Raw genomic sequence first — 144,179 nt, 5'->3', positions numbered from 1 at the left:
GCTAGAACCGTTTACAAAGGTCCATGACACATTTAACAGGTTTATTAGTTTACAATTAATAATTCCAGTATTAGGCAAATTCACATTTCATGTCGAACAGCTGTTTGCCAATTTCATATCAGGCACATAAATATATTATAACATCACAGTACGGTAGCTACATGAAAACAACACAATACAACATATAGCTAGTTCAACTTCATAAGAACAATATATTCATTTCCCTAATCGAGATCATCCAGGCTCGTCTTATCCACCTCTGCTTTCAGTTCAGTAAGAACCCGTTTTGCACGGGCCAACTGGGAAAGTGCCTCCTCCTTCGCCAACACCATCTTAGCAAAGTCTGATTTAAAAAATCTGAGCTCATTCTCCACCTTCAACTTTTTATCCCGCATCTTGAAATATGCTTCAGCGTTGACAAGTTTCTCTAAGCCTATGTGTATTCTCTTCCTCATACATGCTCCAGAGCATGGCTAGGCACATCTTCAAAGAGTGTGGCCACTCTTGATCAACCCACTCCAAGTAAGAACACTTCCGTTCATCCTATAATATTTAAAACTAGATCAGTAACAATTGTAGGGGAAATGGGTTTATAGCAACATAGCAAATCACCAATGCTTATTTTGAAAAACTAAAGAAACATGTTAATTACGACATATCTTCTCAAAAAGATCAATGTGCAAATGAAATAATTGGTACTGAGACAACAACCAAATTCTAGAACATCAGAAGCTATAATTAACTACAACGACACTACAAGTTCTTACTCATGTACAATAAATAACAAATTGAACATTTTATGAGGAAGGTAAATATAACTGCAACAGCATAGCGACAGTGTTTGGATGACAGCAAATTGATACTAACAGGTGTGTACATGCACAAATTTAGTAACAGAGAACTAATAGCACTAAGGTCGTCCACTATGTATGCCAAAACTGGGGTAAAGACAACTGTTGCTACTCTCGCAACGGTGCCCTGCACTGGCGAGCCGATGTAGCGGAAATAAAAATCAGGGACCCGGACTCCGGAGCACGTAGTTGCTCTGATGCCCAGTTCCTTCGTGCCATAAAGATTTAGTATTTTACTGCTTGGCTGCTCGGATGTGTGGACCAAAGTTGGCTGCACAAACTGCTGAAGTGGTGCCAAATAATTTTCTAATGGCACCTCTGATGAGATGTCAACAATTTAAGATACTAAGTACAAACTATGACACTGTCTTAGGATGCGTTTGGTTGAAGGTGTGGTATGAATGGGTTGGGACCGTGACAGTGTCTGAACCACATCTAACAAATGATTTGTAACAGTGAAAGAGGGTCTAACCTTCTCTGCACATGCCAGAAACTTCCTCCCACTGTCCATAGAATCAAATGCAACTAGCTTCATGCATGGAGATTAATGGTGACAATGAGTAGATAGATCTTCAGCCACCCCACTCCATTCGTTGCCACTGATGGTCCTAGGGAGCTACAAGAGGATGAAATGACTCAAATCGACCGCTGGGTAAAAATCCTTCATTCCAAGTCATAGCCCGAGAGAGAGAAGAGAGGCATACCCGGGTGGTGAAGGAGTAGTTGCCGAGGAACCGCTGGAGAGGTCTTTGAATAAGACCATGGCGACCCCGGTGATAGGATGCGAGACGGCGAGAGCGAGGAAGCGGCTATAGCTTAGCAAGGAAGGAAGGAAGGAAGGAGGAAACAAGAGAAATGTGACTTGTGGTCGGGGAGAAAAGGGGGTGGGGAAGGGGGCGGGGGTAGATATTTTGGCGGTAGGCCAAAATTTTGGAAATGTGGAGGGTAACTTTGCGCGCGGTGCCGCCGGACCATTCACTTTGAATGATTGTGTGTATCGCAAACGATTCTTCTGCTTTACGCGCATGGGATGAGTTTGATAATTCAAATTTTGGTGGAAATTTCCCCGGGTACGTCATTGCATAATTTAACATCGCTTGCTAATTTGGGAACACAAAAGAGCATACAGCAGACCGACCAAACTTACTGAATCGAGCAATTTTAGTAATTAAACAGAGCCAGTTGACCGAAACATTGCTCTAACAAAAGACCAGCATTAAAAACAAAGCCTAAGTATGCATAATTTTAACAAATTCGCCGCCACGCCGGCCTATGCATCGCCGGTGTGAGATGAGACGTTGATGACTTCTCTTGGCGACATGCCGCCGTTGGTGGACTCCGCGCCCCCCGTGCTAAAGTCGACCGCGTCCTCGTCCTCGTCCTCGACGCCGCCCTCAAGGTTGTAGTACTCGTAGTAGTGGCTGCGCCAGAGCTCGCATTGGTACTCCACCGCCAATTCCTCGACGGACAGACTCTTCTCTACCTCGACCTTGGCCATGCGCAACTCCTCCTCCCGGCGCTCTTCGATCTCCGCCGCCTCCTGCATCTCCAGCTCCCGCTCGGCGACCTCATGAGGAAGCAGGTGCTCCATGGCCACCGCCGCATTTTCAAAAGTGGGTTGCATGCTGGAGTTCGAGGTGACCTGGAATATCCTTGCGTGTGCATCCTCGATCTTGGGATGGATGGCCTCGACCCGGGCTAGGGCGACATCAGCGGCACGTACGGCAGCTCGAGCGCTCTCGACGTTTACAGCCATCGTCGCAGCAGCAGCTGCAGCCGTCTCGGCTGCTGCAGCTGCCCTGTCGGCTGCCGCAGACGCCCTCTCGGTGGAAGCGGCCGCGCTCAATGTGGATGCGATGCCACTCTCGGTGAAGGCGGTCGCGCTCTCGGTGCAGGCGCGGCGCTCGGGGGGACGCGGCCATCGTACAGGCCTTCACGAAGCGTTTCCATGACGTCATCTTTGCAAGAAGGGGGTGCGTGTAACACCCCAGATCTTAACTCTACTATTAACCTACACCACATGCCTTGTCATCATGATCATCATCATCAAATTGCAATTAGGAAATAATTCAAACTCAAATTAAAATTCAAATTACAACTGAACTTTGGAGTTGCCATAAAGTTGCTGCAAAAATGTTCATCCTCTAGTTAAAATTCCATAACATTTATTTGGTAAGGAAAACAACATCACATAAGTGCTAGTATGGACAACAATAATATAATCAGACTCATTTAGCATTTTTCAGTGCTATTTTAATTTTGGAAAATGCAAACCAATTCCACTTGCTCCAAAAATAATTGTGGCACCGTCTAAATTTGTGTGGATTTATTGGGCCTAGACCCATATTTTTCCTACACTAATTGGTTACCCAAATAATTCCATCTCTCTCTCTCTCTACTGCTAAATAAAAGAGAAAACAGTAAGACAAAAAAAAAGGGAAAAGCCACACTGTGCACTGCAGCCCACTACTATAGTGCACAGCCCAGCCCATCAATTCCCTCTTCTTCTTTCCTATTCACTCTAGGCGCCGTGGCCGCCTGCAGCACGTCCATGGTGTGGATCCTCCACGCATAGCTCATCTGCCTTCACCCCTGGGAGGATAAGGAGGCCGTCCCCGACGACGCTGTCAAACCCTAGCCCCACTCACCCATCTCCTCGCCCCCCTCTCGTTCCCGAGCACAACCGTAGGTGCGCCGTCTCCGTTCACCGCGCCCACCGAGCACCCCACCGCCTAGGATTGCCCCAGGAGCACCGCCACCGTCCTCTACTTCATCTCCGACTACGAGTTCGAGCTCGACGCCTCTACAACACCAGGATCGATGCCTTCGTCTTCCTCTGTTTCGGCCGCCGCCGTCCCGCTACGTCGTCCTGCCTCTCCGGCCCGTCGCTGGCCTCCCTGAGAACGGCAACTACCTCGTGGTGAGCTCCTCTTTCGATTCCCGTCGTCCTTGGTCTAGATTCGTTACCGTAGCTATCGCCTTCTGCTGATCCATGGCCACACGGTGTTGTACGCGCGCTCACTACTACTGCTGTTTAAGGCCATGGCCGCGCCCTGCTGCTTGCTGTTTCTGCCCGCTGCTCCATGCTGCTAGTGTCGCTGCTGCTTACTCCTACTTGCTGCCGCTCATATTGCGACTGCTCCCGCAGTGCTACTGCTACTTGTCGCCGCTGCTGCTTGTCACTATTGCTGCTCAATGCTCGCCATGGCCGTGTGTGAGCGTGCTCTTTGTGTGTGTGCAGCGTGTGTGTGCGCGTTGTGCGTGCGTGAAGTGTGTGCGTACAGTGTGTGTGTGCGCTGAGTGTGTGGCCGCGCCCACCTCCGCCGCTGCCACTTCCTGCTGCTCCTCTGCCCGCTGCACTGGGCTGCTGCTCATCTGCTACAGTAACGTTCAATTACTGTAGCAGGAGCCAGCTTTGCAACTTTTACACTAACTAACCCTTTTGACAACCCCTAAAAAGCAACTAAACAAAAGTTAATATGAGTAAAATTAATATGGGTGTGTAGTACACTTGACGGGGTTCTATTCTTTCCATTGGACCAAATCCAGAAGTCACCTAGATTAATTCCTATGAAAATGACAAAAGTCTATGTTAAGTTAACACAAAAGACTGAAAACAGAGTTATTGTGGTAGCTACTTTAGGGAAAAAAATAAACTAGTCGCGGGGTTCTAGCAGAGATGCAATTGAGACCATCTTGTAGATCACATGAAAGTGATCAGTATTGGTAAAAGGCACTAAGCCATAGGATGAACAGAACAATAATTATAGCCTTTTGAAATCAGCCAAGTGATGTTCAAAACTGAGGATTTCTCAGACTTGGCCAATTTTCAGGGAATTCCAAATAACTGTTTAAATCTGTGGAAATTCGTAGAAATTCATCCCTAACTCGAATGAAAAAACTTTATACATCATAGTTGATCATAAACGAGACGAACCCGGATACATTAACCACAAGCCTGTCAGGTGCGCCTAACTACCTGAACATGGAACATTTCCCCTCCGGTCATCTGTCTGACATGGGTCCCGGAACTGGGAAAGTTGAATTCCCCCTACACCTTTATCGTGTAGCCAAACGTTAGGTCACACCTGGCACAACATATTGTCATGTTATGCTTTGTGATGCTATGTTTGCTTTATATTTACAGTTTCCTCTCCCTCTTCTCTTCGGTAGACCCCGAGACCGGTGATGCCCCTGTGATCGACTATGTCGACGACGACACTTCTTCCTTCTCAGCAGAGCTTCCAGGAAAGCTCCCCCTTTGATCATCTCGATATCGCCCATTTCATTCTCTCATGCTTGCATTAGATTTTGCTACTGTTATTGTTTGCTCCTATTCTGATGCATAGCCTGCTTTTGTAACCTGCTCACTGTACCTTACCTGCTTATCCTAAACTGCTTAGTATAGGTTGGTTAGTGATCCATCAGTGACACCCACCTTGTCCTTGTTGCCCCTGCTTCATCATCGAAGACCCGATCAACGGGATCGAAGACCAGGCCCCGACACCGCACATCACTTTCCCCTTTTGTTGCTTGACTCCGTAGAGTTACCATCGAGTGCCGAGGGTGGAACCTATACATCACTCCAGATGAGATCTCTCTAGTGTAGCTATTCGGTCGTGGTCATCGAGGGTGATTTCCTCCTTAACCACTTTCGATATGACTCTGTCGTGCAACCCCTCAAGTGTGAACCTCGGGGGTGGTTCCTCTTACGTTCGCCTTGATGATTACATCGAGTGGAATTCACCGGGGGTGATTCCTCGGGTTTTCCCCTTGATGTTTGGACACACGGATACTTGGACTTTACAACTGTTACTTGGAAGGGCGGGTTAACCCTGAGGGGTGCCCAGGAGTGATGTGGAGACGGGTTAAACTGGAGGGTGCCCGCGAGATAATTACGAGGCGTGGCCGGGCATTCCTAGGCCTTACGGCAAGTCCTCGAGACGGGGCAACAGGGTCACATTTTTCGTGAGTCTCTGCTTGTTACCGCGTGCTCCTAATCCACTATGATTTGGATATTTGATCCGGGGGGCCTCTGGCCTGATAGCACTAACCATCATGTGGCCATAGTATGGGCGTTCTGCGTCGTATACATCAGCCGAAGCATAATAGACGTCAGCGACTGAGCGGCACGCGCCGGGTTGGACTGCGTAAGCACCTGCCTTTTTGAAGGAGGTTCCTAGGTCTGCTCACCGGCCGCGTACGCAATGTGCAGGAGTTCCCGGGGCGATGGCCCATGACCCCTGGGGGCATAGGTTTAGTCCGGCGTGCTGACCTCTCTATTACACCTAGGTCGGGTTGCGGCGTATTGTTTGGCCGAGGCCGGGCATGACCCAGTAAACTGTGTCCGGCCGAAGTTAATCGAGCGTGGTGGGTAAGTTGGTGCACCCCTGCAGGGAAGAAAACATCTATCAATAGCATATCCTACGGTAACAGACACTTGGAGTTGTATCCCGATCGATACAACTAGAACTGGATACTTGTGATGAGAATTGGATTATGATGACAACTGGATAGTATGGCTCTGGGATTGCTTTCTTGCAGGGAGTCGAGAAAGGATCTCTGGCCGAGGTTGATAACACTTCTACTACTTTACTTTATGCTACTCTACTCCCTCCTGTTGCTACAAGATGGTGGTTTCCAGAAAATGCTAGTCTTCGACAAGACTAGGTTCTCCCCTCTATTCTGGCATTTCTGCAGCCCATCCACATATACAACCTTCCTTTGATAATGTTGCATATGTAGTGTAGATCCTTGCTTGCGAGTACTTTGGATGAGTACTCACGGTTTCTTTGCTCCCCCTTTTCCCCCTTTCTTCTTCTTTCCGGTTGATGCAACCAGATGTCGGAGCCCAGGAGCCAGTTGCCACTGTCGATGCCTACTACTACGTGGAGACCACCGACAACCAGGAGTAGCTAGGAGGCTCCTAGGCAGGAGGCCTTGCCTTTTCGATCGTTGTTGCTTTTGTGCTAGCCTTCTTAAGGCAAACTTGTCTAACTCATGTCTGTACTCAGATATTGTTGCTTCCGCTGACTCTTGTGTATTCGAGCTTATGTATTCGAGCCCTCGAGGCCCCTGGCTTGTAATATAAAGCTTGTATTATTTTAATTTGTGTTTAGAGTTGTGTTGTGATATCTTCCAGTGAGTCCTTGATCTTGATCGTACACATTTGCGTGCATGATTAGTGTACGATTGAATCGAGGGCATCACAAGTTGGTATCAGAGCTGACTGCCTGTAGGAATCCCCCTTTCCAACTCCTTGGCTGAAGTTGAGTATAGTCTTTGCAAAACTTTTACTAACATGGTTGTGTGGCTTACGGGCCCACGTCGCCATTGGGTGGTATTAGGATCTTTTATTCCTCATCTATACTCTAGGACTCAGATCTCTCGTCTATTCGGGTTAAACATTTTACTAACTCTGACATTAGGCTCTCATACCCACTTCCTCCCGGAGAGCCCCGACATTATCGATGATCGCTTGCTTCGCCAGAAGATTCCGCGGATACTCCTCGATGTTTCCCTAGACCTTGTACCCACTGCTTTGTAGTTCCTGACCACTGATAAGTCCCCATGGATAACATCCTTTCCGTTTGTACCTTCATCCCCAGTTGCTCTTGTTGTTACAAGTTACCCCTAACACTCTCCATTGTTCCGAGAATCCTTTGTGCCTTAACCGGGGTCCGTTCATCCCCAGTTGTTTTTATGCTTTTCAAAATACTTGGAAATACTATCTTATCTTCCAAAAATCCTCGACAGCCTATTGCTCTTGATTCACCTTGCCTGCTTGCATTAGGATTAATTCCATATGTCTAGCAATATTCTTTAAAATTCTTTGTGATTGTCATTCTGTTCCTATGGATTCAACGTGTGAGCGAATACCCGCAATCATCAATTAATCCTTGGAAATTTCCTTTCCGGCTCCGACATCGCTCTGGATATGAGCTGGTTCTTGCCCAATCAAGATTTGATCGGGTGCACCTATAAGTTTATTCAACTTACTCATCCTTTGATCAGAGCCTCTGCTTCTGATCCTTCGTCTTGAAATCATAACTCCTTTGTACTCAAGCATCGAATTATTCAGACGTTTCTATAAGCCGATGCCTTTGCATCCCCTTCTTCATTTGATTGATTACCGATACTCACCTCAACTCCGTCATGAATCGCCAGATCCATTGTTGGGTTGCTATCCGACAATGTCCTTCACATCCAAAATCTAGTGAGTTTTTCCCTGATACATAATACCTTCGGTAAATTGTATCATCTGCTTTGACTTCAATACTCTGCTTTCGAACTCGTATCTCTTGCTTGGTTGATGGTTGTATAGATTGGTAAAAATGCCCCGATGGGTTGAACTTATGCCTTCCATATTCCTTGTGAACCTGAGAGTTCTCACGATTCATACTCTTCTGGTGTTTTGCCAGATAAATTCCAACACTTACAACTCCATCGAAAGCGAGTAGTGAATGAGAGGTTATGCATTGAAGAGTGGGAGTCGACCTTGAACTTTTTGTTCATGCCCACGGACATGACGTAGATCCTATCATGTAAGCTTCTTGTAATAATAGTTTCCTTGATATAATATCATCTGGTATCGGTGAATCGATCCTTCGCAACAGTGGTTCCGACCATGATTGTTCTTCTTTGGCCCCATTTCTTGGACAAGTTAAATCACTTGTCTTCTGCATGTCAATACGCCTGCCCAACCTCTATTATGATCTACCTTCGAGTATTACCCCTGGTATTTCGAGGATATCATGCCATTGCACTACATCTTATGAACTTTTGATGGAGTACTACCTTACCCTGTCTTTGTCATTTCATGGGTTCTGGGTTTTTTGTCAACCGAGAACACCGATAAGTGAATCGATTCCGCACTCCGATTCAATAAATCTAAGTAATTTTTGTTGCTTATGAGTTTAATAATCCTTCAATGTCATTCCTAGCACTGTCGATATATCATCATCGTGCCCAAATTTTAACTCTGCTACCTGGTTCTTCTTCCCGAAGCACAATTTTCGACGATGAGCTAAGCTTACATTGATCTTCCCTGTCATATCATTTCGCCTTGAACAACAAGCTTGATTTCAAGTTTGTGTCATACCAATGGTTCCAATAACCTTTCGCTTCATCATTCCTTTGACTTGATGTCATCGTTGATCGATTACATCTTCATGAAATCTCTCAACAAATGCGTCGTGATCATCATCAACAGTCTGATGCTCCTCCAGGATATCAATCGAATTCATGATGAGAAATACCATCCGTGCCCCTCGATGATTTGGGTTATCATCGAGAACATTCTTGCCTTCCCCCCAACACAATTTTGTTCATATCATTTTGGCATTACATCCTTTTGACCTGTCGATGGATTGCTGCTGAACCCATCGGCCACATCCTCATCTTTCAATGATGAAATTGTACGAACTATTCTAGCAGTTCCCGCAGGATCCTTTGTGAATTCAAAAGTCTGACTTTTACCTGATGACCATGTCAACGACTTCCCAAAGCATGTCTGTGGTACTCCAATCGTCAACAAGAACATTGGAAGCGCACTGCGAAATGTTTCTTGATCAATTATCCATATCTTATTGTATGGGTAATATCATGATTCTTCCCTCTCCCCTTTTATCCACATGCTTTTGAACTTTCTGTCATATCATGTATATCCTGCTCCGCTTCCCCTTGGGAAGGATATACTCCCAATTCCGGTGTGTAAACACATTTTCCTTTCCATTGGTCTGATTAATCCGATAATTTAATTTTCCTTTCCATTGGTTTGTTTAACCTTCTTGTGATCTATATGATATAAGAAGAAATAATTCCCTGCTTATAAAACACCCCGATGTACAACCTTGTCAGTGAGACCCTGTTACTATTGTTGATGACATTCCGGTAACCACCGATAGACGCGAACCTTGCCAATTGGTCTGCCTCGTTCAACGAGCAGGAATATGGTTCTGTTCGTCCCTCGCCCTTGGTACCAACGTGGTTGCCAACATAACTGACAGACTATCCTCCGACCAAGCTTGCTATCATAACCGTGTAAAATGTCAACGCCCTGCCTACTTTTAACCCACATGGCGGGCCCATAACCCATAGTTCCACAGGATCAAAACCTGACTCCTGTACACCCCCGATTTCAAAGTTATTCCTCGCGCGTGGCCTCGTATATAATCACGACCCACCCTCCACGAGATGATCTATTCCCGATGCTCTGAATCTCTTTACACTCTTTTCAAGTATCGATCGGATGTCCATTCGCTTGAAACTTCATATTGTACCTTCATACTTTGCCCTCGATGTTTTCTTAAGTTTCAACTTGAGATATACTTCTACCATAGTCCCTGAATTGTCCATCAGATAATCGACCCTATAAGGTTCAGTTCTCCCGAAGTTACCCTTTAGATCCCCACTTAAATCTCGAGACGAGATTTCTTGTAGTGGAGGAGATTTGTAACACCCCAGATCTTAACTCTACTATTAACCTAGACCACATGCCTTGTCATCATGATCATCATCATCAAATTGCAATTAGGAAATAATTCAAACTCAAATTCAAATCCAAATCACAACTAAACTTTGGAGTTGCAATAAAGTTGCTGCAAAAATATTCATCCTCTAGTTAAAATTCCATAACATTTATTCGGTAAGGAAAACAACATAACATAAGTGCTAGTATGGACAACAGCAATATAATCAGAGTAATTTTAGCATTTTGCAGTGCTATTTTAATTTTGGAAAATGCAAACCAATTCAACTTGCTCCAAATATAATTGTGGCACCGTCTAAATTTATGTTGGATTTATTGGGCCTAGACCCATATTTTTCCTACACTAATTGGTTACCCAAATAATTCCATCTCTCTCTCTCTCTGCTGCTAAATAAAAGAGAAAACATTAAGACAAAAAACAAAGGGAAAAGCCACACTGTGCACTGCAGCCCACTGCTATAGTGCACAGCCCAGCCTATCAATTCCCCTCTTCTTTCCTGTTCACTCTAGGCACCGTGGCCGCCTGCAGCACGTCCATTGCGTGGATCCTCCACCAGTAGCTCATCTTCGTTCACCCCTGGGAGGATAAGGAGGCCGTCCTCGATGCCGCTGTCAAACCCTAGCCCCACTCACCCGTCTCCTCGCCCCTCCCCCTCTCGTTCCCGAGCACAACCGTAGGTGCACCGTCGCCGTTCACCATGCCCACCGAGCACCCCGCCGCCTAGGACTGCAGCCAGGAGCCCAGCCACCGTCCTCTGCTTCGTCTCCGACTACGAGTTCGAGCTCGACGCCTCTACAACATCGGGATCGATGCCTTCGTCTTCCACTGTTTCGGCCGCCGCCGTCCCGCTACGTCGTCCCGCCTCTCCGGCCAGTCGCCGGCCTCCCCGAGAACGGCAACCGCCTCGTGGTGAGCTCCTCCTTTGATTCCCCTCGTCCTTGGTCTAGATTCGTTGATGTAGCTATCACCTTGGGCTGATCCATGGCCACACGACGCTGTACGTGCGCTCGCTGCTACTGCTATTTAAGGCCATGGCCGCGCCCTGCTGCTTGCTGTTTCTGCCCGCTGCTCCATGCTGCTAGTGTCGCTACTGCTTACTCCTACTTGCTGCCGCACATATTGCGACTGCACCCGCACTGCTACTGCTACTTGTCGCCGCTGCTGCTTGTCACTGCTGCTACTCATTGCTTGCCATGGCCGTGTGTGAGCGTGCTCTTTGTGTGTGTGTAGTGTGTGTGTGCGCCTTGTGCGTGCGTGCAGTGTGTGCGTACAGTGTGTGTGCGCGCCGAGTGTGTGGCCGCGCCCACCTCCGGCCTCGTCGCGCCGCCGCTGCCACTCCTTGCTGCTCCTCTGCCCGCTGCACTGGGCTGCTGCTCATCTGCTACAGTAACGTCCAGTTACTGTAGCAGCAGCCTCCTTTGCAACTTTTACACTAACTAGCCCTCTTGACAGCCCTAAAAAGCAACTAAACAAAAGTTAATATGAGTAAAATTAATATTGGCGTGTAGTACACTTGACAGGGATCAATTCTTTCCATTGGACCAAATCCAAAAGTCACCTAGATTAATTCCTATGAAAATGACAAAAGTCTATGTTCAGCTAACAAAAAAGACTGAAAACAGAGTTATTGTGGTAGCTACTTTAGGGCAAAAAAAATAAACTAGTCGCATGGATCTAGCAGAGATGCAATTGAGACCATCTTGTAGATCACATGAAAGTGATCAATATTGGTAAAAGGCACTAAGCCATAGGATGAACACAACAATAATTAAAGCCTTTTGAAATCAGCCAAGTGATGTTTAAAACTGAGGATTTCTCAGACTTGGCCAATTTTCAGGGAATTCCAAATAACTATTTAAATCTTTGGAAATTCGTAGAAATTCATCCGAAACTCGAATGGAAAAACTTTATACATCAAAGTTGATCAGAAAAACGAGACAAACCCGGATACATTAACCTCAAGCCTGTCAGGTGCGCCTAACTACCTTAACATGGAACATTTCCCCTCCGGTCATCTGTCTGGCATAGGTCCCGGAACTGGGAAAGTTGAATTCCCCCTTCACCTTTATCGTGTAGCCAAACGTTAGGTCACACCCGGCACAACATATTGCCCCCCTTTGATCATCCCTATATCGCCCATTCCATTCTCTCATGCTTGCATTAGACTTTGCTACTGTTTTTGTTTGCTCCTATTCTGATGCATAGCCTGCTTTTGTAACCTGCTCATTGTACCTTACCTGCTTATCCTAAACTGCTTAGTATAGGTTGGTTAGTGATCCATCAGTGACACCTACCTTGTCCTTGTTGCCCCTGCTTCATCATCGAAGACCCGATCAACGGGATCGAAGACCAGGCCTCGACACCGCACATCACTTTCCCCTTTTGTTGCTCGACTCTGTAGAGTTACCATCGAGTGCCGAGGGTGGAACCTATACATCACTCCTTATGAGGATCTCTGTAGTGTAGCTATTCAGTCTTAGTCATCGAGGGTGATTTCCTCCTTAACCACTTCCGATACGACTCTGTCGTGCAACCCCTCAAGTGTGAACCTCAGGGGTGGTTCCTCTTACGTTCACCTTGATGATTACATCGAGTGGAATTCACTAGGGGTGATTCCTCGAGTTTTCCCCTTGATGTTTGGACACACAGATACTTGGACTTTACAACTGTTACTTGGAAGGGCGGGTCAACCCTGAGGGGTACCCGCGAGTGATGTGGAGACGGGTTGACCTGGAGGGTGCCCGTGAGATAATTATGAGGTGTGGCCGGGCATTCCTAGCCCTTGCCGCAAGTCCTCGAGACGTGGCAACGGGGTCACATCTTTCGTGAGTCTCTGCTTGTTACCGCGTGCTCCTAATCCACTACGATTTGGATATTTGATCTGAGGGGCCTCTGGCCTGATAGCACTAACCATCACGTGTGCATAGTATGGGCGTTCTGCGTCGTGTACATCAGTCGAAGCTTAGTAGACGTCAGCGACTGAGCGGCGCGTGCCGGGTTGGACTGCGTAAGCACCTGCCTTTTTGAAGGAGGTTGCTAGGTCTGCTCACCGGCCGCGTACGCATGTGTAGGAGTTCCCGGGGCGATGGCCCATGACCCCTGGGGGCATAGGTTTAGTCTGGCGTGCTGACCTCTCTATTAAGCCTAGGTCGGGTTGCGGCGTATTGTTTGGCCGAGGTCGGGCATGACCCAGTAAAGTGTGTCCGGCCGGAGTTAATCGAGTGTGGTGGGTAAGTTGGTGCACCCCTGCAGGGAAGAAAACATCTATTGATAGCCTGTCCTACGGTAACGGACACTTGGAATATCCCGGTCGATACAACTAGAACTGGATAATTGTGATGAGAATTGGATTATGATGAGAACTCGATAGTATGGCTCTGGGATTGCTTTCTCGTAGGGAGTCGAGAAAGGTTCTCTGGCCAAGGTTGATAACACTTCTACTACTTTACTTTATGCTACTCTACTCCTTCCTGTTGCTGCAAGATGGTGGTTTCCAGAAGATGCTAGTCTTCGATAGGACTAGGTTCTCCCCTCTATTCTGGCATTTCTGCAGCCCGGTCCACATATACAGCCTTCCTTTGATAATGTTGCTTATGTAGTGTAGATCCTTGCTTGCGAGTACTTTGGATGAGTACTCACAGTTGCTATGCTCCCCCTTTTCCCCCTTTCTTCTTCTTTCCGGTTGATGCAACCAGATGTCGGAGCCCAGGAGGCTCATGCCACTGTCGATGCCTACTACTACGTGGAGACCGCCGAGGACCAGGAGTAGTTAGGAGGCTCCCAGGCAGGAGGCCTTGCCTTTTCGATCGTTGTTGCTTTTGTGCTAGCCTTCTTAAGGCAGACTTGTCTAACTCATGTCTGTACTCAGATATTGTTGCTTCCGCTGACTCTTGTGTATTCGATCCCTCGAGGCCCCTGGCTAGTAATATAAACCTTGTATTATTTTAATTTGTGTCTAGAGTTGTGTTGTGATATCTTCCCGTGAGTCCTTGATCTTGATCGTACACATTTGCGTGTATGATTAGTGTATGATTGAATCGAGGGCGTCACAGTGTGGGAATGGGGATCGGGATTCATGGATTCGGGGGTTGCCGGCACTAGAGCAGACGAGCCGGCGAAGCTTAAGGAGGGAGACTTAAATAGACCCAGATATTTTTCATCGCAAATGGTGTCGGGTGGTTGGTGCGACATATGCCAACGGATGGCTTATCTGTGTGGGTGCCAATAATACGTCGCCGGTGCCTGGAAACGGGATGAGGTGAAGACATGCATGCCGGCGGATCTTACCCAGGTTCGGGGCTCTCCGAGGAGATAACACCCCTAGTCCTGCTCTGCGGGGTCTCCGCATGATCACTAGATCAAGGAAAGGTAGCTACAATCGCTCCTAGAGCTGTTGGGTTCAAGGGAGAAGAAGAACAAGGCTAGCTCTTGCTTCTCTCTATCTCTATGGTGTGTGTGCTGTATTCAGAAGCTAACCCTTTGCATGGGTGCTCCGAGGGGTTTATATAGGCCTACCCCCCGGGGTTACAATGGTAATCCGGCTGGGCACTGGTCCCAGCCGTCAGTGTCTACGCTCGCCGGCTTCTCCACCGACTGTTGGGTCCCGCCGACTGGTGGGTCCCGCCGGCTGCCGGCTTCTTGGTCGACAGGCCGGCCCCACCGCCTAGGGTCTTGTCGGCGGCTGCTTACTGTAGCCTCGCCTCTGATGACGAGGGCTTTGTTGAGGTAAGCGTGGCTACAGTGGGCCACCTCGGGGGCTCTCACTGTAGCCTTACCTCGTCTTGTCTCCTTAATGGGGCTCCTGCTTCGAGGAAGGGAGTAGCCGGCTTCTGGAGGCCGGCTACGCCCTTGGCCGACTGGGAAAGGCCGGGCCGCCTCCACGCCTCTCTCTGGCTGAAGGGGACCGCCGCCCGTGGGCCGTACGGGAGTCTGTCGTGGATGACGTTGAGGCTACAGTGTCGAGCCGCACGGGAGACGGCCGTCCCGTACGGCCTCCTGTAGCCATGCCCGCCTCGGGTTTCGGGGGTAGTGGGCCGCACTGTGGCCGCACCCCGTCTTGTCGCCGTTATGTGGGAGTAGCTTTGGTGGTTGTGGTCTCGGCCGGCTTCTTGGAGTCGGCGTTCTTCTTGGCGGGCTTCTTGGAGTCGGCCACCCCGTAGTCGTCCCGGGGAGAGGTTGCTGAGGCTGGGTCGCCTTCCGGGAGTCGGCTTCAGAGGTAGCCGGCCAGGGAAGGCGGCCCAATGCTTGGAGTGCTTGGAGGCCCGAAGGCCTGATAATTTTTGCAGAAGAACCAGGGGCAGCCGGTTAGGCTACCCGTGGCCATTTACTCCGACAGTAGTCCCCGAAGCTGATTCGGCTTCGAGGTGGAGTAGGGGTTGAGAAGCTCGATCAGCTTCCTATCTTGACAAGTCGGCAGCTGGGAGCCAGCTTGAGTTAGGCGTGCCGCCTTGGTCGAAAACTCCGGAGTCAGAGGGCGGGAGCTCGCTGGCGTGTGCTCCGGGCCGCGGGCCGGCCACTTGCCGTCTGCGAACCACGTGGCCTCCCTCGGCCAGAAAGCCTGCCAGCCCACGCGCGTGACGGGACGTCGCCGCAGGGCGGGGGCCCGCCACGTCCGCGCCCCGGCCTAGGCGCGGATTGTCTACATCCCGAAACCGCCCGCACGTCCCGTGCGGCAGTTTCGGCTTGCATTTATGCGCAATAATCGCGGGGCGTGGGGGGAATGGGCGCAGTTAATCCCACGTCTCCCCCCACGTCCGGCCTCTTCGGCCTCGCCTCGCGAAGCTATAAGTAGGGGGAGGTGGAGGGCGGCAGGCCCTCGCACGCTCCTCCTACTTCCACCATCTTCTTCGCTCGCCGTTTCTTGCAACAGCGCCTCGCCGCCGCGCTCTTCCACCGCACATTCCTCCGCCGCCACGCTAGTTTTTGCCATGCCTCCTGCCACGGAGCAGCATGGCGGGGATTGGGATGGCTCCAACGTCCACGACGACCACGTCGAGTTTCTCCGCAACACGCGGCGGCTGCCCGGCGCGGACAAGGTGGAGGTCCGCCTCGAGCCGGCGAAGGAAATCACGCCGGAGCCGCAGGAGGGCGAGCGGGTGGTCTTCCGCTCGCACTTCTTGCATGGCATCGGCCTTCCAGTGAGTGCCTTCTTCCGCTCCTGGCTCGAATTCTATCAGCTCCAGCCACACCATCTCACCCCAAACGCGGTGGTGTTGCTGTTGGACTTCGTCACCCTATGCGAGGGCTACCTTGGCGTCCTCCCCACCCTCGAGCTCTGGGGGGAGTTTTTCCAGACCAAGCTGGGCACGCGTAGGCAGGGCGTGCCGGCTCAGACTGGCGCCTTCATCGCGTCGCGGAGGTCGGTCGCCGACAACCCCTTCCCCGTCATCCCGCTAATCCAATCGGTGAAGAAGTGACAGAAGTCGTACTTCTACGTGCGGAACATCGCCCCACGGGGCGACTACGTCAACCTGCCGGCTTACGTAGCCGGCCCACCGGCGGGCAGGCTGCCCTAGTGGTCCTTCCGGGCTGTGACTCTGACGCCGGCCGGGTCCGCAGCCGTCGCCCGAGTGCGAGTGATGACCCAATCGGAGGGCTTGACGGGGCTGACCTTCTGGCCGCCTTCGTCACGCGCCGGGTTCTTCCGCTCCAGAGCCGTCCTCATCTGATCTGTCAGATGAGCGGCCAGCTCGATCCGAGCCGGATGTGCACCAAGGACATGCCGCACGAGGAGGTCGCCTATATGGTGAACTACCTTGCGAATTGCAAGCTCTCCGAAGAGTGGCAATTCGGCAAGGAGCCATACAGCCGAGCCAATCCACCGCCCATGGTATGCTCTCCCTGTGTCTTCTTTTTCTCTCAACTTCGTTGCGAGTTCCTCTTGGCCGACTCTAACTTAGTCGGCTTGTTCTTTGACAGAGTCCTCTTCTTCGGCCGGCCGGCGGGTCAGACACGGAGCGTCGATTCGTTCCTGACCGGACGGAACACGATCTGGAGGACCCCGACCTGGGGGCGGCCGGCATGGACGACAACATCGAGCCGGGTGGCGGCCAAGCCGCCGGCGAAGCAGGCGGCTCCGGGCTCGGAGTCACCTTCGACAACTGGCCGGACGACGACGAAGCCGAGGTCGTCCCGCGCCGCCAGCCGGCTTCTGGGCGCGGCGCGGGCTCCTCCGCTGCACCGCCTACTCGGGGCGGAGGGCACAAGCGTCGCGCTGCCCAGGGTCTGTTCGGCAGCCGAACGAAGAAGCCCAGAGGCGGGGCGGCAGCCACCAGGCGGGAGGAGGCGGCCGCGAAGGCGGCTCGCTTCCGCAAGACGGTGAAGCAACCGCAGACCGTGTCGGCGTAAGTCCGAATCTTTCTTTGTGTACTCTCTTTCTTTCTTTTCTTTGGTGGTTCCTGAAACCTTGTCTTTTTTCTCCAAATGATCAGAGCTCCGTTGTCGCTTGAGCGGGCGGCTGCCGGCTCCGTCGTCGAGTCGCCAAGGGCATCTGGGAGTACCACTCGCCGCGTGGACCCCCGTGCCGATCTTCAGGAGGCGACAGAACGAAACGCGCGGGAGGCGTGGGCGGAACGGGAGGTGCGACAGGCGGAGGCGCGGAAGGCAGCCGCCGCCCAGGCGGCACGGGAGGAGGAGGCGGCGAAGGCACTCGCCGATGCCGCAGCCAGGGCCCAAGCAGAGGTTGCGGCCGCGGCGGCAGCGGGGGAGGTTTTGATGGTCACCCCGCTGCGCGTCATGGCGCCTGGGGACATGGAGCCCTCGCCAGAGGGAGCCAGCGGCGACCAACCAGGGCTGGGGGGAAGCGACGAGGTCATCATCCTGGAGAGAGCGCCGGTGCCGACCCCGCCAACTGGGGCGGCTCAAGGCAGCCGGCCTGATCCGCCGCCTGCAAAGTCGGCGGGGGGTGAGCCGGCCGCGAGGGCTGAGATGGCGGTGCGGATTCCGTCGAGCCGGCGCGCGGGGAAGGCCGCGTCGGAGCCATAGAAGGCCGCGTCGGAGCCGCAGCCGGCCGTGGGCTCCAGCTCGTCGGCCCGGGATGCGGAGGCGGCCAGCGCTACCTCGGGGTGGACGCTAGGCGGAGGGACGGCCGTGGTGAACGTGGCTGCACAGGACGTCCGGACCCACTCCAGGGCCAAGCTGCGGCGCTGAGGCAGTTCACCGACGAGTTCCTCGCGACGCGGGCGGCCATCCGGGTTAGTATTCCCATCTTGCTTCTTCTTGATCGTGATTTCTTCTTGATCTTGATTTCTTCCGTGGGGGCGCGTCAGCGCACCCACTGGGTGTAGTCCCCGAGTTCCCAGTCGGTTGCTGAGCAGGCGGCTTGGAACTTCTTGGTGGATTTGCCTTTGCTATTTTTGTTCTTACTTCGGTCTTCTGTCCATCTTGCAGGACTACCACAACCTTCGAGCGGCCGCCTTCAACTCCCAGGCTCGGGAACTGACTCAGAAGACCACCGACCTTACTGAGAGCCGAGGTACGTGCTTTGTTCTTTATCTCATGTGGGGGCGCGTCAGCGCACCCACTGGGTGTAGTCCCCGAGATTCGGGCCGACTGCTGAGCAGTCGGGTCGGATCTTCCTTGACGACTTCTTACTGTTCTTCTTTTTCTGCCGTCCCTGCAGCGGCCAACGCCAGTCTGAGGGCACAGCTGGGAGAGTCTCAGACTGCCCTTCGTGCCAAGGATGCCGAGCTCGCCGCCTTGGTGCAGGAGCGCGACCGCCTGGTCAAGAAGCTGGCCGACCAGGAGGAAGGCCACAAGGCGGCCCTGAAGGTGGTGCAGGACCGCGAAGCCGCCCTCCAGGCCGAGTACGAGACGGAGGCGGCTGGCTGGGCTGAGGCCAGGCAGACTCTGGTCTCTGGCTATGGCCAGATCGAAGATCTGGTTGACGGTAAGCCGCCTACCTCTTCGTCCTTTCTTGCCATCTGCCACTTTGGCTTGTTTTCTGATTTTGGTGTTCTTTTCTTCCTTTCTTCTTCTTTCTTGCGCAGAGTATTTCCCTGGCTATTCTACTGCCGCCAACCAGACCATCGAGGCCCGTCGCCAAGCGTGAAGGCAGGCTGGCTTTGAAATCTCGCCAACCGCCGGCCGCTCGCTGGAGGAACAGCTTCTGGCGATCCAGGCCCGTATCCAGCCGGCTCACCGACTGCTCCGCCGGCTTCAGCGTGCCGGGGCACAGGTATTGGCCGCCCTCTGGCCCGGCCAAGTGGTTCCTCGCACCCCCAGTCGGACTGCCGACTGGCTGGAGGTGGCAGTCGGCCGCTTCGAAGCTTGGAAGGCCTCGGCGGCTCGCTCCGGTGCCAGGCGGGCGCTGGGGTTCGTCAAGGCCTGGTATCCCGGCCTGAGCCTGGACCAGCTGGCTACCTGGCGGCAGCAAGCCGACACAGAGCTGGAGCCGGCACGGCCGGCCATCATCCGGCGGGCTTTGGCAATCGCCGACTACACCGACACCAGCGTCTTCTCCCCCGAGGTGGACGACAACGGTGTCGCCCAGCTGGAGGAGTGGTTCGGTCTAAACCGGGCGGACGGCGAAGACTCGGCAGAGGAGATCGACTCCAGCGACGAGGGTGAAGAAGAGGAGGAGGAGGATGGTGAAGACGCCGAGCCGGCTGGTGGAGCCGCCGGCCAGCCTCAGCCTGACCGCACCTCCAGCACCACGTCGCGAGCGAGTGTGTCGCCTGCCGTGGGTGGTGATCAAGCCGAGACCCGCTAGGCGGCCACTCCTTCAGCCGACGAGGCCGCCTTCACCGACCAGCTCGGCATCCGCATCGCGCCTTAGTCTGCTTTCTTTTGTTTCCCTGTCTAGTTACTTTTGGAACAATGTTTGGTTAAGTCTGCACAATTCCACCCACTGGGTGTATTCGAACTTAAGTCTGTTGCCAGCCTGTTGGGGCCTTTATGTGTATATATAACTTATGCATTTGGCCTTTCCTTGTACTTTTGCTTTTTGTCCTTCTGCTGTTTCCTTTGCCGCCCTCCCTTGGTTGCCGCCTCCCCAGTCAAACAGTTGCTCTGCAATCTGTAGCCGGAGGAGTGCCTGGCCGATTGGGGGGAAGTACTCTAGCTCTGCTGGACTAAAGCTAAGTTTTTCAGGAAGCCGGCCAGCCAGCTGCTCTGGCAGCCGGCAGGCATGTTTGGAGGCCGTCTCTTTGCTATATAGGTTCGTTGTTCCTTAGCCATTTTTCATGTGGGCGTCCTTTCTGTCTTGCCTCTTGCTAGTCGGACAGTCAGTTCTTTGAGCTGCGACTTTCAACAAGAGGGGACTTGGGAGCCCGCACACTACTTTTCTGACTTCAGGTAGAACTTTCAATATAGCTCAAGGCGGCCAGTCCCCGGGCCGACTAGTCGAGCCCGGTGCCAGACAAGAATTCAAATGTAATAATACATTCATGGATATGACGCTTGTCATTCATAGATAAATAAAAGGCAGTCCCCGAGTACTGTTCGGGGGGCCTGTTGGTTCATGCTTAATATCAAAAGGGTAGCATGATACATACTGCTTTCAACTGTAAAATCTTCTCAGGAGGTTCGCGTTCCATGGCCGCTCCGACTCCTTGCCAGAGTCATCTCTCTTGCGTGCTCTTGGTTTTTGCGCATCGATCAAGTAGTAGGAGTCGTTGTCGAGTGCCTTGCTGACGACGAAGGGGCCTTCCCAAGGGGCCGAGAGCTTGTGCTGGCCGGCTGTTCGCTGGATCAGCCGGAGCACAAGGTCGCCCTCTTGGAAGGATCTTGGCTTGACCTTGCGGTTGTAGTAGCGGCGCAGCCCTTGCTGGTAGATGGCGGACCGGCTGAGTGCTAGCAGCCGGCCTTCTTCCAGTAGGTCCACGCCGTCTTCTCTTGCTTCTTTGGCCTCCTCCTCCATGTACATGGTGATCCGAGGCGAGTCGAACTCGATGTATGTTGGGATGACAGCCTCGGCACCGTACACGAGGAAAAATGGAGTGAAGCCGGTTGACTTGTTGGGTGTAGTGCGCAGACTCCAGAGGACAGCCGGCAGCTCTTCGACCTGCAGCCGGCCGATCGCTCCAGTGGTACAACCAGTCGGGGTTTGATGCCAGAGAGGATGAGTCCATTTTCTCGCTCGACCTGGCCGTTTGACTGCGGGTGGGCAACGGACGCTAAGTCCAGTCGGATGCCCTGCGTCACGCAGAAACGTGCCAGTGCTCCTTTGGCGAAGTTCCTGCCGTTGTCGGTGATGATGCTGTGCGGCACACCGTACCGAGTAGTGATGTCGGTGATGAATGTCACGGCAGTCGGCCCGTTCAGCTTTTTAGTCGGCTTTGCTTCGATCCACTTTGTGAACTTGTCCACAGCGACCAGTAGATGTGTCAAGCCGCCACGGGCTGTCTTGAAAGGGCCCACCATGTCCAGTCCCCAGACGGCAAAAGGCCAGGTGAGGGGAATGGTCTTGAGTGCAGAAGCCGGCAGGTGTTGCTTGGAGCTAAAAACTTAGCATCCTCCAAGGCAGTCGGCCAGAAGAAACCATGGCGGAAAGCCTTGGCCACAAGGGATCATGAGGCTACGTGGTGGCCGCATTCGCCTTGGTGGATGTCTTTGAGGATTGCCACTCCTTTTTCTGGCTCGACGCAACGCTGGAAGACTCCAGTGACGCTGCGCTTCACAAGCTGTCTGTTGATTATTGTATATGCTGCGGCTCGTCGTTGCACTAGTCTTGCTGAGATCTCATCAGCCGGCAGCTCTCTGCTGACTAGGAACTTGAGGATGGGCTGGGCCCATGAGGGAGCTGTGACTTCTTCTTCTGTTAAGGTAGCCACCATGACTCGGGTGGGTGGGTTGGGTGGCGTTGAATTGGAGTCGGCCACCACTTCTTGTGTCATTGCAGTCCCCGGGCCGACTGCTGCAGTCCCCGGGCCGGGTTCTGAAGTCCCCGGGCAGGGTGCAACTACGGCAGTCCCCGGGCCAGTTGTCGAAGTCCCCGTGCCGCCTGCGGGATTTCTCCAGTCGGATCCGGCTGTATCTGGCGCAGGCGGTACGAAGATAGAATCCGACTCTGGAGACGGCTTGATGGACGGCTTGAGGAGGCGCTGGAGGGAGACGCCAGTCGGTATGGCTTGTCGGGTGGAGCCGATCCGTGCTAGGGCATCTGCTTGGTCGTTGTCGGCCCTTGGCACGTGAAGGAACTCACACCCTTCGAAGTATCCGCTGATCTGCTGGACGAGGAATCGATAGCTCGCCATGTTCGCGTCCTTGGCGTCCCAATCGCCAGACGATTGCTGGACCACCAAGTCTGAGTCGCCGTAGCACAGGATCCGGCGTATGCCAAGTTCTTTGGCTAGCCGGAGCCCATGTACGAGCGCCTCGTACTCGGCCATGTTGTTGGAGGCGGCGAAGTGGATCTGCAGCGTGTACTTGAGCTTGTCGCCTTTGGGAGAGGTGAGGACGATGCCGGCTCCCAAGCCGGTGCGCATCTTGGACCCGTCAAAGTGCATCCGCCAATGGGTAGAGTCGGGAGCCAGTGGTAGGTACTGGGTCTCGGCCCAGTCGACGAGGAAGTCGGCCAATGCTTGCGACTTGATGGCGGTGCGGGGTTGATAGAAGATCGTGTAGGGCGCCAATGCAATGGCCCATTTGGCCACCCGGCCGGATGCATCCCGGCTGCCTATGATCTCGGCAAGCGGAGCAGTGCACACGACCGTGATGGGGTGCTCTTGGAAGTAGGGCTTCAGTTTCTTGGCAGCGAAGTACACCCCATAGCACATCTTCTGGTAGTGCGGGTAGTTTTGCTTTGAGCTGGACAGCACTTCGCTGAGATAGTACACCGGCCTCTGGACTAGCTGGGCTCGGCCTTCCTCCGGGCGCTGGACCACAACAACAGTGCTGACGACTCGGCTAGTCGCGGCGATGTAGAGGAGCATGGGCTCCTTCTCAGTCGGCGCAGCCAGGACAGGCGGAGTGGTCAGCATTTTGTTCAACTCATGGAAGGCTTGGTCGGCTTGATCATTCCACTCGAAGTGAGTGGACTTCTTCATGAGTCGGTACAAGGGGAGAGCCTTTTCTCCTAGTCGGTTGATAAAACGATTCAGGGAGGCTAAGCAGCCAGTGAACTTCTGCACATCTCGCAGCTTGGTGGGAATCTCCATCCTCTCGATGGCCTTGATCTTGACGGGGTTGCACTCAATGCCGCGTTCGGAGACCAGGAAGCCTAGCAGCTGGCCGGCTGGCACTCTGAACACGCACTTCTCGGGGTTGAGCTTGATCTGGAATCGGCGCAAGTTGGCGAATGTTTCTTTCAGGTCTTCCAGCAAGGTACCGCGCTTCTCTGTCTTCACCACAATGTCGTCTACGTAGACGTGGGCATTTCTGCCGAGTTGTTTAAAGAGACATTTCTGCATGCAACGCTGAAAAGTGGCACCGACATTTCTCAAGCCGAATGTCATAGTCAGGTAGCAGAAAGCTCCAAAGGGTGTGATGAAGGCAGTCTTCAGGCGGCCCGCTGGGTCCAACTTGATCTGATGGTACCCTGAGTACGCATCCAAAAAACTTAACAGCTCGCATCCAGCTGTGGAGTCTATCACTTGGTCAATCCGTGGCAGAGCAAACGGATCCTTTGGGCAGGCCTTGTTTAGACTGGTGTAGTCTATACACATACGCCACTTGTTATTCTTCTTCAGAACCAGAACTGGGTTGGCAAGCCACTCTGGAAAGAACACTTCCATGATAAAGCCAGCGGCAAGGAGCCGGGCTATCTCTTCTCCCACAATTCTTCGCTTCTCTTCTGACAGTCGGCGGAGGGGTTGGCTGACCGGCTTTGCATCAGCTCGGACATGTAGCTTGTGCTCGGCGAAATCCTTCGGGACACCCGGCATGTCCTTTGGGGACTATGCAAAGATGTCTCGATTCTCAAGGAGGAAGTCAACGAGCTCGCCTTCCTATTTACTGTCCAAGTTCGCCCCAATGATAGCGAACCTCTCCGGGTTCTCCGGGTCCAGAGGTATCTTCTTTGTCTCTTTGGCGGGCTGGAAGGAGCCCTGCGCATCACAATCCTTGGGGTTGGGGGACAAGGCCGGCTGCTTGCCGGCCATGGCCACAACTCGTTCCAACATCTTCTTCTCTTCTGCCACCACGAGGGACTCGGCCAGCCGGCTACTGGCCATGGCGCACTCGATGGACTTCTTGTAGTCGCCGGCTACCGTGATGATCCCCTTCGAGCTCGGCATCTTCATCTTCAGGTAGGCGTAGTGGGGCACAGCCATGAACTTGGCCAGGGCAGGTCGGCCGAGCAGCGCATGATAGGGGCTCTCCAAATCCACTACCTCGAACCATATTGCTTCTCGGCGAAAATGATCTTTGTCTCCGAAGAGAACATCCATTTTGATCTTGCCGATTGGGGAGCAAGACAGGCCGGGGACGATACCATGGAAGACGGTGCGGCTCGGCATGAGCTGCTTTGCTTTGATGTTCAGCTTCTCCATGGTATTGCGGTACAGTATGTTGATACTGCTTCCGCCGTCTATCAGGACGCGGGAAAATCTGGCAGCTCGCCTCTTCGTCGCAAGGGTGACATCCAAGACCATTGCATAGGAGCCAGGCGAAGGCATCACCTCTGGGTGGTCGGCCTGGCTCCAGCTGATTGGTTTTTCTGACCAGTGTATGAACTCGGGAGTGCTAGTGGCGACTGCATTCACTTCTTGATGCTGTCGGCGTCGGCTGCGCTTGTCATCGGCTTGACTGGTGAAGACGACGTAGGCGGCATGCTCTTCGGGGAATTCGTCTTGGATGGCGCCGACTGCCGGCCGAGCCGCCGACTGCTGGGGGGCTGGAGGCGGCGGGCCGGGAGGCGGAGGCGGCAGCATCCCCTCGCCCTTGGTGATGCGCGTGAGCCAGTGGCATTTCCGGGTTGTGTGGTTGGACGGCTTCGCGCCGTGTGGAACTTGCAGGGGGCGTCGAGAGCTTGTTCGTAGGAGAAAGACGGCTACCAAGCCGGCCTTCCACCCTTCTTCTTGGGAGCGGGCCGTTCTTCGGGCTGCTCGTCTTCAACTGTGGCCACCTGCCGATTGGAGGAAGTCGGCATGGGGGCCTTGCGCTTGTGGTCGTTCTGGTAGGGGCGCCGATTAGGGTCGCCAGCCGGCGTCTTAGGAGCCGGAGCAATCACTTTCCCTGAGGCATCTACTCGGAGCTCGGTCTTCATTGAGGAGTCGGTGGTGGCGTACTTGTCAGCGATGACCAGTAACTCGTCGAGGGTAGCCGGCTCGTCGCAGAGGAGTCGGTGCTTGAGGAGGGTGCCCTCTCGGCACCCGGCGGTGAAGTACTCGATGGCATGGACCTCGTGCACCCCCTCGCAGGAGTTGCGGAGCTCGGCCCACCGCGTGAGGTAGTCGCGGGTCGACTCGTTGGGCCCTTGGACGCAGAGGGAGAGCTGGCGAGGCTTGGGAGGCCGCTTGTAGGTGCTGGTGAAGTTGCGGACGAAGACTTCGGTGAAGTCCAGCCAACTGTTGATGCTGTAGGGCTTGAGGCTGTTGAGCCATGTGCGCGCCGTGCCTTGCAGCATGAGGGGGACGTACTTCACGGCGACGCGCCGATTGCCGTTGGCTATGCTGACGGCCGTGGAGTAGTCGATGAGCCAATCTTCCGGCTTCACTGAGCCGTTGTACTTGGGCGTGTCTCTGGGGGGCGAGAACCCTTTAGGGAAGGGCTCGCCGCGGATGCGGGGGCCAAAGCTTGGCGGGCCGACATCGTCTTCTTCTTCTAACGCCAAGGATCGAGCAAGGCGGTCGATCCTGTGGCGGGCGTCGTTCTCGCCGACTCCTTCTCGGCGGCCGAGTCGGTCGCCAAGAGTCGGGTGTGTGATAGGTGCCGGAGTGAGGCGTCTTTCTCTTCGAGGTGGGGGAGGAGGCAGATTTCCTTGGTGCTCTACTGCTCGAGGGCGGCCCTCGGCGTCGCGCTCAATGGTGATGCGAGTCCGGCTACGGCTAGCAGCCGGCTCCTTGTCTTTCTTCTGGCGTGCGCCGCTCGCAGTCGGCGAGCGGGACGTCGCGGCGTGCTCCCGGCGCGGGGGATGACTATCAGCACGGGCGCCAGCTTTGTGCCGTTCTGCAGCCGCGTCGATCAGCTGCTGGATCCGTCTTGTCATGTAGGGGAGCTCATCGGCTCCCAGCCCATTGAGCTCTTCTGCGGCCGCCTGGGCGGCTCGCAAATTCTCGAGCGGGGTGGCGTAGACGGGGCGATTTGCCCCCAGCATGCTGGCGACGGCCGCGCCGCGCTTCCGGACGAAGCCGGCTCGGCTCGGGCCGCTAGGCGGCGGCGTACTGAAGGCGGCGCGGTCGACTTCGCGCTGGTGGGCCTCGGTGAGGCGTCTCATGGAGGCTATCTTCTGGCCCTCCGCGATGAGGGCGAGGCGGCGTGCCTCCAGGGTCTCGGCGTCGGCATCGGCCGGGATGTGGACGGAGAGGTCGTGCATTGCCGCTTGCAGGGCCTCGTGGGCGTTCTCGCCCGAGTTGGCGACGTGGCTGATGACCAGCACTTCGGTGACAGCACTGCTGCTGCTGTCAGCTCGAGGGAGGGGGTCGTCGAAGACCACCACGTCGGAGGGGTAGGCGTGAAGCGATGCAGTGTCGGAGTCGACAAGCATCGGGTCGGTGGAGCCGACCGACTCCGCATCTGCAGCAGGCTCGCTGGAGACGTGAAGCTGGTCGCGGAGGCTGACGAGGCGGCTCTCGGGGTAGTCCGTGCCTGCGTCGGACGCAGGCTCGTCGGAGATGCGAGTCTCGCCGAGCAGATCGGCGAGGCAGCTCGTAGCGCAGGCGTCGTCGACGCCTTGCAGCGCGTCGAGGCAAACGCCATCGGGCGCAGCAGGCTGGCTGCGCTCGCGGGGGAGGAAGAGGGTTCCCGTCCAGAACAGGTCTCCGGACGACGGTGCACCTGGCCCCACGGTGGGCGCCAAATGTCGGGTGGTTGGTGCGACATATGCCAACGGATGGCTTATCTGTGTGGGTGCCAATAAGACGTCGTCGGTGCCTGGAAACGGGATGAGGCGAAGACATGCACGCCGGTGGATCTTACCCAGGTTCGGGGCTCTCCGAGGAGATAACACCCCTAGTCCTGCTCTGCGGGGTCTCCGCATGATCACTAGATCAAGGAAAGGTAGCTACAATCGCTCCTAGAGCTGTTGGGTTCAAGGGAGAAGAAGAACAAGGCTAGCTCTTGCTTCTCTCTATCTCTATGGTGTGTGTGCTGTATTCAGAAGCTAACCCTTTGCACGGGTGCTCCGGGGGGTTTATATAGGCCTACCCCCCGGGGGTACAATGGTAATCCGGCTGGGCACTGGTCCCAGCCGTCAGTGTCTACGCTCGCTGGCTTCTCCGCCGACTGTTGGGTCCCGCCGACTGGTGGGTCCCGCCGGCTGCCGGCTTCTTGGTCGACAGGCCGGACCCACCGCCTAGGATCTTGTCGGCGGCTGCTTACTGTAGCCTCGCCTCTGATGACGAGGGCTTTGTCGAGGTAAGCGTGGCTACAGTGGGCCGCCTCGGGGGCTCTCACTGTAGCCTTACCTCGTCTTGTCTCCTTAATGGGGCTCCTGCTTCGAGGAAGGGAGTAGCCGGCTTCTGGAGGCCGGCTACGCCCTTGGCCGACTGGGAAAGGCCGGGCCGCCTCCACGCCTCTCTCTGGCTGAAGGGGCCCGCCGCCGGTGGGCCGTACGGGAGTCTGTCGTGGATGACGTTGAGGCTAGCATGGCTACAGTGCCGAGCCGCACGGGAGACGGCTGTCCCGTACGGCCTCCTGTAGCCATGCCCGCCTCGGGTTTCGGGGGTAGTGGGTCGCACTGTGGCCGCACCCCGTCTTGTCGCCGTTATGTGGGAGTAGCTTTGGTGGTTGTGGTCTCGGCTGGCTTCTTGGAGTCGGCGTTCTTCTTGGCCGGCTTCTTGGAGTCGGCCACCCCGTAGTCGTCCCGGGGAGAGGTTGCTGAGGCTGGGTCGCCTTCCGGGAGTCGGCTTCAGAGGTAGCCGGCCAGGGAAGGCGACCCAATGCTTGGAGTGCTTGCAGGCCCGAAGGCCTGATAATTTTTGCAGAAGAACAAGGGGCAGCCGGTTAGGCTACCCGTGGCCATTTACTCCGACAAATGGTTCCTAGAAAACAACTATGTGTGATGTTGTAGATATTTTTTATTAGCTGTGAAAGACGAATTTGGAGTAAAGTGCCAACGGATGGTGTTTTAAATGAACGAGAAATTTTGTAGTACTAATACAACTATCATGTCAAATTTTGGAAAATTTCAGGGGTCATTTGACTTTTTAAGACATTTAAGTGATTTTCTAGCCATTTAATGACCGTAATTGAAATTCGAACTACATGTACATGCAACAGCTAACCATAACGGTTTGAAAACTCATATTTCTTGTACTTGTGTGCGATTTAATTCCATGTGCAGTAAATTGGAAGGAATTTTCAAACATATTGGTCGAACAGCTATGACACAATTAAGCATGGAGTGACATGGCATTTTAATTCCAAAAAATAAAAAAAAATCAGAAACACATGAAACCTTGGTTGATATACCACCAAGATGATGTGGTAAAAAAATTGGCATGTTTGATGAAAGTTTGGACACACGCCCCTCACAAACAGGAGCAACTCACTAGAAGGCTCGTGGTTCCGGGAGGGAATAATGAATGTTTGGTGACGAACGAGAGATAGCTTCCTGTTACGGACTTCAATTTTTTTCTACGTCTAACATGCACTACTACAACTGTAATGTGAAATTTTTGAATATTCTAGGGGTCATCTGACCTTTTAAAGACATTTAAGTGATTTTCTAGCCATTTAATGACCGTAATTCAAATTTGAACTACATCTACATGCAACGCCTAACCAAAACGGTTTGAAAAATCATATTTGTGTACTTGTGTGCGAGTTAATTCCATGTGCAGTAAACTAGAAGGAATTTTCAAACATATTTGTCTCACGACATGGACACATGCATGCATATGTATGCATGGAGTGACATGGCATTTTAATTCAAAAAATATCAGAAGCACATGAAACCTTGGTTGATGTAATGTCATGCCACCAAGATGATGTGGTAAAGAAATTAGCATGTTTGACGAAAGTTTGGACACACACCCCTCACAAACCGGAGCAACTCACTAGAAGGTTCGTGGTTCCGAGAGGGAACAATGCATGTTTGATGACGAACGGGAGATAGCTTCCTCTTACGGCCTTCAAATTTTTTCTACGTCTAACATGCACTACTACAACTGTAATGTGAAAATTTGGAAAATTCTAGGGGTCATTTGACCTTTTAAAGACATTTATGTGATTTTCCAACCATATAATGACCGTAATTCAAATTTGAACTATATCTACATGCAACGCCTAACCAAAACGGTTTGAAAAATCATATCTGTCTACTTGTGTGCGAGTTAATTCCATGTGCAGTAAATTAGAAGGAATTTGCAAACATATTGGTCTCACGACATGGACACATGCATACGTATGCATGGAGTGACATGGCATTTTAATTCCAAAAATAAAAAATGATCAGAAAAACATGAAACTTGGTTATTGTAATGTCATGACAACAAGATGATGTGGTAAAGAAATTGGCATGTTTGATGAACGTTTGGACACACACCCCTCACAAACCGGAGCAACTCGCTAGAAGGTTCGTGGTTCTGAGAGGGAACAATGAATGTTTGATGAAACGGGAGATAACTTCCTCTTATCAATTTTTTCCTACGTTTAACGTGCACTAATACAACTATCATGTGAAAATTTGGAAAATTTCAGGGGTCATTTGACCTTTTAAAGACATTTAAGTGATTTTCTAACCATTTAATGACCATAATTCAAATTTGAACTACATCTACATGCAACGCATAACCATAACGGTTTAAAAATTATATTTTTGTGTACTTGTGTGCGAGTTAATTCCATGTGCAGTAAATTAGAAGGAATTTTCAAACATATTGGTCTCAAGGCATGGGCACATGCATGGAGTGCCATGGCATTTTAATTCCAAAAAATAAAAAAATATCAGAAAAACATGAAACCTTGGTTGATGTAATGTCATGCCACCAAGATGATGTGGTAAAGAATGGTTGACGAACGTTTGGACACACACCCCTCACAAACCGGAGCAACTTGCTACAAGGTTCATTGTTCCGAGAGGGAATAATGCATGTTTGATGACGAACGGGAGATAGCTTCCTCTTACGGCCTTAAATTTTTTTCCTATGTTTAACGTGCACTAATACAACTATCATGTGAAAATTTGGAAAATTCCAGGGGTCATTTGACCTTTTAAAGACATTTACGTGATTTTCTAACCATTTAATGACCGTAATTCAAATTTGAACTACATCTACAAGCAACGCCTAACCATAACGGTTTGAAAAATCATATTTTTGTGTACTTGTGTGCGAGTTAATTCCATGTGCAGAAAATTAGAAGGAATTAACAAACATATTGGTCTCAAGGCATGGCACATGCATGGAGTGCCATAGCATTTTAATTCCAAGAAAATAAGAAAAATGATCAGAAAAACATTAAACCTTGCTTGATTTAATGTCATGCTACCAAGATGATGTGGTAAAGAAATTGGCATGTTTGACGAACGTTTGGACACACACCCCTCACAAACCGGAACAACTCGCTAGAAGTTCGTGGTTCCAAGAAGGAACAATGCATGTTTGATGACGAACGGGAGACAGCTTCCTGTTACGGTCTTCAAATGTTTTCCTACGTTTAACGTGCACTAATACAACTGTCATGTGAAAATTTGGAAAACTTCAGGGGTCATTTGACCTTTTAAAGACATTTAAGTGATTTTCTAACCATTTAATGACCGTAATTCAAATTTGAACTACATCAACATGCAACGCCTAACCATAACAGTTTGAAAAACTGTATTTTTTTGTACTTGTGTGCGAGTTAATTCCATGTGCAGTAAATTAGAAGGAATTTTCAAACATATTGGTCTCAAGGCATGGGCACAAGCATGGAGTGCATGCCATGTCATTTTAATTCCAAAAAAATGAAAAATGATCAGAAAAACATGAAACCTTGCTTGATTTCATCTCATGCCACCAAGATGATGTGGTAAAAAAATTGGCCTGTTTGACGAAAGTTTGGACACACACCCCTCACAAACCGGAGCAACTCACTAGAAGGTTCGTGGTTCCAAGAGGGAACAATGCATGTTTGATGACGGACGGGAGATAGCTTCCTCTTACGGCCTTCAAATTTTTTCCTACATTTAACGTGCACTAATACAACTGTCATGTGAAAATTTGGAAAATTTTAGGGGTCATTTGACCTTTTAAAGACATTTAAGTGATTTTCTAACCATTTAATGACCGTAATTCAAATTTGAACTACATCTACATGCAACGCCTAACCAAAACGGTTTAAAAATCATATTTTTGTGTACTTATGTGTGAGTTAAAAAATCATCAGACGATGTAAATATCTGGTGTTCAAAAAAGAAAATGTAAAGATCTAGCAAGACAACCGGCCCCCACACGATTGGCACTGTATCTCGCGGCTCGAGGTTTAGTAGGTGATTGGCGGGGATCATTAATCAGACACGGTTCTATATTGGAAACCGTCAGCTATTATGTTCACACACGGATTTTGCTGCAGGAATTGTGTGTAATTCAAACTACAGTACTTGTAAATTCCGGTGACCGGCGTGTGTACTGTCCCCGTCGATCTAGATTCCGGCCGCCAATAAATACTACCTTGCTCATGTCATCCCGCCCGCATTCTCATCTACATCCTCCCCTCGCTGGCCCTCTCTCTCTCTCTCTCAAATCTCTGCCATGGCGCCACCGGTGTGCCCACACACCGACGAGGAGTCGCCGCCCCGGAGGACGCTCACTCGATTAGCAGCGGCGAGGACCCCTACGCGCTGCCTGACGAGGTTGCGCCGGACCCCCCAACTTTGGATTGGTTTTGGGGCTAGTACAATCTTTGTCTGTGGAAGTCGCTGCCGCCGGCTGAGAAAGCAAGGCAAGTGGCGTTCAAGAAGGAGATGGCGGAGGAGGAAGCCAGGTACCAGGCAGCCTGTGAAGCCCGTGATGCCGCCTGGAAAAAGGAGGCGGCGGAGCTTTGGGGGCGGGTGCGTCGTCGTGCCGAGGAGGTGTACGAAGACGGGTACTTCGCGAGGAAGGTCATAGGTGTTGGGCGCCTCGTCGCTGCGTGGAGGTGGGCCGATAAGCTCAAGCGTGCCACTGACGAGGAGCTTCGGTGGGCTCCCAATGAAATGGCAAGATCGGCCGCGCGCGTCCGCCAGCAAGAGGTAGATCGGTACGTCAAGCGCTGCGAGGCGGAGGAGTCGAAGTACTGCCTCTGCACTGGGAAGACGCCGCGCACCAGGGAGCTGCTGGCGAAGGGCTGCCGGAATACTGGCCCCAGAAGGGATTATTAGTTTTAGTATTGTTCGTTTTCAATTTTATGCATTGTACCTAGTAGTTAAGTATCATCACGTATATGTGATGATATTATATATATATTCTGTGATGAACTAATGAACAATTAATACATATATATATGTATGTATATGTATATATATATTATGAATTCCATTTTCTATCTGTTTTTGTATACTAATTTGAATCTAGCTGTTATCATCCACATATACAGAATGGAAAGCGTATATACACACATTGAAAAAGAACATATAAGAATGGAAAACAGAGTACACACATTGAAACAGAGCAATACTATGATTGCTGTGAATACATAGCTATCCACGTCGAAACGACTTTTCAAAATAAAATGCGTCCATGAGACCATGACTGGGAGCCCTTGCCTAGGGTAGCTCTTGGCTCTGCCTGAACTCGTGTAGGCGTTCGTCCAAGTGGTCGACACGCTCGCGGTACATCTGGAGCGCGATCTCGAGCTCCAAGTTGGCTATTTCATCGGAGATCACCAGCTTGAGGATGCGACGACCATGTTCCTCTACTGCGCCCAGGTGGACACCTGGGCCAAGGAGTCGGTCGAGCCTACGGACCAGCGCATTGGCATCCACCGGGCCACGGATAAGGCGAACGGCGGCACCCATGCGAACGGCGCGGCGGTCGTCCGGTGCAAGTACGGCGCGGCCGGACTCTGGTGCAAGTACGGCGCTGAGGGCCTCTGCCCACTCCTGGCAAAGAATGGGGGTACTGACGGGACGTGTACCCAGCTGCGACGCCGTGTTGACAGCACGCAAGCACCGATGGATCCGCTCTTACTGTGCGGCGCGCCGTGCCTCTCGCTCTGCGGCGCTCCAATGTTCTTGCCGTGCGGCGAGCCGCAGCCTATCGGCGCGGACGCGCCTAGCTTGCTCTGCGGCGCGCCATCGACCATGTTGTGCGGCGAGCTGCAGCCTGTCGGTGCTGACATGCCTATCTTGATCCGCGGCGCTCAAGCGCCATTCGCCAACCCTGGGGATGATGCGCATCACGGCGTCGTCCATCACATTGCTGGGGAGCACCTCGGCCTTGACGGGCCGTGGCGCCTGCTCGTTTTCCTCGTCGACGAGGTTGATGGTAGAGGTGGCGCTTTGGTGGGTTGGCATGCTTGGAAAAGGTGGATGTGCTACAGGCTGCGCTTGTCTCCTCCGTGTGTCGCGCGGCGCCTATGCCCAATATTGGAGGGTGGCGGGAAACAGGTGAGGAAATGGCGGGAAACGGTGGCGTATTCATAAAACACCATCAATTAATGGAAACTTAGCATAGAAGGAACATTGAGCTAGCACAAGAAGTAGATGATGATCAGATGAACACGGGCCACACTAGGGAACCCGTCGGTGATGAATTCATCAATTCCAAACGGTTGAATACTAGCAAGCGTTTGCCCACAACACATACGGCCTATTCCATCACAAACAGGTTGGATGGATCAACTGTATGCCACGTATCGCACATTGTCAAAAAGTAATGCGGTAGACCTTCTTTAACATGTGTTAAAAATAAAAAAATAAAAAAAAGGACCTCTAGGTTAAATTAGCTGAAGGAATGGGTCATTTCGGTCATTTGACCAAAATGACCCATCCTATCAGTTAATTTAACATCAACACAACTTCCCATCCAATCACCCATCTGATGGCTGCTCCAGCCCGAGCACACTTAACTTGATAGTTTTCTTACATGAGCTACTGGTGGAACATCTAGTCCTTGCTGATAGGAATGCCTCTTCGCATCCTTATGGCTTATCCGGATGACCGCCCGTCCCAAAATGGCCAATAGATGTTGTGTAGACAGAGCATATCACATACGTCTTATTAGAAGCAATCGTCTGTGTTATTATCGGTCTTCGCACACATTTATGATTACATACCTGTTTGCCGCATATCACACACATCTTGTTATATTGAACCGTTTATGTTCTCTTGCCTAATCACAAACAGTTCATCTGAGTGAACCGTATGTTGTACATCGCACACACCTTGATCGGGCTGACCATTTCTTTTGTGTTGCCTAATCACAAACAGTTCATCCGAGTGAACCGTATGATGTACATCGCACACACCTTCATCTGGCTGCCCGTTTCTTTTGTTCCTCCTCATCGCAAACAGTTAATTGAGCTGAACCGTATGCCCTGCATCGCACACGCAACTAAAATCTGAATCGTGTTTGATGCATCCTCCATCGCAAACGTTTTGCACCTTTTTTGACGGTTATTTTACACCACCGTTTGCGATTATGGCATCGCACACAGCTTCGTCGATGGGTCTCTGATCATAGTGTCGCGTTAGTAGCAACCTGCAGTAGTGTATGGAACACATCCCTAGAACAATAATTAAGCCACCATATGAATCAATCATGAGGGCATCCTGTGGATCTACAACCAATGATGACAATACTTGAATCCATGCATTATGCCTAGCTAGGGGCATAAAACGATAGTGCTTGTTGGGAGGCAACCCAATGAATAAATTTTATTTTTGCCTTTTTATTTCTGTTCTTGAGTGTTTACACAATTATGTTACTATTATGATTGTTTTTTATGTTTTAATTATTGTTTGTGCCAAGTAAAGCCTTTGGGATCATGTTGGGTGATAGTTGATTTGATCTCGTTGAAAAACAGAAACTTTTGCATCCAGTAAAATAATTGCTTAAATTCACAGAAGCGACAAAAAATTCTGATTTTTTTACATAGGTTGATATACAAATTGCCTACGTTGTCCTAATTTTTAAGAATTTTTGGAGTTCCAAAAGTACACGAAGTTTTCAGATTACAACAGACTGTTCTGTTTTGACAGATTCTGTTTTCTTTGCGTTGTGTGATTATTTTGGTGAATCTATGGATTGTATCAGGGGGTATAAGCCATGGTAAAGTTAGAATACAGTAGTTATAATGCAAAAATAAAATATTAATGGGTTTGCAATAGTACTTATAGTAGTGATTTGCTTTCTTATACTAACGGATCTCATGAAGGTTTTATTGAGTTTTGTGTGATTGAAGTTTTCAAGTTTTGGGTGAGATCACGATGGATGAAGGAATAAGGACTGAAAAGAGCCTAAGCTTGGGGATTCCCCATGGCAACCCAAGTTATTATTCAAGGAGAACCAAGAAACTAAACTTGGGGATACCCCGGAAGGCATCCCCTCTTTCGTCTAACAATCATCGGTACTTTACTTGGAGCTATATTTTTATTCGTCACATATCGTGATTTTTGCTTGGAGCATCTTGTATTATGTGAGTATTTTCTTGTTTTGCTTTTTAGTTTGTGTCATCTATCCTTGCTGGACACACCTATTTGAGATAGCCAAAATTATGCTATGATTTGTTAGAAGTGCTCTTTATGCTTCACTTAAATTTTTTGAGCTATGGAATTGCTCTAGTGCTTCACTTATATATTTTTGAGCACGGTGTGCTTTAATATTTTTGTAGAAATGCTTCTTACTTCACCTAGATTTATTGGAGAGTTAGTAATTTTTGAAGAAATTCCCTCATGCTTCACTTATATTATTTTGAGAGATGAAAATTTTTATGCTCATGTTCTTCACTTAAATTTGTTTGAGCTTATCAAAAGCAACATATGAAATTAGTCCCAAAGTGATAGATATTCAAGAGGGATATAATAAAACTTTCATGTAGATCATTGGACAAAATAAACTTGATTCTTCGTAATGGTTTTGCGATATGATGATAGTGATATGTGAGTCATATTGGTGAGTAATTATGCTTGAGTAAGAATATTGGTGTGAAGGTTTGTGATTCCCTATGCAAGCACGAAAGTCAATAGTTATCACTACAAAAAAAGGACATATCCGTGACATTATGGGCCAAACAATTTTTTTTCTATGATGCTGATGACACTTCGATGACGATAATTGTGACAAAAGCATGTGTCATCATACATGTGGTGGGCTCCTACTTCTATGACAAAAAATCATGAAAAGAAATGGGCTTTTCATCGTGGGTGGGCCGGGGACGCACCTGCATGACATTCTTTGGGACGTCCATGACGAAAAAAATCGTGGTAGAAGCGAGGGCGAGGAAAATATCATGGAGTTCCTGGTTACGGTGGGTGGTCGGGCCAAGCGATGCACATAGGTTTGCGCATTTCTCTCGAACACGTACGCGCGTGAGTGCGAGTGATACGTCTCCAATGTATCTATAACTTTTAATTGTTCCATGCTATTGTATTATCTATTTTGGATGTTTTATATGCATTAATATGCCAGTTTATATTATTTTTGGGACTAACTTAATAACCTGGAGCCTAGTGCCAGTTTCTATTTTTCCTTGTCTTTGAGCTTCGCAGAAAAGGAATACCAAACGGAGTCCAAACAGAACACACCCAGGAGACTTGGAGTGCAAGTCAGAAGAGCCACAAGGTGGCCACAAGGGTGGAGGGCGCGCCCAGGGGGGTAGGGTGCACCCCCTGCCTTGTGGGCCCCTCGGGGAACCCCTGACCTAGATCTTCCTCCTATATATTCACATATATTCCCAAACCACCAGAAGCATCCACGAAAACACTTTTCCACCGCCGCAACCTTCTGTTCCTATGAGATCCCATCTACGGTCCTTTTCCGGCATCCTGCCGGAGGAGGATTCGATCACGGAGGGCTTCAACATCAACTCTATTGCCCTTCCGATGAAGTGTGAGTAGTTTACCACAGACCTACAGGTCCATAGCTAGTAGCTAGATGGCTTCTTCTCTCTCTTTGATTGTCAATACCATGTTCTCCTCGATGTTCTTGGAGATCTATCTAATGTATTCTTCTTTTGCGGTGTGTTTGTCGAGATTCGATGAATTGTGGATTTATGATCAGCTTATCTATGAATATTATTTGAATCTTCTCTGAATTCTTTTATGCATTATTTGATATCTTCATAATTCTCTTCGAACTATCGGTTTGGTTTGGCCAACTAGATTGGTTTTTCTTGCAATGAGAGAAGTGCTTAGCTTTGGGTTCAATCTTGCCGTGTCCTTTCCCAGTGACAGTAGGGGCAGCAAGGCACGTATTGTATTGTTGCCATCGAGGATAAAAATATGGGGTTTACATCATATTGCTTGAGTTTATTCCTCTACATCATGTCATCTTACTTAAAGCATTACTCTATTCTTCATGAACTTAATACTCTAGATGCAGGCAGGAGTCGGTCGATGTGTGGAGTAATAGTAGTAGATGTAGGTAGGAGTCGGTCGACTTGACACAGACGTGATGCCTATATTGCATAATCATTGCCTTAGATGTCATCATAACTTTGCGCATTTCTATCAATTACTCGATAGTAATTTGTTCACCCACCATATTATTTGCTATCTTGAGAGAAGCCTCTAGTGAAACCTATGGCCCCCGGGTCTATTTTCCATCATATAAGTTTCCGATCTACTATTTTGCAATCTTTTACTTTCCGATCTATAAACCCAAAAATATTTACTTTATCTTTTGTTTAGTTTATCTATCTCTATCATATCTCACTTTTGCAAGTAAGCGTGAAGGGATTGACAACCCCTTTATCGCGTTGGGTGCAAGTGTTTGATTGTTTGTGCAGGTATTGGTGATTTGCACGTTGTCTCCTACTGGGTTAATACCTTGGTTCTCTGACTGAGGGAAATACTTATTTCTACTTTGCTGCATCACCCTTTCCTCTTCAAGGGAAAAACCAACGCAAGCTCAAGAAGTAGCAGGAAGAATTTCTGGTGCCGTTGCCAGGGAGATCTACGCCAAGTCAAGACATACCAAGTACCTATCATAAAACTCTCATATCTTGCATTACATTATTCACCATTTGCCTCTCATTTTCCTCTCCCCCACTTTTAAAACGATTTTCAAAGATATTTGCCTTTTCTTTCGCCCTTCTTCCGTTCGTCTTTTCCTTTGCCTTTATGTCTTACTTAGCCCGTTTGCTTGTTCGCTTGGTGTAATTGTGTGTTTATTGAAAATCAGAGAACCAAAGGTTTATGGATGCTCATCCACTTGCTAATCTTTTTAAAAGATACAACTATGATGAACCAATTGCTAGTGAGTTGAGTGCACTAGATTATCTTTATGATGTTTTGCTTGAAATCCGTGAATCTGAAAATTGTGATGAAGTACTTTAGGAAGTGATTCACGACAGATCTTTGAATGAAAAGCATGATTGCAATGATGTTATTATAAATTCTATTAATGTCAATTGTGTTAATAATATGCAAAACCCTAAGCTTGGGGATGCTAATTTTGCTATGTCCACTACTTATTGTAATGATCATGATTGGGGTGATTCTTCTTATGATCTTGAAAATTTATTTAAGCCCCATGATGAATATGAGATTGATAATAATGTTTGCAATAATATTGAAAGTGGGTTTGGAAGAGTGTAGACTTTAGATCCCACATATTTGGAGAATATTCAATCTTATGAATTTTTTGATAAAAGTGGGTTGGGAGAGGTCATGACTTTATTTTATGATAATCCCACTATTTCGGAAGAGTGTCAACTTTGCATGCATGTGGATCATGAAGAGAAAGTTTTATGTGATAGATATATTTTTGAATTTGATTATGATCCTACATGTAATTATTATGAGAGAGGAAAATATGGTTGTAAAAATTTTCATGTTACAAAATTACCTCTCGTTATGTTGAGATTGCTATTGTTTCTTTCTTCTTCCTTGCATATGGTGGTTTTTGCTTGTCTTGATAATTTGTTTGCCTATAAGATGCCAATGCATAGGAAGTATGTTAGACTTAGATGTGTTTTTGACATGCTACATGATGCTCTCTTCGTGTTTCAATTGCTATCTTTCATGTGAGCATCATCGAAATCTCAATGCCTAGCTTAATGGCTTTAAAGAAAAGCACTTGTTGGGAGACAACCCAATATTTTCCTTGCCGTTTTGCAATAAATAGTTCATCTAGCCTCTGGTTAGACGTGTTTTTGTGTTTTAATTAGTGTTTGTGCCAAATAAGACCTTTGGGATGGCTTACGGTGATAGTTGATTTGATCTTGCTGAAAAACAAAAACTTTTGCGCCCAGTCACAAAATTTTTAAAAATCACAGAAGTGTGATACAATTCTGAAATTTTTACACAATATTTATATACAAATTGCCTATGTTTTCCTAATTGTTCATAATTTTTGGAGTTACAGAAGTATTCGAATTAGCCAGATTACTACAGACTGTTCTATATTTGACAAATTCTGTTTTCTTTGTGTTGTTTGCTTATTTTGATGAATCTATGGGTAGTATCGGGGGGTATGAACCATGGATAAGTTTGAATACAGTATAAATTACACCAATATAAATAAAGAATGAGTTCACAACAGTACCAAAAGTGGTGATTTATTTTCTTATACTAACGGATCTTATGAGATTTTTTGTTGAGTTTTGTGCTGTGAAGTTTTCAAGTTGGATTTGATGGAATATGGAATAAGGAGTGGCAAGAGCCTAAGCTTGGGGATGCCCAAGGAACCCCAAGTTAATATTCAAGGACAACCAAGAGCCTAAGCTTGGGGATGCCCCGGAAGTCACCCCCTCTTTCGTCTTCGTCTATCGGTAACTTGAGGCTATATTTTTATTCACCACATGATATGTGTTTTTCTTGGAGCGTCTTGTATGATATGAGCCTTTGCTTTTTAGTTTGCCACAATCATCCTTGCTGTACACACCTTTTGAGAGGGACACGCATGAATCATGATTTATTAGAATACTCTATGTGCTTCACTTATATCTTTTGAGCTAGGCAATTTTGCTCTAGTGCTTCACTTATATCTTTTTAGAGCACGGCGGTGGCTTTATTTTGTAGAAATTATTGAACTCTCATGCTTCACTTATATTATTTTGAGAGTCTCTAAACATCATGGTAATTTGCTTTGGTTATGAATTTAGTCCTAATATGATAGGCATCCAAGAGGGATATGATAAAACTTTCATATAAAGTGCATTGAATACTATGAGAAGTTTGATTCCTTATGATTGTTTAGAGATATAGAGATGGTGGTATTAGAGTCATGCTAGTGAGTAATTTTGAATTGGAGAAATACTTGTGTTAAGGTTTGTGATTCCCGTAGCATGCACGTATGGTGAACCGTTATGTAACGAAGTTGGAGGATGAGGTATTTTCGATTGTCTTCCTTATGAGTGGCGGTCGGGGACGAGCGATGGTGTTTTCCTACCAATCTATCCCCCTAGGAGCATGCGTGTAGTACTTTGTTTCGATGACTAATATATTTTTGAAATAAGTATGTGCGTTCTTTATGACTATTGTTGAGTCCATGGATTATACGCACTCTCACCCTTCCACCATTGCTAGCCTCCCTAGTGCCGAGAAACTTTTGCATGTACCATACACACACCATATACCTTCCTCAAAACAGCCACCATACCTACCTATTATGGCATTTCCATAGCCATTCCGAGATATATTGCCGTGCAACTTTCCACCGTTCCATTTTATTATGACACGTTCCATCATTGTCATATTGCTTTGCATGATCATGTAGTTGACATCGTATTTGTGGCAAAGCCACCTTTCATAATTCTTTCATACATGTCACTCTTGATTCATTGCACATCCCGGTACACCGTCGGAGGCATTCATATAGAGTCATATTTTGTTATAAGTATCGAGTTGTAATTCTTGAGTTGTATGTAAATAAAATGTGATGATCTTCATTATTAGAGTATTGTCCCACGTGAGTAAAAAATAAAAGGGAGGCCAAAGAAGCCAAACAAAAAAAACAAAGAAAAAAATAAGAGAAAAAGAGAGAAGGGGCAATGTTACTATCCTTTTTCCACACTTGTGCTTCAAAGTAGCACCATGATCTTAATGATAGAGAGTCTCCTATATTGTCACTTTCATATACTAGTGGGAATTTTTCATTGTAGAACTTGGCTTGTATATTCCAATGATGGGCTTCCTCAAATTGCCCTAGGTCTTCATGGGCAAGCAAGTTGGATGCACACCCACTTAGTTTTCTTTTGAGCTTTAATAACTTATAGCTCTAGTGCATCCATTGCATGGCAATTCCTACTCACTCACATTGATATCTATTGATGGGCATCTCCATAGCTCGTCGATACGCCTAGTTGATGTGAGACTCTCTCCTTCTTTTTGTCTTCTCCACAACCACCATATTCTATTCCACCTATAGTGCTATGTCCATGGCTCACGCTCATGTATTGCGTGAAAGTTGAAAAGGTTTGAGAACACCAAAAGTATGAAACAATAGCTTGGCTTGTCATCGGGGTTGTGCATGATTTGAATATTTTTTGTGATGAAGATGGAGCATAGCCAGACAATATGATTTTGTAGGGATAAGCTTTCTTTGACCATGTTATTTTGAGAAGATATAATTGCGTTGTTAGTATGCTTGAAGTATTATTGTTTCTATGTCAATATTAAACTTTTGTTTTGAATCTAATGGATCTGAACATTCATGCCACAATAAAGATAAATTACATGGATAAATATGTTAGGTAGCATTCCACATAAAATTATGTATTTATCATTTACCTACTCAAGGATGAGAAGGAATTATGCTTAGGGATGCTTGATACGTATCGAACGTATCTATAATTTTTTATTGTTCCATGCTATTATATTATCTGTTTTGGATGTTTTATATGCATTAATATGCTATTTTATATTATTTTTGGGACTAACTTATTACCCTAGATCCTAGTGCCAGTTTCTATTTTTTCCTTGTTTTTGAGCTTCGCAGAAAAGGAATACCAAACGGAGTCCAATAGGAATAAAACCTTCGCGATGATTTTTCTTGGACCAGAAGACACCCAGGAGACTTGGAGTGCAAGTCAAAAGAGCCACGAGGCGGCCACAAGGGTGGAGGGCGCGCCCAAGGGGGTAGGGCACGCCCCTGCCTTGTGGGCCCGTTGCTGACCCCCTAAACTAGATCTTCCTCCTATATATTCACATATATTCCCAAACCACCAGAAGCATCCACAAAAACACTTTTCCACCGCCGCAACCTTCTGTTCCCGTGAGATCCCATCTAGGGGCCTTTTTCGGTATCCTGCCGGAGGGGGATTCGATCATGGAGGGCTTCTACATCAACTCTATTGCCCTTCAGATGAAGCATGAGTAGTTTATCACAGACCTACAGGTCCATAGCTAGTAGCTAGGTGGCTTCTTCTCTCTCTCTCTTTGATTCTCAATACCATGTTCTCCTCGATGTTCTTGGAGATCTATCCGATGTAATCTTCTCTTGTGGTGTGTTTGTCGAGATCCATGAATTGTGGATTGATGATCAGCTTAACTATGAATATTATTTGAATCTTCTCTAAATTACTTTATGCATGATTTGATATATTTTTAATTCTCTTCGAACTATCGGTTTGGTTTGGCCAACTAGATTGGTTTATCTTGCAATGGGAGAAGTGCTTAGCTTTGGGTTCAGTCTTGCGGTGTCATTTCCCAGTGACAGTAGGGGCAGCAAGGCACGTATTGTATTGTTGCCATCGAGGATAAAAAGATGGGGTTTACATCATATTGCTTGTGTTTATTCCTCTACATCATGTCATCTTACTTAAAGCGTTACTCTGTTCTTCATGAACTTAATACTCTAGATGCAGGCAGGAGTCGGTCGATGTGTGGAGTAATAGTAGTAGATGCAGGTAGGAGTCGGTCTACTTGACACGGACATGATGCCTATACTGCATAATCATTGCCTTAGATATCGTCATAACTTTGCGCTTTTCTGTCAATTGCTCGACAGTAATTTGAACACCCACCGTATTATTTGCTATCTCGAGAGAAGCCTCTAGTGAAACCTATGCCCCCTGAGTCTATTTTCCATCATATAAGTTTCCGATCTACTATTTTGCAATCTTTTACTTTCTGATCTATAAACCAAAAAACCCAAAAATATTTACTTTATCTTTTGTTTAGTTATCTATCTCTATCAGATCCCTCTTTTGCAAGTAACCTTGAAGGGATTGACAACCCCTTTATCACGTTGGGTGCAAGTGTTTGATTGTTTGTGCAGATATTGGTGATTTGTGCATTGTCTCCTACTGGATTGATACCTTGGTTCTCTAACTGAGGGAAATACTTATCTCTACTTTTCTGCATCACCCTTTCCTCTTCAAGGGAAAAAACAACGCAAGCTCAAGAAGTAGCAACGAGGCATTGGGCTCTAACTGAACCCGAGCGAGGCGTTCGCTTACTGAACCCGAGAGATTGCACTAGCTACGTTAATGAACCCGAGCGATCGATCCCTTGGCTGTTAACTGAACCCGAGTGATTCCTTCGCTACTGCTGCTAACTGAAACCGATCAAACCTGCTGCCTCTTGATGAACAATGACCGTTGTTGGGGTTGGATGAATAGTTCCTGGTTGAGGTTGGATCAACAGGACACCGTGCTAGTAGAGGCCGTTGCCACTGGATGAACAGGATCGCGATCGAGGAGGTGGGGGTGGATGAACATGACCCCGTCGAGGGCTGGTTGAACAGTTGCCGGTCGAGGTTGGATGAACAGTAGCCTGTGGATGAACAGTAGCTGGTGGAGGCAGGAGGAAGGTCGCAGTGGGTGAACAGTAGGAGGTGGAGGCTGGAGGAAGTCGGCCGTGGATAAAAAGTTGTCACACCCTGATTTTTGGCCCTTTCCTCTTCTTTTGATTTTCTGAGGTTTTTGCTTGAGTTTTCTTTTTCCGTGGCTATGTGGTTTGGAAACTGAAGAAGATGACCTCTTCTTTCTTTTCAGAGTGGCTTGCCATCCCCATATCCATCCCAAGACTTTGCCATTTCCATCTTGGACCAACCCCAATATTCTTTTCCTTGGGAATATTCCTTTTTCTATTAAAGGAACAACTCAAATTGCCCTAGGTTGTGAAGCAACCTATATTTATATCACTCACAAAATTCCCAAATAATTCTCATAAATTGTTTGGGTCATATCTTCCCCAAATATGGAAAAATATTTCATTTGTCGTGTTCCTCATCATGCTCAATTAATTACTTTCCTATTCCATCTTGAATGGCAGTTTGTGAAGCAAGTGCCATTTACCTTTTCCCAATTGACCCCAAACTTTGTGGACATCTTTTCATGACCGTATCATTGCCTCATGCCAAAATTCAACTTAATTTGCCTAGTAAATATTCCCGAGCAATTTTTCAAAGTTCCTGTCTGAGGGAATTCATTGCGAAGGAAGTACTAGCTAGGTTAATCCAATTGAGTTGAATTTGTGCATGGTCCTTCATATCATCAAATCCAAGCTCTCCACAAGATTAGAGCTCATGCAATGCATCCATGTGAGCACAGCTTCAAATCTTCGTTTCTGCGCAAATTTTTTGTTTGTGAAGCAAGTACATTTTACATTGCTTCATTATAGCTGAAAAATTTCCAGGACCTTCTCCTAACCATATAACCTATACCCACAAGATTTGGGCTCATTTAATCTAGCCATTTTCCCTCAGGATTTTTCCTAAGTTTCTGTCCAGACAGGTGCTGTATGAAGGAACTACCATTTTGGCTCGGCCAAATGGCATGAAATTTTTATGGCACTCTAATATGACCAAATAACCCTGCCATGTTCATTTTCAGCCCAAGTCATCACTCCTAGTGAGTGCTTCTTCTTGTTCTTGTTTCTGGACCAGATTATGAAGTTGAACAACAACTATATTAATTATTGGTCCAAACCATCTTAAACTTACCAGGATTGTAGTGTTTCCTAACATAAACTCCCCAGACATTCTATTCGGCTCTAATATCACCTCTGTTGATCGCTGCATCATGATTAAGTTTGATGCAGCAAACTTCAGAGCTTCATTCCAATGCAAACACAGTGCCACTTCTTAATCCATCACCTCAGTTGCAACCTACCCTGGAAGGACTTCACCCCAGACATCATTTGGCCGACCTTGTGGCACTGTGTGCACTAGTGCATGCGGTGATCATGGGCTTTGGCATGCAATGCGCGCGCTCTGCTGTTGTTGGCCGCGTCCAGGACGTCTTCTAGCTCCAGCACCTCTCCCTCTCGTCGTCTTCGCGCGTGTGAGCATGTCCAGTGGCTTCACCTCATCGTCGCCGTCTCCTGGACCCCACTCCCCCTTAAGAAACCTCCTCGTCGGCGCTCGTCGACGCACGCCCACGGGCGAATGGTGGTGGTCTCGCTTTAATGGCGTTCGTTTCTTCCTCCCCGTGCTCCCTTGGCTCCCTCTGCCCCGTGAGCTTCTCCCTATGCTTCTATCGTCGCCTACCTCCGAGCTCGAGCGCGTGCACATGCGTCCGCGACAACGCCAGCGCGACAGCTCCTTCCCCCGCCTATTTAAGCCCTCCCCGCGGCTCCCGAGCACCTAATCAGCTCCAACTCGCTCCCAGGACCCCACCCCACTTCTTCCCCAAGCCGGAGAGTCCCTCCTCGTCCCCCATAGCCCCGTGCCCGCCGCGGGACTCGGCCTAAATTCACTCCAGCCGAGCCCTCCCCCTCCTTTCCGTCGCCACCAGAAGACTCCCCGAGACCCTGCGAGCCTCCCCATATCTTCGCTTCATCCCCGGAGTGCCGTTGTGCGCGGCTGCAAGTCCGGCCGGCAACCTCGTCCGCGGCCACCTCAAGTTGCCGCTGCTCTAGGCTTCGTCGGCATGCGTGGTCCGTCGGGATGGCTGCGGTGCCTCGCTCCACGCTCGCCGGTGTGCGGAGCTCCTCCGGGAGTGACCCGAGCCATCGGGACGGCCGCCGGCGCCGAGCCTCGCCTCTGCTTTGCAGGCGCACACGAGGAAGAAGAAGAGGAGGAGCGGGAGGAGAGAGAGAGGAGTGGGACCCGCCAGTCAGCGTCATAGAGCCCAGCCCCGCCTTGCCACGTCACTTAAGTGGAGGCATATTTCGCGGAATACGCCTTCCCCTGTCTGTAAGCTCACTTCGCCTCTGTTTCAGGCCGGAATACGCTTTCACTGCTTTGAAGACGTATTTATAGTGTGAACGTTCACTGTTTAGCCCCTTTTCTGCTTAAAAAGTGAACGGCCACAACTTTTCACTCGTAACTCCGATTAAGGTGATTCCAAAGCCCACATATTTGTCTCGTCGAGCCCGTTCTGTTGGTGTGACTTTCATTATGTTTTGACATACTGGAAATGACCTTATTTCCCTTGCCCCTAATCAGCCCCCTTCGGGAGAGAAACTTTTCTGGCGATTCCTTCCACGATCTTCCCGGTGTTTTCTTCATCCCTAGGCAAGCCAAAATACCCACTTGCATGATGGCCATGCAGTAGCCATGGTTTTCAACTTGAATATTTAATAAATGTCTGCTTGTTTTGATACGGTTATCGTTGTTTCGGTGATGCTTATGGATTTGTGTTCACTTTCATGCTATGTTTTTATGCACCTGGTTATCATGTACTAGATGCTAGTATTTCTGTCATATGTCATGCTTGGTGGTAGTACATGTTGGTGTTGGTCATGTTCTTCGGTGCATGACTATCGTCTGCTACCGAGTACCGTGATTATCCATGTTCCTTTATATCTAGCTGGTTATATGCTTACTTGGTAGTATTCTGGATATGTTCGTGATTAGTATTTATTTTTGATGCTAGTGGTCATGTTATGCTATGAGTAGTATTATACTTGTGATGTTCCTGCTAGTCAGTATGCCATGCTCATTCGGATATATGATGTATGGTTGATGATTGCTTGAGGATTATGTTGCACATCCATGCTCATGTTGGTATCATGCATTGTAGTTGCATCATGTTATTTTCATATGGCTCAGCTTATTGCATTCAAGTTTAACCGGATAATAATGAACTTGAACAACTGTTGGCTGAGTCATGGTGCCACCACATCGAGCTGACTAGTGCAACCACATTTGCCTTTTATGGGAAGGTCCTATTGTCATGCCTCTCACTGATGCCTCCAACGATGGAAGGTTATGCGCGGGCGCTACCTTGGCCGGGTAGGACGACATAAGACTTGTGTGCCCATTGTTGTTGTAAGGATCCTTGTCCCCATTTGGGACCGTTTATGTTTGCCACGACGGTGGCCGTTGATGCCTTTGGTAGGCACGGGGCCACCCATGACTTAGCCCAAAGGGGAGTTGGTCGGAGTGGCTGGGAGAGTGTCATGGCAGTAGAGCAGTTTTTTCGGAAGGTCGTTGGTCCACCTGAATGGGAGTGCGAGGCCATGGGTTCCATGGTGTGGGTATAGTGTGCTAATCTCTGCAGAGTGTGTATTTAATCTATGATAGCCGCGCCCGCAGATAAGGGCCCAATTCATAGTTGGTCACACTATGGGTCAACAGTAATAATAATAATGTGCTTAATAACAACCCTGGTTCGATGACGAGAGAAGTTGGTTGATCTTTATGTGATCGTGAGAGGATCATCGTGGTATCGTGGATACCGAGTTGATGGTTATTTGTCATGTTGTGCGAGAATCACGGGTAAAGGTCAAGCGTGGTCATGTAATGGTTACTACGGTATGGTAATACCAAGCTTGATTGGATCCTGAGATGATCGTGTGATGGTAAGATGATGTATGTGATGGTTACAAGATAACCCGAGCAGAGTAGGTCAGTGCATGATAGCTTCATCATGTTGCATGTTAGTATCATCAAGTTCATATGTCCATGTCATGCTCATATTGTTCTACCTGTATCGTGTTCATCTTGTTCATGCTATGGTTGATATGATAAAATCATGTTAATCCTTATTAACCTGTAATTGCCATGCTGTTGTCTGTCTTGATTGCTCTTGGTTGTTGTGAGCTTGCAAGTACATTCAATGTACTGACCTAGCGTGTCATGCCAGTTTGCAGGTCATGCCGCATTTGATTGCTTGTTTGACGTGGATTCCTAGTTTGCGAGCTAGGATAAGCGTTCCAGCCAGAGTCCTTGTTGAGTGGAGTTCATCACCGTCGCCGCTGTTCTGCTGCTAGAGTTATTTCACTGCTTCGTGTTGTTCTGCTGCTTGCATGGAGCAACCGTGGCAGGCGTAGTGTCGCCATGCCGATGTAATCCCGTTGTACCTATATAGCTTGTAATAAAGAGCTGATTTGTTCTATGCTAAGCAGTGTCGTATTCCAGAAGACTCCTCCTCGATCTCTGGGCTGGAATACGGGGCGTTCCGATTTCTCTGAGCCGGGGTGCCACAATAGTAGCCGGTGGAGGCTGGAGGAAGTCGATGGTGGATGAATAGTAACCCGTGGAGGCTGGATCGAGGCAGTGGACGATGGATGAACAATAGCCCGTGGAGTCCCATTTTGTGGTACACCACACCCCTCTCGATGAACAGGACCCCGTTTCGACCATCGGCGCTCCAACACAAGTTTGTTTCCTCCATTTTGCGGTACGCCACACCCCTCTCGATCAACAACACCCCGTTTCGACCATAGGCACTTGAACAGAAGGCTGTTTCCTCCGTTCTGCGGTACGCCCGACCCTTCTTGATGAACATGACCCTGTTTCGACCGTACGCGGCCGAACAGAAGGCCGTTTCCATTCGTTTTGCGGTATGCCAGACCCCGTTCCGGCTGTTCCATCCAAGCCGGTTGGCTCCCGATGAACAGGACGCATTCCGACCCAGTGGCTTCGCTCCTGATGAATAGGACGTGTTCCGACCCAGTGGCTTCGCTCCCGATGAACATGACGTGTTCCTATCCAGTCACTTGGCTCTCGGTGAAGACGACGTTGTTTCCTTCGTTCCGACACAGCGAGTTAGCTGCCGATGAATAGAACAACGTCACTGTCGTCCGTTGCCTCTCCATGTACACGAGCCCTGGCCATACGTATGCGCGAGTACGTGTTCGAGACCCCGCCCTTATGTACGTATGTAGCCGTATTTACTTTCTTGCAGCGTGGCTGTACGTACGTGTACACGATATATATAGACGGGACTGCCTGACATGCTACGTCCGCGCCTCTACTATGACACGTGCGTCTCCTTACTCGACCACGGTTCATCGCTATAGAGAGACCGATCGACCAATATGTACGTACACGTTAGTGACCAGACAGACGTCCTGTTGGGGATATAACTATTGGGTATGACCCGCCCAGGAGGGGCCGGGTTATACCAATGGCAATTCATCAACACGAAGCCCATGAAGATGATGAAGATGGCGGTTCATGAAGCACACTTGTTAAAGGGCCCAAAAGCCCAAAGGCGGCTTAAGGCCCATAAGTGTAAACCGCCATATATGTATGACTTGTATTGTAAGGCAAGTGTAATTAGTCACCAGGCTGGACACGTTGCTTATGAGCCGGACGGGACTCTGTAAGCCGCCGGGCATCAACCTGTGTATATAAAGGGACGACCCGGCGGCGGCTTAGGGCCAGAGATAAGAGATCGAAAGCTAGGTCAAGCGTATTCTCTCCCTGGTAATCGAAACATAAGCAATACCACCTCAAACTGGATTAGGCCTTTACGTTCACCGCAAGGTGATGAACCAGTATAAACTCCCAGTGTCCTTTTTCTCGTTTAACCCCTTTAAGCTAACCTAGTTGCGATGGCTCCACGACTAAGTCCTCACACTAGGACATCTGTCGTGACAATTCCACGACAGTTGGTGCCCACCGTGGGGCCAGCACACGGTGGTTTCGAGTTCTTACAGGGCAGCTTCAAAGGGATCAAGGGATACGCTGTGGGCCGGATGACCAAGAGTCGTCGCGGCAAGCTCTATATCGACGATGCAGGCTGGGGCCCCGAGTCCGGCTCAATCGAGTATGGGTACCGGGTCCCCTTCGGCGGAATTCACGTCTTCATCGGCAAGATCAGTAAACCGGGCCCTGAGCCGGACATCTACACCGACATCAACGAGATGGCTCAGCATGCATGACCCGCCCGGGTTCAACCCACCGTGAAGCACGCCTTTGTTGGATTCATCCATGGGGCGGAATTTGAGGAAGGATCCGTGTCTGGCGGTGAGACGGCCATCTATTATGATGGTGAGTCGTCCACGGGCGAGACTACTTCATTTTATCAACTGCAAGACAGCAGGCTTGGGGGCTTTTCCGTTGGCGATAGTATTCCGGACCCCTATGAGCCGCCGAACCGGGTCGCGATTTTCATGGCCGGTACACAGCCATGGCAGAATTCTACGACTGTAGCAGCAATGATTTCCGAGTCAGTAGCGGCGACGGCGGCCGGGGCAGGAGGCCCTGTGCGCCCGTCGGCTCAGGTCTTGTCCGACTTATTGGACACTTTGACAACATTGTTAACAACAGAGGTTAACCCGGCAAGTCAAGCTCAGCATAACGCGGAAGTAGCAAAACTGTGAGATGAGATAGCTCAAGCCAAGGAAGATCTAGCGGCTGAGACCGCGAGGATGACTGCGGAGCGAGCGACTCTGGATGCTCAGGCACAATGGATCCAGGCTGATTCCTTCCGGCTCGCGTTGGATCAGGACGCTTCAAATGAAGTCATGATGAGAAGGCACCAGAGTCATCTGCCCCCGGTTTACGAGGCGAGGAACCTCTTCAACACACCTGGTGTAGGTACCAGTGACCTGCCAGAGGTAAACCGAGTGGTTGCCACGCCTAGGACTGGAGCGCCGGCTCGGCCACGCTCAACAGAGCCACCTCTTCTGAATAATACCCCACCATAGTATGTGCCGACGCCACCGGGTCATTATTCTAACCCTTTGGATAATATGATCGCTGCGGCAACTCGATTGGTGGCTCTCCCAGTTGAAGGTGAGTCTCCAGCTGCGATTGAAACATGGAGGGCTAGAGAGCTTCTTCAGACAGCACTCGTACAACAGGAGGCTTATTGTTACAGTCGTGAGAGGATTCACTCAACCCCTCGCCCAAGCCGGAGTTATAACAGACACATTGACTCACCGGCCGTTTCAAGCAGTGACAGGCACTGTAACCAGCCTCGAGGACATGACCCGGCGTGTGATGGTGCACAGGATTTGGTGGACCAGGGCAGAGCACGTCGAGAGGCTGAGCTGGCGGCTCAGCAAGCGGCTCATCAGCATCCTTCAGTTTATCTGACAACTTCGGTGGAGATAGGTGTAACCTCCAAAACCTTGGGAGTGCCATGTTTAGTGCCGCCTTTACGTAACGTTTGTTTACCCAAGGATTTCAAGGGTCCTCGTAAGGTGCCCAACTACACAGCTGACTTACCCCCTGAAGCGTGGGTTGAGAGCTATGAGATGGCGATGGAGCTATTGGATGTTGACGATGCTGCATGTGCTAAGTACATAACCATGATGTTGGAAGGAACGACCCGTACTTGGTTGAAAGGGTTGCTAGCCAACTCCATTGGGTCATGGGCCGAGTTAAAGGCCTGGTTTATCCAGAATTTCTAAGAGGAAAAGCCAGGTAAGGGAAAGAAGAGTAGCAGCATGAAAGGGCAGCAGGGTGGGAATGGCAAGCGTAGAGCTGATGGGAATTTGGACTTCATGGCTAACACTGGCGCGCGGAATTATAACCAGCGGCGCAAGGGAAGGACAGCTCAAGCTGAAGGGTCAAAAATCAACCTTGAAGCATTGTTGAATCAGCCGTGTCCGAAGCACGGATCGCGTGAGAAGCCATCCTCTCATCTATGGAAGGATTGCTACATCATGAAAGAATTCAAGAATTCCCATCTTTTCCAGGATAATCATGGGCCGGGCGGCGGCTCAGGTTCCGGCTCTCATGGTCCGGGTTACGGTGGTGGCGGTTCTAATTCCGGTTTCCAGGGCCAGGGGAATCAGGGCAATCAAGGCAATCAAGGTGGTTTTCATCAACAATCTGGTTATGGGACTCAGCAGCAGCAATCTGGTTATCAAAGTAATCCGAAGCAACTGAATAGCGGGCAGTACCACGTCTTCACCACAAGTTTATGCAAGCGGGATCAAAAGCTGGGCTATGAACGCCATTGAACCGGCGGTTCCCCGTTACTTGCGATGGTCTGAACAGCCCATTGTGTCAAGTCATGAAGATCACCCGCCCTGGGTTGATAATCCGGGTCACTTTGCTTTGGTGGTGGCGCCTTAGGTTGGAGGATACAAATTCACTAAAGTACTCATGGATGGAGGTAGCAGCATTAATATCGTCTACTATGATACTTTCTATCGTATGGTGTTGACTCATAAAAATCTTAAGCCGTCCAATACTGTTTTCCATGGAGTGGTGCCTGGTAAGTCGGCGTATCATATAGGCAAGATTGCTTTGGAAGTGGCTTTTGGGGATGAACATGATTCCAGGGCCGAGACGCTAACCTTTGAAGTGGTCAAGATTCAAAGCCCATATCACGCTCTGTTTGGACGGCCGGCTTATGCCAAGTTCATGGCACGACCTTGTTATGTTTATCGCAGCTCAAGATGTCGGGTTGCAAGGGGACCATCACGGTGCATGGAAGCCGGAAGGTAGCTTTGGGGTGTGAAGAAGGTGACGCTGCTTATGCTGAGTCTGTCTGTTCAACACAGGAGTTGAAGTTCTACAAAGATAATGTTGATCTGGCAGATATGACGTCTTTGAAAAAGCCAACTATAGAGCATGATCCGTCATTGAAGTTTAAGTCAGCAGATGACACTGAGCTAGTTGATTTCATTCCTGGCGATTCATCCAAGCAGTTCAGCGTTAGTGCCAATCTGGATCCAAAATAGGAAAGCACGCTCATCGGGTTCATCCGTGAGAACCGGGACATCTTTGCAGGGAAACCTTCTGACATGCCAGGTGTACCGAGGGAACTCACTGAGCACACTCTTAATATTGATCCGAAGTTTAAGCCGGTCAAGCAATTCCTTCATCATTTTAATGAAGAGAGGCGTAAGGCCATTGGTGAAGAAGTGGCCCGGCTCCTGGCGGCTGGGTTCATTGCTGAAGTTTTTCATCCTGAGTGGTTGGCTAACCCGGTGTTAGTACTTAAGAAGAACGGCACTTGGTGTATGTGTGTGGATTACACAGATTTAAACAAGGCTTGTCCGGCTAATCCTTTTGCTCTCCCCCATATTGATCAGATTATTGATGCTACGGTGGGTTGTGAGCGTTTGAGTTTTTTGGATGCTTATTCTGCTTATCATCAGATCAAGATGGCAGTTAAGGACCAAGAGAAGACAACTTTCATCACTCCTTTTGGAGCCTTCTGTTATGTGTCTATGACTTTTGGGCTCAAGAGTGCCGAGGCGACTTACAAGCGGTGTGTGCAAAATTGCCTTCGTAATCAGATCGGGTGTAATGTTCATGCTTATGTGGATGACATTGTGGTAAAGTCCAAGAAAAAGGAGACCCTGATTGATGATTTGAAGGAGACATTTGACAATCTCCGGGTTTATAAGATGATTCTTAACCCGGCCAAGTGTGTTTTTGGTGTGCCGGCTGGCAAGCTTTTGGGTTTTCTAGTTTCAGAACGGGGTATTGAGGCTAACCCGAAGAAGATAAAGGCTATTACCTCTCTGGCTAAACTGGCGTGTATCAATGATGTTCAACATTTGGCGGGTCGTATTGCGGCCTTAAGCCGGTTCATAAGCCGGTTAGGTGAGAAGGCTATCCCTCTATACCAGATGATGAAGAAGACAGATCACTTTGTCTGGAGTGATGCTGCTGATCAGGCATTCGAGGCCTTGAAGAAACAATTGGCCGAGCCACCGGTTCTTGCTCCTCCCATTGATAAGGAGCCTTTGTTGTTATATGTAGCTGCCAATAGCTGAGCTATTAGTGTAGCTATTGTGGTGGAAAGGAAGGAATCAGGCAAAGAGTATCTGGTTCAACGGCCGGCTTACTACATCAGTGAGGTTCTTATTGAGTCCAAACAGAGGTATCCACATTGGCAGAAGCTTGTATATGGGGTCTTTATGGCTAGCCGGAAGCTTAAATAGTATTTTCTCGGTCATCCTATCACTATGGTTAGTTCCGCCCCTTTAGGGGATATCATTCAAAATAGAGAAGCCACAGGTCGGGTAGCCAAATGGGCCATTGAGCTTGGACCTCATGGTTTAAAGTGTGTGCCTCATACAGCCATCAAGTCTCAAGCACTTGTGGGTTTTATCAATGATTGGACAGAGTTGCAGATGCCTGAGGAGAAGCCGGATAGCACATATTGGACTATTCACTTTGATGGGTCCAGGTAGTTGGAAGGCTCGGGGGCTGGAGTCGTCTTGACTTCCCCACAAGGTGATAAATTTTCTTATGTTCTCCGGTTAATGTTCCCTTGTACTAACAATGCAGCTGAGTATGAAGCCAGGTGGGGTGTTTTGGCGACTCAGATTTAGTGGCTCAGCAAGTTTCTGGCACTTGGGATTCTAAGGATCCACTCATGGCAGCTTATCGTCGAGAGGTTGATGCTATTGCGGGTCACTTCAAGGGTTATCAAGTTGAACATGTTGATCGCAGGAAAAATGAGGCGGCTGCTGCTTTAAGCCGGTTAGGGTATCAGCATAAGCCAGTGCCACCTAACACTTTCCTGGATATTTTGCATAACCCTTCGGTCAAATTGCCTACAGAAGAGGATCTTGCTATTCCTGACCCGGAAGCACAACAGGTGGCGGCTCTTCATGCTATTCCTGATTGGACAGTTCCATATTTGGCTTATATGACCCGGGGCGAGTTACCCGAGGATGAAACTGTGTCCAGGCAGATAACCCGGCGGTCTAAGTCAATGACTATTGTTCATGGAGAATTGCATCATCGCGGTGTCACAGGGGCGTTTCTACGTTGTGTTTCTCCTGAAGAAGGCCGTGAGATTTTACGAGAGATTCATGAAGGAGATTGTGGTCATCATGCCCGTTCTAAATCTCTTGTAGCCAAGGCTTTCCTTCATGGGTTTTATTGGCTGACGGCTCACGCTGATGCTGAGGATCTAGTCAGTAAATGTGATGGTTGTCAGAAATTCTCACGACGAGCTCATGTGCCGGCTCAAGAATTGAGGATGATTCCAATTACTTGGCCATTTGCAGTCTAGGGGCTTGATATGGTTGGGCCTTTCAAAATGTCCATGGATAAAAATACACACCTCCTGGTGGCGGTTGACAAGTTTACAAAGTGGGTTGAGGCAGAGCCGGTCAATAAATGTGACGTGGCAACGACGGTTCAATTCATCAAAAAGGTGATTTTCCATTTTGGTTTTCCCCACAGTATTATAACTGATAATGGCACTAATCTATCCAAGGGTGCTATGAAAGAATTTTGTCAACGTGAGCATATCTGGCTTGATGTATCATCAGTGGCTCACCCCCAGTCTAATGGTCAAGCTGAGAGAGCCAATCAATAGATCCCGAGAGGCATCAAGCCCCGGCTTATGGTTCCTTTGCAGAGGACGCCGGGTTGTTGGGTGGAGGAGTTACCCTCAGTGATATGGAGTTTCAATACTACCCCCAATAGATCTACGTGTTACACGCCTTTCTTCATGGTTTACGGAGCTGAGGCGGTTCTCCCTAGTGACATTCGTCACGACTCGCCCTGTGTGGCGGCTTATGTTGAAGATGACAATGAAAAAGCACGTCAGGATGCACTTGACCTGTTAGATGAGGAGCGTGACCTTACGGCGGCTCGTTCGGCGATTTACCAACATGATCTGCGCCGTTATCACAGCCGCCGGGTTAAGACCAGAACCTTTCAAGAAGGTGACTTGGTGCTCCGGCTTATCCAGGATCAGACTGATATGCACAAGCTATCCCCACCTTGGGAAGGGCCCTTCGTGGTCAGCAAAAATCTGAACAATGGGTCATACTATCTTATCGATGTTCGAGACCACAAGGACTCACTCATGTCGGAGGAGGAGACCCGCCGGCCGTGGAATATTGCTCATCTTCGGCCTTATTACACTTGAGCTACTGGCTCTTGAGATGTACATATTTATATCAGTGTATATACTATGAGAAATATAATAAAATCAGCACCCCTGATAATTCAGGGCCTTTGTTGTCTTCAAATCTCAGAATTTGAGTCTTTATTGTCATGTCATATGATTGCTTCCGCGGCTTGACGCCCGGTTTACTGGGACCAAAGAGAGTTTTGTTGCACAGCATGACTCAAACATAGGTACCCGGTGAGCACAACTCACAAATATGTCACTTGGGGGCTTCCTGTTCAAACTTAGGTGTATTCACCGAAGAGAACATAGCGTTACTACCCTCTTGACTGGTTATCTTGTTCAAACATAGGTGTATTCACCAAAGAGGACGTAACCCTTTTGGTTTATCCTGCCTGTATGCCAGATGCTTCTCCATCAGGTAATCCCGATTGACCCGCCGAACTCTTATCAGTAAATCTTTTAAACAAGACCCTGAACTCGTTAAGGTTAAAACGCCGGTTTTTCATGTGACGGCACGACTTACGGATAGCTAGGATGAATCCAGGCTGTTAAGCCGCCTTCACTGAAACTTGGTTAAACCTGCCTGTTTGCATGATGCTACTCCGACCTCGCTTACTCTCGATAAGTCAATCTTTAAACAAGACCCTGAACTTATCCAGGTTAAAACATCGATTGGGTCATGTGAGAGTCGGCTTACGGAAAGAGAGGATACTCTAGTGGCTATCATGCTAGTTTCATTGAAGTTTTATGTTAAGATTTGGTTTTGGAGATTTATAACAGCCTCGTTTTTTATGGGTTTTCTTTATCTTGGATTTATATCACTCCTTTTGCTTACCATATGGTTTTCACAAATCGGGCCAAGCAGCCCTGTTTGTCTCATATTTGAGCATCTTTGGGTTTTTTATAACCCGCCATGATGGCAGACTATAAGTCGCCAGTATATGATGATATTAAATACTTGGAAGCATTGTATTCTAAGTCTTGGGATATTACCCCTTGCTGTATAAGGCATTGTAAGACGGCAGTATATGACAATTAAACAGGGCATTATGTGTTCAATCTTTTGGGTTGTCACGCTTACTGCACTGGTATGATAATCCGACAGTGTGATCAAATACCACAGGTATGATATTTTATTAATAATTGTATAAAGATTGCGGTTCTACCGGCCCCGGTTATGGACTATTCGTCCCCAGTGGTTTAATATGCGGTATTGTGACCCGCCCCGCGGTAAACCGCCAGGGCACTTGTGATCTGCTTGTGTGCAGGGTATTGCTAAATCTGATCTGCATAAATCGACGCTATCATAAGCATAAAGTGGTAGTTTTTCAACTAGCGGATCAGCAGTTTGCGCAAAACAAAAACGTGCACGATGGCACAACAGATCAAAGTTTCACTAGCCTATTAAATGACTTAGTAAGCCAAAAAGATCAGGTGTTTTTTAGAAGATCAAATATTTGAACCGCCCAACGGTCAATCTTCTTCGCCTTGGCGACTTGAAGCTTCTGAATCATCCTTCTCCGATTCTTCGTCCTCTTCTGCCGTCTGGAAGTTTGGTGATGACCAATCAATGCCACACAAGGCTTGGAATTCAGCTTCATCATCTATAAGGTCAGACGGATCAACTTCAGGGGCAAAAGTATGCTTATGGATTGGGGGGATCAGATCCATCACTTTATAAGCCAGCGTGGGCATCTTCTGATTCTCTATATCATAAGCCGGCTGATATCTTGAAAGATCCATTTCATCAGCAATCATACTGGCTAGGGGACGTATTTCCTTCACGCAGGCAGAGAAGTCTTTCTTATCAAAGGGAGTGTCGTCTTCTTTCAAACTTGGATACCCAGTCGCTAGCTCGGCCGGGTCTAGCTCCACTTTCCATGCCTTGGCCCGGCTTAAATCTGTCACGGCACCGGCTCTTGCAGATGACCGCTTCATCTCTTCAATACTAGCAGGCAGAACAAAAAGTTTTTTCAAGACATCACTCGAGAGAGTGGGTGCTTGATTAGTTGGAGAAATCGTGGCCAGCGCGCGCTGAGTTCCAGTATATAGCTGTTCAACAAGTGTATATACGGCCTTGAGCTTCACAAGCATTTCTTGACCAAGATTGCTACTCCTGGGGCCTGTGTAATAATTATGGATTGGTCAGAGACAGTTTGTAACATGAAAGATAAGATTCAATTTTTATGCTGACAAAGTTACTCACCAAAGATAGCAAAAACCATCTGGGATATACGGTCTTTTAAGCCGGCCAGCTCAGTGGTCACCTCTTGAAGAGCAGTTTTCTCTTCAGCCCAGGCAGTTCTTTCAGCATCAAAACTGGTTTTTAGTTTTTCCGCTTCTGCCAAGCTAAATTGGAATTTTGAGTCGGCTTTCCAGGTCTCAGATTCTTGATTCTCCAGCCGGGTTTTTGCATCAGCCAATTGTGATTGAAGTTGAGCAGTGGCGTCCTGTACAAGTACAGATTTGCAACCACATTCATATCCGGGTTACAGGAATATAAGTCTTAAGCCTTTTGCAAGCAAGAGTACTTGGCACTGGGGGCTAATGCCTACTGAAAAATTCTTCATACAACGGCTTAGATGAATAAGTCCCAAGCACTTCACCAGCAAGAGTACTTGGCACTTGGGGGCTAATGCCTATTGAATTTTTTTTCATACAACGGCTTAGATGAATAAGTCCCAAGCACTTTGCAAGCAAGAGTACTTGGCACTTGGGGGATAATGCATATTGCTTGCGTTTCCTTGCTACTTTATGATGACCCGGTTGTGCCGCAAACAACCACAATGGTGAACAGTACCGGTTCATTCATGCCGATTAAACCGGCCCCTGGGGGCTACAGATGCAATGATAATTGTTAAAAACCCGGTTTAACTCTGATGGTGAAAACTGGCCTTTGAAGGATTCTACCAAAGATGCTTTTTATATTCATGGCTATTCTAAATCTACAGCATATTCAATCTTATCATACACAGTAGACTTGGGGGCTGACAGAATATGCATAATGTATCAAGCCGGAGTTCATACCTCATATTTCTGATGTATCTGCTTCACCATATCAATTTCAAGATCGCAGCTTGTATGCACTTGGTTAAGATAACCAGAGAGTACTTCACTGATGTTTAGCTGAGAATAATTGGCAATGTCAAATATCACTTTCTGCCTTTCAATGAACTCCTCTTTGGTAGAGTGCTTGGCCAAGACAGTGGGTTGTCCCGGTTCTTTGAAGCCGTTGCCAGTGATCACAACATCGTTGGCATGTGTTCCTGACGGTTTAAGTGGACTTGATGATTCAGTGTTCAAAGGATTGACATTTGTGTGGTCGTTGGAGAGGTCAGGAATTTCCGGTGGAACATCATGGACAGGCTCTTCTGGTTGTTGTACGGAGGCTTCAGACGCTGGGATTTGCTGCCCCGGCTCATGGGCTTTGGGGTCTTCAGTCAGCTTGGTCACCTTGGCCTTCTTGCTAGACTTTGCTTTTCTGCTGCATGGGTTATGAGAGGTCAGTACAAGTATAAGAGCATAAGGAGGTAAAGAATAAAAAGTAATTGTTGTTACCCAGGGGCAGTTTTGAAAGCCGGCAGCTGGGTCTGTGATGAGTCGCCGGAAGAAGAGCGAGAAGCCTCCTGATAGTTTGAATCGGAAGAATTAAGTGGCTGGCGAATGAGGCCCGCCAGTGGATAAAAAGAGTTTAAATTTGGAAGGACCTAGTTTCGACGTTTCCGCGGAGCTGGAGTATAGGGTAAGCCAGAGGATAACTCTTCACCTCCGCTGGTCCGAGTTTGTCACCGATTCTCGTGCTGTTGTTGCTTCAAAAGAAAGTGAGGATCCAAATGACCTAAGGGGTGTGAAAAGCTTACTTTTCGGGTTACCCGTTGAATTTTCTTTCTTGGCAAAGGCGCTGAGTCGAAGGAAATAATAGTTACCTCTTCTTCGACCGCTTGACTGGCCCCCGTGTCATCCTGATGATAATCAGTGTCAATAAGATAGTTGAAAAAGGAGCCAAGGGAATCAAGGGCTACTGTAACGCCCCACATGCAACTTTCCATATTTGTAACTCCAACTCTTGCCATTTTCGGCTATGTGATATGATATTCCCTCTGTGGTCGGGTTTTGTCTTTCGTTTTGCATTTTGTTCATGTCATGCATTTCATATCATGTCATCATGTGCATTGCATTTGCATACGTGTTCGTCTCTTGCATCCGAGCATTTTCCCCGTTGTCCGTTTTGCAATCCGGCGCTCCCATCTCCTTCGGTGCACCCCTCTTGTTTTCTTTCATGTGCGGGTGTCAAACGTTCTCGGAATGGACCGAGGCTTGTCAAGTGGCCTTAGTATACCACCCGGAGACCACCGGTCAAGTTTCGTTCCATTTGGAGGTCGTTTGGTACTCCAACGGTTAACCGGGCATCCGCAAAGGGCATTTGAGTGTGCAGCAAAACCCCCCCTCAAAACCAGCCCAAAACCCACCAAACTCTCTTCCATGCTGTAGGTCGTTCGATCACGATCGTGTGGGCGAAAACCGCACCTCATTTAGAGTCTCCTAGCTCCCTCTACCTATAAATATGCATCTCCCCCGAAAAACGCACGCAGACGAAACCCTAGACCCACTCCCTCTCCGCCGCTGGACACGTCCGGGCGGAGCCGGACGCGTCCACCGCCGCCCACCGACCAATCCGGAGGCGACACGTTAGCACCTCCGGCCTCCCACCGCCGCCGGCCCGGCGAGCCCGAGGAGGGCCCGCCCGAGCCCCGTCGCCGCCACCGCGCCCTCGCCGCCTGCCTGCGCCGCCGCCCCGCGCCGCCGCCGTGCTGCGCCACCGCCGCCGTTGAACCTCCGCCGCCTCGCCGCAGCACGCCGCCACCGCCAACCTCGCCGCCGTGCCCCGCCGCTGGCCCCCGCCGCCGCGCACCGCCGGCGACCGCACCCCGCCACCTTCCTCCGGCGCCCCTCCGGCCTCCTCTCCTTCCTCCGTCGCCGGCCGCCATCGCCGGCCACGGGAGCCTCGAGCACGAGCTCGGCCCTCAGCCTCGATCCTATCTGGGTCAAACGAAGGTTGACTTTTTCCCGAACCCTAAATTTCTCCAAGTCCTCTAAGTTTCTAGCAAGTGTCCATGTTCAACATTGCATAACTCCCTGCATATAGCTCCGTTTCGCGCGTGTAATATGTCAAATTGTTCGCCTCGTGATGCTCTACATTTTGTTCAATTGCAACATGTCCATTAGAGGTCATCTTGATGCCCAAATCTCTGTTGCAAGAGGGCTAATTGCTGTTATCTGCTGGTTCTTATCAGAACTTGGAGATTTGTCATTTTTGTATCATTTATTCTGTGCATCTTATGGGCATGAGCTCTACATGTGTTTTGTTGTATGCCATTCCATCTTTCCAAGGGTGTATGCCATGTATTTTTTTTATCTCTGTGGTGACTAGAAAAAGCATGCAAACTAGGCCCCATAATGTTTCTGATTCCAGGGACTTGGTGATTTCTCCAAGTCTTTGTCTGCTGTTATTTTGTTGCCTTGTAAACTTGATGCTACAGAGAGATCCATGAATATTTTGGAGATGTTCAGTAAGGATCTTTTGTAGATATAGTTGTAGTTGATCCATTCCTGCCCTTGTTTGAAATTATGGAGTGCCATAGCATGACTCAATCTTGCTCTACTTTTGCTATAAAATATTTCTGGCAGATTCTTAACATGATATTCATTTTTGCCAAGCTTGTTGTAGTTGATCCATACATGCTATGCTTTTTTCTTGTCATGGTTAGCTTCATAAACATGCCATCTTGCTGTAGGTATGCTTGTTTTGTCATGCATGGCTTTGTGGTGAGTGCATCAAGCTCACCAACATGCCTTTATATTATTATTTCTGCCATGCTCTGTTTTCTGCCAAGTCTGAAACCTGATAACGAAACTTGCTATGTTTACATGCTTGCCATCATATCTTATGGTCCTTTTTGACTTATGGTCAGTAAGGGACTTTTGTCGTATGAATTTAGTAGAATACTAGAATGCCTTGTTTTGACATGTTAAGTTCCTGTAGAATATTGATTTCGTGCTCTGAACATTGCTACCTGATGCTGTTTTCTGCCATGTCCAGTAATTTCACCAAGTCTGTGAACCTGTTATCTTTTGCACTTTTTCCATGCTTGTTTTAGCTTGATATGTCGTGAACTAGCCGTAGATCAGTGTTCATCTTTTGTCAAGCATATCCTGTAGATTACTGCCATGTGCTTTGTTGCGATGTTGGAGTTCTGTAGCATTGTTGCTTCTTGCATTTTAAGTGCTATCATGCTGTTAATCGCAGATTCGTGTCATTCTTGTTTTGCTTGCCATTTGCAAACCGTGCATCCGTTTCCGGTGATCTTTATATCGATTTCGACCGGAATCATCTCATTTTACAGTGGCATGCTTGGTTTGCCAAGTTACTGCCTTGTTCATCATTTCCCTTCTGGAGCACGCATATGCATCGCATATCACATCTCGCATATCATACATGTTTTGCATCATGTTGCTTGTGCATTTCTCGTGATTGATTGTGGTTCCGTTTGTTTGTGTTCTTGTCTTGGGTAGAGCCAGGAGACGAGTTCGTGAACGAGGAACCTGTTGAGTACGCTTACGAGGATCAAGCTTTCGACAACTCTGAGAACCTTGCAGGCAAGATGACCACCCCTCGAAATCACTTCTATCTTTGCTTTGCTAGTTGTTCGCTCTATTGCCATGTGGCGCTACCTATCACTTGCTATATCATGCCTCCCATATTGCCATGTCAGCCTCTAACCATCCTTTCCTAGCAAACCGTTGTTTGGCTATGTTACCGCTTTTGCTCAGCCCTTCTTATAGCGTTGCTAGCTGCAGGTGAAGTTGAAGTTTGTTCCATGTTGGAACATGGATATGTTGGGATATCACAATATCTCTTATTTAATTAATGCATCTATATATGTTTGGTAAAGGGTGGAAGGCTCGGCCTTATGCCTAGTGTTTTGTTCCACTCTTGCCGCCCTAGTTACTGTCATACCGGTATTATGTTCCTTGAGTTTGCGTTCCTTACGCGGTTGGGTGATTTATGGGACCCCCTTGACAGTTCGCCTTGAATAAAACTCCTCCAGCAAGGCCCAACCTTGGTTTTACCATTTGCCACCTAAGCCTTTTTCCCCCGGGTTTTCTAGAGCCCGAGGGTCATCTTTATTTAAACCCCCGGGCCAGTGCTCCTCTGAGTATTGGTCCAACCTGTCAGTCGCCGGTGGCCACCAGGGGCAACTCTAGTCTGGCCTATCGGAAGCTTGGACAATCCGGTGTGCCCTGAGAACGAGATATGTGCAGCTCCTATCGGGATTTGTCGGCACATTCGGGTGGCTTTGCTGGTCTTGTTTTACCATTGTCGAAATGTCTTGTAAACCGGGATTCCGAGACTGATCGGGTCTTTCCGGGAGAAGGTTTATCCTTCGTTGACCGTGATTGCTTATGATGGGCTAAGTTGGGACACCCCTGCAGGGTATTTTCTTTCGAAAGCCGTGCCCGCAGTTATGAGGCAGATGGGAATTTGTTAATGTCCGGTTGTAGAGAACTTGTCACTTGACCCAGTTAAAATACATCAACTGTGTGCGTAGCCGTGATGGTCTCTTCTCGGCGGAGTCCGGGAAGTGAACACGGTCTGAGTTATGTATGACGTAAGTAGGAGTTCTGGATCACTTCTTGGTCATTGCTAGATGACGACCGTTCCATTGCTTCTCTTCTCGCTCTCTTTTGCGTATGTTAGCCACCATATATGCTTATTGCCGCTGCAGCTCCACCTCATTACACCACCCTTTCCTATAAGCTTAAATAGTCTTGATCTCGCGGGTGTGAGATTGCTGAGTCCTCGTGACTCACAGATTCTACCAAAACAGTTGCAGGTGCCGACGATGCCAGTGCAGATGAATGGGTCGATCTCAAGTGGGAGTTCGATGAGGAACGTGGTCGTTACTATGTGTATTTTCCTGATGATCAGTAGTGGAGCCCAGTTGGGACGATCGGGGATCTAGCATTTGGGGTTGTCTTATTTTCATCTGGATTTGACCGTAGTCGGTCTATATGTGTGTATTTTGGATGATGTATGAATTATATTTATGTATTGTGTGAAGTGGCGATTGTAAGCCAACTCTTTATCCCTTTCTTGTTCATTACATGGGATTGTGTGAAGATGACCCTTCTTGCGACAAAACCACTATGCGGTTATGCCTCTAAGTCGTGCCTCGACACGTGGGAGATATAGCCGCATCATGGGCGTTACAGCTACCTCCGACTCAGAACTGTCGTCCAGTTCAAGCATCTCAGAAGCAGTTAATTTCTTCTTATTCTTCTTGGAGGCTTTCTTGACGGCTTTCGTTTTGGCCCTGGCTTTCTTGGCAGCTTCGTGGTCATACTCCTTGTTCCAAAAACCAGATTCAACCTGTGAAAATCGTCAAAGTTGAGTTAATAGAACATTTGAATGATAAGGTGAAGTAAGTGATTTAGAGACTCACATCTGGTGGCGGGTTAAGTTTGCAGAAAGGGTTCAGCCCCACTTTGCTGCAGCTTCCCAGGCTCTCGTTCAGAAGGATCTTTGTGATTTCATTGACTGCATCATCAGTGAGGCACACGGAGCTGTGGCACAGTGGATCTTTGGCACCGCCCGTGTAAGTGCACATTAAGCCGGATTGGCGGCTCAATGGTATGATTCACCAAGAAACCCAGCACCGAACCAAGTCAATACCGGTTAACCCATTTCCTAGCAGGGCCTTGACATTTAAAATAATGGGAGCAAGCTTTGCACATTTAGCAGTGGTAAGCTTTTCGGGAAGATGATGCTTTGGGTCGAGCCACTGGACACGATAACCCGACAGTGGATTTTCATCAGCCAGAGAAGTATTTTTACAATCGAACCATGTTTGGTTCCAATCTTTGGGGTAACTCGGCAGGTGAGCATGGGGGAAGACAGCATCTCTTCTTCGTTGAATTGAGACCCCGCTGAGGGAGTCCTGGACTAAGGGGTCCTCGAGCGTCTGACCTGTTAGACATGGGCCGGACTGATGGGTTGTGAAGACACGAAGACCGAAGACTTTCTCCCGTGTCCGGATGGGACTCTCCTTAGCATGGAAGGCGAGCTTGGCGACCAAATATGAAGATTCCTTTCTCTGTAACCGACTTTATGTAACCCTAGTTCCCTCCGGTGTCTATAAAAACCGGAGGGTTAGGCCCATAGGGCCGTAGACTCATAATCATAGTCATATAGGCTAGACTTCTAGGGTTTTAGCCATTACGATCTCGTGGTAGATCAACTCTTGTAATACTCATATTCATCAAGATCAATCAAGCAGGAAGTAGGGTATTACCTCCATAGAGAGGGCCCGAACCTGGGTAAACATTGTGTCCCCTGTCTCCTATTACCATCACCTTAGATGCACAGTTCGGGACCCCCTACCTGAGATCCGCCGGTTTTGACACTGATATTGGTGCTTTCATTGAGAGTTCCACTGTGCCGTCGTCAAAAGGTTTGATGGCTCCTTCGATCGTCTACAACGATGTTGTCCAAGAGGAAACCTTCCTCCCCGGACAGATCTTCGTATTCGGCGGCTTCGCACTGCGGGCCAACTCACTTGGCCATCTGGAGCAGATCGAAAGCTACGCCCCTGGCCATCAGGTCAGATTTGGAAGCTTGAACTACATCGCGGATATCCACGGAGACTTGATCTTCGACGAATTCGAGACCACGACAGCCGCTCCCTGCCACCACGATGAACATGACGTAAATCTGTCATCGGACCATACCAAGGAGATAGTACTTGTAACTGCTCTGGCCTTAGATCCGGAACAGATCGTGCCATTCGAGGACGGGAATCTCAACCCCGCCATGGAAGCCACAGACTTCGCGGCATTGGAGCCGCACACAGACTTAACCTCGGGTGACGTCTGTGTCACCAGAACCTTGGACTTGTTTCCGGTTACATGTTCCGAACCATGTGCGTCCGCGTTCGTTGAGCTGGATCAACCATCGATCATCGAATTCAGCGCTGCGGACATCTTCCGGCACTCTCCTTTAGGCGACGTGCTAAAATCCTTAAAAAATCTATCCTTAGTGGGGGACTCACAGCCGAAGTACATCCAGTTCGAGCTGGAGGCTGATGACGAGGAATTTCGCTTCCCACCCGCCACCCACTCCATAGCCACTGTCGAGGACTTAACCGACATACTTGGTTACAGCTTCGAGGACATCGACGGTATGGACGACGATGCCGATGAGGAGCAGGGCCAAAACCTGCCGCTTATCGGATGCTGGACGGCCACTTCTTCATACGACATATACATGGTGGATACACCTAAAGAAACTCACAACGATGACAAAGAAGATCCAGTCGAGGATAAACCTCCTGAGACACAGCCCAGACGCCGGCGTCAGTGGCGCCGCTCTAAGTCACATCGCGCAAAAAATAGCAATACAGGCACCGGAGAAAACAATACTCCGGAGGATGCCGAAGACAATGAAGACCCTGTTGGGGCAACCTCCGAACAGGGGGGACGGGAAAACAGGCAAGTTAGCCCTGATGAACAGGCCATACATGAAGACTCGGAGGACAGTAATTACCTTTTGCTCTCCGAGGATGAGGTGAGCCTGGGCAACGAGGATTTCATCGTGCCTGAGGAACCTCTCGAGCAGGAGCGCTCCAAGCGCCGACTAATAGGCACTGCAAGGAGCCTGAAAAAGAAGCAACTGCAGCTTCAAGCTGATCAAGATCTGCTAAACGATAGATGGACTAATGTCCTGGCAGTCGAGGAATAACCCCTCAAGCGCCTAACCAAAAGCTACCCAAAGCATAAATTGCTACCTCAGTTCGATGATAAGGCACTAGAGCCCGTACCATCATCGCGCAATGCGGCTGACCGACCACCACGTGGTCGGGACAAAGCAGCAACTCAAGCCGAACACCAGCCCGCTCCACCTCACCGTAAAGGCAGAGATAAAACAGCTCGAGGACATACCTACGACCTTCGGCAGGACCTGGACAATAGAGCAAGACATACCAGATCGATCTACGGACCGCGAGGACATGCCCCGACACGTGACGTCTATACATTCGGACGCGACAAGCCTAGTCACACCCGGGCCTAAAACCACAGACGGACTCCATCAGTGCTACGTCGCAATGTGGCCCAATATAGAGGCGCCACACACCCTCTTTGCTTCACAGACGAAGTAATGGAGCACGAATTCCTAGAAGGGTTTAAACCCGTGAATATCGAATCATATGACGGAACAACTGATCCCGCGGTATGGATCGAGGATTTCCTTCTCCACATCCATATGGCGCGCGGAGATGACCTTCATGCCATCAAATACCTCCCACTAAAACTCAAAGGGCCAGCTTGACATTGGTTAAACAGTGTGCCTGAAAACTCTAATGGCAGTTGGGAGGATTGGGAAGACGCCTTCCGCAACAACTTCCAAGGTACATATGTCCGGCCATCAGATGCCGATGACTTAAGTCACATTGTCCAGCAGCCCAGAGAGTCAGCCAGGAAGCTCTGGACTAGGTTCTTAGTTAAAAAGAACCAAATCGTTGACTGTCCAGACGTGGAAGCCCTAGCGGCCTTCAAACACAGCGTCCAGGACGAGTGGCTCACCCGCCACCTCGGTCAAGAAAATCCAAAATCCATGTCAGCACTTACCGCTCTGATGGCCCGCTTTTGCGCGGGAGAAGACAACTGGCTCGCTCATAGAAGCAACAGCGCCAGCGATCCGGGCACTTCCGAAGTCCGAGACGGCAATGGCAAGCCATGATGCAGTAAACACAAACGTCGCAATGATAATGAAAGAACGCACGACACAGCGGTCAATGCCAGATTCAGCGGCCCCAAACCCGGTGAACGGAAAAGCCATTCAAGGCAAATAGAGACGGACCATCCAATTTAGACAAGATATTGGATCGGTCCTGCCAGATTCATGGCAACCCTGATAGACTAGCGAATCTCACTGACAGAAGCTGTTGGGTCTTCAAACAGGCCGGCAAGATCAACGCCGAATACAAGGGGAAGAGGCCGCCCGGTGATAGTGACGATGAAGAGACTCGCCAACCAAATGCCGGGGGTTAGAAGCAATTTCCCCCCGAAGTAAAAACAGTGAACATGGTATACATGACACACACCTCTATAGGGGAGCATGAGAAGCACTCCCTCTGGACTGAGGATCAGAATACGGCCACCTCGGCCGAAGTACACAGCGGCCTTATCAAGCCGCATACCTCGTCGGCCATTAAGCCGCCGTTCTCCATTCAACAGGACCGATCAATATCAAAGCTGGACTAGCAGTTCAGCTCCCGTCGTTCGCCTAATATACCTGCGAAGTCTGTATCGCGCATACATAACTATGCACTTAAAATACCCTGGGCATCGGCGGAAGCACAATACGGACGGACCTACAAGTACGCCCATAACCTCCTTCCTTTTTCTTTTCTAACTACTCTTTCTTTTCAATTACCCTTTACCACAGGTGGCTCAAAGGCTGGTCATCTCACCGACTCTATCGGAGTTCGGGTTCATACACTCACCCAAGGGTTATTCCTGTCCAGGAGTCCCTTTACCGAGGAAAGGCGGCGCAGACGTGCGACAGGAGGTCCAAAATAACTTTTTGTGGACCGCACTCTCTATTTTGAGCCTGTAAAGTGCCTCTTTCCTCAGCCGTCAACCCCTGGCATGTCAAATAGCCGGGGTCGTGGCGTTGTTATCTGTAAAATAATGATTGGCATATCACTAGGTCCCAGCGAACATAATCAGTATTCAGTATTCGCTTTTTCTAAAGAACCGAATTTTGCTCCTTTGGTTGTTTCACACACACCTCGGCATAACTTGCCAGGGGCTCGGCATGGGAACAAATGAGTTTGCCGACAAGTCCGAACAACTTTATAGCATACTTCGGCATCGCGAGTTTGGCCTTATATGCATCAGCTCTGAATCATGTCTTGTGTCAATAGTTGGGTTGCCCGGCTCCTGTGCTTGCTACCTTACGTTCCGCTCTATCGGCTAGGGTAGTAAAGGGAGAACTACTGCGATTGTGCTTCCGGATCATCTGGTCAAGCACCTCAGTAGAGAAAGCCGAAAACTGACTGTCATGATGCCGCAAGAGCTGGTCAACCACTCGATGACTTATCGGAAACTTTCGCGATTCCCCCCGTATTATACGAAGGACCTCTTTTCCAGGTCATATATGTAGCGCGTCGTATTGCATAAGTGGCGTACATACCAGGGGCTATATCGTAGACCCACCATCAAACTCCTATGGCTAAGTGAAAGTGTTAACGCCCTATAGTCCGATTGCCTTGTTCGCTGCATTGACACCTCCTTCATGGACCAAGACGTTGGGTTAAGAGTGCTCAAATGCTTTCCGAACACCCCCGTGCTTTACAGAAGGGGCTGAAGCCGACGAATGGAAAACTTTCATATTATACAAAAACGGCCGCACAGGAGGAGCAAAATTTTTAGGCGAAACTAAAAATAAACTAGCCTTAGCATAATATTGTCTCTTACAATTTCCATACATTTCACTCGAATATCCTGTTTTTCGAGCATTGACCCTCTATCAAGCGGGCACCCTCTAAGACATCCTCGAAATAATGCTCTGGTGTGGGATGGTCCTTGCCTTTGGGTGGACTCTTCGCTGCAACATCGGTGGCCTTCATCTTCGCCCAGTATGTCTTGACATGGGCAAAGGCCATCTGTGCACCCTCAATGCATGACAACCGCTTAACGGCATCGATACGCGACACCGCATCAGCAAGTCGCTGCACCAAACCGAAATAACTATCCAGAATTGGCTCGGTCGGCCACAGCCCGACCACGACGTCCTTCATGGAAGAACCGGATAGTCTGTGGAGCTCGGCCCATTGGGTCATCTGTTCGTTCAGCAACAGTGGGCGCTTTGGCACACCGAATTGTAACCAGAAAATCTTCTCCGTCACATAACCTTCTTGCGCTTGGTAAAACTGCGCCGCATCGGAAGCACTCTTCGGCGAGTCCAATAACGCGTCTGGGGAACTCCACACTTGACTAAGCAGGGCATAATTCGGATCGCCGAACTTAGTTTGTAATAAAAAGGGCTTACCAGCCACGATCTCCCCAGCTTGCCGGATCTCCTCCCGGGCCGTTCTAGATTCGGACCGCGCTTCTTTCGCCTCTCGTAAGGCTGTCAAGATCAGCCGTTTTTGCTTTATTATCCTTTTCGAGGAATTTGCATCGGCTATAGGCATCCTTTAGCTCATGCGCCATCGTGGATATTCTCTCCTCGTATTGGTGCCGAGCAGCCTATTCGGCCTTTAACTCGGCAGATGCCTTTTTGGCGGCCGCATTACTAATCCAAGCCTGCTCCTTTGCCCGGGCTAGCTCAACCCGAAGGATCCCAACTACAGCGGCACCATCTGCAGTCATGCATATCTCAGTATACAATTCTTAGCGTGGTGCTTATATTCTAAGCACGTGCATATAATGACTGCCCTAAAAACATACCTTGCGCCTCGTCAAGCCACCTGTTGATAAGCGTGATGTCATCATCTGCCTCGTCAATCTTTCGCTGCAGATCTGTAGCCTCTGTAGTTCAGGCAGAAGCCAGGGAGGTAACAACCTGTGTTCCAAATAGTCAGATTATTTCCTGGGCATATCTTTTTGATCATATGATCACCTCCCTTGGGAAGCCAATCAGAGTCTCAGGGGCTACTATCTATACACAGGTGCATTTTGCGAATAAAGCACAATCAAAAACATTACATTACAAACCTCAAAGCCTCTTAGCAGGCTTGTGAAGGCTTTGTTCAATCCGCTTTTCACGGACAGAACCCTTTCAACCACCGTACCCATCAAGGTACGATGTTCCTCTGAGACGGATGCTTGTTGCAGCATGTTCGTCAAGGTATCCAGCGCTTCTTGATCTCCGGGAACCGTTGTATGAGTACGGCCTTCCTTCAAAGGGATCCGTTTATTCGTCCCTTGAGCCGCCTCCGGCTATAAACCGGATAATCTGGGGCCTTTATTGTTGGCCCCCGAACTTTTGGCATTCAAAGTGTCACCTTCGGGTAATGTCTTCATCAACCCTCGCACCACTTTTTGATCAGGAGAGACCCTCCGGGACGACAGCTCGAAGTCGTCCGCCCTATTGGGCGAGGAGGCCGGTGGAGGCGTTTTGCTTTCCATCATCTCTAGGAAAAAATCCCCCGAGGAAGAGGATTGTGGAAGAAGACTATGTGCCAAGCTGCAAAAACATATGTTCCAGATGTTACCTTTGTAGTAGGGAAAGAACGGGATATGTTTAGAATACCCTGGTTCACTTACGATTTGGCTAAGGGCTTGTCCTCACTGTGGGACTGTGCAACGACATCGTCCTCCAAACCCGAGCCGCCCGATAGGGGCATCTTGCCTCGCTTAGGAGCCTTTTCCTCCCAATCTTCGGAGCCGACCCTTTTCTTATCATAGGGAGAAGGGATGTTGGCTTCTCCTTCACTTTTTCTTCGGACGGGGGAACTTTGATCTCCCAGGACACAGTGTCTAACATACCTTCGGAATGGAGGCCACCTTTGTTCTTCCCGCTCTCCGCCTTGTCCTCCTCCACGGGCACCTTGTACGGTGCCAGGGCCAGCATCCTTGTTAGCACAGGATCTGCTGAGTCTTCGGGAAGGGGGGCCGAACATCTAATTTGCTTCGCTTTCTTTATCCAGCCCTGGAAGAAGATAGTTTGCTCAGTATCGTATTACGGCATACCTGACTAAAAATTGTTCGGGCGTCGAGCGCTTACCGAGGTATCCAGATGGTTGCAGTCGAGGCCGATGTCCTCGGTGGTGTCCGGCCACTGTTTTCGCTTCCCAAAAAACAACTGCCACATTCCTTTGTGCGTAGTGCCGAAGAAGTGTTGGAGGGTCCGTGGTCCTTCCGGATTAAACTCCCACATACGAAGAGGCCGTCGCTGGCACGGGAAGGCCCGGTGGACTAGCATTACTTGAATTATGTTGGCAAGATCGATGCCCTTCTCAAGGAGTCTTCGGATGCGGCTCTGTAGAGTCTGCACTTCTTCAATCGATCCCCAGTCCAGCACCTTATTAATCCATGATGCAAGCTGCAATGGAGGGCCAGACCGGAACGCAGGTGTAGCTACCCATTTGGTACCGCGGGGTTCTGTGACGTAAAACCACTCCCGCTGCCATAGGTTGGAAGTTTCGGTGAAAGAGCCTTTTGGCCAGAAAGTATTGGTAAGCTTGCTCACTATGGCACCGTCGCACTCCGTCTGTTTCCTGTCGACTACCTTCGGCTTCAGATTACAGGTCTTGAGCCATAAGCCGAAGTGTGGGTGAATACGGAGGAAAGCCTTGCACGTGATGATAAACGCCGAGACGTGGAGGAAAGAATCTGGGGCTAGATCATGAAAATCTAGTCCGTAATAAAACATAAGCCCCCGGACGAAGGGATGAAGGGCGAATCCTAGCCGTCGGAGGAAGTGAGAGATAAATACGACCCCCTCGCCAGATCTAGGAGTCGGAATAACCTGTCCTTGAGCAGGAAGCCTATGAGGGATCTCCACGGTCAGGTATCTGGCCGCCCGGAGCTTCGCAATGTCCTCCTCTGTAACAGAGGAAGCCACCCATCGGCCCTGTGGGTTGGGTTCGGACATGATTGGGAAGCTAGAAGCGATGAAGTCGAACCTTGGGTGCTGGAACTCGAGGTTGGACGGGCCTGGCGTAAAAGAAAGAGACGGCCCTTAGCTCCTTTATAAAGGCGATGGATATCAAACGCCTCCTCATAAACCCGGAAACCAGCCTATTCCTAAGGAATCATGCCGTTGGATGGTTGGGGACGTGATCTCTGCTTCAACAAGACGTGCCTATGAAAGCCGCGTCTCGAAACGTGGAATGGCGGAAGAAAACGGTTCAAAATAATGACCGGGCAGACGTGATGTCACATTACAAGAAGTTGTGAGTGGATTGGACTCGTGGAATATTATGCTCTCAGCGGTTGTGTGTGGTACTTGCATTGCAGATCCAGACACGTTCTATGCGTCCGAAGACTGAGTTGGAGTATTCGGAGAAGGAACCCACCTTGCAATGCCGAAGACAATCTGCGCGCCGGACACCTCGTCATTGAAGCCTAGTTCAGGGGCTACCGAGGGAGTCCTGGATTAAGGGGTCCTCGGGCATCCGACCTGTTAGACATGGGCCGGACTGATGGGGTGTGAAGACACGAAGACCGAAGACTTCCTCCCATGTCCGGATGGGACTCTCCTTGGCGTGGAAGGCGAGCTTGGCGACCAAATATGAAGATTCCTTTCTCTGTAACTGACTTTATGTAACCCTAGATCCCTCCGGTGTCTATATAAACCGTAGGGTTAGGACCGTAGGGCCGAAGACTCATAATCATAGTCATACAGGCTAGACTTCTAGGGTTTTAGCCATTACGATATCGTGGTAGATCAACTCTTGTAATACTCATATTCATCAAGATCAATCAAGTAGGAAGTAGTGTATTACCTCCATAGAGAGGGCCCGAACCTGGGTAAACATTGTGTCCCCTGTCTCCTGTTACCATCACCTTAGATGCACAGTTCGGGTCACCCTACCCGAGATCCGCGGGTTTTGACAGCGACACCCGCCAAATTCTAAGCTTGGTCCGTTAGTAAACTCGTTTTGCCGGTTCAGATAAAAATATTCCCTAAAAAGTTCAACACTGGGTTCTTCTTGAAGGTGCACTTCACAGAAAACTTGAAAATTGCAGATGTTTGGCACGGAATTGGGTCTGATGTCTTGAGGATGGAGTTTAAATAAGTGCAGAACGTCTCGGAAAAATTTGGAACCAAGCGGTGAGAAGCCCCGATTCATGTGATCAGTGAAAACAATGACCTCACCATCCTTTGCCTGAGGTCTTTCTTCGCCTGGTTTGGGGGCGCGCCAATGCATGACATTTTTGCTGGTAAGTAGCCGATTTTGACAAAATGTTTGAGCATGTCTTCGGTAACAATAGAGGGAACCCAATTACATGAAGTGACTGTCTTCGGCGTTGTGAAGGAAGAAGCCTAAAAGAAAGAAAATATGCTGGTTTAAGTTGATTCATTAAGCTGGAGGTAAACGCTGCAACATATATTTAGATTGGCGGCTTAAATGGGGCCTAATGACATATGACTAGGTATAACTGGTGATGTAAGCCGCCTTGACCATAATGGTATTTAAGATCTATCAAGAGTGAAATCTGCTAAGTGTTGGATAAACAAGTTTTACAGACTGGAGCAGCTAAATTGGATCTTACGCGGTGTGAAAAAAGAAAGTAAATCAAAGGCTAAATATCGCAGCAGTAGAGGAACTAGCATATTGGCAAGATTTCTGCATCTAGGAAGTGTATCCAGTGATTAAGAGAAGGTACAGAAACAATTTCCTCATATTTCGAAGGTTATTTTTGGATAGAAGAAAGGATCAAACCGAGGTATGATGAAGAACGATGACGAACTATGAAGAACTTCAGAAAACCCTAATGGAGATCTATAGTGGAGAAAGGAGAGGCACTTACTGGATCCACGGAGCAATAGAGAGGTGCCACAATTTCTCTGGTCTCGTTCAGGTCGATGCAGCGGCCGGGGTTGAGGAAGCTGACGAGCTCGGCGGCGGCGGTGCTCAGGCGTGCAGATGCGTCGCGAAGAGAGAGGTTGAAGACAAGAAGGAAAAGGGGGAAAATGAAAAGGCTGCCTGACCCTATTTATAAGGAAAGGGGTAACAGGAGGGCACGAAAATCGAGGAGGCCAAAGAATGATTATCCAGCCGCTCGGACGCCTCGATCCTGGGGATGGTTATTAAAGATAAAGGATCTATTAAGATATGCTGGATATTGTGTGAAATTAATGACAGATGACGTCATGGCGGGTTTCCGTAATTCCAGGAGATGACGTCATGCCGGGTTACAATATCTTGCAACAACAAATGAAGAAGGTTTTTTTCTAAGTGTTGAAGATTGACATGAACAAGTTCAAATCAACCTGGGGCCTAATGTTGGGGATATAACTATTGGGTATGACCCGCCCAGGAGGGGCCGGGTTATACCAATGGCGATTCATCAACACGAAGCCCATGAAGATGTTGAAGATGGCGGTTCATGAAGAAGACTTGTTAAAGGGCCCAAAAGCTCAAAGGCGGCTTAAGTGTATACCGCCATATACGTATGACTTGTATTGTAAGGCAAGTGTAATTAGGCACCAGGCCGGACACGTTGTTTATGAGCTGGCCGGGACTCTATAAGCCGCTGGGCGTCAACCTGTGTATATAAAGGGACGACCCAGCAGCGGCTTAGGGCAAGAGACAAGAGATCGAAAGCTAGGTCAAGCATATTCGCACCCTGGTAATCGAAACATAAGCACTGGATTAGGCCTTTACCTTCACCACAAGGGGCCAAACCAGTATAAACTCCCTCTGTCCTTTGTCCCGTTTAACCCCTTTAAGCTAATCTAGTTGCGATGGCTCCATGATTAAGTCCTCACACTAGGACATCTGCCGTGACAATTCCACGACACAGCCCTACTTACGGTTCGACCCGGTGGGTCCCAGCTGTCAGGGAGGATAAGGAGGCACTTCCTTGCGTGCGAAGATATAGCTGGTGGGTCCCAGCTGTCAAGGGGAATAATCATTATTTTCCCGTAATATGGACGCACTTCCTTCCGTGCGAAGATGTAGCTGGTGGGTCCCAGCTGTCAGGGGAAACATTTTTTTTGAGGCCCTTCCAGTAGGTCCCACTGTCAGGTGGAGGAATCATTATTTTGCGTGTAATAAGGAGGCACTTCCTTGCTGCTGCCGTGGACCCAGCTGCCAGCCTCTCCACGTACAGTCCTCTTCCGATGGAAGTCGTTCCTTGACCACGTTGACCACGCCGCGCCGAGAGCACCAAGGTGGTGGACGACGGCGAGGCCTAAGATGGGAACGATCTAGAGTCGTGGAACAAGGGGCACTGGATTCCCTAGCAGAGGGGAGTATGAGGGACTGGTTCGGCTGCCGGGTGAGGCTGCCTTTGCCGGAGAATAATAGAAGGTGTGGGTGAGTACAGGTATGACCTGGCCACCGTTGGGAGTAGGGTGGGACGCCGAGGCCTGCGCGGCAGCACAGCTGGTCCTGGGAGGCAGATGCAGGCGCTCCAGCCGATGATGGTTTTGGCGGCTGGAGCAAGAGTAACTAGATCAGAGATTGAAGAAGCAGGATCGCCGTTGGATGTCAATCGAACGACTACAGATGTCAGAATAATTGGTTGACTTTTTTGTTTTAGACCATTAAATTGTTTTGTTCACTAAATAGACAACACCTTGCGCAGGTTTCGTCTAGTGGGCCAACAAAGTCAGCTTCGAAAGCTGTGGCGGAATGCCCATTTATTTAGGTTTTACAGCCCATTTCATTTTGTTTCCCAATACATCTATTTATTGGGCTTTGACTCAAAAAATAATGTATTTCCTGGGCTGGGTAAAAATAATAATAGCCGATTTACTATTTATGATAATTTATAGTGTATTTGATGATTTATTCAAATACACCTATTTATTGAGCTGGGTGAAAAATAATATTGCGTACATGCAGCGCATTTATCATTTCTGATAATTTACAAGCCATTTGATTTTACTAGAAATGGATCCATTTTCTGGGATGGGTGAAAAAACAATGATGGTCTGGACTGAGCATTTCGTATAAAAAATAATATTGAGATACAAATATTATAAAAAAATTAAGATGGGCTTGGTAATCTTACTATATAAAAAATGAACTGGGCTGTGTATTTTATTAAAAGAAACATAGGCTAGGCTGCATTTATTTTAGGATCTTGTGTACAACTGTCGGCCCAGTTGCATTGCTGATGTTCAACAAAAAAGGCATGTGTAGTACAATACAACTTTACATGGCTACTCAGCCCACATTCAACGACGCCTGAAAAGGCCCAAACAAGGCTTCCGTATAACTTTTTGAAGTCACTAAGCTCAATTAATAACTCAAGAAAAAAGTTAGAGTACAGTGGAACCTAATTAAAAGTTGTCACGAACGAAGAAATAATTCAACAGGTCCCACTTGTGTGTGTATGTGTGTGTGAGAGAGAGAGAGACACATCGTTTGATGCTCGTAAATACATCTTTCAGCCAGATGCTTGGCTGATGCTCAGTAAAAACTTATATAGTTGACACAATCATATAGAACATCATAGCACATTGAACTTGCATACAAAAATTTCACGCAGGCGGCACAATCAGGGTGGAAGCAGTGGATCGCTATGGGTAGGGCTATGTTGAAACCAATGAACTCGTACATAACATTTCATCGTCTTTATCAATGACAGGGAAATATCTTGAATGTTGTGCAAAGAAATCAGACAGATGACACAGTAAGTTCTGCTAGCACATTAATTTGACATACACCCCTTTCTAAAAAAAGTTCAGGTACAAAAATAGAATAGATCATAATCAAATGTACTGGCTCATCAATGCTTCACACAGATAGCTCAGATTTAACTAGTATCTGAGATGATTCAGTTGTTACCTCAAATTAGAGCACATCCAGGCAGCCAAGCCCGCCTCTTCTCCCAAAGAAGCAGTGGCCTCCGCCGCGCGATGGAGCAGGCCCTGTGCCATCCATCATTCCGATCAACATGGGGAAAGTCTGATGTTGACTCCTGTAATGGACATCGACCCTTGCACCAGCGGCAGCGGCAGGACTTCGATTATTGGATTGGCCACTTCTTTGACATGCACAAACACTCGATACAGGTACATCCCTAATGTGGTCCGCGTCGGCCTTAGTGGCGATGAATAGTACAACCCCGATTCCTGCACCTGTATCTCAACACCAATCACCTTAAGTATGGTGGACGGCTTCTTCATCCATGCCATAACCGTCAGAGCCCAATTGTCTGGAGGAACAAACATACTTACAAGCTCACCTCCAAGGTCATTGGTAAGCTCATTCATGGACTCGCTATTCCAAGCACGTCGAGGAATGCCGCGGAAGGTAAGCTTTGTTAAAAACTCAAGCTCAGAGGGCACCGAGCCCCATCCTAGGTGGCACCGATCAAAGCTCACTAGCGCGCCATCACAGAACAAACACCGGGAAGATTCGAACACATGACTGCAGTCGAAAGTTGTCCGGAACCTGACGAAGAAATTAATCGATGGCAGACAGACATCGACGAGAAAGTCACTTATATGGATGCATGCGCAATGCCAAGAGCTTTGACAATGTCATCCAGCGAGACGGGAGACCTGTCGCCATTGATGGTTACCATCAGCACTTTGCCGGCAAACTGGTCGTCAAGCGCTGCCATGCCACTTTTGAGCGACAGCACGCAGCGCCCGAAGGCAGGACGGACCCTAGGATCTCCGGCTCGGAGATCTGCATTGACCGGCTACATGATAGTGTGCTTGAGTACAGTGAGTACGTGAGAGGGATTTGGGGGAACTGGAGAAGGAATCAAGATTCCAGAGGTGGGGGAGGGGCGGGAGATTGGGGATGAAAAGATAGGATGAATTTCAAACACGTGCCAATATGCTCTCGACGCACAAGCGCACGAAAACACCGGTGGTGCCCACATGTCGGCCTAAGAGTCCTTTTTCTTTATTTTTTTGAGAGCTCGGCCTGAGAGTCATGATTGACCTGTTTGGCATTGTGTTACTACTCGGCCATATTCAATGACACCTCACTGGCCCAAACAAGTGTACATCATTGAAAAGACACTGAGCTCAAATTATAACTTGAAAAAAGGAGACATACTCTGAACACTTGAGAATGGTGATGCCCTCATTTAGCCCACCAGCAGTTCGAGACAATAAACAGTTTGAAACAACGATATATACAAGATTCAAACACTGACTAGTGACTACTACTAACATAAACTAGAAGACATGATAGTTCATAAGAAGTCTTGCTACACCACCAAAACGCACCCATCTGCAGCGCTCAGACTCTCGTGATCCACACGAGAATGACATTCTAAATAGAGGCAACTATTACATAGTAAGAGTGACATAGATGAGGATGACCAAATGACAAGGAATACGCATAACAAAAGAGAGAACTACCCATCCAGAACAAGCAACAAATACAACAAGTCATTCGGAGAGGGATGATCCAACACCATCATCATTTGCAGCCCCGCTTCAGCCACCAGTGATTGGGAGACACCAGTACTGCACCCTTTCGATGCAACAGCCCAATTACCTATCAACCTGAAGGCTTGAACCACATCACTACCTGTCGGACTTGAGACATCCAAGGATCAAAGCTAATCCGGATGTCTTTGTCATTCTCACCTTCTTTTGGCTGCAGGCTATATCATTGACAATCAGGGAGTTTGCTCCCGAAGTCCTAGGGCTCGCCATGCAGACACAGTTTTCCCTAGCAAACAGCCATGTAGACACAGTTTTCCCTAGCAAACAGAGCCTCTCTGCCATCTAGGTCCTTGCCAACGGTGATCTCCTGGTTAATTAATCGGATAATTGAGTCTGAGAAACAGAGAGTGTGAACCAAGGCTGTTTACCCGCCTCCAACTCAAAAATCCTGAAGGCCCCAACAAGCCAGTATCCAGCTCATAGACGTAACATCCACTGTCCGGATACTCACGTATTTCACGATGCATGTTCATAGTGGGGGTTTTTGTAATATAATTTTTCCAGCTCATGTGTCCGAATGATCGTCAGTATTTTGTCGTCGTCTGATCGAGCGAGGAACCAGTTGTGCTTCCCTGTTTTTGGAAAAGGTGGTGTGATTACAAGGGGCAGTAACTGTAGGGACACTACATCATATCAAAAAGGACATGCATTGTTAATGTAAGATCAGCATTGTTGAGAGTATGAGTAGGATAATGCAAGAAACAACATTGACTTGTCCTTGTTGTAACTAAGAGGAAAATACAGGGAAATGTATACTGGGTTCCAAAATATAGAAGTGCCATGCATGGTTATACTCATGTTAGCTCGCAATCGATTCTTCACAGGAAACTACCATGTCATGCATGTTATGTAATCATGTTCTGTCCTCGCAAACAAATTCTTCAAGGAAACTAACAGACCATGCATTGTTATCACTACAAAAAAATACACTTCCATGATGATACGTGTTTGTCACGGTAGGTCATGTTTTCTGTCATGCATGTACATCCAGGATGATTTTATGATAGAATCAAGATAGTCATACCTGTGCTGTCGTAGAAGTGTTCCATGACATTACCAAAATTATCATCACAGAAGTGTCCACTTCCATGACATAAATGGCGTGTCATGGAAGTGCTGTCGTCAAGGGTAACCAACACGCGGCATCCACCGTAACGGGTCGCCGTTAAGCTATCGGGTCTGGTTTTGGATCCGATAACCCGTTAACAGCTCGAACCAATGGGGATTTTCCACATGTAAAATTCTTAATGGCCAGAGGAACCATGTGTCGGCTCACGGTTGGGACAGATGTCATCCACTCATTAGACATGAGGCAGCTATGATACGTCGACACGTGGCACGGCCCAACAGAGGCCCATTTCGGTGAAAAGGCCAGCCCATTTGACTTGGTCAAAAGTTAGCGGGCCAGCCCACGGAAAGCCTATTAACGGCCTGTTCGTTTATAGCCCATTTACGGCCTATCCGAATTAAGCCTAGTAGCTTCATTTGGGTCGTCCAATATGATTCCAGCCCGTTGTAACTTCTAGCCCATGTATGGCCCATGACGTCTTTCGACCCATATGAGGCCCTTTGTAACTCTTGGCCCATTAACGGCCCGTGGTGAAACTGGCTCGTAATGAACAGTATACTGCTTTACACCCATTAATGGCACATTATTCCATTGGGCCGTTTTCGACCCGTGTTATCTTTCGGCCTTCTCAGGGCCCATTTATTCTTGGGCTCATTTCCAGCATTCGGTTACTTACGGCCCATTACTGGACTTTTCTGCTTGTGGGCCAAATTCAGCCCGTGGTTACAGTCAGCCCGTTTGTGGCCCGTTAATCCGTTGGGCCGTTTTCATAGCGTCATTGATACGTCTCCAACGTATCTATAATTTTTGATTGTTCCATGCTGTTATATTATCAATCTTGTATGTTTTATAATCATTTTATATCATTTTTGGTACTATCCTATTGACATAGTGCCAAGTGCCAGTTGCTGTTTTCTGCATGTTTTTTACATCGCAGGATCAATATCAGACGGAGTCCAAATGCAATGAAACTTCACGGACATTTTTTTAGACTAGAAGGAACATAATGGGCCCTGGTTGTGCCAGGGGGGTGCCCCAAGAGGGGCACAACCCAACAGGGTGCGCCAGGAGGCCCAAGCGCGCCTTGGTGGGTCGTGCCCACCTCGGGTGCCCCCCCGGACCACCTCTTTGCTCTATAAATACCCCAATATTCCAAAAAACCCTAGGGGAGTCGACAAAATATTCATCCAGCCGCCGTAGAGTCCAGAACCACTAGATCCAATCTAGACACCATCTCGGATGGGGTTCACCACCTCCATTGGTGCCTCTCCGATGATGCGTGAGTAGTTCTTTGTAGACCTTCGGGTCCGTAGTTAGTAGCTAGATGGCTTCATCTCTCTCTCTCACTGAATTCTCAATACAATGGTCTCTTGGAGATCCATATGATGTAACTCTTTTGTAGTATGTTTGTTGGGATCGATGAACTTTGAGTTTATGATCAGATCTATCTTTTTATATCCATGAAAGTATTTGAGTTTCTTTGATCTCTTTTATACATGATCTCTTATAGCCTCGTATTTCTTCTCTGATATTTGGGTTTTGTTTGGCCAACTTGATCTATTGATCTTGCAATGGGAAGAGGTGCTTTGTAGTGGGTTCGATCTTACGATGCTTGATCCCAGAGATAGAAAGGTAACCAACATGTATGTATCATTGCTACTAAGGATAAAACGGTGGGGTCTATCTCTACATAGATAGATCTTGTCTACATCATGTCATCGTTCTTATTGCATTACTCCATTTTTCCATGAACTTAATACACTAGATGCATGCTGGATAGCGGTCGATGTGTGGAGTAATAGTAGTAGATGCAGGCAGGAGTCGGTCTACTAATCTTGGACTAGATGCCTATATAATGATCACTGCCTGGATATCGTCATGAGTATTTGAAGTTCTATCAATTGCCCAACAGTAATTTGTTCACCCATCGTTTGCTATTTTTCTCGAGAGAAGCCACTAGTGAAATCTACGGCCCCCGGGTCTCTTTCTCATATATTTGCCTTTGCGATCTACTTTTTCCTTGCCTTTTTTTTAGATCTATTAAACCAAAAATACCTTGCTGCGTTTTATTCTTATTTATTTTATTTGGCGTTCGATCTATCAATCTACTACAATTTACCTCACGTCCGTTTGCCTATCTTGAGGCGCCGTACCCTGAAAGGGATTGAAAACCCCTTTAACACGTCGGGTTGCGAGGATTTGTTATCTGTGTGCAGGGGGTGTTTACATTGTGTTTCTTGGTTCTCCTACTGGTTCAATAACCTTGGTTTCATATCTGAGGGAAATACCTACCGCCGCTGTGCTGCATCATCCCTTCCTCTTTGGGGAAATATCGATGTAGCTTCAAGCGACATCAGTCATCAAATATGGCTGATTAATGACGACCCGTTATGGTCGGCCCGTGAACGGAATATTCCAACTCTAGCCCGTTTACGGTCCATAATGCGGTCTGTTATTGGCCCACGTTTGTGCAATGGATCATACGGCCCGTAGAAGGCCCATTGATGCTACGACCCATAGAAGGCCCATTGTTTCTACGGCCCGAGAAGGCCCATTGTTTCTATGGCCCGTAGAACGCCCATTGTTTCTATGGCCCGTAGGAGGCCCATGGTCACTACAGTAAATATGTAGCCCGTGCTTATTGTGGCCTAGTTTTAAAAAATAGGTTATTGCGGCCACTAGCAAACCGCGAAAGAAGAACTACACTAACTACAAGCAAACAAATAAACAAGGCAACAAGGAAATAAATAAGCAAGCAACTTACGCTAGGCTATCACGGCTATTACACATATTACATCCACTGGGCATCAAAGTTCGCCACCAATGCAAATATAGGGAACAAAGCAGCATATCACATACACTGGTTGTCAAAGTTGGCGACCAGTGCAAATAAACACCGCAACAAAACAAGTCCAGAATTGAAACCACTTCAGAAGAGCTCAAGAAACAATATCCTGGGTACCCATAATGCTGGCAAGATGCTTAGCAAGCTTATTAACTTTCTCTTGTTTGGAGCTTAAATCTTCCAGCGCTTGTTGTTGCACCAGAAAGTATGCATCTGAATTCTGTAGGGACTTCCTCAGTCATTCGGCTTCGTGTCGCAGCACATCTGATCGATGTCTTTCAACTTGAAGTTGAGACTCAAGAAGACGAACTAATTCAGGCAGCGAGTCCGAAGAGCTTGTGCAGGAAGTAGTGGCCAGTAATTCGAACACTAGATCAAGACAGGACTTTTGGGTTGTCTCACTATCGTCAAGATAGTTTTTATCAGCTTTCTTGGAGAGTAATATGGATGTCCCACTATCTTGAACCTTATCTGCATTACTTCCTTCACCATTGCATAACGGGGTACTCTTCTCCAATATTTTGTCTGCATTCTAAAAGAGAAACAAGCAGACGCATCACAGGTTTACCATGTTGTAGATGAAACTCATTTTGGTAAATAAGTTCAGTAGTAAAGTGGACAGGATAACAACATGAAACAAACATATATCTATGTACCATGGTTACTGTATCGTCTATATCATTCTAGTTTTTGTTTCCAAATCAAGATAAAGACACAATTCAAATAATACCTATTTAAGACAAAGCAGAATAGACAAAATATAAGTGTGGGAAACTACAGAGCAATAACAACACTTGTAATGTGCATGACATGAGAACATAACTGTTTATTCAATTGAAACTTAAATCATCATAGAGCAAGTTACAACAGCAAACCAGTAAAAGAAACAAGTTTAAAACATACGTGTTGCGCCATTGGAGTTTCAATTCCATCTTTCAAATTTGAAAATAGTTGGTATGAGTAAATATAGTGATGCAAGAGCAAAGGAGTATGAACCATAGCTACCGAACCTGACCCAAGAACAATTCTTCTTCTGCTTTAAGCATTGAGTTCGGCTTCAGAGTGGTAGTCCTTGTGCGTTGGGCACTGCCGTCCCCTTACTAACTGCTCGTGTTTGGATGCTCTGTGGTGGAGACAGTGCTGTGTCAACTGGAAATGGGTTCCTATCTGCTGGGGTTGGGGTTAGAAGGGGTGTAGTTGGTTCATACCACGGGTGATATTTTTTTTGGACTAGAAGGAACATAATGGGCCCTGGCTGCGCCTGGGTAGTGCCCCGAGGGGGCAACCCACCAGGGCGCGGCAGGAGGCCCAGGCACGCCCTGGTGGGTTGTGCCCACCGCGGGTGCCCCCCGGACCGCCTCTTTGCTCTATACATACCCCAATATTCCAAAAACCCTAGGGGAATCGACAAAATATTCATCCAGCCGCCGCAGAGTCCAGAACCACTAGATCCAATCTAGACACCATCTCGGATGGGGTTCACCACCTCCATTGGTGCCTCTCCGATGATGCGTGAGTAGTTCTTTGTAGACCTTTGGGTCCGTAGTTAGTAGCTAGATGGCTTCATCTCTCTATCTGAATTCTCAATACAATGGTCTCTTGGAGATCCATATGATGTAACTCTGTCGGTATGGAACGACACCTATGGGATCACAAGAATCCCTACTACGGTTGTCGGGGCGCAGGGTTGCAAGAAGAGCAGGATCAGTAGTCAGCACAAGGATCGTTTACCCAGGTTCGGGCCGTGAGGATGCGTAAAACCCTAGTCTTGCTTTGGTGGGTGTATTTCAGAGAGTTCTTGAGCTCTCGAACTAGCTGTGGTGAGCGTGTGGTTCAACAGAGCCGAATCCTTCTCCAGTATGCCATGGGTCTCCTTTTATAGTCGAAAGGGGCGGCCACAGTGGCACACAGGAGGTGGAAAGGCGCACAGTGCTATGAGCTTATCGCTCGTATTACAGGACAAGTCACATTTAATGCGCCGCTGAGGTGTCCCCTAGCTTTATCGGGGACGGGGGCGAGGCCCGTCCCGTCCGTCGCCGCTCCTCCTCGCTTCGACACGCGCCCTAGCCAGCGATGCGTGCGGCGCGATGTAGGCAGGCAGGCAGCTAAGGTTGCGCGGTGGTAGGGTCTTCACGAAGATCTGCATGCCACCACACGGGTGCTGGATGAGTTGGCCTGGGAGCTTCATGTTGCTACGCAGGTGCCTGCCCAGCTGGTTGGGTTGGCAGCTGCTTGCGAACGGCGGTGGAAACTTGGTTGGTGCGGGCCTGACGGTGGCCCCGCTGGCGTCCTCGGTGAGGGCCTTGCCGGGTGGCCCAGCAAGGGTCTCGCCGTGGCGCGCTATCGTCCCCAGCAAGGATCTTGCCGGGGGTCTTGTGGTTCCCCTCAGCAAGGATCTTGCCGAGGATCGCTGTCTTCTAATCCTCATCTGATCTTGAATATTCCTTGTATTCACAAAGATCTGCATGCCACCACAGAGGTGCCTCCCGAGCCCTGGCCCAACATGGTTGATGGTGTTTGGGGATGTGGGCTCAAGGGTGGCTCGCTCTGTTGGTGTTTTAGGCGTGCTGCCCCGGCAAGGGTCTTGCCGAGGCCGCTGAGGCTGCCCCCGCAAGGGTCTTGCCGGGGGAAACTGCTCCGCCCCTCTGCTTCCTTGCGTCCTTGGTCTTTGCGTTGCTCTGGCTGTCTTGGGCTTTGGTTTTACCTTGGTTCACCTCCCCTGTTCCGCTTGGTGTGACTGCGGGCGTGGCTCTGACTGCCCGTGCATAGGCAAAGGGGTACAAAGGTGCGCCCCTTCTTTTGTACACCGACAGGAGCCCCCGGGCCTGGGCCACACATAAGCACGACACGTTGTTGGGCCAGGCCCAAAACGGTGCACGGTCAGGCGGGGCGGTTTTTACCGCGGTAAAACTTTTCACGCGCTTCGCTTCCCACGACCCGCGCGCGGTGCGGCGTGGCGTGGAGGGGTGCGCGTGACGTGGGTGGCATGCGTGGGGCGGTTCCCGCATGCATGCGTCACATCATAGTAAAGAGGCAGCTCGCGCCTTCCCCATAAAAAGTGGGACGCATGGAGGCACGGCTCATTTACTGCGCGGGCCGTGTCGCGGTCTTCAAGGCTTCCACACCCCATAATCACGGGGTGGGGAGAGGTCGCCTCACCCGTCCCCTCAATTCTGCATGTTCGCCACACGTCCTACATGCGCTTGGGATGGCAAGCGGTGGAGGCTGGAAACCGGGCCGTTGCTGGTTGGGGCAGCGGGTCGGTCCCGATTCCCTGCGCCTCTGGTGGCTAGATTGGCCGAGCAGGGCGGCCGAGTTCCGACCCAGCCCCTTTATAAGGAGGGGGAAGGGGGGATGGCATCCCGCACTCTTCTGTCATCTATCTCCTCTGGCTTCTGCTTCTTCCTTTTACTCGCCAGGGAGAAAGGGAATCCTGGTGCCTCGACGGTGGCGGCGAGGGTCGCCGCTCGACAGTGCGTCCCTCCTCCTCCTGAGCCCGCGGTGGTGGAGCCGGCCGCGAGGGGAAGGGGCAGGGTGTAAGGCCGTGGGCGAGGCCGTGGGCGAGGCCGGGGCAGAAGTCGTGGTGCTTGGGGAAGAGGAGGATGGGGCGGCGTGCCGGCTTCGCCCCCGCCAATGATGCCCTTCCCGATGGAAGGCCATGGTGGAGACCAGCCCCGTGAGTTCTTCATCAGGCTGCGCCGGCCTCTGCGTCGCCGTCTTCGTCTTCCCGCCCCGTTTTCTCGGGAGATGGAGCATGACCCGGCCCAATCCCTCAGATTGCACATGAGGGGCTGTGGGAATGGGGGCACGTGGGTCGACGTCGACTTCCCGGCTCCTCGGGTCATGTACCTCCGTCGTGGATGGAAGATGTTCGCTCGCATCCATAGCCTGACGGCGGGGCTTGTCCTCTACTTCAAAGTAATGGAGGACGGCCTGCTCTCCGTCAATGTCTTCGGAGACTTCGGGACTCGCCTGAAGTGCTGCGTGGAGAGCTCCTCCAACGGAGATTCTGACGATGGAAGCTCTACCTCGAGCGAAAGTGATGAGGAGGACAATGGGGCAGATGACGGGGACGAGTCTGACTAGGCGTCGGACGCCCCGCGCCTGGGCGGGTGCGGCAGCAGCAGCATCTGCACCTGGCCGCTCCTCCGGCAGAGTTTTGCCGGGGGTGGGGCCAGCTCCTTGAACTTCTCGAGGCCGTCTCCTTGGGCGGCTGGCGTTGGGAGGCTGCGGAAGGGGAAGAGGGCGGGCGGCAAGGCCGTCAACTCGGAGTACACGGGCACCGACGCCTTCATCGCGTATTGCCGGTCCTGCCACCTCGTCTTCCAGCTCCTTTCCCGGCACCGTCATCACCGGCCCACCCGTGGGCGGCCACCGAGGTGTTCTCTTGGTGCTTTCTGCTGCTCGTAGCTCGCCTAGGCGCCCCTTTTGCCCTTTCGCCTCCTTGACCTGCCTCCTGAGGAGAGGGACAAGAAAGGGATCACGGGCATCTTATATCTTTTTTTAATTTGTAAGCTTTCGGGCCTTGTTAAATTTAAAGCTTGTAATCCCCCTTGCTCATGTTTTTCATTCCGTACGGACTGTACCTGTGTGGGATGCTTTTAATGAAAAAGGGATGTTTGCGGGGTTTTCATTCATGGGTAGACCCCGCGACAAGGAGCAAATCCTTGTTACAATTTAAGATAAACGTTTTCACCCGGCAACAGGCCTTGCCGTCCCCCCACTTCGCTCGACCATTCTCACGCCGTTGGCGGAGGCAGGGATGAAGTGAGCTTAGGCTCCTCGTTCTACTTCCTTGCCACCGCGACTACAACCAAATCCGGGCCCAGGAGATAATCCTTGGGTATAGAAAAGGGGAGCACGGTGGCCTAGAAATAAAACGAGGTTTCACATATCCCAGTTCCGTTCCGAAATGCATGATAGAGGATGAAAGACTTATCAGGATCTGCAGCCCCCGGCAACCTTGTCTTGCCACGGATGGATCCTTGTGCTTGCAGCCCCCGGCAACTCTGGTTTGCCGGGGTTGGTATGTCGGGACGTTTCCTTTCTTCCAAGTAGCTCAGCAGAAGTGCTCATGTGCCCTGCGAACCAAAGGAGGACAGAGAAGAAACAGATAGACGCGCACTCGACCTCTAGGCTAGGGGTTAGTCGCCGCTAAGCACTATCAACCCTAACCAAGGAAGAGACTCGACCTAGCATGCATGCTATAACTTAACTAGGGCGCCAGCACTTCATTTATTTATGCTCAGGGTCTGCGCCTGGCTTTGTACGAAGGGTTACATTCCTTGCCGGTAAAGCTTGTACAAAAGGTGGCTTGCCGGGAGGCCCGGCAAGCCGCGCCTTATGGGTAAAACTTGCGAAGATGCTCGATGTTCCTGGAATTGCTCACTTGGACATCATCTTCGGTCTCCAGGCGGAATGCGCCGGGCCTGGTGACTCGCATTACCCGATAAGGGCCTTCCCACTTTGGCGTCAACTTGTTGGAATTCTTGGCCGACTGAACGTGCCGAAGAACAAGGTCGCCTTCCTCAGAGCTTCGGGCATGAACCTTGCGGCTATGGTAGTGGCGCAAGGCTTGCTGGTAGTGTGCTGCTCTCACAGCCGCCCAAAGACGATCTTCCTCAAGGAGCGTCACGTCATCTTGGCGCAACTGCTCTTGCTCAAGCTCATCATAAGCGAGCACTCGAGGTGACCCGTATATGAGTTCCGTGGGGAGAAATGCTTCTGCCCCGTATACCAGGGCAAAAGGTGTCTGGCTGGTGGCTCGATTTGGCGTCGTCCTGATCGACCAAAGAACCGCCGGCAACTCATCAATCCAGCGCCTTCCACTCTTGTGCAGCTTGTCAAAGGTCTTCGTTCTCAGGCCTCACAACACTTCAGCATTTGCCCTCTCCGCTTGGCCGTTGCTCCGTGGGTGTGCCACGGAAGCAAAACAGAACTTGCTACCGAGGTCTTGAATGTATTGCATGAAGATGTGGCTTGTGAACTGCGTGCCATTGTCGGTGATGACTCTGTTTGGCACACCAAAACGGCAGACCAGTCCCTTGAAGAACTTGACGGCTGATTGAGCAGTCACCTTTCTCACTGCTTCCACTTCCGGCCACTTTGTGAACTTGTCGATTGCAACGTACAAGTACTCAAAGCCCCCAATGCGCGGGGGAAAGGGCCCAGTATATCGAGCCCCCAGACCGAGAATGGCCAGGAGAGAGGGATTGTTTGAAGGGCTTGAGCTGGTTGATGAAGCTTCTTTGAATGGAACTGACACGCTTCACACTTGGTTACTAGTGTCGTCGCATCCTGGAGGGCGGTGGGCCAGAAGAAACCTTGCCGGAACGCCTTTCCGGCAAGGGCCCTCGACCCTATGTGGGAGCCACATACGCCTCCATGTATCTCTGCCAACAGCTCCAGTCCTTCCTCCCGCGGGATGCACTTCAGTTTCACACCGTCCGGCCTTCTCCTGTACAGGACGTCATCGACGAACTGGTACAGGGCGGACCGAGGGGCTACTTTCTCCGCTTCTTCCCGCTCCTCAGGAAGCTCCCCTGTTTGGAGGAATTGGACGATATGCTGCGCCCATGCCGGAGCCTGTGGCTCGATGGCAAGGACCAAAGGCATCTCTTCCGCCATGGGAGCGGCTGTCTCTACGGCCAGGGCTTGACGCCCTGCCGGAGCCAGTTGATCTTGGGCAGGCCCAGCGTCCGTGGCAGCACCCTTGCCGGCAGCCCCAGTGGGCTCGGTAGGAAAGTACTTGCCGGGACCTAACTTCCTCCGCTTGTTCTGCCCCGTTGATGGCTCGACGGATGGTTGAGCTAACCGGAGCAAAAAGGTACTTGGTTCCACAGGTAGCTTGAATGCAGCACGCTTTGACAGGTAATCGGCGATCTCGTTCTCCATCCGGGGGACGTGCTCCGCTTGGATACCATCAATGCGTTCCTCCAGCTTCCTCACCTCATCTACGTAGGCCCCCATCAATGGGCTCTGGTAATCCTTGTTGACCTGCCTAACAACAAGCTGTGAGTCACCCCTGAAGATGAGCTTCTTAACCCCGAGGTCTGCCGCGATCCTAAGACCGGCGAGCAATCCCTCGTACTCAGCAGTGTTGTTGGTGGACATCTCCCTGGGGAAGTGCATCAAGATCATGTACTTGAGGTGCTCTCCGGTGGGCACGACGAGCAGCACACCGGCACCGGCGTGTTGCAGCGAGAAAGCCCCATCAAAGTACATGATCCAGTCGTGGTCTGCTTCCTTGCCGGGGAGAGTGGTCTCCTAGATTTCTTCGTCAGGCGTTGAGGTCCATTCTGCAATGAACTCCGCCAAGAATCTGCTCTGGATTGTCGAGGTACTTTCAAACTTCAAACCGAAACTTGATAACTCCAAGGCCCATTCCATAATCCTTCCTGTTGCATCTGGGTTTTGTAGTATCCGTTGCAACGGCAGGCGGGTGACGACAGTGATCTCGTGGGCTTTGAAGTAATGACGCAGCTTCCTCGAGGCCATAAGGAGGCCGAAGAGCAATTTCTGCACGCCGGAGTACCTCGATCTAGCTCCCTGCTAGAGGGAGCTGACAAAGTAAACCGTGTGCTGCATCATCTTCTTCTTCTGCACCAGCTCACTCGGCCGCGCGGGCACTGCCTTGGTGGCATCAGACTCTGCCGGGGGCCTCGCCTTGCCGGCACCAGGCCCTCCCGGGGGAATCTTTGGTTTGCCATCCGCTAGTTCTGCCGCCGTCACTGCTTTCTCGTCGACCTCCCTCTGTGCCACCAGTGCGGCGCTGACCACTTGATTTGTCGCCGCCAGATACAGCAGCAACGGTTCTTGTGGTTTAGGCGAAACCAGTATTGGCGTGGAGGAAAGGTATTTCTTCAGATCCTGCAATGCTGCCTCGGCTTCTGGGGTCCACTCCATTGGGCCTGCCTTCTTCAAGATTTTTAAGAAAGGAAGGGCGTGCTCGGCGGACTTGGAGATGAATCGGCTCATGGCGGCGACGCAGCCGGTGAGCCGACGCACATCCTTGATCTGCTTGGGCGCCTCAATCTGCTCAATAGCCTTGATTTTTTCTGGGTTTGCCTCGATCCCGCGCTGTGACACAAAGAACCCGAGAAGCTTGCCGGACGGAACGCCGAAGACACACTTCTCAGGGTTCAGCTTGAGGTTGATCTTGCGCAGGTTTGCAAATGTCTCTTCCAGATCTTGCACAAGAGTTGCCCCATCTTTGGTCTTGACCACTATGTCATCCATGTATGCTTCCATATTTCTATGGAGCTGGGGTTCAAAACCAATTTGGACTGCTCTTGCAAATGTCGAGCCAGCACTCCTCAACCCGAAAGGCATCCGCAAAAAGTAATACGTACCACATGGGGTGATGAATGATGTATTCTCTTCATCCTCTCTTGTCATGAAGATTTGGTGGTAGCCCGAGTAGGTGTCGAGGAATGATAACAGATCACAACCGGCCATGGAGTCAAAAATCTGGTCGATGCGCGGCAACGGGAAGGGGTCCTTAGGACAAGCCTTATTGATATCTGTGGAATCAATACACAGCCTCCACTTCCCATTCGCCTTGCGCACCACTACCGGATTGGCCAACCACGTCGGGTGGAGCACTCCTCTCACCAAACCTGCCGCTTCCAACTTCCTAATCTCCTCTGTGATGAACTCCTGCCTCTGCAGAGCCTGCTTTCTGACCTTCTGCTTGATGGGCGGCACATGAGGGCAGACAGCTAGGTGGTGCTCAACCACCTCCCTGGGAACACCGGGGATGTCGGATGCTTGCCACGCAAACACGTCGACATTTGCCCGCAGGAAGGTGACGAGCGCGCCTTCCTATTTTCTGTCGAGGGTGGAGCCTATGGTGAAGGCCCCTCCCGTGCCATCCTCCCTGGCGGACACCTTCTTGGTCTGCGGTGCCTCGGCCCTAGATTTCTTGCCCTCGCTGGTAGAGCCCTCTGGCACGTCCTCGACGGTAGCATAGCACTCCGAAGAGTCGTGCTTGCCGGAGTGGGTGCGAGAGGTCTTGCTGGGCTTTCTCTTCCCTTCCGGGCCTTCAGCGGCAGGAGCAGGTGCCTTGACACCAGCTGCTACAACTGCTTCCCGGTAGAGTTGGTCGGCGCAGATCAGCGCGTCCTTCTTGTCGGAGGGGATGGAGATGATGGTCAACGGATCGGGCATCTTTAGCATGTTGTAGGCGTAGTGTGATGCTGCCATGAACTTGGCTAGTGCCGGGCGGCCGAGGATCCCTTTGTAGGGCAAGGGGATCTCGGCCACATCGAAGGTGATCCTCTCCGTCCTGTAGTTCAACTCTCCTCCAAACGTCACGGGCAGTGTAACCTTCCCCTTCGGTTGGCTCCTCCCCGGATTGACCCCTTGAAACGTGCCCGTTTCCTCGAGGTCTCCATCAAGAATTTGCAGCCTTTTGATCAGGACAGGCGAGATCAAGTTCAGGCCGGCCCTGCCGTCAACCAACATCTTGTTCACCTTGAGGTTGCGTATCGTTGGTGAGACCAACAATGGCAAACACCCGACCACGGTTGTGCGGTCAGGGTGGTCCACGACATCAAAGATGAGGGGCGTGCTGGACCACTTTAGCGGCTTCTGAGTGGTGAACGATGGCTCCGCTGCCGTAATCTCACGCGCCCACTGCTTGAGCTGGCGGTGAGAAGTATGCAGCGAGGCACCTCCATCGACGCACATGGCCTCCGTAGCCTTCTAGAACTCTTGCTCACCGGACTCGTCGGCCTCGTCGTGATCATCGTCTTCTTGTTTCTAGTCACGGCCCCAGGCAGGCCTCTCTTGCTGGTTGTCCTTGCCGGGGCGGCTTCCTTGGCCGCCATGCTTCTTGCCGGATCCCTCGGCACCGTCCTGACCTTTCTCCTTGTCTCACCTTTCATACTCGGCCTTTTGCTTTTCAGCAAGCAGCTCGACTTGTCGGCAGTTCTGGAGGTCGTGGCCTTTGGTGCGGTGGATCTTGCAGTACTGCTTGCCGGAGCCCCTGGCTTGTCGGCAGCTGCTAAGGCCCGGCAAGCGGCGCACCCGGGAATCTCCTTGCCGGGGCCGTCTGCCTTGACCTTTTTGGCAGTGCCGGTGTCGTCAGACCCCTCGACGGTAAGTACAGCCTTGCCCTTGCGTTTCCTGTTACGACGCCGACCCTTCTTCATCGGGGTGGCGGCGTCTTCGTCGGTAGAGTCGGTTTCTGCACTGGCTTCTTCGCCGGGGTACTTCCTTCCCTCTTCAGCCCGGGCGCATCTATCGGCCAGAACATAGAGCTCGGCCACATCCTTAACCTTGGTCATCGCCAGCTCTTCGCGCATCTTGCGGTTGCGCACGTTCTAATGGAACGCGCTGATCACAGCGGCGGGATGAACGTCGGGGATGTTGTACTGCACCCGGCTGAATCTCTAGATGTACATGCGCAGGGTTTCCACTTCCTTCTGGGGGATGATATGCAGATCACTGGCCTGGCCATGAGCTTGGTGGCCTCCTGTGAAGGCGCCAACGAACTCATGGCACAGATCCGACCAAGAAGAAATGGAATCTTCCGGCAAGTGCGTCAACCAAGACATAACATTGGGCTTCAGTGCCCGCGGGAAATAATTGGCAAGCACCTTGTCGTTGCGAGCTCCTGCAGCCTGCATCGCGATGGTGAAGATGCTGAGGAACTCGGACGGATGGGTCTTGCCAGTGTACTTCTCACCGACGTCAGGCTTGAACGTGCGGTGGGACGGCCACTGGAACTGCCGCAGCTCACGGGTAAAGGCCGGGCAGCCCACCTGGTAAGGTAGGCCCCCGGAGCCCCCCGGTGCTGGGCAGTCCATAGCGGGTCCCGCCCGCTTGTCTGACTGGTGGCCTGTGTCGCGCCGGCGCGCGATGGTGGTCCGAGCATCTTCGTGAGCTCGTTCTCGAAGAACTCGGCGCTGGTCGCGGAGGGTCCGCGGGTCGGACGACGCTATGGAGATGTTATCACAAGCGTAGTCACGACGGGCCGACGCCCGCAGCGGCTGGCGAGGAGGAGGAGAGTGCACCGTGGCCGCAGCTCCCCCGGTCCTCCCAGCGCCAACACGTGGCGGCTCGGTGGAGCGCTGACCCGAGGGCCCCGCCGGTCGTGGATCGTCTTTGTTGGCGACGGGGACGAGGCTCCGGATGGTGGTCCTCCACTCATCGAGCTTCTCTGCAGCAGGAGGGAAGTCGAGGAGCAGCTGCGCGCGTGCCAAAGCTCCTGCTGGCGTGCGCGGCAGCGACAGCTGCGTGGATCGCTGCGCGCTTCGACTTCTAACTGTGTTAGAAGGAGCTCCGTTACGACCCAACGACTGTATGCCATTTTCGCCAGCACTTCGGCGGGCATGCTGAACCCCTTCATCCCGCGGATGACGCACATGGCTCTTCCCATGGCGGTGCCCAGGGTCACCAGCGTGGTGACGTTGCTCGGCGCGCACACCATGGGAAGAGCGCGCAGTGGTCGCCGGTGTGGGCGTCTTGGAGGTCGCTGCGCCGCCCGGAGGCGGCACAACGACACCCCTGGAGGGCCCCATGCCGCCTGCGGGGGCCCGGCTCCGTCTTTGGATCTGGCGACGTGCGGCCGGTCATCTGGCACGCGAACGACGCCGCTCGCCAGGCTCTGACTGCCAGGGCGATGCTGGTGCTCGCGGACCGCGGCCCGGGTCCTGTCCGCGACCGGTCCACTGCTCGTTCGCACCGGCACGGGTCGTTCGGCTCCCAACGAGCCGATCGCCGTGGCCGTCTTCTTCTTGGGAGCCATGGCGACGAAGAGCTGCTAGGCTAACTGCTAGACCAGATTCTCACAACTGCGCCCCCTACCTGGCACGCCAAAGATGTCGGTGTGGAACGACACCTATGGGATCACAAGAATCCCTACTACGGTTGCCGGGGCGCAGGGTTGCAAGAAGAGCAGGATCAGTAGTCAGCACAAGGATCGATTACCCCGGTTCGGGCCGCGAGGATGCGTAAAACCCTAGTCCTGCTTTGGTGGGTGTATTTCAGAGAGTTCTTGAGCTCTCGGACTAGCTGTGGTGAGCGTGTGGTTCTAAAGAGCCGAATCCTTCGCCAGTATGCCATGGGCCTCCTTTTATAGTCGAAAGGGGCTGCCACAGTGGCACACAGGAGGTGGAAAGGTGCACAGTGCTATGAGCTTATCGCTCGTATTACAGGACAAGTCGCATTTAATGCGCTGCTGAGGTGTCCCCTAGCTTTATCAGGGACGGGGGCGAGGCCCGTCCCGTCCGTCGCCGCTCCTCCTCGCTTCGACACGTGCCCTGGCCAGCGATGCGTGCGGCGCCATGTAGGCCGGCAGGCAGCTGAGGTGGCGCGGTGGTAGGGTCTTCACGAAGATCTGCCTGCCGCCACGCAGGTGCTTGATGAGTTGGCCTGGGAGCTGCATGTTGCTACGCAGGTGCCTGCCCAGCTGGTTGGGTTGGCAGCTGCATGCGAACGGCGGTGGAAACTTGGTTGGTGCGGGCCTGACGGTGGCCCCGCTGGCGTCCTCGTTGAGTGCCTTGCCGGATGGCTCGGCAAGGGTCTCGCCACGGCGCGCCGTCGTCCCCGGTAAGGATCTTGCCGGGGGTCTTGTGGTTCCCCTCAGCAAGGATCTTGCCGAGGATCGTTGTCTTCTAATCCTCATCTGATCTTGAATATTCCTTGTCTTCACAAAGATGTGCATGCCACCACAGAGGTGCCTCCCGAGCCCTAGCCCAACATGGTTGATGGTATTTGGGGACGTGGGCTCAAGGGTGGCTCGCTCTGTTGGTGTTTTGGGCGTGCTGCCCCGGCAAGGGTCTTGCCGGGGGAAACTGCTCCGCCCCTCTGCTTCCTTGCGTCCTTAGTCTTGGCGTTGCTCTGGTTGTCTTGGGCTTCGGTTTTACCTTGGTTCACCTCCCCTATTCTGCTTGGTGTGACCACGGGCGCGGCTCCGACTTCCCTTGCATAGGTAAAGGGGTACAAAGGTGCGCCCCTTCTTTTGTACACCGACAAACTCTTTTGCGATGTGTTTGTTGGGATCGATGAACTTTGAGTTTATGATCAGATCTATCTTTTTATATCCATGAAAGTATTTGAGTTTCTTTGATCTATTTTATACATGATCTCTTATAGCCTCGTATTTCTTCTCCGATATTTGGGTTTTGTTTGGCCAACTTGATCTATTGATCTTGCAATGGGAAGAGGTGCTTTGTAGTGGGTTCGATCTTACGATGCTTGACCCCAGAGACAGAAAGGTAACCAACATGTATGTATCATTGCTACTAAGGATAAAACGGTGGGGTCTATCTCTACATAGATAGATCTTGTCTACATCATGTCATCGTTCTTATTGCATTACTCCATTTTTCCATGAACTTAATACACTAGATGCATGCTGGATAGCGGTCGATGTGTGGAGTAATAGTAGTAGATGCAGGCAGGAGTCGGTCTACTAATCTTGGACCAGATGCCTATATAATGATCATTGCCTGGATATCGTCATGAGTATTTGATGTTCTATCAATTGCCCAACAGTAATTTGTTCACCCACCGTTTGCTATTTTTCTCGAGAGAAGCCACTAGTGAAATCTACGGCCCCCGGGTCTCTTTCTCATATATTTGCCTTTGCGATCTACTTTTTCCTTGCCTTTTTTTCAGATCTATTAAACCAAAAATACCTTGCTGCGTTTTATTCTTATTTATTTTATTTGGCGTTCGATCTATCAATCTACTACAATTTACCTCACGTCCGTTTGCCTATCTTGAGGCGTCGTACCCCGGGAGGGGTTGACAACCCCTTTAACACGTCGGGTTGCGAGGATTTGTTTATCTGTGTGCAGGGGCTGTTTACGTTGTGTTACTTGGATCTCCTCCTGGTTCGATAACCTTGGTATCATATCTGTGGGAAATACCTACCGCCGCTGTGCTGCATCATCCCTTCCTCTTTGGGGAAATATCGACGTAGCTTCGAGCGACATGAAAAGGAATTTCTGGCGCTGTTGCCGGGGAAGGATTTTCAACATATACGAGGTTCCTAATCGCAAATCTCATCTCCTCGCAATTTACATTATTTGCCATTTGTCTCGTTTTCCTCTCCCCCACTTCACAAAAATTTGCCTTTTTTATTCGCACTCTTTTTCGTTCTCCTTTTTTCTCGTCAGATCTTTTATTTGCTTGTGTTGAAATGTGCCTTCTATATGCTTGCATCTTCGCTTGCTAAAAATCTATTGAGATGGATCCCCATCCACTTGCTAATCTTTTTAAAAGATCCAATCATGATGAACCAGTTGCTAGTGAGTTGAGTGCACTAGGTTATCTTTATGAAGTTTTGCTTGAGATTCGTGAATCTGAAAATTGTGATGAAGAAATTTATGAAGTGATTCATGATAGCTCCTTGAATGAAAATCATGATTGCAATAATTTTACTATAAATTCTATTAATGTCAATTGTGCTAATAATATGCAAATCCCCAAGCTTGGGGATGCTAGTTTTCTTATGTCCACTACTTATTGCAATGATCATTATTGGGGTGATAATTTTTCTTATGATCTTGAAAATTTATTTAAGCGTCATGATGAATATGTTTGCGATAATATTGAAAGTGGGTTTGGAGAGGTCATGACTTTATTTGATGATCCCACTATTTTGGAAGAGTGTCAACTTTGCATGCATGTGGATCATATAGAGAATATGTTATGTGATAGCTATATTTTTGAATTTGAATATGATGCCACATATAATTATTATGCGAGAGGGAAATATGTTTGTAGAAATTTTCATGTTACTAAATTACCTCTCTTCATGTTGAGATTGTCTATGTTTTATGCTTCTTCCTTGCATATGCTAGTCTTTTCTTGTTTTGACAATTTATTTGCTTATAAAATTACTATGCATAGGAAGTATGGTAGACTTAAATGTGTTTGTCACATATTTCATGATGCTCTCTTTGTGTTTCAATTATTATCTTTTGTGTGAGCATCGTTGAAATTTTATGCCTAGCTAGAGGCGTGAAACTATAGTGCTTGTTGGGAGGGAAACCAATGAATAAAATTTATTTCTTGCTTTTTGCTTTCTGTTCTTGAGTGTTTAAACAATTATTCTACTATTATTATTGTGTATTTTGTGTTTTAATTATTGTTTGTGCCAAGTAGAACCAATAGGATCTTCTTGGGTGATAGTTGTTTGATCTTGCTGAAAAAAACAGAAACTTTGCGCTCACGAAAACAATTCTCATTTTTTATCGGAAAGAGCTTTTGCCCTGATTCTTTTTTCAGAATATTAATATACAAATTACCCAGGTCTTCCTAGTTTTTCAGAATTTTTGGACTTCCAGAAGTTTTAGAAATAGTCAGATTGCTAGAGACTGTTCTGTTTTGACAGATTCTGTTTTCTTTGTGTTGTGTGCTTATTTTGATGGCTCTATGGTTGTCTTTAATGAGTTTTTGCCATAGAAATGTTGGAATACAGTAGATATAATGCAAAAATAAAATATGAATTGGTTTAGTACATTACATATAGTAGGTATTTCCTTTCTTTTACAAACGGATCTCACGAAGGTTTTGTTGAGTTTTGTGTGATTGAAGTTTTCAAGTTTTGGGTTATCTTATGATGGATGAAGGAATAAAGGATAGAAGAGCCTAAGCTTGGGGATGCCTCGGCATCCCAAGCTATTATCCTAGAATGATAAACCAACTAAGCTTGGGGATGCCCCCGAGTGGCATCCCCTCTTTCTTCTAACGACCATCGGCATTTTACTCGAAACTATATTTTTATTCGTCACATGATATGTGTTTTGCTTGGAGCGTCTTGTATGGTATGAGTCTTTGCTTTTTTTATTTTGTGTTTTGCAGTATGTTTGTTGGGATCGATGAACTTTGAGTTTATGATCGGATCTATCTTTTTATATCCATGAAAGTATTTGAGTTTCTTTGATCTCTTTTATGCATGATCTCTTATAGCCTCATATTTCTACTCCGATATTTGGGTTTTGTTTGGCCAACTTGATCTATTTATCTTGCAATGGGAAGAGGTGCTTTGTACTGGGTTCGATCTTACGGTGCTTGATCCCAGTGACAGAAAGGGAACCGACACGTATGTATCGTTGCTACTAAGGATAAAATGATGGGGTCTATCTCTACATAGATAGATCTTGTCTACATCATGTCATCGTTCTTATTGCATTACTCCGTTTTTCCATGAACTTAATACACTAGATGCATGCTGGATAGCTGTTGATGTGTGGAGTAATAGTAGTAGATGGAGGCAGGAGTCGGTCTACTAATCTTGGACGTGATGCATATATAATTATCATGTCTTGGATATCGTCATGAGTATTTGAAGTTCTATCAATTGCCCAATAGTAATGTGTTCACCCACCGTTTGCTATTTTTCTCGAGAGAAGCCACTAGAGAAATCTAGGGCCCCCGGGTCTCTTTCTCATATATTTGCCTTTGAGATCTACTTTTCCTTTCATTTATTTTCAGATCTATTAGACCAAAAATACAAAAATACCTTGCTGCGTTTTATTCTTATTTATCTTATTTGGCGTTCGATCTATCAATCTACTACAATTTACCTCACGTCCGTTTGCCTATCTTGAGGCGCCGTACCCCGGAAGGGATTGACAACCACTTTAACACGTCGGGTTGCGAGGATTTGTTATCTGTGTGCAGGGGCTGTTTACATTGTGTTTCTTGGTTCTCCTACTGGTTCGACAACCTTGGTTTCACATATGAGGGAAATACCTACCGCCGCTATGCTGCATCATCCCTTCCTCTTTGGGGAAATACCGACGTAGCTACAAGCGACATCAGTCATCAAATATGGCCGATTAATGACGACCCATTATGGTCGGCCCGTGAACGGAATATTCCAACTCTAGCCCGTTTACGGCCCATATTGCGGTCTGTTATTGGCCCATGTTTGTCAAATGGATCATACGGCCCGTAGAAGGCCCATTGATGCTACGACCCATAGAAGGCCCATTGTTTCTACGGCCCGAGAAGGCCCATTGTTTCTATGGCCCGTAGAAGGCCCATTGTTTCTATGGCCCGTAGGAGGCCCATGGTCACTACAGTAAATATGTAGCCCGTGCTTATTGTGGCCTAGTTTTAAAAAATAGGTTATTGCGGCAACTAGCAAACCGCGAAAAAAGAACTTCACTAACTACAAGCAAACAAATAAACAAGGCAACAAGGAAATAAATAAGCAAGTAACTTACGCTAGGCTATCACGGCTATTACACATATTACATCCACTGGGCATCAAAGTTCACCACCAGTGCAAATATAGGGAACAAAGGAGCATATCACATACACTGCTGGTTGTCAAAGTTGGCGACCAGTGCAAATAAACACCGCAACAAAACAAGTCCAGAACTGAAACCACTTCAGAAGAGCTCAAGAAACAATATCCTGGGTACCCATAATGCTGGCAAGATGCTTAGCAAGCTTATTAACTTTCTGTTGTTTGGCGCTTAAATCTTCCAGCGCTTGTTGTTGCACCAGAAAGTATGCATCTGAATTCTGTAGGGACTTCCTCAGTCATTCGGCTTCGTGTCGCAGCACATCTGATCGATGTCTTTCAACTTGAAGTTGAGACTCAAGAAGACGAACTAATTCAGGCAGCGAGTTCGAAGAGCTTGTGCAGGAAGTAGTGGCCAGTAATTCGGATGAACAGTTCCCGGTGGGGGTGGATGAACAGGACCCCGTGGCGTTGCCTCTGGATGAACAGTGAGCGTTGCTGGGGGGTTGGATGAACAGTTCCCGGTGGGGGTGGATGAACAGGACCCCGATCGTTCGAGCCGGTTGGGGGTGGATGAACAGGACCACGTGGAGGGCAGGATGAACAGGACCACCCTGTGGAGGGCAGGATGAACAGTAGACGTGGAGGGCTGGATGAACAATAGCCCGTGGAGGGGTGGTTGAACAAGAGCCCGTGGAGAAGGCTGGTTGAATAGTAGCCGGTGGAGTAGCGCGCGGTGGAGGCTGGATGAACAGGAGCCCATGGATGAACAGTCGCAGGTGGAGGCTGGAGGAGGTCGACGGTGGATGAACAGTAGCCTGTGGAGGTTGGAGGAGGTCGACGGTGGAGATGAACAGTATCCCGTGGAGTCCCGTTTTGCGGTACGCCACACCCCTCCCGATGAACAGGACCCCCGTTTCGACCGTAGCGCTCCAACACAAGTCCGTTTCCTCCGTTTTGCGGTATGCCTCACCCCTCCCGATCAAGAGGACCCCCGTTTCGACCGTAGGAGGTCCGTTTACTCCATTTTGCGGTACGCTAGACCCCTCCCGATGAACTGGATCCCGTTTCCACCGTGGCCGGTCAAACACAAGGCCGTTTCCTCCGTTCTGCGGTACGCCAGGCCTCGTTTCCATCGGCTATTCGGTCCAAGCCCTCCCGATGAACACGACGACGCATTCCGTTCCGACCCAGCCAGTTGGCTCCCCATGAACACGACGACGATGCAGTTTCTCAGTTCGGACCCAGCCATGTACACGAGCCCTGTCCGTAGCGCAAATAGGCACTCGAGACCCTGCCCGTATGTACTTACGTGGCCGTATTTTCTTTCTTGCACACTGGTCGTTGTACGTACGTGTACATGCTACGTGTGCGCCTCTACTACGACACGTGCGCGCCTTTACATCGACCAGTATGTACGTACACGTTCGCGACCAGAATGACAACCCTACATATGCTTCGACCAGGTGGGTCCCGACTGTCAGGCACTTCCTTGCGTGCGAAGATGTAGCTGGTGGGTCCCAGCAGTCAGGGGGCGAATCGTTTTTTTTGCCTGGACGCACTTCCTTGCGTGCAAAGATGTAGCTGGTGGGTCCCAACAGTCAGGGGGAAACGTTTTTTCATGAAATACGGTGGCCCGTCCGGTGGGTCCCCGCTGTCAGGTGGAGGAATAATTATTTTGCGCGTAATAAGGAGGCACTTCCTTGCTACGGCCGTGGACCCAGCTGTCAGCCTCTCCACGTACAGTCCACGTCCGATGGAAGCCGTTCCTTGATGACGTTGACCACGCCGTGCCGAGAGCACCAGGGCGATGGACGACGGCAAGGCCTAGGAAGGGGACGACACGGAGCTGGGGAAGACGCGGCAATGGAAGCCCGCGCGGAGAGGAGTACGAGGGTTCACGGGTTTGGCTGCGGCGTGAGGCTGCCGTCGCCGCAGGGACGGGCCAGTGGCGGGAATAGTAGGGGGCGGTGAGGCCTCCACGGCAGCACAATCGGCCATGGGAGGCAGGAGCATGCAGCACGACCGGCGCTGCTTTGGGTGGCTGGAGCAAGAAGACCAGAGGTTGAAGAAGCACTACAGCCGTTGGATGGACATCGGACGGTCACTAGAGCTAGAATCGTTCATATTGACTAAGTTGACAAAGCACTCCATCCCCGTCAACTTAGTAGGCCCACAAGTCAGCCTCCCACCAAGGTGGGTCCCAACTACCAGGGGGTATTCATTTTTTTGTGCATAATAAGGAGGCACCTCCGGTGGGTCCGACCTGACAGCGGGGGGAATGTTTTTTTCGCGAAATACGTTGGCCCGTCCGGTGGGTCCCAGCAGTCAGGGGGGAAACGTTTTTTTCCGCCAAATACGGTGGCCCGTCCGGTGGGTCCCTGCTGTCAGGTGGAGGAATAATTATTTTCCGCATAATAAGGAGGCACTTCCTTGTGACTGCCATGGACCCAGCTGTCAGTCTCTCCACGTACAGTACTCTTCCGACGGAAGTCGTTCCTTGACCACGTTGACCAGGCCGCGCCGAGAGCACCAGGGCGGTGGACGACGACGAGGCCTAGGAAGGGAACGACACGGAGGCAGGGAAGACTCGGCAGTTGTTTCCCACGCGGAGGGGAGTACGACTGTACGAGGGTTTACTGGTTCGTCTGCCATCGCCGGAGAATAACAGCATGTGTGGGTGAGTAGAGGGATGGCTAGGCTAGCGATGGGAGTACGGTGGGGCGGTGAGGCCTGCGCAGCAGCACAGCCAGCGGCGGGGAGGAGAGAGCAGGCAGTCCTGCCGGCGATTGTTTGAGCGGCTGGAGCAGGAAGAGCAGAGATTGAAGAAGCACGACGGCCGTTGGATGGACATCCAACAGTCACTGCTTGTGCGTCAACCTTTTTTAGGAAAGCCTCAAATCTGTGGAAAACATCAAACAACCCATCTGCCATTATTTCTAATAATTTATAGCCCATTTGCTAATTCTTAAGGTTTTTTTGGAGCCCATATTTTTTTTGTTAGCATTACACCGCATATTGTGGCCACGGTTAAAAAAATATACGAAATTTTGCATATTTCGGTGTGATCCGAACTGTTTTTAATCCCGAAATTTCAAGTCACATTCAAACTGATTTTAAAAATAAATGTATATCAATATAAAATCCAACAAATTGTCCACGCATAAAAATCAATGCAATTTAAAATCTCGAAATGAAAAAAAAGAAATTTGAAACTAATTGCCGGTTTGATGTGTTTTAAAAATGTACAGCCCATTTCTCATTACTGATAGGCCATTTTCTCGGAGAGCCGAATGAAGCTCTCCTCGTCTTGAAAGATTTGCAGCCCAAAAGGCCTGACAAAGCGACTTACTTGGCAAATCACAAAAAAACTGGGCTAAGGCCGTGGACCCAGCTGCGGCCGTGGACCCAGCTGTCAGCCTCTCCACGTACAGTACTCTTTCGATAGAAGTCGGTCGTTGACCATATTGGCCACGCCACGCCGAGAGCACCAAGGCGGTGGACGACGACGAGGCCTAGGAAGGGGACGACGCGGAGCCAGGGAAGACGTGGCAGTGGATGCCCACGCGGAGAGGAGTACGAGGGTTCACTGGTTCGGTTGCGGTGTGAGGCTGTCGTCGCCGCAGAATAACAGGGGGTGTGGGTGAGTAGAGGAATGGCCTGGCGAGCGGTGGGAGCAGTAGGGGGCGGTGAGGCTTCTGCGGCATCACAGCCGGCCATGGGAGGCAGGGGCACGCGGCACAACCGGCGCTGGTTTGGGCGGCTGGAGCAAGAAGACCAGAGGTTGAAGAAGCACTGCTGCCGTTGGATGAACATCGTATGGTAACTGGAGCTAGAATCGTTCATATTGACTAAGTTGACAAAGCCCTCCGTCCCCGTCAACATGGTACGCCCACAAGTCAGCCTCCCACGATGCTGGGTTCCAGCTGGCAGGGGGAGTATTCATTTTTTTGTGCGTAATAAGGAGGCACTTCCTTGCGTGCGAAGATAGCTGGTGCGTCTGACCTGTCAGCGGGGGGCACTTTTTTTCGCGAAATACAGAGGCCCTTTCGGTGGGTCCCAGATGTCAGGTGGAGGAATCAAAGACTTGAGAAGGCGTAGAGAACAAGCTAGTGTACCAGTAAAGAGACGTTGCTGAGTTTTAGAAAAAAGAGAGACGTGCTCCTGTAGCTGGTTCGAATCCAAACCTACACTATGACTATATATGGTGCTATGCTACTCTGCAAGTAATGAAACTGACATATCCAACGTTCGCTTCTCCTCTTCTCTACTTACTCTGCCTAGCATCAGATGCTCTGGCCACAGCAACCATGTCCGTTGGCTGCTCATCTACCTGCTCTTCAGCAGGCAACAACCAAATATGCACCAAGTCACCAGCCGTACCATCGCCTGTGGGTCTCATCAGACCCCCGCCGGCACGCGCACCATAGCCGGTTGCTCATTGCAACCCACTACCGTTGGTGTGGTGCCACAGCTGCAAATCACGCAGAGTCATCCGTCGCGTCTCAACCACAATCCTCAACCCTGGCCGAGTCTTCTACAAATGCCTGAATCATGGGGTGATAATATGTTTAAGTGTTGTTCTGCTGCTTATAGTTGCTGATTTTTTTAATAGTTTGGTTGATGATCTTCCAATTTGATTCGTGCAGAAAAGGGAAGATTGGTGTGATTTGTATTTCTAGGAAGTTGCTGATGTGGGAGAGTGCAACTACACTGATTATTCGGTTAGCCGAGGAATCCCAATACCAGCAGGTTGGGGTGTTGGACAAGTAACTGAAGGAACGACAGAAGAGGAAGATGCAGAGCAGAAGGTTAAAATGCAGTTCCTCTGATCATGGCCAAGCAATAGCTGCTGAACAATCTTGACAACAATGAGGAGATGAAAGAGCTGGTGAAGATAATGGGCAAAATCGATGTGCTCTGTAGGATGATTGTCTCTTTATTTGCAGTGTATGTAGCACTCGTGATGTATTGAGTGGCTATGACATGAGCACTTTGCTGAAACTAGTAATGAATGAAACCTGAGTAGCAGGCTGGGCGTAGTGTTGTGAACATCTAATGATTTCTATTAACGGAAATCAGGGGGTATCCCCTTTTGCTCATAAACAAATAAATAGCAGAGGCCCTTTTGGTAATAAATAAATAAATTAGCAGAGGACCTGTCGGGTCAGTTTTTTTCTCATTCGAAGACGTCGAGCAAATTGCAGTCCAACAGCAAACTATGTCATCAAATTCAAGTTTCACAGCCAAATATGAGTACAACTAAACAACAATGTCATCATGTTTTAGTCGTCATACAATCACCAAACACAAATCAGCATACATAACAAGTGATGTTCTCACAGGAAAAATACTAAACAACATGTTCATCAGGTTTCAGTTGTCATAGCAAACACAATTTCACATAGTAGATAAAAAACGTCTTTTGACAGGCAAATACGACAAAAGCAATGTAATCATCATCTGCAGCAGCAGCGTCAACATCTTCGCCATGTGTATCAGTCTGAATCGTAATTCCCCATGGTGTCATCTTCTTCTTCATCCTCAATGTCCTCGAACGTTGGTTTCTTCTTGATCAACTCTTGTATGTCCACAGCACGACAGCCAATCTTTTCGTCGGCGTCATTGACATGATGGTTCTCAAAGATATTAGGAACATCTGTGTTATCTTGTACATCAGGAGCAGTGTAAGCATCGTCTTGTTGTGCACCTTCATTAAACAAAATCCTCTGCTCAAACCTTTGCACTACTCTCCAGTCATCGCTACGTGCAAATGTGTCTTCCAAGAAAAATATCTGTGTTGCTTGATTTGCCAAAATAAAAGGCTCGTTGGTCTGGTACGCCACCTTGACATTGATGGATTTGAAATAGTCATCAGCTCTGGGTTTTGCGATCCTGGAAAACAGGTTATACCAACGACAGCACAACAAAACCAGACACCGATGATCCTCGAAACTGGAGATATACTGGAACTGAACAATGTGTGTTATGTTAGCATACATTTGAGTTGTCTCTTTGTCATACGTATCCGTGCTCATGATGGCACTGTTTTGTGTCTTCCTGCCTTCGCCTCGTGCAAGGGTGTCGTAGCGCACATCTCCAACAACGCAAGATTCATAATGTCTTACCAGAGTATCAGGACCCATTGCTAGTGAGTAAAGGGCATCATCAACTGCCTGCCCATCCTCCCGCATCTTCTTAACCTATGGTTAGAAAATAGACAAGCAGATCATCTTATGTACTCAATATATTAAAAAAACTGACAGTGCAATTCAAAAGCTTACATGGCTCTTGAACCATTTCAAAAATCCTGCCATAACCAGTTTGTCAATGTTTCTTGGATTTTGCGGCAGTAACTCCTTTTTGTAGATGCTGCACAACATAGTGATCGCGTCAAACATCTAAATATGTAAGAATGTGCTGCAAGTTTAGTAGATTACGATGTATAAGCTGCAGTACTTAGCACTTACTTGATATAAGGTAGTATCTCAGGATAGTTATTCAACACATACCAACCATTTTGTCCAAATCTTTAGGTTTGTCCTCTTGTCGACTCTTCCCTGTAGCTCGAACAGAATAATCGAAAACATTGAGCCCGGGATTGTCTTCATCCACGTCTTTGCTAAGCTGATCAGCTGTTTCAATGTATTTTGAGAAGAATGTCAACGCTTCTGTAGCAATGAAGGCCTCTGCAATGGAACCCTTGGGTCTAGCTCTGTGCCTAACATAGCCCTTGAATGAGCCTAGCCGCCTTTCATTAGGGTACATCCAGCCATACTGTACTGGACCTCTAAGTAGTGCCTCATCAGGTAGATGAACAACCAAATGCACCATCACATCAAAGAAGGCTGGAGGATATATCTTCTCAAGGTCGCATAGGATAGTCGGTATCTTGTCTCTAAGACGCTCCAAAGCATCTATCCTGATATTTCTACTGCAGAGTTCCCTGAAGAATTGTCCCAACTCTGCAACTGCTCTGTATAAGTTAGGGCGGCCCAATCCTCTAAGGATAATAGGTAAAACCCTTTGAAGTAGGACGTGGCAGTCATGAGTTTTCAACCCTTGTACCTTGTCTCCATCTGCACTGACTCTCCTTTCAGGGTTGGAAGCAAATCCATGTGGGAATCTCACACGTGACAGGTCCTTGCAGAATTCTTTTCTTTTTACCTTGTCCAAGACGTACACAACTGGTGCCATATCCCATGGTTTACCTTCATCTTGCACCTGCAAATCCTTTCTGATACTCAGGTGTGTCAAATCAATCCTAGATTTTAAGGTATCTTTCGTCTTGCCTTCAATATTAAGAAGTGTGCCGATAATGCTGTCACATATATTTTTCTCGTTGTGCATCACATCAAGATTATGTCGTAGATCCAAATCTTCCCAATACTCCAAGTCCCACAAAGTGGACCTGCGGGTAAACAATAATCTCTCTTCTGCCCTGCCACGCTTCCTTTTCCCGCTACCATTATCAGGATGGTTTCCTGGTGTAATATGCCTGACCTTCTCTAATTCCACTTGCCACTCATCGGCGGTGAGCCTCTTTGGCGCATCACGGTTTTCATGCTTTGCATTGAACACATGTCTTCGGTATTTTCTAGGATGCGGCTTGTCCTTTGCAAGGAAATGGCGGAGTCCAATGTAACAGATCTTGCTAAGTATTGCGTATGACAACGGATTCCTTTCACAGTGAACACATGCATTGTAACCATGTGTCGTTTGCCCTGACATAGTGCCCAAAGCCGGATAATCATGGATGCACCAAATTATAACAGCACGCAGAAAGAAATCAGCTGGTGGGCTGCTATATAGGTCTCGAGTGAGAATGCCCCTCCATAGCTGTTGAAGTTCCTCCACAAGAGGCTCCATGAACAAATCAAAATCCTTTCCAGGACTTTTTGGACCTGGGATGAGCAAGGCCATGATGTAGTTTGATTCTTTGGTGCAGACGTTGGGAGGCATGTTGTAAGGGATAACAAGCACTGGCCACATGCTATATGTGGCGTGGTGGCCAAATGGGTTAAATCCATCTAAAGCTAATCCAAGTCTAATGTTTCTCGGGTCAGTAGCAAACTTTTTGTGCTTCTGATTGAAGCTTTTCCACTCACTACCATGTGATGGATGGCTCATTACATTCTGATCTCTGAAATCCTGGTTCCTAGAATGCCACAGTACATCCTCTCTTGTTTCAGCATCATGAAACAACCTCTGCAATCTTGGTGTAATTGGAAAATGTCTCAGAACATTATGAGGAATCCTCTTCACAACATCGCCATCTTTCCATATTGATGATTTGCATTTCGGGCATTCACTTAAGTTGGCATAATTCTTCCGGAACAGAACACAATTATTCTTACAAACAGGGATCATATCATATCCAATTCCAACTACACGAAGGAAATCTTCATTTTACTGTAGGTGTGTGGCAGCTCAGACGCATCTGGGAAAGCTTTGCGGAAAGCAGCCAACATCGCATCGAATGATTTGTTGGTCATCCGCTCAGATGTCTTCACCTGAAGAAAGGTGACCATAGCTGAGAATACTGAGAGCTTATTTCCTGGGGTGACAGCCACGTTGCATTGTTCCAACATGCGGGCCCACCATTTTTCTTCTGCAGGTGAAAGTTCACGGAATGCACGAGCATTTCGTAGCATTGTTTCAATGTTGGTCAAACTCACTGGCTCTGCCACCACCTCCTCCTCCTCCTCCTCTTCGACCTGAGCATCAGGCAGATCAAGATGATGATCTGCTGCTTCCATGTAGTCAATAACATTGACGTTCACAACTTCACCATGATGAACCCACCTAGTATATGTGACCGACATCCCATATAAGTGTAGATGATTTTGCACAGTTGACTGGGGTCTTGTAACTGAGTTCATACAACTGCTACCCGAGCAGAGCACATCTGATTTCCGACCACCGTACTCAGCTCTGATAAAGTTCATGAAGTTTTCAACCCCCTCGACATATGCAGCGGAGAATCTTCGAGCAGAAGTTATCCAAGTCCTGTCCATCTGTTAGACATACAAATTAGTTCTTCTACTAGATATTACAGGAAAACATATATGCTTTTTTATGAAGTCCACAAGAAAATACCTAGGTAGATGTCTAAAGCTATGGCAAGATATTTGGACGAGCAGATCTAAGTAACGAAATATATGTAAAGCTAATTCAGCAAACAAATTTGAGTGCTAAATTATGGCAGGCTGTTTCAGCGGTCAATGAGGCCGAGCACACAGCCATTGAACTATCGAAGGCCATCGCAACAACAAAGATCGAGTATAAAACGGTGTAGAGCTATCTCACCTAACAGATTGGCTACTAGACCATGGCAATCTACGTCACAATAAATATATGGCAGGATATTTTAGCAAGTAATCGGCCTTGGCATGCCATCTCAGCTAAGCAGATTGAGTGCAGAATAGGGCAAGGAAGCTTCTTAAGCAGAGCATTTTGACTGTAAACTACTTCGGCAAACAGTCAGATTAACAGCGTCTATCAGCTAACATTCAGCGCTACACCGACATGCACGGGGCCTCAGTCTAGAATGCGCGTACCATGGGAGAAGCTGACCGCCGTGCGTCTCCACACGAACGTCGCCAGCGGTGGCGGCGCTGACCGCCGTGCGCCTCCACAAGAACGTCGCCAGCGGTGGCGGCGTGGCTAGAGGACGACAGTCTACAAGAGCGTACTGTGGGAGCGAGAGGATCGCCGTGCGTCCCCTCGACGAACCGCAGCGCCGACGTATCAGCGTGGTGGGGAGGGCGGCTTTGGCAGAGCGAATGGAGTGGAGGGGGATGGGGGGAGGGGGGTTTGGGGAATATTATTGGCTAGTTGGCCGAAGGGCTGTTGAATCTAGGATTTGTGGGGAATTTTTGGGTGGGGGGAGGATTTTCGTGCGATGGACGAGGGAAGTTTGGCGCATGGTCATTTTTTCCAAGTGCAGTCCCACGTGTCAGTGAAGAGGCAAGCCGAAGCGCGTTCCGTTTGCGTGAGCCATGTGCAGGACCAAACGTGTGTGGGGTGCAATGCAACCGCGACATGGGTGCTGTGAGTGTACCACCTTTTTTCCTTTTAAACTAGGTGCTTCGCCCCCTCAAAAAAAACTTGTTGCTTCGCGCGATCCATCGATACTCCTACTAGTAATCCGGTAATCCCGACTAAAACGGCGCGGCCGGGTCTTTTCCCGCGCGATATGCTGGGAGGTTGGCTTAGTTGGGTTTTTTAGGACGAGTAACGCTACACCTACGTAGTCCCAGTTACGTAATTAACATAATGTGAAATGTGTGAGCTGTTGATTGTAGATTGGGGGGAGGGAGGGGCCCACCACAATGAAAATTAGGGGAGGAGAGAGAGAGGCAATTTACGTTAACCCTTTCGTAGGTTCCCGTAGATGTAGAAAAATGTGAAATGTGTGAATGTGCACTTGCAGATAAGGCCTTCCCTCGTTCATCCTTTTCTCCCACAAGATCTTGATCTTCGGTGCAACGCACGGGCATCTTGCTAGTACTCCTACAATATACTATATTATTGTGAAACTTCATATACACCGGCCGAGATTAATGCAAACACGACAGATTTTCATTACATTTTGAACTTTTATAGGACAGAAAAATAAAAGAAACCCGACCCTAAACCTATTCTACGACAGCGACTGACGTCCTCCATCTACGATCTCCATGTACGGGGGCGGGGTTCAAGACCCGTGAAGTGAAGGGGCGGTCTCCGGGACGAAAAGTAGAACACGGGAGACGGACCGGCCAGTTGGCACACCATGCCCTGCCGCCTCCCATGCCCTACTCATCCTCGGAGGAGTCCCTGACCTCGGTGGTGCCGGACGTTGGACGGCGGCAAGTAGGACACGTGGCTGACGGTGCTCCCGTCGTCGGCCGCCAGCGTGGCCACCGCTTGTGCGGCGACTTGAGCGAGGGCGGCGACCTCGAGCTCTATCCCCGAAGACAAGCTCTCCCGCAGAGCGTTCACGCTTGCAGTCATGGCGGATGTGGTGCCAGGTAGGAGGACGATGCGCTATGGTGTGGAGGTTAGCTGGAGGATGCCGCTTTAAGTAGCGCATTCCGGTGAGGCCAAGCGTCCTGGTGCATCATTAAGTCGCCGGAGTTGGTTCCTTGGGCACTGAGCCTCTTAACGACGGCATACGGACGGACGGCATGAATGCGGGCAGCTAGCCTACGCCGGCCACTGCCCTAAAACCACACCTAATCTCCAGCCCCTTCCCCCACCTTTCGATCCCCTAGCCCGCATCAAGCATCCCCTAGTTCGCTGGAAAGCCATGGTGCGCCGCAAGATCACGTACTACCAGATGCTGACGCCGGAGCGCCGCGCAGAAATCGCGGCGGCGATCGGCGCCAGAGACCTCCGTTCCCAAGTTCGCTTTGCGGCGGGCCAATCCCCGAGTTCTCTGGAGCCAAGCTACGAGGAGGAGGAAGCCGATCCAATGTTCATGGAGGAGGTCACGGCGCAGAAGGCCCCCGATGGGTATGAGACGATGGACGTCGACTTCGTGCCGGCGTCCGAGTCCCCCATGGTGCAGGCGGACCAGCGGTTCAACCTGGCGATACTAACGGAGGACTGGGAGGCAGAGGCTAAATTTGACGCGGAGCGCGCGCATGCCGCTGCCATCGAGGCTCTCCTGCAGGCGGAACCGCATGTCGTGGATGTGAACCGGGCGGCGGAGGCTCAACTTGAGGCGGAGCGCGCGGATGCTGCTGCCATCGAGGCCGTCCTGCAGGCGGAACCGGACGTCCTGGACTTGAACTGGGCAGCAGAGGCTCAACTCGACGTGGAGCGCGCGGATGCCGCTCTCATCGAGGCCCTCCTACAGGCGGAACTGGACATCCTGGAGTTGAACCGGGCGGCGGAGGCGCTACTCGACGCGGAGCGCGCGGATACCGCTGCCATCGAGGCCCTCCTACAGGCGGAACCGGACGTCCTCAACTTGAACCGGGCGGTGCTCTCGTTCGTGCAGAGCGCCCGCACGCTCCGCATGAATGAGTAGCTGGAGGCCGAGGACAACCACGGTGCGGAGACACACGTCGGCAGCTACGGCTGGTTCGCGCCAGTAGCCAAAGACAACGAGGCCATCTCGTTCCGCGAGCAGTGATAGTTTTTCTTTATGTTGTTGTTTTTATGGATCTTTTGCTGTGTAAAAACATATATTGTTATGCAATTCGCCTGAGATGGGTCAGTCTACCATTTCAGGTGGTTGGATGAATATCCTACGTCCCCTAACCCTTTTTCATCACCTCTTCTTCTTCCCCAACAGACCACCACACGGGCCGTACGGATACTCCCCAACATGCGGTTGGATAAACATACTCTATGAACGAAAATTATGTGTCAGCGGTAGGATGGCTGAGTTTGGTTTGTTCACATGCGACATCACATGTCAGTGAGGGTGCGTTCCCTTGGTTGGGTTTGCGGCGTGCAGGAGCGACTGTGCATGTGAGGGTGCGGTGCGATCGCAGCGTGCAGGAGCGACCGTGTGATGGTGCGGTGCGACCGCGACAGCCGTGCGCAAGTGTACCTCCTTTTCATTTTGAAAACTTTAGGCAAGCTTGGCAAAAATGTGTGGCGAAGTATGGCAATGCAAGGCCTAGACCCAAACAGGACAAGTACGTAGTACTAGTACTACATACTAGGAGTACTAGTGTTAAAAAAGAAAGGCGGGGTTTTCCTTCGCACGATTAATCGATACAAATCCTCGTTTCACATGTCAATTAATGCGTATTTTTTTCTCCAAATCCCAAAGAGCTAACCATCTCACTCCTCATCGTTTGATTAATGCAGCGCCATGCAAACCAACCTTCTCACTTCCGCATGCATGCAGGGAATATTAATGTCCTTGGTTCCTAGTACGAGGCAAACCCCATCAATTTTGCCTCGATTAGTGTTAGTGGCCTTTTGCAAATTGTAATTTTGATATACTAGCCTTGTGTACAAAAAATGGAGGTAGTAACTATATTTGACTTCCTTCCGCATTGCGGTGACGTCGACGATATCTCGAACGTTGTGGTTTGGCGAAGTGCGTTCAACAGAGAACACCATTGAGGGAGACCACAGTAAGTCGTTCGCAAGTGCCGCCTGCAAGCCGAGACAACCGCCTTATTTGCATCCAGGAAGTCCGTTGAACCAAAGGACGCGTAAATGTACTAGTACTACTCGTACACAATAGCGTCGTCCGTCAAGCTTAGTGCGGTGAGATGGTTTCTCGAAGAAGGCGATGAAGAAGCGGAGTCAGCAAAGAGTGAAATGATGGTTGCTTCATCCGTGCTTTGTGATTTGATGCCTCACTGCTTTGTCATTTGTGATAGAAGGGACAGGGGAGTAGACTCTGTCCTCTATACTGTACATGCGTCCAAGCACGGGAGAAAGAGGAGAGACATTGCATTTTTCTATTCCTTCAATCAATCAATCAATCAATCAGGGAGCTTCGGTTCCATCCTTTTGGCTTTGGCAACACCGTCCACAATGGTTCCCACGATGCCAAAAGCTATTTTCACATTTGGCTACGCACTGTGGATGCCCTTAACCGTACCACTTGGTTTTGCTCCTGTGTGCTATCTATACAAATGTCAATTATATTGATCTAAAAAATTATAGAATCAAGATTAGTAAAAAGGAGGTGATTTTGCCGCGCGGATGGCGGCGGAGGTTTCGTATTTTTAGAGGACGTTGTCCTGGAGGTTTGCTAACATGCGGTCCCACATGTCAGTGCTTTACCAAGCCGATCTGCTTCCCACATGAGGCAGAACAACGGCAGAAGCAACACGTGGTTATCTCGAAGAAGATGAGGGAGAAGCGGATTCAGCAACGAGTGAAATGATGGTTGCTTCGTCCCTCCAACTTCTTTTTTAGCATTATTACTTCATCCCTCCAACTTAACTGCGGGAAAGGTGCAGCTTTGTGATTTGACACATCATTGCTCATTACTACGCCGGCGCCATGACTGGGTGCTTCACCCCGGCTGCTGTGCACTGTATTCCGGTATGGCACGTGGACCCGGTAGCTTGATGCCCCACATGTCGGCGAAAGGGACTAGAAGATTTATGAAAGCGAGCGCTCCACTCTTACGACGGAGGAGTACACGACACGACGGCCCAGTGAACTGTCACTTGTACTGTATATAGTACTATAGTTTTGCTGTTTCGCACGATCCATCGATACAAACCCGATTAAACAGGAAAGGGCAGGATTTTTCCCGCGCGGTATATGATACTGGCCATACATTTCAAAAGCAATTTTAATGTATGCAAACTGAATAATTAAGTAACAATGTGATATCTAGTAAAACTAAAAACACATATGATTTATTGTGTTAGAGTGTAGTAGTAGTGATGTATTGCATAGTTGTTAGATGTAACATGCGAGAACGTGTGGAGATGTAGTTTTGGAGGGCCTACAGAGAGAAATGCGTAATACGTTCACCGAACTTCAGAATAAGCTGATTACGGTCACTATATATGTTTTGCGGTGATTATACGGTCACTTGCTCACGGTTCAGCATCGGATTGCACTCTGTTGACCGGCCAAATAGTCTGCGTGGCACCATGTTGACTAGTTAAATTGACCACGTTCCTTGTGGGTCCCACCTGTCAGTTCGCATAGGGAAAAGGTCAGATAAACACAAATTTATGCAGGCGCGACAAGACTCCACCCCGTGCGCGGGAATTACCTGGTTGTGTATGTGTCTGTCAGGGCCTGATGTGTGCACATGCACATGTAGGTTGAGAACTTGAGCGTGAGAGTGTGTGTTGGTCGTGTGGTGTACTGGTGTGTGCATGCATGCGTGTGTGTGTGCGTGTGAGTGTTGCGTGCGTGCGTGGCTGCGTGTGTACGTGTGAGTGTTGCGTGCATGCGTGGGTGCATGTGTTCGTGTGAGTGTTGCGTGCATGCAGTTCGTGTGCATGCGTGCGTGTGTGTATAATCACCACACCAGCTCCTGTGTGTTAAAGCAGACGGCTCAGCATACCAATACAAGGCCACCTTGTCCGCTGTGCCCGCGGTCATGACTTCGAACCACCGTCAAATATTTTTTTGTCGTTTGTTTTCATGCTTACTAGCAAGATGCCCGTGCGTTGCACGTAACATCAAGATGCATTTGTATGACTAGTTTATCTTGTGAGAGAAAAGGATGAACGAGGGAAGGCCTTATTTGCAAATGTGGAGAGGTGTGTGGGTACATCTTAGGCAAAATTGTCATAGTTTCTTTCCTATCCATCAGATATAAATCGGACGGCCTATATTGCAGGATGGCAGGCACACCATCATCACCAACTCTGTTTTTTATAAGAGTGTATTTTATCCCTACTTTTATAAAAAGCATAGTCGGTGATGATCGTGTGCCTGCCATCCTGCAATATAGGCCGTTCGATCTATATCTGACGGATAGGAAGGAAACTATGGCAATTTTGCAAAAAGATACCCACACCCCTCTCCACACTTGCAAATAAGGCCTTCCCTTGTTCATCCTTTTCTCCCACAAGATAAACTACTCATACAAATGCGTCTTGATGTTCCGTGCAACGCATGGGCATCTTGCTAGTAATTTATAAGAGTGTAGATGTAGAGTAGATACAAGCCGAAAGGTGGGCCCGATTGTAGTGAGATAATGTGATGCAACACTAGAGGTTCCACGTGGAGCATTTAACTGGTCAACTAGTCGTGTCTTGAGCAAATACAGAGTTGTACGGTGAGCCCGTGACTGTATAATAACCACAAAACGTAAATGGTGACCGTAATGAGTGGATTCTGAAGTCCAATGTACGTATCATGCTTTCGCTTCAAATACAATGATCGTCACTGTATATATCGCGAGAGAAAGATGAAACATGCGTGAATGTGCTGGGGGCTTACTTTTAGAGGACCTGGAGATAGTTTGTGTGCGTACGTGAAAGGGGCATAGAGGGGGGGTATGCGATGGAGAGAGAGATGCTCTTCGTTTCTCTTTATTATGACTAACTTTAAATATCATTGTGGGCACCATGCAATGCAAGCGTTCATACTCCTCCAGATAACTTTGTAATGTTGTATATATGTAGAAATTCTAAAATATTTTTTTGGCCACACTTTATTCGAAAGGAATATTGTATGCGAAATAAACGTGAAGAGAGGGCTTTATATATCAATGGGGTACATGATGTAACATGTGTGAATGTGTAGTTGATGCATTTGGCAGGGCCTAGAGAGGTATGTGTGTGTATTACGTATTTGAGAGAGGCATGGATAGAGGGGCCGACAGGGGTGGGGCGTGGGAGAGATAGCACGAGAAATGAGAGTGGTCTAGAGAGAGAGAGACGAATATGACGTAACGGCGAGAGATTCCCTTGAGTGTGTATATGCAAGGGGGAGTGGATATATAGAGGCACCAGGAGAATATATTTTTTGTGTGTGGTGTCTGTGTTGGTATGTGTGGGTGTGAGAAGATAACGAGATAGGGGGGCAGAGGGTGTGTCACCGCGTGAGGTCCGGTGGGTCAAGGTGAGGCCCTTCGTTCGGTTCTGTCCTGTGCCACATTGGTCGGCTCGTGACGCATTTAGGGAGCCCCATGGATGACTAGTCGTACAAGACAAAGAGAGCATAATTGTGAAGGACTCTATGTCCATTGACAAAGCCGGCTAGGATTTGTAAACCTAGGTTCTCGGACTAAGGTAACCCCTTTATCTCTGATATTACTATTCATCCAACCTAACTTTAAGCGGCATCCTACAGAATGCTCTGCTAGAATCATACTCGTCGATTAGGAAGAGAGGTGTGAGACAATGCGTGAGAGACATGCCTAAAGATAATGTGCGTATAGGAGACACGTAGGCAGGTCTATGTATATATAAAGGGTCGATGGGGATTGTGCGTTTGTATGCTTGCAAGAAGAAGAGAGCTTGTGATAAAGGTTAGTGAAAACAGTCGTAAATGGTTACGAGAGGGAGGGAGGGTTATATCGAGAGCATGTGTGCGAGAAAGACACCTCGGCAGAGAGTGTGTGAGCATGTGTGAGAGACCACCGATGGAGACTGAAACTACACGTAGAAGACTGCTGTACACATTGATTAAAGATATAAATTGTATCCAAATATTAGGATGGGATCATGATATTTGCAATTCGCGTAAGGAGCGGTCATTAATGATCCATCAGACATCTAGATTCTATCGAATTTGAGCATGTCTATGTTATTAATCGACACAATTGATCCACATCGTTAGTATTTTGAACTCCAGACAATGCATCGCTTTAGCAATCGAATATAAACGTGAGTATAGTTCATGTTGTGTGTGTAAAGCACATTATACATACGAAAGTTACACAATGAACATTATAAATAGCTACCTATGAACTAGCATACATTTGAATTCAACTTAAGGTGGTTTTAAAAAATCGAATTCAACATGAAGTCCAGTCTATTATTTGAATTTGATATCATGCATTTGTAAATCATACCTAAATTATGGGGGCGCCAGTCTTTGATCTGATTTTGTACATAATAGCATATGTAGTCGTGTACAAAATAGATTCTAATTTAGCTCCTCCATTCCAAAATAATCATAGTATAGGATTTTCAAGTGCTAAAATTTCAAAAAGAAGCAAATAATTTAATGAGGTTTTCAAACATACAATGTCAAATTTAACGTTGTCTATTTAGGTCAATCCTCAAAGTTCAAGAGTACTCTAAACGTGAATGCTCGTGTTTCAAAATTTCAAACGAAGCGCCAAAAGAGCATCTACTCGCCCGAAACCACGTGAGACCAATGTTTGGTAGTACAAGGAAATTACTTTTCTAATAACTCCGACCCGTGAAGCCTACCAGCCCGACGTCCAAAGGTCTAAACCGGGGTAGGTTTGTAGCTTCATCTAGACGCCACACAACCGCCTCCGAAAAACATTCATACACAATGGCCGCCTAAGCACACATGCGTGCGGCTGAAATCGCTCCCGCCCACTATTTGGGACACCTGGGATTACCATCCTACCCCCGACCCGCAGTAGGTCCGAAATTTAAGAGGGGGGCAAAGTTTGTACTTTCCCCAAATTTCAAACAAGTGTGTCCCATCTTCTCTTCAAAAAAGCCAATAACGAGCGCGTCCTAGACCGAAACATGGTTCTCCCCCCTCCCCCCCCCCCCTCCCACCCGTCCGATTCCCCATTCATACTCAGTGGGCACAAAAATTACCTCTCCACCAGCCGCGAAACCCCGGCGTCCTCTGTCCGCCACCCCATTCCACCCATCAACCGTCGCCCTCCTCCATCACGCCGGAGCCGATACCCCGACGTCGTCGTCCACCGCAACCTCAACCGCAACGCCCTCCACGGCTAGTAGCTGAAGCCGAGGCCGAGCCATCCGTACTCGAGCCAGTTCAACCACGCTGTCCTCCGCCTCACCGCTGCCGCTCCAACTTCGCCACCCTCCACCGCACCAGAGCTATTCCTGCTACGCCGTCCTTCGCCGCCTCGGATCTGCTTCCCCACCGCCGACATACGGCCACGGCAACACAGTCAATAATTTGGCCATGGGTTCGTCCAACCTGCACCCTCCAGAACATCGGTTTCCCGGGCAAAACGAAGAAGATCGGCGCGACATGTGGAGGTGACCACGCCGGCAACCGAAAATGGTACTCCTCTTCCCTTATTCATGCAAATCTTACGTGTCTGCTTGCACGGTATTCATCCCACAGAAGACACTAGTTGACCGCTTCTTCTTGATACTAGATGTTCCTAGTAACTCGCGATGCACAAGGTTTCTCCTCATATACTATTTCACGTTAGCTAGAGGTCCGTCGCCCCCTGAATTTCAATTCCTGGTCAGTTGATTCCCAATTAACAGAAGCATTCCCCGGCGTAACAGGCGCTAGTCCGCGTATTACGTCGGGGAAGCAGCGCCTCGGTGTTTATCTTAGGGGCGTGTGGGGCCTAGAGCTACTGGCACCCGATCTGGAGGTCGGCCGGGATTAAAGGGATGGCCTGGGGGCGCTGCCAAGCACGGCGGTGGTGTGAGGTCGAGGGGAGGGCGTGGCGGCGGAGGCAGGGGTCTGGGCCGGTGGTCGCTGGTGGTTCGAGAAAGATCGTCAACAGTGACTGGCGGGAGGTAGACGAAGGCCATTTGCCCGTTCCTTATAGATCGGACGGTTCATTAAAAAATCGACTGACCTATTTTTTTCAGCCGACTGTTATCTTGACATGACCACATGTGGTGGTGTGCTGGAGGAGTACCTGCATTTCCTGTGCTCATATATTAGAAAATCATACGGAGTAGAATCTAATTTTGTTTGCCATGCAATGTTGTGGAGCTATCATATGTCTCCTGTCATTTATTTTTCAGCCACCTGCTATCTCCTACTTTTACAGTGCACTAGTTATGCACACACTTCACCCATACTCTCACTATTGTGTTTCTATGCAAGGGTATTTCAGACCCTGCCTTCACAGAAACAGAAAAGATAAGAGAGAAGTCGCTCCAGCGTGGTACGCGGCTAAGCCAGACACGTTTGAAGACTTTAAAGGGTGTAGTGTCAGCAGATGGAGACAGGGAACGTAGCTCTGGAGTTGATGATCTCGCTCGCCATGAACCACCATCCCAGGTGCTTGCTTTAACTTCACGGTGTCATATGTGGTTGCATGTTCCATATGGTGTCTAGCATGTATTCGAAAGGCCGAAGTCGGTCTTTATTAAGATAAGGAAAGATAATTTTTACGTGAAACACCATCCCGTGAGCACCAGAAGACAAATAGCTAGTCAGGGCACTGGCCGAGCTAGTGACAAGCCCAGCAAAGAGAGGCATCACCTGGAAGCCAACTAAAAAGCCACGATGGTGGCGAAGCAGCCCACCTCCCACCAGGCTCTCAGGTCCTAGATGATCATGCTCACCACTCCAGCCGGATGTCTAGCTTGTATTGCTTCCAATTTGGTTAAATTGCATCTGCTTAGCTTACACATTATACCTTTGAATATGACATGCCTTTCTGTTTTTGGTACTTACTAGTACATCTGTGTATTAACCATGTTCTTACATCAAACTAATGTTCTTGTGTATCCCTCATCAATCACTTATGATGAGGGAGTGAGGCAAGTGCAATACTCCTCATTTAAAGAATGCAGCGGCCACCTCCCGACATGATTCTCAAGAAACAGCAAGGCTAGATGAAGATAGTGAACGTAGCTCTGTAGTTGATTACCGCATTTCCCCTACACTAGCATCGCAGGTGCTTGCTCTAAGTTGGCAGCGTGATATGTGGTTGCATGTTGCATATGGTGTCTAGATTGTAATTCTTCCAATCTGGTTAAAATGCATGTGCTATTCTGCTTAGCTTATACATTATACCTGTTAATGTGACATGCCTTCCTGTATTTAGTACATAGTACATCTGTCTATTAAGCATGTCCTCACATAAAACTATTTTTTTTTGTATCCCGCATAAATCAATATGACGAGACACCTTCAGTATATGCAGTGTGATATTAGTTGCATCTTTGATATGATTTATAGCATGTGCTGCTTCTAATTTGTTGAAATGCCATTTATGATGGGACACTTTTAACTTGGCAGAGTCATATTGGTTGCATCTTTCACGTGGTGTCTAGCTTGCGTTGCTTCTTATTTGGTGAAATGGTTTCTGCTTAGTTTACACAAACAGTTGTGAATATGCCATGATGTCCTGTTTTTCGTATTATTCCATCCTGGAATCATGTGTTTGCCTTACATCAAAGTAGTGATTGTCAGTATCATGCACGAATGAGTTCTGAAGAGTAATTTTATTGCTTTTTCTTGTCGGTTTTACTTGACATTCAAAATCAATAAAGCGGAAGGAAGTTAGCAAGGCAGCGGATAAAGGTGCTCCTTCCAAATGGAGGGCCTCTATAGATTCTACTCCTCCATCCCCCCAAGATGATTTCCAAGACAACACATGCATAGACACTCAACGTAGCTGTGTTGGTGATGAGCACGTCTCCCCTAGTGCACCATCACAGGTGCTCCCTCTAACTTGGCACTGTTATATGTGGTTGCATGTTATGTATGATGTCTAGCTTGTATTGCTTCTAGTTTTGTTGAATTGCATATGCTTACTTTACACATTATACTTGTGACTAAGACACGTGTTCCTGTTTCTAGAACATACAAATCTGTCTATCACACCATGTTCTTACATCAAAGTACATTTGTTCTGAAGAACTAAATTGGTATTCTTTTTTCTTGTCGGCTTGACTTAACATGGCACAGAGAAAGAGGAAGCAAGACAGAACGATAAGGAAAGGGAAGCGGAACAATCCTGCAGATTCTGCTGGTACTGATGGTGCAATAGAAGGTCAAAGTCCAGCGGAAAATTGTACCGACAGGGTATCCCATGCTACACGAGCTGCAGAACAAGCCAAACAGAAACAAATAGCTGCCACCAAACAAGCAGAGACAACCCTAGTTGTTGCAACACCTTCCACAGTAACAACAGCTGCACGATTTACTCATTGGTCAACTCAGCTAGCAGCACGTTCCCAAGCTCCCTTGCCACCTGACACTACTTGCGAAGCACTCTTGACACAAGATGAGTTGGCAAGATCAGATGAACTTTCTGAGCTTCAACAGCAAGAAGGTAGTTGCTGGAGTCAAGTTACAGTTGCATGCTTCTTTATATGTAGTCTCACAGTTTGATGTACACTAACACTTCCTATGTTTGTTGTTGGACTAGCACCTAGGCGCAAGAGGAAACAAACATTAGGGATAAGGCTCGATAGGTTAACTAAATCTAGAGGAGGAAGAATGGAGATATGTTTTGAGGCAGGTTTAAAAAGGCCACGTGATGCTACAGAGTCAGCCAAGTTAGTATCAGAGGCAGCGGTTGCTGTTAGGTGTCATGTACGTATCCTCCCAACCTGGATTCAGTACAGGAATGACGAAGATGAAACCCAGTTCAACAACTTCCTCGACCATTTATCTGTAAGTATGGTTATGTATGGAAACTAGTAATATCGTCTTGCTCTGTCCAATACTTTCTAGGTTGCTGATAATGAGACTCCCATAATTTTCAACAGATGAGGTTCAAGTTGGATAGCCAAGATGATGCAACCAGACAAGCTTGCACCCATGTTTTCAAGTCTGCTGTGCGACAATATCGGTATAACTTGAGGAAAACTCACTTTGAAGGCAAGGCTAACAGTGAACTTGCCCAAACATCTCCAGTGGGAAATATATCTGATGAAGAGGGGAGAGGCCTCGTTAAACACTGGTCCGATCCGAAGTATCAGGTACATTATATATATGTCATCAGATCACATGTTGAAGTCCTATTTACGCATGTGCCACACAAATCTATCTTCTTGTAGGTGAACTGTTCAAAGAACAAGGCCAACCGTACGAAAGTGAAATTCCAACAGACGACAGGATCTCGGAGCTATATTGCACACTATGAGGCTCTTGTAATTAGCTGATGTTTCACTCTTTTCGCTGTACCATATTATCAGATCTATATTGACTTGTTCCAAATGCAGAGGAAAGCCCGCAAGGACCAAAAAGTACCTGAACCAAATGTTGTGGAAATCTTCAAGGATTGTCACACCAGCAAGAAGAAGGGCATGACTACACCAGTCAAAGCCGCTGTTGGAAGTCCTTAATCCTCATGCCTTTTAACTACTACTTACTCTGACTTGTGCCTTGAACTGCATGGTTTGCAGCCAATGTCTATTATTCTTTTCAATTTTATACACAATTGTCTTAGCGTATCATTGCACCTTACAAGGTTTAAAAGAGGAGTGATGTTCCTTTGATCTTGACCTGTAATCTAGTTCCGTGCTGGACTTGCCCACACAATGTTACAATTGCCTGTTTGTCTATTCTCAGTTGTTTTGTGATATGAATGATGTCATACTATGCTTACCATATTATAAACTTCGTCTCTTTATCCTTAGCCCTCAATATAATGTGAAGAAATAGACAATACAGTAGCGATGGTACATGGTCATATGTTTGGAACCTGGTTTTATTATGTACTTTGGAATAAAATACAACTATTATTTTACATGGGTTCACCAGAATAAGTTCTATATATAGACCAAAGCTATTTTGTTTGGTTTTGCTGCCTCCTTAATATCTTCTGTTCTGGTACTACTAATGTAAAACCACAACTTTTCAGCGAGCTATGGAAAAAATGGTGGAACCGCCACCTTCTGAAGGTGGCGAGGCAACTATAACCGCAATGTCAGCTCCTGCTCCAGTGGGTCAGTACCTGTCCACTAACAGTGCCAAAAGCACATTCCTGCATAATACTAGGTTGGTTGTTAAGGCAATCTCGTCCAAACTGCCTCATGATCAAGATATGCAAGCTCAAAACAATGTTGTATCTGCGCTCCAGACACAAGTCCATTCCCTAACAGAGACCCTTTGTGAAACAAGGAGAGACATTGTTCGATGTTGTCAAGATATGCATGGTTTTGAAACCAGACTATCAGACATTTGCTATGTTGTTCAGGAGCCTAGGAGAACTGAAGGCGAAGGTTATGGTGCTCCATCGGACAATACAGCATGAAAGCGTAACAGTCAGGTCAAATGAACTGAGCTTCTGAACTTCTGGTGGTGCATTTATCTGCTAGACTGTTAACTTTTATGCCAACCTTCCTTTTGTTTTATAGTTGTAATTTTTTTGGTGCGATACAAAATTTGTTCTTAACGTGCAGCCACCAGCTGAAGAAAACAGCAAGCCATTTTTGTATGGTGTAGGGTGTTCCCTATATTTGCACTGGTGGCGAACTTTGATGCCCACCGGCTGTAGTTTACATGGGCCTCCTACGGGCCGTAGAAACAATGGGCCTTCTAAGGGCCGTAGAAACAATGGGCCTTCTACGTGGCGTAGAAACAATGGGCCTTATATGGGCCGTAGACACAATGGGCCTTCTATGGGTCGTATCATCAATGAGCCTTCTACGGGCTTATGATCGGTTGGCCAAACATGGGCCAATAATAGACCACGTTATGGCCGTAAATGGGCTAGAGTTGAAATCATCCATTCGTGGGCCGACCATAACGGGCCGTCGTTAATCGGCCGTATTTTGATGACGCTATGAAAACGGACCAACGTATTAATGGGCCACAAACAGGCCGACTGTAACCACGGGCTGAATTTGGCCCACAAGCAGAAAATGACAGTAACGGGCCGTAAGTAAACGAATGTGGAAATGAGCCCAAGAATAAATGGGCCCCGAGAAGGCCTAAAGATAACATGGGCTGGAAACGGCCCAACGGAATAATGGGCCGTTAATGGGTATAAAGTGATACACTGTTCATTAAGGGCCAGTTTCACCACGGGCCGTTAATGGGCCGAGAGTAATAAGGGCCTCATATGGGCCGAAAGACATCATGGGCCATACATGGGCCGGAAGTTAAAACGGGCTGGAATTATATTGGACGGCCCAGATGACGCTACTGGGCCTAATTCGGTTAGGACGTAAATGGGCCCTGGGTTAGCCGGCTGTAAATGGGCTATATGCGAACATGCTGTTAACAGGCTTGATGTGGGTCGGCCCGCCACCTTTTGACCAAGTCAAACGGGCCGGCCTTTTCACAGGAATGGGCCTTTGTTGGGCCGTGCCACGTGTCGACGTATCATAGGCGCTTTGTGTCCAATGAGTGGATGACATCTGTCCCAACGGTGAGCCGACACGTGTTTCCTCCAGCCAATGATGATTTTACACATGGAAAATCCCCATTGGTCTGGGATGTTAACGGGTTATCGGATCCAAAACCGGACCCGATATCTTAACGACGTTCCATTACGGTGGATGCCACGTGTTGGTCACCCTTGACGAAAGCACTTCTATGACGCGCTATTTATCATCATGGAAGTAGACACTTCTGTGATGATAATTTTGGTAATGTCATGGAACACTTTGTCATAAATTTGTCATGGATGTACATGCATGACAGAAAACGTGACCTACTGTGACAAACACGTATCATCACGGAAGTGTATTTTTTTGTAGTGAGCCCCCTTACTAACTGCTCGTGTTTGGATGCTCTGTGGTGGAGACAGTGCTGTGTCAACTGGAAATGGGTTACTATCTGCTGGGGTTGGGGTTAGAAGGGGTGTAGTTGGTTCTCTGTCCAACTGAGTAGGGGTACAATCTGCGAGAGTCTGGGTTATGTGTGGTGGGGCTGGTTCATGGGCAAGTACAACCGTGGTTCTATCTGCATCAACTGGTAGCACTATCTTTTCTGAAGACCGTGTTGTTACTCCCTTAGATACTGCCATCACCCTCTCTAGTTCAAATGGCTGATAAACAAGAAAAGTAATTGAATGTACATACATTGTATGATAGACAGGTGCAATGGATAGTGGGGTAAAGAGGGCATGAAATAATTCACATTTATGTTGTCTAACCAAACAGGATAGCATGACACAATTTCACATATATGATGGCTAACTAAACAGGATAGCATGACACAATTTCACATATATGATGGCTAACTAAAAAGGATGGAAAGACATAGTTCAAAATATGATGACTATGTAAACAGGATGACATGATATAAATATATAATGTATTAATTAATTAGGTTGGCATGCCATAATTCACATACATGCCGCCTATGGAAACATGATAGCATGATATAATTCACGGATAGAATGACATAATTCAAAATATGATGACTGTAAACACTAAACATGATGAGATGATATAACTATATGATGTCTTTATTAAATGGGTTGGCATGCCATAATTTAGATAGATGCTGTCTATGTAAACATGATGGCATGATATAATTCAAATATATGATTTATATACTGAGCAAGTAAGCAGAGGGCAATCGCATATATGATCTAGAAACTAAGCAATGCAAGACAACATGCATGACATGAGTAATATAACCCTGCCAAGTTTGAGCATAGAGCTTAGGGGGGAAATAGGACTGGTCATCTGTCTCTGAGTACTCCTCTGAGGAGCTATCTGTAACCAGCAAGATGTCCTTCAGCAGGTAGCATTGTCTGCTTTGAATACCTTGTTTTCACTCCAGATACTTCCATCACCACTTCAAATGGCTGATGCACATGAAGAGTAGTTGAATATACAAACGTTGTCGACAAATGGAACCTGTAATACAAAAAAAGGATAGCATGATATAATTCACATATATGATGATTAGCTAAACAACATGGCATTGCATAATTCACATATATAATGCCTTGCAACAAGATAGCATTGCATAATTCACGTATATAATGTCTTGCAACAAGATGGCATTGCATAATTCACATATATGGTAATTAGACACTAAACAGGTGACATTCACACAAAGCATGTCTAAACTAAGCAAATGACATAGCAATGCAAGACACCATACGCACGATATGAGCAACATAACCCTGCCAAGTTAGAGCATACACCTCGGGGGGGAATAGGACTGGCCATCTGTCTCTGAATCCTCCTCTAAGGTGCTATCCGTAACCAGCGAGATATGCGCTTCGTCAGATAGCATAGTCTGCTCTGAAGACCTTGTTTTCGCTCCAGAATTTTCCATCACCGTGTCAAATGGCTGATGCACGCGAATATTAGTTGAATGTACTAACATTGTTGACAAATGTAGTATGTATAATGAAAAAATAAGTATGGCATGATATAATTCACATATAAGATGACTGATTAAGCAGGATGGCATTGCAAAATTCACATATATGATGCCTTGCTAAACAAGATGGCGTTGCATAACTCACATATACGATAAAGAAACTAAACATATGGCATTCACACAAAGCATGTCTAAACTAAGTAGATGACATATTTGATGTATATAGTAAGCAATGCAAGGCACCATATGCATGATATTACCAACATCAGCATGCCAAGTTAGAGCAAAGACTTCAGGGGGTAAATAGGAGTGGTCTTCTCTTTCCGAATCTCCCTCAGAACAATTATCTTCCTCTTGATTACAATCCGAAATGGGTGGAGGGGGCTGCCTTTGCGCCCACCATGGAGCTACGTCTACATGAAATTTTATTGCCATGCAAGGCTCGTCTCTTTTGCTCTACATGTTCAGTTCCATTGTGTACAATAACTGACATGCATAGGAATAAAACATAGTGAGATTATGTAAGGAGTGCATGCAGAAATCCAGAGTGATGGTCGCAACCTGTGGATAGACCGAAAACCAATGATAGCAAGCAAATAATGGCTTCAGTTAAAAAAACACAGATAATGGCTTCTTTACTATTTGTTTCCCACCCAAAATGAAACTCATAGTATATACCAGAGATTAACCAGATAGTAGATAGATACTATTCATTGCGGCCCCGATATGTACTCCACAACCATTTAAAAACTCATGTTTGAGTATTAGTTTGGAGCTGACTCGGAGTCTAATCGGTGAACAGGACGATAAAGTAGCATGTAATATTAAGCGATGCATAACGTAAGCAGACACGAAAGAGTGCGACTCTCTTGTGGACCCGTGTAGTCATCGGGGTCATCTACTCGGTCGATGATGGTATTGCACTTCTCGTGGCTGCCGGTCGCGAGGAAGAAGATCTGAGGCAGCTAAAGACAATCTGGAGGCCGGATCCCTGCTGTGGTGGACCCTTCTATCGCTGGAGCAGCTGAGGTGGGGTGGACGACAGCGCAGCTGGAGCGGGACAAACCAAACAAGGTTTTCATTGACACGTATCTATAACAGAAGTAATTGTGTAAGGGCTTGTTTGAATTTGAGGATTCTAACAATGCCGCCGAGGGAGCGACGCCATGGAGGAAGTGGCCGGCGACGCTGCCGTTGATGGAGCCGCGCCATGTCGGCTCAGGACCGTGCGCCGGCAGCACCGTGAGATCAAATCAAGCAGTAAATGCGGCGATTAGTGTAGAACCTCTTTGGTGGCGACAATTAGGCCTCAGCTTCATCCGACGAATCGGTGATGATGCCGCTCTTCCGGTGGTGAAGGTGAAGACGGTGGTGTGGCAATGGAGGTGGCGTGAAGACGAGGGGAATATTGGGGCAGCTCCTTGGAGGTGGAGGACGGGGTGGCTGAACCGGCAGGACGACGAGATCGATGACGGATCCTCATCCGGTGCGGTGGATGAGGGACGTCGAGGTGTTGCTATGCACGAAGTCGTCGGGGAAGAGGCTCCGGGTGGGTGGCGGACGGAGGAGGGTGTGGGGCTTCGCGGGTTTTCGTGGCCTCGGTGTACGAATGTGTAGGCGGATGGGATGGGAGGGGGGAACCATGGCTTAGGGACGCGCTTGTCCGAAATGTGGGGTAAGTTATGAAAGTACCCCCACCGATTTGAGCTAGGCGGTTCTTTCGGTTCAGGGGTATCACGGGCATTTTGCGTGTCGGGAGGTGGGAGTTTTCACGCGCGTTGTAATTTTGGGACAGCAAGGCGCGGTTTGAGAAGGAGGGAGTTTTCGGAGCACAACTAAACAAAGATATATCTTAAATATTTCAGGGTAACAAGGCGCGGGTTGAAATTTCCGGACAAGCCTAACATGTACTGTACCTAATCAATTCGCACTTCCCTCGATGAAAAAACAAAAACAAATCAATTCGCACCACACAAGAGAGTCTAGTCCCGTGTACTGTTAGAAATCAATTCGCACTACAAATGCCATTCAAAACTTTGAATTCATGTTATGTTCAATTAAAATATTGCGCTACGTGTATAATGCATGCAACCTATTACTCAAATGAACATTTTAGTGCATTCCAAACGTATATACTACCACTTCAATATGAACTAAATTTGAATTCATTTCTCTCTTTGAATAAGATATACAATCATGACTGTTGTCAAGTTAAACCATTTGAATTCATTTCTCTATTTTAATAAGATCTACAATCATCATTATTGTCAAGTTAAAACATCGTTTGTATATTATCTTCACAACACACCACATAATTATTGTCAAGTTAGATATGAACTATGTGTACTATATGAACTCGAACTCGATTTTTTGAATCCACTTTATGTTGATTTCAAATCACGGTACATTTCAAGCTCTAGCTAGATCTACATAATCTAAACCATGTCTCATATGTATAATGTGTTTATCACATAATGTATGGTGCCCCGCCCCCTATGCCTACAAGTATTTAGAAGTGAGTTGCAAATGCCACACATTATCACAAATTAAAAAAATGTGAGATTGTTCGATATATAGTACGGTTTAGATTGTTCGATATTTAGTTGTGAGCTGCAAACGCCACACATTATCACAAATTCAAATAAAATGTGAGATTGTTTGATGTATAGTATGATTTAGATTGTTCGATATTTAGCTTTGAGTTGCAAACGCCACGCTTTATCACATTATGGTATAACATGTCCAAAACCACACCACGCGTATCACCGCTACATTCATGCATGCATATGTTTATAACACTATGATCTCCTATTCAAATATATGAATCCACTTTCATATTGAATTATGATCTTTGTTAGTCTCTTACACCCACACAATCCTATAACCATTGTAGCTAGCACTAACTTTCTCTCATGCATGCACACGCCCTCCCCTTCCCTCAGCATTCTATCCATCGCGCACATTCATTTTTTTTCTTTAGGTCGTTCCCCCACTGTCTCCACAACTCTTTTCCGACACACATCGATCGATAAACCTCTCTAGCGCGATGTCTGCCTACCACATACACACGCACCTTCCATCTCCTCCTTTCTGTGTCCATGCCTCGTGTCTCCCATACGGTCCCACACACGTGTAAACTCTCGCCCCTATTTTCATCGATCTCTCAACGCACACTCCTCCTCCTATCTAGCTAGTAGGCCTCTCGCACCACCTCCTAGCTCCATTCTCTCCGTCTATCCGTCTCGCTGGGCCTTATTTTCCTCTAACAAATGGATGTACACCGACCGATCTCCCGCTATACATATAGCTAGCTAGGTCGTTATAACTCGCTTTCCCCACGCGCCGATCGATCTACCTCATTGATACGTTTCCAACGTATCTATAATTTTTGATTGTTCCATCCATTATATTATCTGTATTGGATGTTTAATGGGCTTTAATATATCTTTTATTTTGTTTTTGGGACAAACCTATTAACTGGAGGCCCAGTGCAAATTGCCGTTCTTTTTGCCTATTTCAGTGTTTCGCAGAAACGGAATATCAAACGGAATCCAAACGGAACGAAACCTTCAAGGATCTTTTTTGGAACAAACACAATCCAGGAGACTTGGAGTGCACGTCAAGGAAGCAATGAGGCGGCCACGAGGTAGGAGGGCACGCCCAGGGTGGTAGGCGCGCCCCCACCCTCGTGGGCCCCTCGTAGCTCCACCGACCTACTTATTTCGCCTATATATACTCTTATACCCTGAAAACATCCAGGGGAGCCACGAAACCACTTTTCCACTACCGCAACCTTCTGTACCCGTCAGATCCCATATTGGCGCCTTTTCCGGCGCTCCGCCGGAGGGGGATTCGATCACGGAGGGCTTCTACATCAACACCATAGCCTCTCCGATGATGTGTGAGTAGTTTACCACAGACCTTCGGGTCCATAGTTATTAGCTAGATGGCTTCTTCTCTCTCTTTGGATCTCAATACAAAGTTCTCCTCGATCTTCTTGGAGATCTATTTGATGTAATTGTTTTTGCGGTGTGTTGGCCGAGATCCGATGAATTGTGGGCTTATGATCTAGATTATCTATGAACAATATTTGATTCTTCTCTGAATTCTTATATGCATGATTTAATATAGTTGCTGTGACACCCAAAATTTTATTTGGCTTTTTCAAAAAAATTATTTGACTTGAGGGAGGTGATTTAAATTTTCTTCTAAAGAATCCACCCTCTCAAAAACTTTCTTTATGGCAAGAGTTTTATTTGGATTTGCCCAAGACTTGATTTTTTTTTGGTCTTGGAGGTTTTCCCTTTTTATTTGGACTCAAACCAAAATGCTTTTCACTTGGAAAAATGTCTTTTGAAAATTCCTTTGAAAAGCCCTATGGCTTTTGGAATGATCCTTTTCCACTTTCAAAAATCTCTCTTGCCATGACCTAAGTGTAAATCCCCTCCCATAAACCTTTCCCCACCTTTGGATCATGATGTACCTCAACTACAGCAAGTTGAACCTCTCCATATAATTATTTCCATTTATTTCTTATCAAAAACAATTTCTGTCTTCTATTCTAGCTCTTGGAGATTTACAAAGGAGCTACCATTTCTGCTTTGAGTTTTGCCTCCAAACCAATTTCCCTAGCTAGTCCTTTGAGCCCTCAACCAGGATCCATGAAGATCCACTGGTCTCCAGTTCAAAATTTTCAAACTACACTTGCTGCAAGTTTGGACCTCATTTGCCAAATTTGATGAAATTCATTTGAATTCTTCTCCTAAAAATCTAAGAAAAATCAGGCAACCTCTGGGTGCATTGAGAGGTCACCTCACCAAGTCCCAGCTCCAGGAAAAAATTTCTTCTTGCCAAATCATTTCATCGAACACCTGCTAGACACTGTTTCTATAATGTTCAGTCAAGTTCAGTTAACAGTGTCTGAAACTACTGTCGTTTCTTCAGCGTCCGTTGTCGATCTCGCCAGTGCCCCGGCGTCCCCGTGCTTCCTGTCCGCTCCCCCTTGTCCTCTGTACCGCACGAGCGCCTGGAAGATTGCGGGTGTCGGCGACGAGCAGGAGGAGGTGCGCCGCCCCGTGACCGACGGCAGCGGCGGCTTTGCGACCCCAGAGAGAGGCGCAGCGCAGACAGCGCCGTCCAGCACCGCCCAAGCCACCGGAGGCCGCCGCGTGGTCTTCCACTCCCCCGTGCGCGCTGCCACCCTCGTCGTGAAGCGCTAGGCGCGGAGCGCGCTCTCTGCCGCCGCCGTGCCCGTACGGCCACCCCGATGAAGACCGGCGCCATTACGCCAAGTCCGACCAGGATTAACGGGGGAACGGCACCAGTACACCTCCCTGATGCTGCCTGGCCACTTAAGCTCCCTGCCAAACCACTGCCTCGCTGTAATCGCTCGCCGGAGATTTCCCGTTCACGGCCACCCCCTCGAGCCGCCTATAAATAGAGGCCCCGAGCTCCACCTCGAACCCACACCACCTCTGCACACCTCCAACACCCCGCCTAGCCACTGGAAGAGCCCCGAGGGAGCCTTCTTCCTCAACTCCAGCCGCCGCGACCCGCCACGGGACCCGGCTTGTTTCGCTCCTGTGCGTACATCCCTAACCCCCAGCTCTTGCCAGTAGCTCTCTAGTGCATCCATCCTTCTGACCCGCGCTTCAATTCGGTGTTTGCAGCACCCACCGGAGTTCTCCACCATCGCCTGAGCCGCCGTCCGCCGGAGAAAGTGTCGCCGTCGACGTGGTGCTCTCCGACGACCAAGTCCACCACCCACTGACGCGGAAGGACACGCTAAACCCCTTGGTACACTCCGATCTCCCTAACTCGCCGTGGTTCGACGCCGGCGACCACCGCAGCCTTCGGGCGCCGGCAAGGATTTAAACCTGACATGTGTGCCCCCACGTCAGCCTCTCTTCTTTCTCTCCCCCGAAGCGTTTTCTGTTGGCGGCTTCGGGCAAGTACGTTTTCTCTTTGGGCTGGCACGTTTCTCTTCAAACCGTTTTCTGTTTTCTCAGTTAAGTCCCTGGATCTTTTCTGTTTCATCACAGATTAGTCCCTGGACTAAAACCCTTATAACTTTTTCATAAAAGTGATTTTTGAGTGATTCTTTTTCTGACAGTCTTATATTTTTGTCTAGTTTTTTATAGGATTTATTTGGAAAATTTTTGAGACAACTTTTATGCACGGGTTGGTTTTCACGTTAGTATGCATTTTCGTTATACCGTAGGTTCCGGAAGAGGTGACGGAGCCGCGAACTTCGCCGAGCTAGACTCTGACTTCTCCGAACCAGGCAAGCATGTTTGAACCTTTGATATGATAGGTGTTTTGCATGTTTGCTTGAATGGTTGTGCATGGCATATGAGCATCGGTGAGTATCTCGTTGCATGTAAGGCAACTACCCGTGTGTTCCGAAGTTACTATGATCTCTGAGGAGAGATGGCCTAGTCATGTGGTGACATGAAGGGCAGTAAGGTGGTACTGTTGTAGCATGCCAGCCTTACGTCATCCGATAAATTCCGACGTTAACGTGGACGGAGTCACGTTATCGTTCTTCCCCCTTCCGTGCTACCACATGTTTTCTGCCAGAATGCGGTTTAGTAAGCTGGTAACCTCTTTCCGTGTACACACCAAATAGAGGGGCCGGGATGAGGGTTCCATGGCCCTGGATTAAAGCCAGTCATCCGGTTAGGGGGCATGGGTGTTTCCGGTTGGGACCGAGAGGGGGGCACCCCTTAGAGCGCGCGTATATAAATTTGATCCCATGCTACATGAGGTTGTAGCCTCCCCGTCTCAAGGTTTTTCTTGAACGTTGCCGAGGGTGATTCCTGGCTTCGGAATGTTGAATGGGTGTGTACTGGTTAGATGTGTTTCTTCCAAAACACCGTAAACGGAACTAGTCCCCGTGACTACTGAAATCCGTTGGCTGTGGTTAAAGTACAAACTCTGCAGAGTCAAATTCTTCCGAGTCATCGTATCCATGGTCAAGGATCGTGACCAGTGTATCCATATCTATGTCAAATCCTTGTGGTATTGTCCCCGGTGAACAAACTTGAGTGGTAAACTTGGTTGAACGTTATTCCTGTGGATGGACTAACCCCTGTTGTTTATCTCATATCTGAATATTCCCTTGTTGTGGTATTAAAGTCATGAACTACTAAATTATCAAGTTATGAAATATAAGCCCTTTATGTGATGTCGTTCAGACGTCCGACTGTGGCATGTTTGTCTTTTCCTTTCAATATAAGCCCTTTATGTGATGTCGCTGAGACGTCCGACTGTGGCATGTTTGTCTTTTCCTTTCAATATAAGCCCTTTATGTGATGTCACTCAGACGTCCGACTGTGGCATGTTTGTCTTTTACTTTCAATATAAGCCCTTTATGTGATGTCGCTCAGACGTCCGACTGCGATACGCACTGTCATTTATTTTCTGTTATAAGCCCTTTATGTGGTGTCGCCTTGACGCCCGACTGCGGCATTGTTATGCTTGTATTTTCCTCTCGAGGAGTCATTCAGACACTCGTTTGGCCCTCAGTATTTACTTTGGGATTTCGGGAGGACTACCGCCCGACTTCTCTTTTATTTCCCGTGCATTATTATCTCTATGTCTGAGTGCGCTTGTTAATCTGTCCTTATGCATCATGTTTACATTTGTTATATCTTATGTCCGAACTGTCTTGCGAGTACTTTCATAGTACTCACCTGGCTTGTTGATTTGGCCAGATGTTGACGAAGGCGATCTCATGGATGAAGAGTTTGATAGTGAGTCCGACGCCTAGAGGAATCCCAGTCAGTCCCGTGCGATCCTGGATATTGGTCAGTTGTATTATATACGCTTCCACCACCCGCAATAAGTCTCTTCGAGCCTCACTCCGACGCTCGAAGAGTTGTTAGATTCAGGAGTCCTGTCACCCACTCCGCTGTGTTTTTTTTCACCGCCACTTCTATCGTGAGCTAGTAGTTATGCCACCCTACCCGCCGTTATGTTTTATCGGCGCGCCTGTAATAAATTGTTGGGCAGTCTCCGCTCAACCTTGTATTATGTTCAGTACTCCTGGTATTTTCTTCTGTGATCAAGATTTTGTCTACCAGTAAGAAGGAATTCTTCTCTACTGGTCCGTAAAAGGGATCGGTCTCTCAATAAATATTTTTATTGGAAAACCGGTCGTGACAAGCTTGGTACCAGAGCCAGGCTGACTGTAGGAAGCCACTAGGTGCGATCATTCATCGGTTATTAGCGTCTTTTGTGCTTTTTCAGCATTTTGCAGATGTAGCTATTTTCTGTTGGTCATCATAAATTTATGACATGACTACTCAGAATTTTTGCCTACTTTTGTAGATGGCTCGCAGCAACTGCGAGACTCGAGTGTTCACTAACGTGCCCGAGGGGTTTGTCAAACTCCTCGTCTCCATCACCAAGCTCGCGATCGGGCCAGCGACGACGTGTCTATGCACCAGGCCGTGGTGCAATTCAAGGGAGGACGTTCTGCATCTCGCCACTTCCGTTTTGTGGGAAGGGCCATGCCTACGGAGAGGCATGCCATGCAGATGGCTGCCCGTGAGGCGATAGCTCGCTTTCGGGACATTCTTCCTATGATGAAGACTCGTCGCTACCGCTACCTCCCATGCCATGTGCCATATACTTGTCACTATGCATTCGCCTGCCATAGGGCAGAGCGAGATGAAGCCATCGAGATGGTTGTTCAGTACCTCAAGGCTCTGGAGGAATCTTTCGACAACCTCGTGGACGATCTTGTGGCTGCCCGCATGGACTTAGTTCGGGGCGGTCCTGCCAGCAGGAAGGAGCTTCTCCACACGGCACCGCCTCTGACATTCGTCTCGTCTTCAGCCTCTTATGCACCGGCCATTTTGGCCACTGCTCGCCGTCTGCCTACCACTGAGGAGTTCGACCGAGTCATCGCTCCTACTCCAGTCAGAGCTGCACTGCCTGCCGCACCCGCACTGCCGCCTGTCGCACCCGCACCATCACCGTAGCGCAGTGCTGCGCGTCTGGAGCCTGCTAGAGAGGAGGTGGAGGTTCAGTCTCCTGCACCACTGAGTCTTGCCCTCGGCAAGGGAAAGGACATCGTCACCATCTTCGACTGAGAGCGCCGAGTAGCCGCGCGTTATGCCTGCTTGTATGGTGTGTTCTATCTGTACGTTAGTTTGTAGTAAGTTGTGTTCGCTGCTTTCCGAAGGAGTGTGCTAGTCTAATAACATGTCAGGAATGTGTACGCACATCCTGAGTGCTGTATCGTATGTTTGCGTTTCGCGAGTAAGATGTGTACTAAGCAGTTCTTCTTCGTTCGAAATCGCTTATGTTTTCTCGAAAAATCTTGGGGTCTTTTAAGTTTTTGCCTTTGCAAGATTTTCCTTGTGCCACACAGTTCTTCTCATGAGTTTTTCTAAATAATACCCCAGACTGGAAAAATGTCTCGTCCGTGGACTCGTTCCATGCCCAATCAGCCAGAAGAGGTTTATGGAACACAGACCAGCAATAACTTCACTCAGGGACAGTCTAGTCAGCAGGACAGCGAAGCGGCCTTATCTCAAGTATGCCGCCTTTTCAAACAAAGCCAACAGCAACACCAAGAGATGATGAATCACGTCATCAATATGGGAAACCACCGTGAGCCCTATCAACCACACTCCAAGCTGTCTGAATTGCAGAAGACACGCCCTCCAACATTTGCTCACACCGATAGGCCACTTGAAGCCGATGATTGGCTTCGTGACATCGAAAGGAAGCTGATCATTGCTCAGTGTTCAGATCATGAGAAGGTGCTTTATGCACCTCACTACCTTACTGGAGCAGCTGCAGCATGGTGGGAAAACTTCCTACACATGCATCCCAGTGAACACAACATCGCCTGGGAAGAGTTTAAGGAAGGCTTCCGTGGGGCACACATCCCCAGGAGCATCATAAAAATCAAGAAGAGAGAATTTGATGACCTCAAGCAAAGAAGCATGTCAGTGACAGAATACAACGGTCAGTTTACCCAGCTATCTCGTTATGCCTACGACGAGCACATGACAGAGAACAAGAGGATGGAAAAATTCTTTGACGGCCTGGCACCGGCACTAAGATGCCAACTGGTTGTACACACTTTCCCGGATTTTAAAACTCTGGTTGACAAGGCCATTACCTTGGAGAATGAGCGCTGTAGTCTGGAAGATATCCGTAAGCGAAAGAGGGATCAGACGACCCTTGCTCGCAACAACCGAAGCAAGACTGATGCTCAGAGGACTGAAGCAAGGAAATCCACGACTACTGATCTAAGGCCAACCAGACAGTTTCATTCCAGGGACAAGGACTTCACATACCGTCCAGGGGTCACATGCTATGCTTGTGGTGAAGAAGGGCACTATGCTAAACAGTGCCCAAAACCAAGGAACTTGGCGCCCAAGCCGAACAATGGTGGGAACAATCCAGCCCCCAAGCGCAACAACTTCAATCCCAACAACAACCACATGAAGGGTCACCTGAACCATGTAACCAAGGAAGAAGCGCAGAACGCCCCAGACATCGTGCTCGGTACGTTCCCTGTCAACACAGTACCTGCCACGGTTTTGTTTGATTCTGGAGCTTCCCATTCGTTCGTTTCGAGGAATTTTGTTTTGCAACATGGTTTTCCGATACTCCCCTTGGAAAAATCTATGATCATCAAGTCCACCGGAAATAAGAAAATCGCTCAGAGTTACTGCCAAGGAGTGATCATTGAGTTCGAAGGACTAAAGTTCCAAGCTAATCTCATCGTGTTGGAAAATAAAGGACTGGATGTCATTTTAGGGATGGACTGGTTAACCACCAACAAAGGATTTATTGACTGTTTCAATCGGACCGTGATTCTCACGCACCATCACGGCAAGACAATTAAGGTTACAGCTCAAGAGAGGCCACGGTCACGGCAACCAAAATTGCACAAAGTGGACATTTCAGAACTGAGAAAAGTTCCAGTGGTGTGCGAGTTTCCTGACGTATTTCCTGAAGAACTACCAGGCATGCCACCAGACCAGAGATAGAATTCAGCATTGAACTAGCACCTGGCACCGCTCCCATCTATAAGAAACCTTATAGAATGGCACCCTCAGAATTGGTAGAATTGAAGAAACAGATAAAGGAATTACTGGACAAAGGTTTTATTCGAGCCAGTTCCTCACGTTGGGGTTCGCCAGTATTATTCGCCAAGAAAAAGGATGGGACAATGAAACTGTGTATAGACTATCGAGCTCTCAATATGGTCACCATCAAAAACAAATATCCGATGCCACGGATAAATGATTTGTTTGACCAGCTCGCACAAGCCAAGGTGTTCTCAAAAATTGATTTGAGATCGGGATATCATCAATTGAAAGTACGGACAGAAGATATCCCTAAGACAACATTTACCTCCAGATACGGATTATATGAGTTCACAGTGATGCCTTTTGGACTAACGAACGCCCCCGCATATTTCGTCCACCTCATGAACAAAGTGTTCATGAAATTCATGGACAAATTTGTTGTGGTGTTCATTGACGATATTCTGGTTTACTCATGGACACCAGAAGAGCATGCTGAGCATCTCAGAATTGTTTTGGGAGAATTAAGGAAACATCAGTTGTACGCCAAATTTAGCAAGTGTGAATTTTGGCTAAGGCAAGTTGGTTTCCTAGGCCATATATTAACCCAAGAAGGCGTGGCCGTAGACCCAGAAAAGGTCAAAGCCATACTTGATTGGAAACCACCAGCCAACGTGGCAGATGTGCGGAGTTTCCTGGGAATGGCCGGATATTACAGAAGATTTATTGAAGGATTCTCCACTGTGTCGAAACCAATGACCCAGTTGCTCAAGAAAGACAAGAAGTTTGTATGGACGGAAGCATGCGAGAAAAGCTTCCAAGAACTCAAGAAGAAACTAACAACCGCACCGGTCTTAACTGTGCCAGACATACACAAGAGTTTTGAAGTATATTGTGATGCGTCCCGAAAGGGCCTCGGATGTGTGCTGATGCAGGATGGCAAAGTTGTCGCGTATGCTTCCAGGCAGCTACGGAAGCATGAGGAAAATTATCCAACACATGACTTGGAGCTAGCAGCGGTCATCCATGCACTCAAGGAGTGGAGACACTTTCTGTTGGGAAATCGTTGTGAAGTATATACGGACCATAAGAGCCTTAAATATATTTTCACGCAACCAGAGCTAAACTTACGCCAACGACGCTGATTGGAATTGGTCAAGGACTATGATGTCGGCATTCACTACCATCCAGGGAAAGCAAACGTAGTGGCAGATGCCCTTAGTCGGAACCCCAGCCCGGACAACGACGGTCCACAAAACTTGAGGCCTGAGTTTCAGCAAGAGTTCGCTAGGCTCAACATGGTGTTAGTCTCTGAGGGCACCGTATCAAATCTGGAGATACAACCCACCCTAGTGGAACAAATTAAGAAGGCTCAGCAGGGACATCCCAGCATCGAAGTCATAAAGAAGAAAATGAACCTTGGTAAGGCTTCAGAGTTCGTCACAGACAGTGAAGGAATATTATGGTACGGAGACAGACTTTGCGTACCTAACATTGAGGAACTCAAGCAAGAAATCCTAACCGAAAGCCACACCGCTCCATACTCGATCCACCCTGGAGGAACCAAAATGTACAAAGACATTCAGGAAATATTTTGGTGGCACGGTATGAAAAGGGATATAGCCGCATTTATTGCTTGTTGCGATTCATGTCAGCGCATCAAGGCCGAGCATCAAAAGCCAGCAGGGATACTCCAGCCAAACAGGATACCGGAGTGGAAATGGGATGAAATAGGAATGGACTTCATCGTCGGACTACCTCGATCACAACGCGGAAATGACGCCATATGGGTCATCACAGACCGACTAACCAAGGTTGCTCATTTCATTCCCGTGAAGACTACCTACTCCACACGAAGGCTAGCCAAGCTTTATCTCTCCCGAATAGTTTGTTTGCATGGAGTCCCAAAGACTAATATCCGACCGAGGCACCCAATTTGTCTCCAAATTTTGGGATCACCTGCAACAAGCTCTGGGCACGCAACTAGCTTTCAGTACAGCGTATCACCCTCAGACTGATGGACAAACGGAACGTGTGAACCAAATCCTAGAGGACATGCTGAGAGCCTGTGTACTCACCTATGGATCCAGTTGGGAAGAAAGTTTGCCGTATGCCGAGTTTGCTTACAACAATAGTTACCAAGCCAGCTTACAAATGGCACCCTTTGAAGCATTGTACGGACGGAGGTGTCGCACCACACTGAATTGGTCAGAAACAGGTGACAGTCGTATCTTCGGCCCAGACATGCTCAAGGAGGCCGAGGAGAAATTTAAGCAGATGAGGGACAGACTCAAGACAGCACAAAGCCGACAAAAGAGCTACTACGATCAAAAACATCGTGAGGTCAGCTTTGAACCCCGTGATTCCGTATACCTACGAGTGTCTCCTATGAGGGGCCTGCAACGGTTCAAAATTAAGGGGAAGCTAGCCCCGAGATTTATTGGACCATTCTGTATAATTGCACGAAGGGGTATAGTGGCCTACAAGCTAGAACTACCCAAGTAACTATCAGACGTCCATGACGTGTTCCACGTCTCACAATTGAGGAAATGTGTAGGTAACCCGGAGAAGCATGTATCTCATGAAAACATTGATGTGCAACCAGACCTCACCTACAGAGAGCGGCCAGTAAAGATTTTGGAAGAGTCTGAAAGGAGGACCCGTCAGAAAACAACAAAACTTTTCAAAGTTCAGTGGAGCAACCACACTGAGGATGAAGCTACATGGGAAAGGGAAGATTTTCTTCAGGCAGAATATCCATATCTATTTGAGGATCAGCTGAAATCTCGAGGACGAGATTTTTCCTAAGGGGGTAGGTGTTGTGACACCCAAAATTTTATTTGGCTTTTTCAAAAAATTTATTTGACTTGAGGGAGGTGATTTAAATTTTCTTCTAAAGAACCCACCCTCTCAAAAACTTTCTTTATGGCAAGAGTTTTATTTGGATTTTCCCAAGACTTGATTTTTTTTTGGTCTTGGAGGTTTACCCTTTTTATTTGGACTCAAACCAAAATGCTTTTCACTTGGAAAAATGTCTTTTGAAAATTCCTTTGAAAAGCCCTATGGCTTTTGGAATGATCCTTTTCCACTTTCAAAAATCTCTCTTACCATGACCTAAGTGTAAATCCCCTCCCATAAACCTTCCCCACCTTTGGATCATGATGTACCTCAACTACAGCAAGTTGAACCTCTCCATATAATTATTTCCATTTATTTCTTATAAAAAACAATTTCTGTCTTCTATTCTAGCTCTTGGATATTTACAAAGGAGCTACCATTTCTGCTTTGAGTTTTGCCTCCAAACCAATTTCCCTAGCTAGTCCTTTGAGCCCTCAACCAGGATCCATGAAGATCCACTGGTCTCCAGTTCAAAATTTTCAAACTACACTTGCTGCAAGTTTGGACCTCATTTTCCAAATTTGATGAAATTCATTTGAATTCTTCTCCTAAAAATCTGAGAAAAATCAGGCAACCTCTGGGTGCATTGAGAGGTCACCTCACCAAGTCCCAGCTCCAGGAAAAATTTTCTTCTTGCCAAATCATTTCATCGAACACCTGCTGGACACTGTTTCTATAATGTTCAGTCAAGTTCAGTTAACAGTGTCTGAAACTACTGTCGTTTCTTCAGCGTCCGTTGTCGATCTCGCCAGTGCCCCGGCGTCCCCGTGCTTCCTGTCCGCTCCCCCTTGTCCTCTGTACCGCACGAGCGCTTGGAAGGTTGCGGGCGTCGGTGACGAGCAGGAGGAGGTGCGCCGCCCCGTGACCGACGGCAGCGGCGGCTTTGCGGCCGCCAGAGAGAGGCGCAGCGCAGACAGCGCCGTCCAGCACCGCCCAAGCCACCGGAGGTCGCCGCGTGGTTTTCCACTCCCCCGTGCACGCTGCCACCCTCGTCGTGAAGCGCTAGGCGCGGAGCGCGCTCTCTGCCGCCGCCGTGCCCGTACGGCCACCCCGATGAAGACCGACGCCATTACGCCAAGTCCGACCAGGATTAACGGGGGAACGGCACCAGTACACCTCCCTGATGCTGCCTGGCCACTTAAGCTCCCTGCCAAACCACTGCCTCGCCGTAATCGCTCGCCGGAGATTTCCCGTTCACGGCCACCCCCTCGAGCCGCCTATAAATAGAGGCCCCGAGCTCCACCTCGAACCCACACCACCTCTGCACACCTCCAACACCCCGCCTAGCCACTGGAAGAGCCCCGAGGGAGCCATCTTCCTCAACTCCGGCCGCCGCGACCCGCCACGGGACCCAGCTCGATTCGCTCCTGTGCGTACATCCCTAACCCCCAGCTCTTGCCAGTAGCTCTCTAGTGCAGCCATCCTTCTGACCCGCGCTTCAATTCGGAGTTTGCAGCACCCACCGGAGTTCTCCACCATCGCCCGAGCCGCCGTCCACCGGAGAAAATGTCGCCGTCGACGTGGTGCTCTCCGACGACCAAGTCCACCACCCACCGACGCGGAAGGACACGCTAAACCTCTTGGTACACTCCGATCTCCCTAACTCGCCGTGGTTCGACGCCGGCGACCACCGCAGCCTTCGGGCGCCGGCGAGGATTTAAACCTGACATGTGGGACCCCCACGTCAGCCTCTCTTCTTTCTCTCCCCCGAAGCGTTTTCTGTTGGCGCCTTCGGGCAAGTATGTTTTCTCTTTGGGCTGGCGCGTTTCTCTTCGAACCGTTTTCTGTTTTCTCAGTTAAGTCCCTGGATCTTTTCTGTTTCATCACAGATTAGTCCCTGGACTAAAACCCTTATAACTTTTTAATAAAAAGTGATTTTTGAGTGATTCTTTTTTTGACAGACTTATATTTTTGTCTAGTTTTTGTATAGGATTTATTTGGAAAATGTTTGAGACAACTTTTATTCACGCGTTGGTTTTCACGTTAGTATGCATTTTCGCTATACCGTTGGTTCCGGAAGAGGTGACGGAGCCGCGAACTTCACCGAGCTAGACTCCGACTTCTCCGAACCAGGCAAGCATGTTTGAACCTTTGATATGATAGGTGTTTTGCATGTTTGCTTGAATGGTTGTGCATGGCATATGAGCATCGGTGAGTATCTCGTTGCATGTAAGGCAACTACCCGTGTGTTCCGGAGTTACTATGATCTCTGAGGAGAGATGGCCTAGTCATGTGGTGACATGAAGGGCAGTAAGGTGGTACTGTTGTAGCATGCCAGCCTTACGTCATCCGATAAATTATGACGTTAACATGGACGGAGTTACGTTATCGTTCTTCCCCCTTCCGTGCTACCACATGTTTTCTGCCAGAATGCGGTTTAGTAAATTGGTAACCTCTTTCCGTGTACACACCAAATAGAGGGTTCCATGGCCCTGGATTAAAGCCAGTCATCCGGTCAGGGGGCATGGGTGTTTCCGGTTGGGACCGAGAGGGGGGCACCCCTTAGAGCGCGCGTATATAAATTTGATCCCATGCTACGCGAGGTTGTAGCCTCCCCGTCTCAAGGTTTTTCTTGAACGTTGCCGAGGGTGATTCCTGGCTTCGAAATGTTGAATGGGTGTGTACTGGTTAGATGTGTTTCTTCCAAAACACCGTAAACGGAACTAGTCCCCGTGACTACTGAAATCCGTTGGTTGTGGTTAAAGTACAAACTCTGCAGAGTCAAATCCTTCCGAGTCATCGGATCCATGGTCAAGGATCGTGACCAGTGTATCCATATCTATGTCAAATCCTTGTGGTATTGTCCCCGGTGAACAAACTTGAGTGGTAAACTTGGTTGAACGTTATTCCTGTGGATGGACTAACCCCTGTTGTTTATCTCATATCTGAATATTCCCTTGTTGTGGTATTAAAGTCATGAACTACTAAATTATCAAGTTATGAAATATAAGCCCTTTATGTGATGTCGCTC

The sequence above is a fragment of the Aegilops tauschii genome, chromosome 7 (assembly GCF_002575655.3).
Source record: "Aegilops tauschii subsp. strangulata cultivar AL8/78 chromosome 7, Aet v6.0, whole genome shotgun sequence".
Taxonomy (NCBI): Eukaryota; Viridiplantae; Streptophyta; class Magnoliopsida; order Poales; family Poaceae; genus Aegilops; species Aegilops tauschii.
This window is presented reverse-complemented; position numbering follows the sequence as displayed.